This window comes from Bacillus rossius, chromosome 1 (assembly GCF_032445375.1).
Source record: "Bacillus rossius redtenbacheri isolate Brsri chromosome 1, Brsri_v3, whole genome shotgun sequence".
Lineage (NCBI taxonomy): Eukaryota > Metazoa > Arthropoda > Insecta > Phasmatodea > Bacillidae > Bacillus > Bacillus rossius.
Window position 1 is genome coordinate 244,806,201 of NC_086330.1, and position 144,179 is coordinate 244,950,379.

The 144,179-nt window shown below is 37.3% G+C and overlaps 1 protein-coding gene across 1 annotated transcript; it reads right to left on the reverse strand.

The window, feature by feature from the left end:
- Positions 1-16,995: 16,995 nt before the first annotated feature.
- On the reverse strand, positions 16,996-96,227 carry LOC134527436 (modular serine protease-like). The gene is made up of 13 exons (XM_063360116.1): positions 96,118-96,227; positions 88,630-88,702; positions 88,433-88,555; positions 72,692-72,856; positions 69,245-69,361; positions 68,170-68,411; positions 65,111-65,236; positions 60,791-61,003; positions 50,483-50,650; positions 37,975-38,096; positions 35,060-35,236; positions 34,438-34,594; positions 16,996-17,769 (listed from the first exon to the last, which is right to left on the reverse strand). Exons 1-13 carry the CDS (start codon positions 96,170-96,172, stop codon positions 17,582-17,584), a joined length of 1,926 nt encoding a protein of 641 aa, XP_063216186.1. The 5' UTR covers positions 96,173-96,227; the 3' UTR covers positions 16,996-17,581.
- Between the last annotated feature and the right edge of the window lie 47,952 nt (positions 96,228-144,179).

Here is a 144,179-nt window from a genome sequence, read left to right on the forward strand (position 1 = left end):
CATTATATGGATTACAAATTTATTTAATGAATTTTGAACTTTTTCCCGAATCTCTAGCATTACAATTACGAATTTCCAATATGGTGGTCTTGTTGTCTGATAGGATGATGGTAGTAGATGATTTAGAGTCTCTTTACGAATGTTGAACATGGTTTATTGAAATTATTATTTTTTACATAAAATTAAACATTATTGCATCGATCGGGTATCGTACCGAGGACAGGAATCGATCGAATCAATATGTAAGTTAATGAGTGATTTATTTAATGAATTTTGGAACTTTTCCCGAATTTCTAGCTAAATAATTACGGATTTTCAAGATGGCGGCCAAATTTCAAGATGGTGGGTGTCACAGTACTAAATGATTACTGCACTCTAGCGGATAAGAACTAAACTAACATGGCGTCAGCGCACTCTCGCCGACGAAAACAAGATGGTGGTCTCCAGCAACGAAGACAAGATGGCGGACATGACGACATACTAGGTGACGATATATATGCTTTAAGAAAAGTGGTGGGAGTCAGTCTGCTAGCACCCACCTAGGGGGAAGGATCGGTCGCCATTTTTAATTTTTTTTGTACTCGACGGGTTCGAACCGAGGACCCCGAGCTACGTGTCGTTAATGTATGATTTTTTAATTTTTTTTATTAAAATTTTATTATTTAAATTTTTTTATAATTTAAAAAAAAAAAATTCATTAAATTCGGATAATAAATAAAAAAGTTAAAGATGGCGGCCGTAACGTAAATTGCAACGGTGACGTCATCGTCCAATATGGCGGAAAACACAATGCCGGAATTTTCGAGAACACAATGACGTCATCCAAGATGGCGGATCCAAGATGGCTGATCCAAAATGGTCGCCGGGGTCAAGGTCAAGGTCAAAGGTCAAGGTCACAACCATCCAAGATGGCGGTCATAATCCTAGATGACGTCAGAGGCTTATCGGAGGCTGTAGACAAGGTTGCTTAAGCCTCTTTTAGGAATTTGGGTTCTTTCTAGGGCAAAACGACTTTTGAGGATTTTCGAAATCCGAATTTTTGAATTGTGGAATTATTTGAGATTTTTTGGCGGAACTTTTTTTCACAGAAATGGAAATTTTGGCGAATTTTGAGGAATTTTGGGCAATTTTTGCCCAATTTTGGTCATTTTTGGCGATTTGTGAGGATCAAATTCAAGGTCAAGGTCAAAGGTCAAGGTCACAACCATCCAAGATGGCCGCCGTGACGTCACAATCCAATATGGCGGAGCCGGCTCTCGGCTCCACCGCCTGAGGCCTGTTTCAGGACCGGCCAAGCTATACTACTGTGGTAGGCTGTTGACACGAAGAGAGAATTTAAAAAGACACGATAAAACTTGTCAAGCCAAGCTTGCGCAGGAGATAAAGTACATAGATGGAGACGGTATGCTCGGAGACATTATGACTTACAATGAAATTGATCTACCTAGTCTTGAAAGCGAATGTGTTAAAATCTCTCCAGGTCTTGAGAAAGGAAATAGCTTAAATAGTGTTGAAGATAAGTATAAGTACGGTAGAAGATAATGAAAGTATCTCCAGAAAAAGTGACAAGTCGTCTTATAGTAGTCTTCTACGGACTTTGGAATATTTTTTTGGACAATTAGCAAGTAAGCTTGATGTCAATGATGCTACTCTAATGTCAAAAAATTCGAAATTCTGGGATAATCAAGATGTATATGTCAGTGTGTTTGACAAAGATGTGGACAGCACCTATGATGGTGATGTAAATTAACGTATTAATTATTACAAGGACATTCAGAATATGTACAGCAAACACTCGAAGAAGTGGCAACATGTGAAATTGATTATATATCGTGGAAAGACCCGAACGTGTTGGTGAACAGGTTGCGACTTTTACTTGTTTCGCAAGGTACGACATTTTATCAGTTATCAAAGAAACAAGAACTAATCTTGATGAACTTAGAATTTCTGGGTATAGAATATGTTAATAATGTGTATTGAATGACGAATTTTTATACTTATGTATTTTTGATTTAAATATAATTTTAAAAATTGATATTAAAAATGTATCGTTATTCATACCCTAGTAAAGTTCATGTGTTTTCTACATTAAAGAATTGAGTTGAGGATGACTATTTAAATATATATCTATGTGTGTGTGGGTGTTGGAAAGTTTCCATTTTATTTTATGTAGATAAAGGAAAATGAGTGTCGAAGTTGGAAAGAGTATGTAGAATTGAGTGTCGATGACGGAAAATGAGTGTGGAATTGAGTGTCGATGACGGAAAATGAGTGACGAATTGAGTTTCGATAATGGGAAATGAGTGTTGAATTGTGTGTCGGTGATGGAAAATGAGTGTCGAATTGCCTGTCGATGATGGAAAATGTGTTTCGATTATGGAAAATGAGTGTCGAATAGAGAGTTGATTATGGAAAATGAGTGTCAAATTGAGTGTCGGTGATGGAAAATGAGTGTCGAATTGAGTGTCGATTGTGGAAAATGAGTGTAGAATTGAGTGTTGGTGATGGAAAATGAATGTCGAATTGAGTGACGATGATCGTTAATTTGCATTTGATTGCATGTTAATGATGGAAACTGAGTGTTCATTTGAGTGACGATGATCGTTAATTTGCATTTGATTGCATGTTATTGATGGAAAATGAGTGTTGACTCAAGTGTCTATGATGTAATATGAGTGATGGCAAATGAGCGTAGAATTAACTTGCATCCAGCACTGAGTATGTGTAGCTCGGTTCTGAAGGTTAAATGGGTCCCTGGTCCTATATAAATTTAAACTTTGTTAACATGATCACTGTCAATCTTATTTAACTAGCCATCGGTATGCTGTTAAATGACTGGATGTATATAAATACTAGGTTGTTAATTGACTTCATTTAGTTTTTGTGTGCTGAGTGTAGCCGAGTAAACTGCTGAAAATAAGTAAGGAGCTTAATGTAGAATAGACTTGTGTTGATGGATATTTTGGTGTCCTACTGTATGTGCATAAATCGAATGCTAGTGGTCTGATAAAATTTTGGTTATTTATGAAGATATTTATCGATGTGTACTATGACAGGCTTAAAAATATCTAGTAAACTTATAGAGTAGGACTCTTGTTTCGGAGACTTTTGTCGTAAGTCTTAACAAGTATCGATTCTGAAGGCTTTGAAGATGTATGGTACTGGGCATGTCTTGGCTGTATATATATCAACACTGAAGCTCCCCTGAACTGCAGATGAGAGGTACAAAAAATAATTGACTTTGGTCCTAGCCTGGTATCGGATAAAATAATTTAGTCATTTGTTATAGACATTTGGAGTCAGTCGGAGGTTATGTGTAGCTGTACATAATAAAATTTACATTTGAGTAGTCTAAATTTTGTTTGGTTTCTGAAAGTTCCATTGTTTACAGACTCTTGCTCCTCTAGTAAGTCTAAATGAACCTTGCATGTACGATGTGCGATTAGTTGTTTCAATACATAATTTAAACTTTTATTTCTTGAAATTGCTAATTTATTAAGTAAGTAACAATTGATATATTGACTTGCGTATTATACAAGCGGACACTGTTATTTAAGCGAGTCTTAGACAGCAGGTCCCTCAGTCCACCTCTTGAAGTGGTACAGTGCAGATCTGATGAATTGCCTTGTCTGCATGTTCATATGTATTCGAACTCAATGGTAGCAACGTCGACATCGGTACAAATCCCAATGGTGGCGGGGTCAACGGCTGCAGAGATCTTGGCGGAGGGTTTCGCGTCTTCACCGGGGTCCCTGACGACGGAGGCGACGATGACGAAACAGATCCCGATTACAACGATGAGGGCCACTCCAGAGATTCCGATGGTAATGAGGCTACCGTCTCCAGAGATCCCGATGATGACTGTATCTACTGACTCTTCACTCCAAGAGACTTCAATGTGTGCATTATCAACAGCAGGGGAGACTCCGATACCTGTAACTACTCCGCATTTGGTAAATAAAACATTTTGTGTGCAATTCCCAGCTTCTGCATCAGTCGTGTATACTTCCGATTCTTTGACATCCAGTACAGATGGTCTGTCAATGTCGACTGGGAAATCTCCAGCTCATGCAACATACGGGACTTCGTCGCCTACAACAGCAGTGCACATTGAAAGTAATATAATTTCCGAGCCTTCGGTGACTCAAGGTCTAACGAGGAGACATATGTGTACGTACTGTGACAAAAGTTTTAAATACCGTCAACATACAAGAAGACATGAAAATCATGTCTTTAGAAGAAACGCTAATCGTGTGACATTTCCGTGTGACCCATGTGGGGTACATTTCACAAACAAAAGTAATTTGATTAGACATAGTAAAAGCAAAGTTCATTTGCAAGTTGAACATCGGGGAAGCGATGGTAATTGCGATGAATATCTGCATCAGTGCCGCTACTGTGGTAAACGTTTTGAACGACTACAAAGTACACGCATCCATTAAAATAATGGCTGCAGAAGAAAACGTTACCGTGAAAATTTCTGTGTGAGAAGTGCGGTGTACAGGTTACACGAAGATTTTACTTGAAAAAACATTATAAATTTTCTAAAGGTGGGTTTCTAGCATAATCTCTGGTCCTCTAAGGTGTTACACTCCTGATCTGACGTAACGTGATCTGTATGAATTAGTTGTATTTTGTCACTCTTAAAACGGAATATAATAATTTATTTTAATAAAAATGAATGATGCAAGGACTAAAAAATGTATACGATATATATACCGTGCCAGGTTTCTTTGTATATAAATGTAAAATATTAATTCAATTATAGAATTAAATTATTTTTTATAACCTATATCGTTTATCTAAATGAAATACACATAATGTGACACGTAATTTAGGTTGAATTTGTAATGCACGTTTTGTCTTGTTTGTGTGTATCATTTTGTTTTACCAATAATGCTGAAGACAGGTTTTTTTTTTGCTAAAATTATTTTTGTGTGTGTATGTCATCTGCATTCTTAAGATTTTTTTATGGGTGATGTTTTGGTAATGTGTTGGTACAGGTGATACCGTAACGTTAGCGCAAATCTGATAGGAACTTGACTTATTATTTCTGAGAAATAATTTATTACTCCCCGTAATATACATAACATACTTTTGGGAAATTTATGGTCTTAAATCGTAACCTGACATATATTGATGTACACTACGGTGGTGATATTAAAAAATTAAAGAATGTTAATCAATTGAACACACTTCGGAGTAAGCTGGTGCACTGGATGGGATGTATCAGTAAGATTCTGGATAGTTGGTAAGCGGTTCTTCGTCCAAGTTACTCACTCCTTCGTTGCTGATTACCAACATGAATTTTTACAACATGGAAAAAAAATGTATACTGGCCGAGTTCTTGATTTAAAATATTATGCCGCTTATAATTATCAGAGTATCAACTTTTACAGTATGGTATGTGAGGTTCGACTCCTCTCGTATATGTGCTACAAATTTATTTTTGTTGGTAGCAAGTTATACATTCGTAGGCTGATTTTCTGCTCTGGTTCAGTGATGTATACTTTGAAGTGGTTCCAGCAAGTACTTTACGTATGCTGGATTACGATTTCACTGGAGTTTTACGTGTAATGAGTTGGAAGGCTAGCGACGTGATGTAAGCATATCTGGAGCAAAACATATGAGTGTCGCAGCATTCTGCAAGCTTGCAACTCCTGCGCGATGGGTCAATGTTCATTTGCGGTTGACGGTAGGCGTGTCTCGATCGAGAAGTCTATGCCTCTATCCTTGAGAATTTTTTTAATTTTCTTTGAGGTTAACGTGCTTGAATTTAGGTACTTTTGACTAGTCGCACGTGAATAATTTTAAATTCGTAAGCATTGTAAGATATTTTTCTACATGAGGTAAGAAAAATACATAGATGCTACAATGTCTGAGATAGGTATCGAACACCTGTTTCTTACCCTATGAGTGACTAGCACTTGTTTGACCTATCTCCTCCAACCCTCGTTTACTTTGTGATATAGATGAGACATGGTTGTTTTCAGACAGATGATGGTTAAAATGTCTTGGGCAAAGTGTCCTTTGTAGAAATTACTATGTGTGGTAATTATTTTAGTCGAAGTAATAATTTAATAAAACATGTAAAAAAACGTGAAGGTTTTTTATGTGTAAACAAATCATTGATAGGATGGATTTGTATGTAGAAATGGTGGTATACCACATCTCTTGAAGAACACTGCATGGTATATATAATGAAAGACTCTTGGGCTCAAGAAACTAAACTATAGGTGGAAAGGATGATGCGGTTCCTAAGATTAAATGAAAGGAACTTTGTTGATTTTTTTTTGCTATATACTAAGATAATTTAAATGAGTTTTGGATGATGGGTTAAAGGATTAAATAATAAAACTGGACACATAGGCTTTTAAAGAAAATGAGAATGTAGCTAACCATGTCTAGAAAACAATAGAGAATATTGTGAAGCTCACAAGATCATATTGTGGTAAATCTCTGACAACTTAAATGTAGAAACTATATCATAAAATGAGTGATATTGATGAAGCTCCTGGTATTATAACTGGTAGCTACGGTGATGATGCCTTTACGTCTGTGATAGTGACACGGACGTGAAGATTTTAAGACTAATAATAACATATATGTAAAGAAGACGGATGTCGTAGCACGCGAGACCAAATTGATCATCGGGAGTCAATCCAAATGATTGGAGAATAGGCTAAAACTTCTACTTGATTCGCGAAATGCTGAAAGTTTATACGTCCTCAAAGAAACATGAACTACGAAATGAGGGGTTTTAAAATAAAACCTACTTTTTTTTGATCAGATGTATATTATTGGAAATTAATATACAATTTAATATGAGTTTTATTAAATATCATTCTTACATACGTACTTTCAGGGTTTTTGTGCCTAAAGTGTACATAAAGTATATTAAATATTTACGTACCTGGTTCTTCGTTTAGCATGTATATTTTGCATTTTTAAATTCGAATTTGTTAACGATCAATGACTGAAATGATGTGTGTTATAAACTATAAGTCCTTCTATAACCGGCGTGATTTATAACACTGTGAAATTTTAAGGATAGAATGACCAATAGGATGTTAATATGATGTGACAGTGGCCTGATACTTCGCTTGAATGAAATGTAAGTGTTAACTTTGTGATGAAAGCTGCTAGTGCGTGCATTGCGTGTTCATTTCATTTGATGAATTTGCTTCCAAATGTGTTACCTTATTTTGGTGTGCTTCTTTTTTAAATGATGTTTTGACTCGAGTACTATAGTAATTGGTTCTTGATTTAACTAGCGTAATATTCCAACCGGTGCATGTATATAAGCGAGTCCTAGACAGCAGGTTGCTCAGTTTGTTACTATCGTCGACGGTGTAAGGATCACCTAGTTTGTTTCTTCTGGTGCGTAAGTCGCGTAATTACTTGTTCTTGCGAACTCGATGGCATCTTTAGCGACTTTAACGATGAACTTGATGGACGTTGTACCATCGTCTACGGGAACCCTAATGTCAGCGGTGACGAAGAAGGGGCAGATCCCGACGGCAACGACGACGACATCCCAAGAGGAGGCTTCAACAGTCGCGATACCGTCAGCAGAAGAGACTTTAATGCCGGTGGTGCTGGCTACACAGGAAAACTCGACGAACTTCGTTTCGTCCTCAATGGAAACTTCAATGACTGGTGATTCAACAACGACTAACGAACATCGGTGCTGTTATTGTGACAAGATTTTCACAAACAGCAGCAATACTCGACGGCATGAGAAGAGAGAATGTACCAAGAACCATTATCGTAAAATGTTTGTTTGTGAGAAATACCATAAGCAAATTGCCAGAAAAGATAATATGAAAACGCACATGAAGACATGTGTCCAACTGCGCGGCAGAAAGTAACGTTTTCGGTGCAACAATAATGCATTGATGTTCATAAGAGTATGCCTGGAGATGGCACAACTGCGTCAACGTTAGTATCTGGATCGGGTCTGAAAGGCTCGTCTTCATCGCCCCGGTATCCTTGCAGCTACTGTGATATGACGTTTGCATTTTCCCATGATGCACGAAGACATGAACGGAGTAAATGCAAGAAGAATCCATCTCATATAAAGTTTCGCTGTGATGGGTGTCATGAATGGTTTACACGTATTGATAGTTTGCGACGACATGTGATAAAATGCAACGGTAAAGTCCGTGTGTCTACTGAAGAACTACCTGTAGAAATTTCGACTCCTCGCTTTAGATTCGAGACTCGTAAGAGAACAAGCAAGAAAACCGATGTGCAGCAACCGATTGCTATAACGTCTGGACATGAAAATAAACCTAAGACTGTGTTCGGCGCATTACAAGTGAATGATAATGGGTTCTACTTGGCGCAGTCTGCATTTCGTGGAACGTTGAAAGACTACTATTATCTAAATACGTTAGGTGAGTCGAAAGACATTTATAATTTTCTTGATGATATCAGAGAGGACATAATCAATCAGCTTACTGATGACGTAGCAACAAACGGACCATTAAAATATAACTTGTGGTTGGATTGTATATATGGAAAGCCGTATCCATTCGAAGACGAAGTGAAGAAGTGTGCATTCAAGACATCGGCTGCAGTAATTTACAATTCTGACGATGTGAAGCAAACTGTTAAAAACGGTATCCAGAAGCTCTGTCAAGAAGAGGAGGACTATGTCTGTAAAGGTTCTGGCTGGACTCTTTCTAGTATAAACCGATTGGAGCTAAGAATTAGTCATTTCACGCCTATGTAGACCTAAATGATTATAAGATTACTAACCTTCGCAAATGGTCCTGCAGTAAAGTAGAAATTATGTAATAAATAATATGATTGTACAAGAACTTGTGTTGTTTTCTTTCTCGAACCTGCCACTATTATTTTAAATTGTTGTTATATTTAATTTTTTTATCTTCATTCCGAATCGTACCAAGGACCTAAGTCGATCTAACTAATCATTTTATTGTTTGAAAATTTATTTAATGAATTTTGAACTTTTCCCGAATTTATAAGTCAATAAATACGAATTTCCAAGACGGTGGACATGATGGCTTATAGGATGATGGTAGTAGAGGATATTAAGCCTCTTTAAGAATTTTGAACATGGTTTATTGAAATTAATATTTTTACATAAAATTAAACTATATTGAATCGATAAAGTATCGAACCAGGGACAGAAACTGACCGGATCAATCAGTATATTGATTACAAATTTATTTAATGAATTTTGGAATTTTTCCCGAATTTCTACCTAAATAATTACACGATTCCAAGATGGCTGCCGTAACAAAACATGCAACAGTAATAGGATCCAAAATGGCGGTCATAACGTAAAGTGTAATGACGACATCGTACTCAACCAAGGTGGCGGGCGTAACGAAACATGCTACAATTATATAATCCAAGATGGCGACCATAACGATACGTGCAACTGTGGTTTTAAGTACTATTTTATTTAATTTTTATTATTTAATTTGATTAGTTAAATTTTTTAATGATTTTTAAAAAAATTCCCGTTTTTCTAACATAAAAATTACGGATATTCAAGATGGCGGACATGATGTCATACTAGGTGAAGATATATACTTTGACATAAGTGGTGGGGGTCAGTCTGCCAGCACCCACCACGGGGGAAGGATCGGTCGCCATTTTTTTTGCCCTCGTCGTGTTCGAACCGAGGACTCCGAGCTCCGTGTCGTAAATCCTTGTTTTTTTAAATATTTTTCATTAAAATTTTATTATTTAAATTTTTTAATAAATTTTTATTTTTTTCATTTAAATAGGAGAAAATAAATAAAGATTTCAAAGATGGCGACCATAACGGAAATTGCAATGGTGACGTCATAATTCGAAATGGCTGTCATGACATCCTAATTTTCAAGGTCATGACCTCGGCGGCTTAAAGCGGCTAGCTCTTAGGAGTTTTAAGCCGCTTTTAGGAATTTGGGTTCTTTGTAAGGCAAAACGGCTTTTGAGGATTTTCGAAATCCTAATTTTTGAATTGCGGAATTTTTGAGATTTTTTGGCGGAATTTTTTTCTAAAAAAATTGATATTTTGACGAATTTTGGGCAATTTTGGCACATTTTGAAGGACAAATGTCAAGGTCAAAGGTCAAGGTCACAACCATCCAAGATGGCCGCCGTGACGTCACAATCCAATATGGCGGTCGGCACCTCGGCACCTCATCCTGAAGCCTGGCGCCGGAGGAACTATTATATACTACTGTTTTGCTACGAGAGAAATTTTTATGTAAAATAAAACTTTGATATTTTTGTTTTTTGAAAACCACAACATTAACTATGTAAGGACCTTTCAGCTACTGAGCCCAAGAGGTAACTGAACAATGAGTTCTTCCCCACCATATTTGTTGGGATACTTAAAGTTTGATGGTTGGCACCACTACCGGCTAGCTGGAAGTTAAGGAAAAAAATTGGTTGTCTGTAAAGTCGATTTACGGACGATAGTTTAACGTGACGTCATAACAAAACATTGGTGAAATGATTGCATACTTTTATGAATGAAATTGAATATGTTTTTTTTAATTATCACTATTTTGTATGGTTAAAAATAATAAGTGAAATGAAATCTACAATTTAATTGATAAATTTACATTTATTTGCACTCATTAATTCAAATATGTTTATTACTTTAACGAAGAGATTATTTTAACTATAACCCTTATACATGTTTGCTATTCAACTTCTTCCAATCTGTGTTATTCTGTTAAGGATAGGACGATGATAGTAAAAGTATGAAACGAATGGGAATGTTTCAAGTTTAATGTGCCTCGAAAAAGTCAAATCGATGGTTGTTCCAATCGAGTGAAAGAGAGATAGATGCGGCGCAAGCGTAAAATGAGCGTAACGGGATACAGCGTAACGGGACAATGTGCGTAACGGGACACTTTTTTGTGCGTGCAGCCGGCGTTCATCGATTTATTAGACGTTGTCACGTCAAAAACAGGTCAAGTTCATGTCCGTGATGTTTTCTTTACAACACGTTTTATCACCTGCTTACAACGATTTCTGAGACGAGAAAGTAGTCCTATTATTCTTTTATTCAGTGTTTTTTTCAATAGATAACTAATCCAAGTAGTTTAAGTGTCCAAGTGTGGCTAATTCATGTAATCTTAATGAGTGAGAATAAAAGGAGGAAGGGCTGTTACCCCGAAAAAACTCCATAATGGGGTAACTGGGCCAAGTGTTTGAGACAATTGGGTCCCACCTGGGTTCCATTACCCTAATCTGTGGCCCACTTACAATACCGTTAGCTTTAAAAAAAGAATAAATAAATGGTGACTAATTTGGAGTGCACACACACATATGTAATTATTAAATATTTGATATAGATAGTTTAAGAAAACTAAACAATAAAAAAGTTTTTTATTTGCTTTAGATATCTGCCAAAAACTTATTAAGTTTAAGTTTTGTTATATTTTTAACGGGACCTGGTATGTACGTTTGTCAAGAAACAATAAGTGGGGCACTCTTCGCCTGTACCATTGAAGACTTTGATCGAGCTATAGAGGATTAAAAACATGGAAAAAGACCCGCGCGAAGCATTATGGAATTCTTTGATCAAAATTGAAACATTATATGCACCAAAGGAAAGAGTAGAGGTTAGTTGATAGCCAAGGAGTGTGTTCTTACTTAACCATGAAAGGAAAGAGAGCAAATAGCTGGGTGCCATAAAGTAATGGAAGTCAATGGCTTAGAGATTTCCAGAGTAGTGAAGCAGGAACTAGTTGATACATCGCTCAAAATAAATTCACCACGAGATTTTAAAAACGTGCGCTGGCCCATATATGTTAACATGATTTATTATAAAGAAAGTAATAAGGTTATAGAGAATATCAGATGTGATCAAACTAACTTTTATGTCTTTTATAATGTTACGTGTGCTCCCGCACTATGTACATGATGATGTCTACGCGGCGCCTAAGCGCGCGCCCGATGCTACCCGGTGAACATGGATTGCCGCGCGCTGTGCTTCAAACATCGGAGCCGCTCGGAAGTGATCGGCGGACTTCGTGTAGCGAGCTTTGAACCGGACATAAAAAAAATAAAAATAAAAATAAAAAAAATATTAATAGTTATTATTTTAGTTTTATCTTAAGCACTGCACGTCTATCCCTGAGTTGGGTGTTTGCATATTTCGTAACGTAATGCCTAGTTTGTAAGTCATTATCTTTTTTCTGTATTAGTTTCTTAGTTTCTTAGTTTTTTAAGTGCTGACTGGCAGCGGAGTGAGTGGTCAGTGTAACCACTCACCACCAGGGGCGCTTGCGTCCCTGGTCAAATATTCCAGATACGAATAAAATTCAAAGCGGACCACGAGTCTAAGTGCCCATGGTAGACTCTTTCCTACTCTGTCCAACACTTCATCCAGACCATCCTCTGTCTCCTGTAAATTCCTACACGTAATGCATGCCAATCTGCATCCCGCATGAATGTGCCCAGGGTTTTCCCTGTGTCTATGCAGGTTTTACCTGGGCCCAACCTATCTCTAGTTATAGTCTAGATTTAAGAGTGAGGGGAGTTAGTCATGGCGCCAATCCTTGCCATGGCTGGCCAATCCCCTCCTAGCACATGATGCATGCGACTCTCTCCCTGCATGGCTAATCCCAGCATGACTAGGCGTATAGGCTTCGGCCTGAGACGCACCTAGGTCCCTCCCTAACCCGGACCCATCCAAAATACACTTAGTTTTAGTTAGGTTAGAAAAAAAAATCGGACATCGCCTGTACGGCGTTTCAGGTCATGTAGGCCCAGAACCGTCTCCTATGTTTTATTCCTCAAGTTTCAGCGTATATAAGGTCCCCAATTTGCCGAGGGGAGGAGATACAGCTCCGAGTCGACCACCAAGGCGGGGAGTTGCTGCAGCCCGAAGCTACACCGTCAGAACCTCGCCTGCCTGCCGTCACGCTGCTCGAAGAAACTCCGACCAGCTTGGTAAGACGCTTTATCATAAAACTGTTTGCCCAGGGAACAACGACATAGTTAAGGAAGCTTTACCAGTCGGAGTAAAACATAAAGAAGAGGGGCTAGCGGTGACGGAGGCAGGTTTGTAGCTGACGGTGTTTGAGCATTAAAAACCCACCGACAAGAGACGTATTTTTTTTATTGCTTCGACAGTAAATCCCGACAGCATTTTGAAGAAACATGTGAAGTTCAATATTGTCAATAAGTTCAATACTTGGTTAAGTTGTTCCTGTTCTCAAACCAAGATTTATAGACACTCTTTCTAAATGCCAAACAAAGACTTAACAGCAATAGTCATGCCAATACAGCATCTGAACTACGTGTTTTGAATTACGTGTTAAGACGTAACTTGAACTTGAAACATAAACGAAACCGTTGCCAATTGAGGGCATTAACTGCTGGTTAACGTATATATCACTAGTTTAGGTGTTGAATAATATGTAATAATTAAGTTATTAAGAGTAAATGGATTAATGTTATGTTCATATGTGTGAGTCTTAACCGAATCGCAAATCAGACAACGTATTTAATATTCTTTTGTGAAATAGCATTACAGCTAATATCTTTGCAGCATACATATTTTCTTAATATATTCAAAAGTGCTGCTTGGAGCAGTTCAGTATGATTTATTTTTGCTTTGACAGTATAACTCAACACTTGGCCGTCGCGGTAGTTGGCGAGCCGCAAGACCAGTGCTTTTTGTTAAGGCGGTGTCACTAAACCAAAGGTATCTGCTAATAATTTGTTTTGTCTGTTCACAGTTACTATCCAATTATGTGAAGAGCGAAGACTCCGAAAACGAATGTACCTCGATATATTATCCTATGTTAAATATTTGTATATACGTCATTAAGAGTACGTGTTGGTTATGAATAAAAGTGTAAAACATTGCACACCTCTGTCTTACATTTCACCTCTTGTGTCCCTCCTGTTTAACACGAATGTTTACAATAATAGTGACGACGTTTCTTTACAATTGGTTTCAGAAAGTTTTTTTACCAAACTTTGGCGAGAAAATAACATTATTTGTGATATACGATGTATATCACCCACATTTCCACCCAACTGATTAAAGTTACTCAAGAAAATGAGGCCAGTCTTATGAAGCTCCCACATAACATGAAACACGTCCTTCAACTGTGCAATATAATATATATTTTTATAATTTGAAAGTGAGATGTGATAGAGAGCTATGCAAGTGGCAATGCCAGAATCAAAGGTAGCAAATTCCAAAATCTGATTTTGCTTCAATCATATAACAAATACTCCACTATGATAGACACAAATGAAACCTAATAAGCAGGTTTTTAGCCACAGGAATCTATGATCCAAAAAGATCTATATGATCCTAATCAAAACATAATCCCCGTGACATTTTTTAAGCTGGTTTTTACGTCGGTAAAAAGCTGACCAAAAAACTGTAGTAATAGGTAATTCATATCAGTCAGCAAAGGAGCAAGTCAACACAAAGCTAGCCAACTGCAGAAAAATACAATTACCAACTACACTCACTCCAGAATCTCCAGGACAACCAAAAGTTTAGCAAATGTCAAAGAACATAAGTGAAAGTTACTAACCAAGGTAAGGTGCCACAATCTATCGAACCAAAGACCACTGATTAGGACTGGGTCCCATTAACAATCGACAGCTGTTCTAAAAGAAAGAAAAAAAACTTTTCAAGATATGCTTTTAGAGCTGGTGAACCAAAAGCCCTTCCAATCTCAATATCCACCCTAACTTCGAAGGATAGTAACTAACTGTTTCTTTATTACATACAAAGATAGGTGAAGACGAATGAAAATAAAGTCAAAGAGAATGCAAAGAAATAATCATTGAGAAAATCGTTATTGCAAGAAAGTATTTTACAAATGGCAATCTGAGAGCAGGCTTCTTGCTAAGGATGAGGATGGAGTCAATGACCGATTGCTCTGACGTCACGGTGGCCATCTTGGATGTCATTGACCTATGACATTTTGATCCAGAGTACGGATATTATCCAGAAAGTGCAAAGTCACTGAATATAAACCCCAGTGGCTTCTAAAACGTGATCAATTTTTCCTCAGACCTCTCTAACTTAACAAGTATTTTTAAGTGTATGTACTAACATACTTGGATATAAATACGTGCTCAACCTCACAGTTAGCTTTACTTAAATGTTTTTTATGTGCTTCACTTGTGCAAATTTCAATTTATCTTCTTTTGAGTAAAAAAGTTGTCTTTATAATTAAGTATGTACTTATGATACTAATTTTCATTGTAAAGAGACGAAAGATTAATTTCAGCATTAAGGACGAAAAAATGCAATTTTTATTTTATATCGTAAATAATTTATATTTTATTGTGTACTTACAATAAAAATTATTAAAAATAGTAATTTTTATACAGAACTCAGATTTTTTTGTCAGAACCCCTTATTTGCAACGACCCCACTTACTGCTTTGTGAATCCAGTTCATTTACAAAGTGGTCTGTAGCATACATGGAAGTTATGTTAGACCTGCATACAAGCAGGTCATGATAACATGTTGGCAAAAATGAATGAAACTAAGGATAATAGGGTGGGATGATCCAGTCACCCCCAATTCGCTGTTATAACTAGGACACTCCGTATTAAAAAAGTATATATTGCTGTAAAAACATTAATGTCAGTGTAATATCCCTTTATAAAATTGATTCTGTTGAGGAATAATATAGTGGAGTATCTCAAAAAAAATATGCAGCCCTAAAATACGCAAAAAAATTCTCTACAGCAACGACATTACTTTAATATTATCACTCATTCCAAAGCATTTGATTTTTAAACCGAAAGATATAAAATGCATCTGCTAGGGTCAGTTTTGACATAGTTGGTACTATCAGTTAGCCAAGCAATTTGGTTTACTCAAACCTAAAATATAATATAGATTTGACACTTAATAAATAAAAATTGGAATGACGTGAATAATATGAAATACCTAGCTGTGTGTATACTTATGAAATAATTGGAAAAACTACATATTTTTTCGTTATAATTAGTCAATTTCCAGTAGCTAAAATTAAAGTTGAAATTTAAGCATTTATATTTGATGAACATATTTTTACGTACTTGACAACATATGTAATTCATTTAATAACGTTTGCAAATTTTTTAGCTTTTAAGTAAAAATTTTTATTTCAAGGTGTCATAGGTCATGAAATATTTATATGATAGAAATTTATTTAAATTTGGTATGAAATTACTTAAAATAAATTGTTTTTGAAACATGTTAATATATTTTATTAGTTCAACATAAAATTTCGGTACATATTGTAACATTATAATAAATTATATCCAATTATTTTTATAGTTTAAAATAGCAAGACTTGGCATATGTTGACATAAAATAAAAAACAGTTACTGTTAAATGGTCAAGCTATAAATTGGAATAAAACTTCAAAAACAATACTGACAGCAAATTTTGAATGGAATTATTCCTGAGCTGGAAACAAGTAATTATCAGTTTGAGTATATATAAAAATGCTTGACTTCTGTTTATAAATTATTAAGTAGGGTTGATAAGATTTTAAATACAAGTAGGCTAGGCTTTGAATCAGAAAATTAGCTTAGCATTTTAACAAGTTAATTAAATCTTTACTATCTCATATTCATTCTCCTTTCATTTTGAAATTCATTTATTCTGATTAGATAAAACGCCTGGATCAAAAAGAAAGTTTAAACAAGATAAGTATTATAAAATGTAACTAAACAACCACCACTCAAACAACAAAGATATTTTTGTTTCCGTACTACATTTAAGTGGGCTAATACCTATTGTCCTTACATTCATCTGATATAACGCCATGCGTTTATTTTCCTTTGGGACTTTATAAAAGATTGTGTATACGTTCGGCCACTACATAATGATTTGCCAGATTTGAGACACAAAATTGAAGAGGATATTGACTCCATTACTCCGGATGTGTTAATCGAAGTGTGTGAAGAATTGTACTTTACGTTGGATGTGTGCCGTATAACTAAATGTTCAAATATTGAACATTTGTAAGAAAACCTTCATTTGATGTTCGATTTGTTGTAATTAGTCTAAATTAAACTCTTATGATATACAATTGAAACTGGGGTATTCTTTAATGGACACTCTATATTTAGGAAGAGGTTTCTTGTGGAACTGTTGATAGCCGCCGCTGGGGCAGCAGAGGGGCAGGAGGCAACTACGTGCAGTCCTACTTGATGAAGGGCAGGCACATGGTCACAGAGGTAAAGGCCGTGGCCACAATACAGCCCGGATATAGTTAAGGAGAGGAGTGTTAAGGACGGCTGATGCCGCTGCTGGACCAGCAGAGCAACAGAAGACTACTACAGACAATCCTCTTTGATAAAGCACAGTAAATTTTGAACACCGAGGTTAATGTCGTGGCCTCAACACAGGAATACAGTTATAATTAAGGAGAGAAGTGTTTGTAATTGTTGACGCCACCATTGGGGCAACAGGGTAGTTCGAGGCCACTATGTGTAGTCTTCCTTCATAAAGGACAAGCAGTTAGCCACAAAGGTGAAAGGCGTGACCTGAACACAGAAGCCAAGTTGTAATTAAGGAGAGGAGTGGACGCCACCACTGGTGCAGAAGAGAGGTTCAAGGCCACTACGGGTAGTCCTCCTTGATGAAGGGCAGGAAATTGGAGACGGAGGTGAAGGCCGTGTACTGGTCCGTGTAGCACTTGGAACCCTCCTCGGGGCTGACTCCCACGCTCACAATTCCGCGCAGGTACCACAGCTTGCTTTGCTCGAAGGCGAGGCCTCCGCCGCTGTCGCCCGGACACACGCTCGTGCCTGCAACAGCAACACAATGTCTTCGGTCTTCTTTTAGTAAGTTTGTGCGAGATACTCTGACAATAAAACATTTGCATATTCCTTAGAGTCCAGGACAAATTCCGCCACGAGCGCAAATCTGCAGGATTCGTAAGGGGGTCACGAGATAATTCGCAGAGGTGGGGGCCACGTAACCCGAGAGTTTTCCGTATAGGGTTAACGATACAAGTAAGCTCTAGATAGTGTGCTTATATGTTGTATACTACCCATATTTTGGCTTATATGCATGAAATAAGCGAAGCACAAAACTTAAAAGTGTATAGAAATTTTTTTATAAAACATAGTTTTGACATCAAACCAGTTTAAAAGTCACGCATTTGAAAGCACAAGCAAGGCCAATCCCCTCCCCCCGCGATGAGGGGCTTCTTAATTCCAGAGGAACACCAGCATTCCTGCCCCCCCCCCCTTTTTTTACCTTATTCTACGCCCATATATTTCATTATGGCCGTGGTATGTACATCATGCAGGTGGAACACAATAATAAATCAACGAAGTAATGTCCATCTTATTTTATAGCCAAATATAATCCTAAACTACAAGATACTTAGATGTTTGTAAATTTATAATTAACGGTTTCCATAACTTTATAAATATTAGTAGTAAACAGGGACAAAAAAAATTAATCATTAATTATTTTCGAGGCACTGTTGGTCACATAATTATGCACAATTTCTGATTTATATTCATAAATTAGTGTTCGTTTACGGAAACACTGAACTATAAGAATTGTTACGCCCCTCGTGCCTCAAAGTTGAATTATTTTAAATTAATTAAAAAAAGAGCCGTGGAAACTGCTGGGTAAGAAAAATGAGACAATTAAGTTATTGACCAGAGGTGGCACGAGGTGGAGAACAAGATAATTTGGAACTCCCTGACACAAGCAACTGGGGAGCTGGTGGATCTTTTAAGGGAACAAGGTATATCATAAATAAATTAACACTACACAAGTAGCTTGGTCTATAGGTTCCCTGTTTTATTATTAAGGAATTTTGTGTTCGTATTATTCAAACCTGACAATAAAATTCTTAGTAAATAACAAAGTTAAAAGGGGGCGCCCCAGGAGTAATTAAAACAGTACATGTTACACCTTAGCAAAAATTATTACATAATTAAAATTTAAAAATTGCACCAAATTTGAATGTCCCAACAATTACATCGCTGATTAGTTTTGTTGATTCTACATATTCTTGAGGAAAGCACTGTTCGCTGGTAGGCTATTCATTTGATTTATGTAGTTCGTAGCTAGAAAGTGGGGGGGGGGGGATGTTGATTTCACATTACCACCCGGGTCTTCAAAAAATAACGTCGGGTCGCGGAAACCTCTCTTCTAACGTGACCCGCAGTGGAGGTGCAGGACCACGAGCTGGGAGCGATTTCTCTCTCCAGCACTTCGACCCTGTCTGAAACCCAAATCAAATCCAAAACGAATTAGACTTGCTTCCAGACAGTCCTATACCGTCGGCGCAAAAGGCCAACAAACGGGAATGGGGGGGGGGGGGGGGAAAGGAAAAAAAAATTACTCACCAACCAGGGTGTAGAGTTCGGAGCTCACTAGGTGTCTCGCGCCATCAGGATGCCGCGGACCGAGAAATCAGGATGCGCGGACGAAACCGGAATTTTTAGAATTAAATAAGAATAAATAAAAATTTAACTACGCATGACTTTTCTAAAAACTACCTCTGCCTGGCTACTGTACAAACGGGATCACATCCCTTAAGCAAACTGACTACATTCTCGTGCACGCGAAAATCACCGTTCCCGCAAAAAGCCTCTTAGCGCAGAGGACGTAGGTGAGACGAGGTCAGTAGCCGAGGTCAGAGGGCTGAGTGCCCCGCAATCGGCCAAAACCCCTAATTAAATCGGGCGGTAAGGCCCCGGGTCAAAGGAGGGGGTAGGTTCGGTTCTAAGCCGAAAATTTCCGAAGGAGTCCGAGGCGGTCGTGGCAACAACACGACATGCGCGCTCTCTACCGGACCGAAACGAAAACAAAGAACAATCGACTTCTCCGGGCCGCGAGAGGAAAGCATAGTGCCTTATGGCACCGCGACGCTGCCTTCTAGCGGCGTAAGGGGGAACTACTTGAGGTGGTGAGCAGACTTGCCACCAGGTGTCATGAGGGTAAGCTCTGCACGCTGGCGACCAGGCCCGCGGTTACTTTTTTTGCCGCTAGATGTCAGGGATGTGTCTGTCGGACCCGGGAGAAGGTTTTTGCATCAGGTCATCGTCCCGTCCGGTCACTGCTCTTAGCTTAATTTCTCAGAACTAAAGTGAGGAGGAGAGAGAGGAAGGGGGGGCAGAAATAGCCACTAAGGTGGGAACGCAGCTCCACTGGAGACTGCTTCGTGACGAGACATGCTTTTCTCAGCAGGCCTCTACAAGGTAGCAGCTTGCAGCCCAGGAGCTGCTCAAAGCAGTTTTGGTCATGCAGGGAATTAAAATTACAAACTCGGGGCGTGACTGCAGGCGAGAGAAATTTCAACCGGGCTGACCATGTCCACATTAGACAGCAAAATATCAGATTGGCCCCCTGGGAAGGGGCTTCGGTCCACTGGCACCAAGTTTAAATCGGTGGCGTACACCGGCCTAACAAAAAGTAAATCACCCCCATTAACCACCAGAGAAATTAAAAAAATGGAAACCCCAAAAAAAATTTAAAATTATAGAATAAATTAAAAAAGTGACGAAATGCCTAATTTCTGGCACATACTCCCCCGCTTGAATGCGGAGCATATAGGGAAGAAAAAAAAACAACACTTACACTGCTCAGTAAAACTAGTACCAGGTTCGCCTGTATCCTACTACTTATATTCTAACACCTTTGAGACGCGTCCGCCTCTCAGGCACAACATATCGATAACCCTTAAACAAACTTATTAACTAAGAGCTTATTAACTAAGTGGCCACTTAAAACTAATACAACGTAAAGCTAGCATTCTTATTTCTAGTACCATGGATTTTTAAGACCTCGAGGATTTCTGGCATGCCTAATATTAGAGAGTTCCCTATGTTAGGGTAAAGAAATTAAACACATCTACTTTAAGTCAGCATGTGTTTTCTTTAGATGGGAGATGTGCGCTCTGGTCACGAATTCTCCTGAACTGGGGTCAGCTAGGCTAACCGTAACTGGCGTTAAAAATCGCTGTATTTGAAAAGGACCTCTCCAGCGGTACGCCAGCTTGGCGGAAAACTTATCCACTGCCTTGCTGAGTGGGTGTGCCTTACAAAGCACAAAATCGCCTACCCTATAAGGGTTAGGAGATCTGTTTTCGTTGTATTTCTTTTTTCTGCTCTCATGAGCCAGGTTGAGATTTTTACGAGCTCGTCTCCAAATCTCCCTGATGTCTCTCGGATCATCGGGCAATAGGTCATTCAAAGACCAAAGATTTGAAAGAGGGGTATTAGGTCGGTAAGTGAACATGAGTTCGAAAGGAGTACTTTTGTGTCCTTCATGATGTGCATAATTAAAGGCCATTTGCAGCCACACCAAATTCGAATCCCATTTATCCTGCTCCTGCGCATGGTAAGCTATTAGAGCAGACCGGAGATTGCGGTTGAATCTCTCAGCATGCGAGGGCTGTGGATAATAAGGCGAGGTTGTGACGTGCAGAATGCCATGCGAGAAGCACATGTTCTTAAAAATCCTAGCCGTGAACTGGGTTGCATTATCTGACACTACTATAGACGGGACTCCCGACGTCTTGAAGATCTGATTACGTAGCGCAGATACAGTGTTTTCTGCGGTGGCTTTTCGCATGGGGATGAGCCAGACAAATTTTGTGAAGGCGTCAATACACACCAGCAGCATAGTGTTTCCTGTCTTTGAGCGCGGGAAAGGCCCGACAAAGTCGATAAACATCTTTTGCATGGGGCGCTCAGCCACATCTGAAGTTAAATAACCGAAACGAGTGTTCTGCGCTGGCTTACTCAGCGCACAGATTTTGCATAGTTTCACCTGCTCGGTGATGTCCTTGTGCATGCCGTCCCACACGAAATGACGTCGGATACCCTGAATGGTCTTATATATACCGAGGTGTGCGCCCACCGGCGAGGTGTGATAATAATGGAATATCATATTACGTAGATTTTGCGGGAGCACGATTTTGTATGTTTTTGATTGGGGGGTGCGTTTTTGCAACAGCCCCTTAGACATCCTAAAGTATTTTGGCGCCGTTCCTGAACTAAAACGTTTAATAATACTGGAAATGTGTGGGTCAGCTTCCTGCTGGCTCTGTAAATCCTGAAATGCCAACGGAAAGTCTGTCAATAGGGCTTGACATAAGAGTGGTGTTCCTTCGGGCGGAGTCTGAGTTGGGTTTTCGAACATGCGAGACAGTGTGTCCGCTACTATATTCTGTGTGCCCCGAATATGTTGGATTTTGAACTTCAAAGAGGAAATTTTTGCAATCCATCGCCCGAGTTTCCCTAATTGTTTCGGGTGTGCCAAAAGCCAGGCTAATGCCTGATTATCTGTCTCTAACAAGAATTCCCTGTGTTCTATAAATTGGCGGAATTTGTCAATGCCAAATACCACGGCGAGGCATTCTAATTCGTAGATCGAGGAGGCTTTCCTCTCGGCGTGGGTAAGTGTCCGCGACGCAAACGCAATGGGCTGTCTACAGCCTTCGACTTCCTGTGACAGTACTGCGCCTATAGCCACACTGGACGCATCAGTCTGTAAAATGAAAGGTTTGGTGAAGTCTGCCATGCGGAGTACAGGCGGGGAAGAAATCGCCTGTTTCAGGAAATTAAAAGCTTTTTCTTGTTCCGGACCCCATGTGAAAGGTGTGTTTTTCTTACGCAACGTATTTAGTGGTGCTGCGTGCTCAGCGAAATTAGGAATATATTTTGAGTAAAAATTTGCCATACCAATAAAACGTGAAATACCCTTAGGGTTTGTGGGAGGCGGAAAATCACGAATAGCTTGAGTACGTGAAGGATCAATGGTGACTCCCTTGCTAGAAACCAGGTGTCCTAGAAAAGACAGTTCTTGGACTGCAAACTTAACCTTTTTTGTGTTGACAGTTAACCCCGCTTTACGAAATCTACTTAGGACTTCCTCTAAATGTTTGATGTGTTCTTCAAATGTTTCTGAATATACGACGACATCGTCTAGGTAGTTGTACACTGTTTTGAATTTTAGATCTCCTAGTATCTGATCCAGGAGTCGAGTTAGTACTTGGGCTCCCGTGGCAAGTCCGAAAGGTACTACTGTGTATTGGTACAAGTTCCAAGGGACACAGAAGGCTGTGATGGGTTTTGAATCCGCAGTAAGGGGAATTTGGTGGTAGGCAGAATTTAGATCAAACACACTAAAATATTTGGCTTTACTGAACCAATGAAAAGCAGTGTTTAGGTCTGGCAAAGGTATGTTTTGTATCACTATTTTCTCATTAACTTTTCTATAATCAATTACACATCGTTGTTGATCCTTGCCCTTAGGCACCAGGAAAGCTGGGGAACTGTAGGCGGAGGTCGAGGGTTCGATTACCCCTTTTTCCAAAAGCTCCTGAACATGATTGCGCATCGTCTGCATCTTAGGGCCTAAAAATTGATAAGGGTGAGATTTCACTGGTATTTTATCCGCTAACTCAATTTGGTACTCGACTAATTTTGTGCGACCTAATTTACTAGTCAAGACATCTGGAAAAGTTCTGCATAATTTATCAATGGCGGCCCGCTGCTGTGTATTAAGGTGCTCGTGTGAAGTGGTGTTACCCTGATCCAAGATGGCTGCCGTTGGCTCGGCCGGAGCTGAAACTATTTGTTCAGGGGTCCCACAAGGAATAGGATTACCCATGTTGAATTTAAAAACCAAATTCTTCGCCTGAAGATTAATGATTAGACCTGTCTTGGCAATGAAATCAGACCCGTAGATTAGGTCTGTGGCAAGTTGATCAGACACCAAAAATGGGAAATTCCATGAATATAAATCAATCTTCACCTTGATCACAACTGCTAACGTAATATTTAATGTCTGCTCTGAAGCTGTGAAACATTGTAACTTAGTGGTCTCAGTCTTTAGAATTAATTTGCTCTGTTTTAGCTTGTTAAATAACTGCCCAGAAATCAGGCTGCGCGCTGATCCTGTATCAATTAGTCCCGGTACAGTGTGTTCGCCAATCGTTGTTACTGCATACGGAATTACTGTAGGAATATTACCAAAAATTTGGTGGCACTTTCTCTTGCCCTTATTTGTAGGATCAACACACGTTTTACATGAGTACGTGTGCGTTGAATTACCATATCCCTTATTTTTGTTATTTCTCCTGCTATTGTGCTTTCTTTCTTTATGTTTGTGACCTCGCTTGTTACTTTTATTCCTGGACTCCTTGTTGTTAGGATTATTGTTTTTGTGTAATGGTGTTTCTTGTGTACTGCCATTACTTGGCGCAAGTTGAACTTCCCACTTATAAGAAAAATTTTTAACACTTGAATTTTTCGGTGGCCCTGAATAAGGTTGTTCAGGCCACCGCGTTATGCGTTTTTTGGAGTGTCGCCATTTTGTTTGTTGTTTTTGTGGTAACACTGGGCCAGGGAATGCCCGTCTCTTTTACAGAAAGTACAATGTGCATTTTGTTGATATCTCCCTTGTGGCCTTGAAGAGAAAAATGTATTGCCCTGATGTTTCTGTGCTGCATTCTTATGTTGCGAATTACTGCGCTCCGTTCCCGCGCTGCTACCTTGTTGACTAGCGAATGTGGCTTGTTTATTTCGCTGAAAATCAGCGTATTCTATGTTTGTGGCGTGTACGCAAAGTTTGTCAAGCTCAGCATAATTTTGGGGGCGTGCCTGGAACACTGAGCGCGAGCGCTCCGCTGGGTTCAAACCGTCTAGAATCGTACTCACGACCTCTCTCTCGGAAACCTTTAGCCTGAGTACCTGGTTGGCTTCGCGTATGTCAGCCACGTAATTTGGCAAGGCTTCATTACGCTGCTGCAGTCGGTTAAACCACTCCAACCGGATGTTTGTGAGTAGCCTACTCGGTATACAAAAATTTAACACGTCTTCATGAAACTCGTCGAAAGTGAGGTCATTCTCAATGGCTGCCATGATCCTCTCACTTAGGGGAGCTTGGGTGTACGGGTAAACAATTTCAAAAATTTGTTTGTCGGGAATCCCTCCCTTTTGTCGTAGCTTTAACAAGACTCGAAGGAAATCAATCAGTTTGTGTGCGTCCAGACCCGACGCCTCTGGCAATTCCTTGAGTAGCCTTTCTACAGGATGGGTGATTTTTCCATAGAAACTGTAGCCAGTTTCTGGGGCTGTCGTGCTCCGCAATACTGAGTCGTGGGGCTGAGCCGCGGCTCCTGCCGGCTGAGGTGAAGGCTGGTGTGACACCGGGTGCGACTGAGTCTGTTCCCGAGTCGCACCCAAGGGGCTGATTTGTGGTGGAGTGAGCTGGGGCGTTGTGAGTGGCGGCTGCAGAATACCAGCACTCGGAAGTGGGGTGGTTTGCCATGAAGGAAACTGTGGCTGAAATTGAGCATAAGGGTTAAAATAGCCCTGAGCGATCGGATACGGGAAAAACATGTTTGGTGGGTATGGTTGCGTCATTTGGTGTGCCAAGGTTGGTAATCCCTGTGAAAATGTCACGCTAGTGACGGGGTGGGTTGTCACATGACTCGTTGTAATGTTTGTCGCCGCTGTCGTCGACTGCACAAGCGGCTCTGAATGAGTGGTAGATACGTGTATCGGTTGGTTTGGAAGCGACGTTAGTGGCTGTGAGTCAGGGGCTGCGTCTGGTAATCTGCTCGTTTCCGTCTCCTGTCTGTTTACCGTCGCCCGTACTTCTGATTGTCGCGTGTCGGGTTGCTCTACTCCCAGGGGCAAGCTAGGAGCGTCCCCTTCCGGGAAGGCGGGACAATCGATGCCTAAAGCCTGTGCCCCAGCCACATAATGCTGACTGCGTCGTGTGTCTTCCAAAACGGCTGCTCTCGCCGCCAATTTTGAATGGAAACCTGCCGTCTGTTGCAAACATCGTTCTACCTCTTTTATATAAATTCCATGGAGAAGGTCTGCCGAAAGCTGTTTCAGGTTTTGCAAACGTCGGGTAACATGTTTTAGCCTGACTATATGTCGCTCGACATTGGGTAAATTTTCCTCCACATCTAGATAGCTTACGAAAGCCGATATATCATAAAACTTGGCGCAAGCAAGGTTGAATTCTTCAGTTACATCTAAATCCAAATTCGCTACACTAGTGGGCACACCATCATGAAGGGCGGCCCTGAGCCTCTTCCTGAGGACTTGGACATTGCCACTGGAGGGCAAATTGCGTAGCTGTAACTCATAGGTCAGCTCATCTGACAGCAATAACTCCGGCTTAAACATACTGCTCGGACGTAAATTACTGCTAATTAAAACAAAAATTTAACACACATGTACGATTCAAACGTACACCATAAATACTCCTCTCTTAACAACTATCTTAATTTTAAATACCTCCTAAGGCTTCCTATATTAATATAAACTACCAACTAACCCCAATGCGCGGGGAGTAAGTCACACTTTCAAGGTGGGGGGGTATGTGCCCAAACTTATTTGCGTAAAGAGTCGCCGTACTACTCAGACAACTGCGCGAACGTCCCCTGTCAGGTTGACCTGCACCACCTGTATATGTCCACAAGGGGATTGACCTGCCGCTCGCAAGGTCGTCTCCCACGATGGACAAGGGAGAGGGGTGTGCGGGAGGAACAGGGCCGTGTCGTCGCCCTCAGATAACGGGCGTGTCGCTGGCTCAAGCGGGGTGATGGGGAGGGGGGGGGGACGCCAGCTGAGGCGAGAGATAAGACACGTCTCGCTGCCGGCCTGCTAGCGGATCGCACGCCGCGACTTCTTGCGCCGCGCGCAGACTAAGTCCACACGGGCCTTTAAAACTCAATCATAACTTTAAAATAGAAAAGCAATATAACTACCGGGTGTACCAGCGATCAGTTCACAATGTTATTATTACAAACTTGCTATCACAAAATTTAATTAATTTTTTTTTATATATATATATATTTTATTTTTTTTATTTTTTTTTTTTTAGGTATGCCTACTCGATTTGGGTATGCCTATAGACCAAACCATGCTCTGCTACCAATTGTTACGCCCCTCGTGCCTCAAAGTTGAATTATTTTAAATTAATTAAAAAAAGAGCCGTGGAAACTGCTGGGTAAGAAAAATGAGACAATTAAGTTATTGACCAGAGGTGGCACGAGGTGGAGAACAAGATAATTTGGAACTCCCTGACACAAGCAACTGGGGAGCTGGTGGATCTTTTAAGGGAACAAGGTATATCATAAATAAATTAACACTACACAAGTAGCTTGGTCTATAGGTTCCCTGTTTTATTATTAAGGAATTTTGTGTTCGTATTATTCAAACCTGACAATAAAATTCTTAGTAAATAACAAAGTTAAAAGGGGGCGCCCCAGGAGTAATTAAAACAGTACATGTTACACCTTAGCAAAAATTATTACATAATTAAAATTTAAAAATTGCACCAAATTTGAATGTCCCAACAATTACATCGCTGATTAGTTTTGTTGATTCTACATATTCTTGAGGAAAGCACTGTTCGCTGGTAGGCTATTCATTTGATTTATGTAGTTCGTAGCTAGAAAGTGGGGGGGGGGGGGATGTTGATTTCACATTACCACCCGGGTCTTCAAAAAATAACGTCGGGTCGCGGAAACCTCTCTTCTAACGTGACCCGCAGTGGAGGTGCGGGACCACGAGCTGGGAGCGATTTCTCTCTCCAGCACTTCGACCCTGTCTGAAACCCAAATCAAATCCAAAACGAATTAGACTTGCTTCCAGACAGTCCTATACCGTCGGCGCAAAAGGCCAACAAACGGGAATGGGGGGGGGAAAGGAAAAAAAAATTACTCACCAACCAGGGTGTAGAGTTCGGAGCTCACTAGGTGTCTCGCGCCATCAGGATGCCGCGGACCGAGAAATCAGGATGCGCGGACGAAACCGGAATTTTTAGAATTAAATAAGAATAAATAAAAATTTAACTACGCATGACTTTTCTAAAAACTACCTCTGCCTGGCTACTGTACAAACGGGATCACATCCCTTAAGCAAACTGACTACATTCTCGTGCACGCGAAAATCACCGTTCCCGCAAAAAGCCTCTTAGCGCAGAGGACGTAGGTGAGACGAGGTCAGTAGCCGAGGTCAGAGGGCTGAGTGCCCCGCAATCGGCCAAAACCCCTAATTAAATCGGGCGGTAAGGCCCCGGGTCAAAGGAGGGGGTAGGTTCGGTTCTAAGCCGAAAATTTCCGAAGGAGTCCGAGGCGGTCGTGGCAACAACACGACATGCGCGCTCTCTACCGGACCGAAACGAAAACAAAGAACAATCGACTTCTCCGGGCCGCGAGAGGAAAGCATAGTGCCTTATGGCACCGCGACGCTGCCTTCTAGCGGCGTAAGGGGGAACTACTTGAGGTGGTGAGCAGACTTGCCACCAGGTGTCATGAGGGTAAGCTCTGCACGCTGGCGACCAGGCCCGCGGTTACTTTTTTTGCCGCTAGATGTCAGGGATGTGTCTGTCGGACCCGGGAGAAGGTTTTTGCATCAGGTCATCGTCCCGTCCGGTCACTGCTCTTAGCTTAATTTCTCAGAACTAAAGTGAGGAGGAGAGAGAGGAAGGGGGGGCAGAAATAGCCACTAAGGTGGGAACGCAGCTCCACTGGAGACTGCTTCGTGACGAGACATGCTTTTCTCAGCAGGCCTCTACAAGGTAGCAGCTTGCAGCCCAGGAGCTGCTCAAAGCAGTTTTGGTCATGCAGGGAATTAAAATTACAAACTCGGGGCGTGACTGCAGGCGAGAGAAATTTCAACCGGGCTGACCATGTCCACATTAGACAGCAAAATATCAGATTGGCCCCCTGGGAAGGGGCTTCGGTCCACTGGCACCAAGTTTAAATCGGTGGCGTACACCGGCCTAACAAAAAGTAAATCACCCCCATTAACCACCAGACAAATTAAAAAAATGGAAACCCCAAAAAAAATTTAAAATTATAGAATAAATTAAAAAAGTGACGAAATGCCTAATTTCCGGCACAGAATATTACCTATTTTTGGTGAATTAGTGAAAGCCGTTCTCAATGTTTAACCACAACCATCCGATATCAACACACAGTTGGTCCTTCCGAATTTTTGGTGAGTCATCGTTCGTGTGATGTTGATTTCTCACTAGTAAATGTTATCAACGTAACTGCCTTCATTTCCCTTGCCGCGCAAGTTTTTCTTGCTGTTCTGAAAGATCTTATTTCATATTGCTATTCGGACATGTTTATATCCCACATGTTAAAGTTATTGTATACCTGGAAACTTTAAAGAGTAGGTATTAACGGCCGCTATTTTTAGTTTCGTACAAGAAGGGACACCTACGTCTTACCAGCGCAAACGTACACAGCAGCACAATAAATTGGCTAGTGTGAACCCCCAAACTGCAAAATTTAAAAATATTCTGGTCTTTAGGTACATTGCTTCAAATTTTGTTTCATACGGTAGCAAAAAAAAAATAGAATATATGCATACATCATATACTAGTTTATAAATATCTGTGTATATGTATGTATTGTGTATATATGTATGCGCTCGTACATGAATTATATGTATATATATATATATTTAAATACATATATATATATGTCACTCTTTTACTAACTTTTTTAATGATTTAAAACTTTTGATTAATTTTGGGACAGAGGAGTTGGTAGCTTTAAATTTTCCATTTTTTTATTTTTGGATAAAATTAAGTGCCCAAAAACAATTATTTTACTAATACCCTAACTGACAAATTCACTTGAAAAATATTCAGTGCTTGAAAAAATAAATTGATAATACTTATCTTATTTTGATTTAACTACAATTAAAAACTAAAAATTTGATCGAAAATTATTAATTTTTACCTATTTAGCCAACAGATTGTAACAAATTTTGACATGTTTACATTTGTGAATACTTTCTCGGTAATAAAAAATTTAGCTTAATATTGGTTAGCATGACTTTACTTGAAAAATAAATTACATATTCAGCGATAAAGTAAGAAATATTTAATCCAGCAACAAAATATCACAAAAAATTATAGTTCTTTAAACTTAAATAAGAATGATTCCAACTATTCGCAAAAAATGTAAACACTTTACCCTGTTTGGATGAATAATGAAACCAACATAATTACTTGGCTTATTTTGATTAAATTTTGTGTCTAGTCATTCCCTTAAGGTTTTCAAATAAAAAAAATTGCCAAGCGATAAGTGATAATTATAAGAATAGTTGAAGTAATTAATTACTAAATCAGTAGTCGAAATCCATGGCGCAGTTCCTTGAAGCAGAATTTTCTATAAAAGGGGTCAAGGTAAGAATCCTAGGTAGGACGTTGACTGTGTTAATGGAACCCTTTTGTTCAAATATGTTCAGCAAAATCATTATCTTAAATTTTAATTACAAAATTAAATTATATTTATTATTATATAATATCACATTTTACTCAAGAACCGGTTATTTTTATTACTTATATTTTACTTCAAGACAACTCAATAATAATTTAAGTTAAAGTAGATGATATTGTCGCTTTCCAGAATTTTTCGGTGAAGCTGGCTTTAAATGTCTGTCTTCCTTGGCGCTAGCTAGCTGAGTGTGGGTCGCCACAGCTTCACGGCGGCGCGACTTGGTGACGGGAGCCTGTGGCAGGCGTGGGCGGTGAATCAAAGCCTAATCTTTGGATTTTTCAAACTGTTTGGTTTCTATGTCTCTTATTTAAGATACTAAATTACACGATACTCATCCAAAAACTATGTAAATAAAATGAGCATATTATGGTCGGAAATTGTAATCATAATATTACACAGGCCAACAATAGTATTGGTGCCAGGGTATTTGGAAATGATTTCATATGGATTTAATGCCCTGAATTCAAATATGACATGAGTTTTTGCCTAGAATGTTGAATTTCTAAGATATAACTTTTTATTGAAATTTAGCCTACGTTTAAAGTTTTTTTGGTTGAATCCATGAATCAAAACTAAAAATTAAACGTGAAATTCTTTTTATTAAATTTCAGAAATATTATTATATTTGGTATACATATATCATTATATTATACAAATATTATAAATATAAACTAATATTTATTATATGACTGGAACCATGTAGTCACTCAACACTTGGGAAGCTTCTTTTTCATGATCTTCTTGAATATATCTTGTAACATTCCCTTTTCAAACTCCAGCAATAGTCTGCCATCATGTGCGTATCCCATTTTTCTTCATAGCGGCCCTCCATAATTTTAATATCTTGAGGAAATCTTTCACCTCGCTCCTCACTGCTGTCTCCTAAATTTTCAGGAAAACGGTTAAGGTGGCTGTGTAAATAGTTTACCTTAATAATCATGTTGCACCCAAGGAATTTGAAATTTTTAAGGATATCCTTTACCAGTTCAAAATGGTTTTATGATTTCCGTTGGCGCAGAAAGTTTCTGACAACTGCAACAAATGAAGTCCAGGGTTTTAGCTCAGCTTCAGTCATGGAATTTACGAAGGCTTGGTCCTAAATGATTTTTCTTATTTCTAGGCCATTAAATATTCCTGCTTTAATTTTTCCTTACTCAGGTGAGGCATTTCCCCCCTATAAATGCAAAGCATGATCCATTCTTATCAAGAGCGTTTACAAACTGCTTCATAAGGCCCAGCTTGATTTGAAGTGGAGGAAAGATGATATTTTCTCGTTCAACTAAGGGTTCATTAAAAACGTTTTTTTCTCCAACTACAATGTCTTCTCTCGTAGGCCATTATTGTCCAACCCCGTGGTGTGTTATGTCTCTGCTATCCCAGAGGCACAAGAAACAAGGATATTTGGTGTGGCCACTTTGCTGTCCGAGAAGAGAGTTTACCATTTTTAAATCCACAAACATTACCCTTGATGTTCATACCTTATCCTTTCCAATACCAAAGCTATGACGCTATATTTTTCTTTCATTGTAGTTGAGTAAGCAATTTATATTGAACCACATTTGTTCCCATTGTGTAAAAGAACATATTTTAAGCTTCGCGTTGAGCTATCAATCAATAGGTGCCATTCATCTGGAAAATATTCAGGAATACTCATTTTTTCAGGAGTCCTCTAATATTGTAACAAAATAAATTATTTTCTTGTTGAGAGAAGAATGGTAGCAGACCCTTTTCTCTTGTATGGTAAAAAATTATTTTGGTTCATTGTTTCTTTTTTCCTTCAACGTGAAGCTTCTTTTGGCAGGTAAATATATATCTGACGAGTTCATTTACTTATCCTAGTTGAAACGTTGAGGAATTGTTGACATCCCCTCATAATCACTGTCAACTTCATTAGTATCAGAAGGGTGGTTATAGAGACAACACTCGTCCTCAGAAGGGTGGTTATAAGGACAACACTCGTCCTCAGGAAGCTCTGAGAGCTGGTGAAATACTGGGATCGGTACTTCCTCTGAGTGAGGGACCGGGCGTCTTGCGGAGACTAAATCAGGATAAGCCCACTTGCTACGGTGGTTTCGATTTATTCCAGAAATATTTACTACACAGAAATAACAGTCATCGATGTGGTTTTTGGGTGCTCTCCAAACCATCAATACGCCGAATTTCCAACTTTTCCTTTTCCCGCTAGTCCACTAGCGTTAAAATTCTGTACAAGTTTTACAAAGATGATGCGGAACCCATGATTTATCCTGATCACCGAGCTTAACACCAAAGTATCCATGATAAACTCTCTTTACAATGTCACTAACCATCTTTATGTTATCTTTTAATGTGTATTCTCCTCATTGTAGCAAAACACATCACGATGATTTACACAACTTCTTATCCTGGAACTCATTTTTTATCAACTTTGATCCATCCTTCACGGATAAAACTAACAAACTGCCCTCAGATGTACTTGAAGCGTTGAAATGAAGGATGGGATTACCATTCTGGGGTATCCCAGTGACGAAGTAGCTTGAGTCAAGCAGGCGGTTTTACTTCTTTTTCACACGTTTCTCAAAAAGTAGAGCTGGAAGAAAAGAAACTAATTTCGTATTTAAATTGATCACCCCAAATATAGCTAAAATAATTTCCAAAATCCTAGGCACCAAAAAAAGAAATATATATTTTTTCTTGTTGGCCCGCGTTATGTTAGGTAGCCGACAATTTGTTTCAGTCTAAGTAAATAATATGAAGTATTGTTCTGCTTTAGATGAGTGGTAAAATCTCGTTGATGTTAACAATAATTTTAGTATAGAATGAAGTAACGTCTCAACCTTAGCATTAATGGTTACACTGGTAAATCATTTTATATCATTCAGAATTTGTATTAAATTTAGTAATTAAAATATTAAAAAAAAATATTTGTATGTACAGTATTTGGTTAAATTATCTTGCACTACGTATCAATACTGCAAATTTTATATTCAAGACCATTTAATATTACTTTTTACTTAAGGTGTTTGTTATCACATACTTTAAATTGGACTAACTTGGTGTTAATAATAGCTGAAAAAACTTGTGGATTATGATTCATTAATAGACTTCAGGAAAACTAATTAAAAATACTAACCTGCTAGAATATTTAATAATTTTTTTAAATCTTTTTCTAATATTTTCCAACCATCCAGCGGAAAACATTTATGAAATCACAGAAAGATAAAATTATCGTAGTCATACCAACAAAGCAATTATCATTCAGATTAGACACGTCCGTGCATATAAACAATCAATCACATATGAAACGAATACTCAGTCGTATAAGGTTGAGCACTCATAGAAAATGGCTCAGTAGAGCTAGATGAGGTACCTGAGAGATTGAAGCATCGTTACAGCCTTCCTAAGGCATACGTAGAGTGGGCTGAGGTGAGATTGAGCGTTTGATGAGAATTGCCACTTATCCATGAAATAAGCTCGCTTACGGTAACGGTTACTATTATTTTCAATTAATAATAATCAATGTCTACTTCACACTGAAAATAAACGACCTTTTTATGAGTCAAGAATTATTTAAGTCAAATTATAACTCACCAAATATTTTGTGTGGAAATTTATTTAATGTTTATTTAAGTGGATAGTTGGTCACTGCAAACTGATCGGTTATTAATAAGTAGTTTCATTCAAGCAAGACAATTATTTGCTGGAAAAACCAATTATTTGTTTGGGTGCATTATAATAACTATTTATACTGGACCAGGGGCGTAGCCAGGGGGGGGTTTTAGGGGTTCAAACCCCCCCCCTTAGCACCAAATCTTTAATTAATTTCTTATTCACCACTCAAACAAATTTCATATTAAATTAATAAAAACAAATTTACCGTTACAATATTTAAATTTAAGTACCGAAAACTGCTAAAATAGCACTATTTTACACCTTAAATTCCATTTTACACCTTAAATTCCAAATTTTCCCGGGGGAGGACCCCCGGACCCCCCGCTTTAATACGGGGGGGGGGGGGTGAGGCCATGCTTCTTAACACCCCCCATACACAAATCCTGGTTACGCCACTGTACTGGACACAAAATGATTTTAATGGTGCGCAACAATCTTAAACCAGATTATTTGGAAGAGGATCGAGGGAACTAGCGCCCACGTGAAAGGGACCCGCTTGGCTGTGTAGGCCAGACGGGGAGTTTACCGTTGGTGTAGCCGGCGCAGAACTTGTCCGTCGTGACGTACGACTGGAAGCTCTCTGGCACGGTGTTCCAGCACTTGTAGAAGTCGACGAAGGGCAGCTGGGTCGTGATGAGCACCGTGCTGGGCTGCCCCTTCTCAGTGATCCCCCAGCCGGCCACCTGCGTCACGCGACCTCTCTCGCTCTGTCTGCATGGTGGCCGCCATGTCACATGAGTACCGCTCGAGTAATATCACTCGTGTACAGAGTGTTATTTTAGTCTAGTGAAGTTCAAATTTGGTTTATAATCAATCAATGCACTCAAAAATAAAACAGATGTATATTTAGAAAATAGCTGTATTTAAACTAGGCATAAACTTTTTTTAAAAGGGGCAAATAATGCTACTAAATCGTGAGATGCCTCGATTACGAGGACTTAAATTTTGGTATTTTCTTGGTGAGGTTAGAGTCCCCCACATAAACTGTAACATAAATAGCAGAATCATCACAAAGTTTTAAGTATTTGACATAAATTCGTGAGATTTTTGGATATATTTAATCACTGTGAGTGTTCAACATAACCAAACCTTACCTAACAACCGGACCTCACCCATTGTTAACACCGCAGGGTCCAGCAGTTACTCACCGCGCCATTAACTCCCGGCACGAACTGAAACCTCTCGTACTCGTTCTTCCAGTCGATGCACACGGGCCGCACAGCCCAAGTCAGCTCCACCGACACGTTCAGCACGATGACTGCGATGTCGTTGGCGAAGTTCAGCTTGCGGCCCTGGTAGCGCTCGTGCACCCGCACCTCGGCGGCCTGCCAGCCGAGGACAAGCTCCAGACATGCTCAATGTAGGGACACTGGACACACGTTGCCGTGAGCAGGTGGTTTGTCTCGGGTTTCTCAATTTCCCCTTATTTATACATTTATTCACATGCTTCACTCACATCACATTAAGCATGATACACTCACAATACTTCATCCATGACCCACTCACATCAATTCATGATTGTTAATTAACAAAACTTATCTTATGAGCCACTCACAATACTTAATACACGAGCCACTCACAATACTTAATACACGTGCCACTCACAAAACTTCATAATACTCCACTGACAATATTCATACATACTCCACTCACATCACTTCATACATGTGCCACTAACACTTAATACATGATCCCCTCACAATACTTCACATTGTCCACTTAAAACCATTGATACATGCTCAAATCCAAACAATTTACTCATTTTTAGATGCATACATGTCTCAGTCACATCACTTTATACACAGTCAATTCACATCACACACACCTGCTTAAACTACATCACATCATACATGATCCACTCACAACACATTATACATGCTTCACTCATATAACTTCTTATGTTGTCCACTCATAAAAATGTATACAGGTTTCCCTCAAAACACAATATACAGGCTCCACTACCATATATTTGAAATTCTTCAATCACAACAGTTTATAAGTGCTCCACACTTATAACTTCAAACATGATCGACTCAGAAACCCTCATATGTGCTCCACTCAAATTTCCTCATACTTGCTTCACTCACATTACTTAATACAATTTTCCCTCGGAATGATTTCTAAATTCTTCACTCACAACATGAAAAAATGCTCTACAAGCATCACTTTAATGATGTTATACTCGCATCACTTTATATATAATCCAATGACAACACTTAAGAAATTCAATAATCACAACACTTGATTGATGCTTTTGCAACACTTTATACATGGTCAGAACAGAAATCATCATACATGCTCCTATCAAAATACTTTAAACTTGTTCTACTAGCATCCCTTCATGCTTTAGCTACTCACAACACATCAAACAAAAGCCATTAATGCCAATTCATAAATACAAAAAATCACACATAATCCACTCACCTCGTTGCATACATGATCCACTCACTACACTTCAAACTTTGTCCACTCAAAACAGTCATTACATGCGCCACATTAAACCATTAATATATGCTTCACACACAATACTTCAAACATGATCCACTCACTTGTCTTAAGCATACTCAACTCACATGACTTCATAAATGCTCCAATACATGATGCTTAATACATGATACGAATAAAACACTTCATATGAGCTTCACTTAAATTGCTTTATATATGTTGCACTTATATTATTTATTATATTTTTTCCCTTTAAAACTCTTCTATATGTCTCCACTTACAACACTTCATACATTGTTTACTCACAAATATTCGTACAAACTCCACTAACTATATTTCATAGATAAACCACTCAAGGAACTTTATAAATGCACCATAGACAGTAATTTATACATTCTCTTACCACGACATTTTTTACGAGTTGCACCCACAGCAATTCATTCAAGTCCAACTCACATCACATTTACATGCTCCACTCACATCACTTTATACATTCACCTCTCACAAAACTGCATGCATACTCCACTCACATAACATTATACATACTCCACTCACATAACCATACATACTCCAAATACATCACTTCATATATGTTCCGATTACAATACCTCATACATGAGCAACTCTAAAAACTTCATACATGCTACACAGAAAATCTTACATTACCCACTCACAACACATTATAAATGCTCAACCCAAAACACTTCAAACATACTCCACTCACATCATTCCATTCCTCATTCCCTCACAACACTCCATACGTGCTCCACTTAAAACCCTTTCTTTATTCATAATTCACTCATGTGACTTCATACATACGCCACTCCCTATGCTTCATACACTGTCAATTAAAATTATTATTACATGTTCAAATTTCAACAATTAATTTACGCTCCATTAAAACCCTTTAGACATGCTCTACTCTCATAGCTTTTATACGCGCTCTACTCACATTATTAATACATACTCTACTCACATCACTTTATACCTATTACACTTCATACATGCACCACTCATAACACATCATAAATACATGCTTAAATAACAACAAATGCTTACATAATGTATTCACAGTACTTTAAACAAGCTTCACTAGCATCACTTAATACATTATCCAGACATAATACTTCATACATTATCAACTGTAAACAATTAATAATGTTCTACTTACATCACTTCATACATACTACACTCACATAATATTATCCATGCTCCAATCAAATCATACAAGAGCCACTTTTATTTAACACATGCTCCACTTACAAAACTTTATATATGCTCAACTCACAATACTTTGTACATGCTTCACTCACATCACTTCCCCTTCGTCGTTTCCAGTGACCCCGATATCGACGAGATGTCGAAATGATATATTAGATTATAGTTTCGCTCTGCGTTTCAGCATGTATCATCTAGAATACGGACCTGCCTGATGATATTCTGAGTGAATCTTAAGCCACTACAATCAACCTCGTGGCTGCGACTAAACATCGAAAACCAACAAAGGTTTAAAAAAATGGCTGTAAAAGACTGAAGTTTACTTTTTCTTCACGAAATTATTGCACCTGTAACTATAGTATGAGTAGATGTATTGAGGAAAGAGGTTTGTGCTGCTCACGTCTCTGACTTGCAGCTCGTCCTCTTTGGCGTCCCAGTCCCTGTAGTACTTGCCGATGGCCAGCTTGAAGCGCTCCTTGGGCAGCTTGCTCTTGGTGCGGTCGTTCCAGAAGCAGTGCGCGGCTGCAGCACACCACACGGTGCCCTTCAGCGTGTCGCACTCACACGCACTCACAGGCGCACGTGCACATGGATGTAAGCTTACACCTTCCCGGTAATTGACTCCGTGTTTTAAGTAACTTAGTCAATAGAGATAATATTTTATGGTTTTGTTAAGCTCACTTTTTAAAATGGTATATTTTAGCAGCTTTTTGTAAGATTCCATATTAATGCGATTTATGTTATGAATACAATTTAACATAATAAAATTTAAAAAAAAAAACTTTTTCAACAAAATTGTTTTTTTTTAGTGGTACAAATTACATTTTCCTTAAAACCAATAGTTATATGGCAATAACTGGTTGTATTTCGGTAGCATAATCATTAGAAACTGTAAGCTAGAATGTAAGAATATGTACGTTATGAATTAAGGAAATAAAATTTATTTAAAAATTCTACTTGGTTCAAATAATTTGTTCCAAACTGTATTATAAAATTGGATATTGAAAAAAATTTTTAGTAATTTAATTTTTTTTCTTTAAGTTGTGTTGATATTTCAGGCATTGGTTCACACTTCGGTCTATAATGGTATTTGAACTTGAATTTGATGTAATACGTTTACTAACGTACAATTCAGTGTTATTTTAGTTTCATCGCGATTTGCCATATATCTTGTCCAAATTAATAGTACACACGTCTTGTTAATTTTAATGCTTCTCTATATTTTCTTTTGCTCAACTAATAAATTTCTCACATAATAATTATTTGAAATTCTCCCTTTGAAAATAAAAAAATTCAGAGTTTTTTTGTTTAGAGAAAGATTTGTTTCTATAACAGCTAACACAACGTTTATACTGTGGTTAAGCTGAGTATGGGTTATAAAATCTATTATCTAACTTGTGCTTAAAAAAATTTCAACACGCTCAAGGCCATATGGCAATTCGTTCGTAAATATAGGCGTGATGTAAATATTAATTAGTTTGACAAGCATTTACCGCTATTGAAACAATTTCTTAATTTGTATTTATTTAAAGAATTATTGAATAAGCAAACAGTTTTTGTATGATATCTGCCGATATAATAATATAGTACATTAAAATATTTTGCCAGGAAATAAATCAATATGGAATATTGCACAGTTATTAAAAGAAAAAGAAAATCACGTTGCAGATTTTAGTTAACATTTATATTTTACTTTTTGAATAGTGTAAGCTCTTACAATAAGCATAATTTAACTAAATTCTTTACCTGTTGCAAGCTATAAGTCGTTTAATTTAGGACACGACAAAAGAATATACTTGTGTATAATTTTAGATTTAGTATCTCAACATAAACTACAAAATCTGCTGTGTAATATGCTGTAACTTATGTTCGAGTCCAGTATCCTAAAGTCAATGACGTAAGTAAAATTTTATTACCATATATCTATTATTTAATATCTTATGATATTTATTGGCATTCTAGCACAAAACAAGTGAAATAATATTCAGATTGACACTAGCATCCTCTAGCACAGGACTATACGTGACACTGGCATTTCTAGTAAGAAGCACTGAAATCAAAAATGGCCATTCTACAACAGGCTCAAATTCATACTTTGAAAAAAATATATACGTTCACTATTTTATTTTTAAAAACTAATTTAAAACTTAAGTCTCGTATACGCTTCTATCTGCCCTATAGTGCCTTTAATACACTCCAGCTTTCGAGACGAGGGGTTCTGCGTTCGGATCCTATGTAAGGAATGGGTGTCAATATGTACCGCCTAAATTAATCATAAAACCGCCAAAGTCAATAAAACTCTCGAAGATCTTTCAAATAGTTAAATATATGTAAATAAATGGGAAATATGTTTGGCTCCGTATTAAAAATCAATACAGAGACACAAATAAAAAGAAATAAGCTGTGTGGCTAAAGACGTGTCTTTTTCACGCCACAGGTCAGAGCTGTCATGGTTAGCATCTCCTCGCTTCCAATCAATTTGATAAAAAATATTGAATACATTGTAAATATAATGTTTATAACAAACTCTATAGGAAACTGAACTTTACTTTATGTGCACGAGACAGAGCGACACTGGTGCACTCTAAAAACACATGCCAAAAATGAAAACGCCAAATACTAGAAGACGAATACAACATAGCGATCACAGCATATAAAAACACGATGGAATACACCAGAAAAAGAAAAAAAAGAAAATGATGTACATACAACAAATTCAAAATGGTGGTCAGTAAAATATTGCTGAATTCAAGATGGCGGATATAAATGGTGGACTCAAAATGATGGGAAAGCTAAGAGTTAAATCAATAGTCAAGTTCCAAAGCTAAGGTCAATGTTAAAATCAAATCACCAAAATCAAATATAGCATCTGACAATCCAATACACGTTCTAAATCTTGGTGGTAGACATACTATTATGTACTACGTTAATATAATATGAATATTTAAAAAAAGGATGGTAACTACATTCTTGTTCTTTAATGTTGAAAGAAATTGAAACAAAGTATGACAAAATACCGCACAAATACTACGAGTGCTACTTTTGCCTCCGAGCTGAATAACAGTTGAGTACTAGGTATATGTGTTTGGTCCAAAGATGTGTCTGCGATTATTTTGCAAGTTTTGAGAAATTAATTTATCTTCAAAAAATTTAAGTAGATTAAAATGTATGAAATTAAAGAAAAGTTCTAATGGTTTTGAATACAAACTTAAGAAGCTTCAATACAAAAAGACTCCAAAGTATATTTTAAATGAAACTTCACGAAAACATTCAACTATTTTTAAGGAAATTATAGGTTTTTCTAAATCAAGGATTATTACTGATTTTTAGTAAGTATTGCTGTATTAGCAGGATGACTGGAGTTAAAGTCTACTTCATCTTCGTCGTAGAAGCTTAATTTCAAATTTGTGTGACGATAACTAAAAACCTGAAGAACGAGGTTTAGGTATTACGTTTAAAGACTTGTCGACGTCGAGGTGAAAACTTCTCAAGTTACGAATATTGGGTAAGAAACAGGAATTTGCTGGTTAACTATCGCGGAAACAATGTAAAAGCGAGATCAGGTGAGTAGTATGTAAATGGGGCTCCGGGGACCGGCGCCAGGCGCTGGAGCCGAGAGCCGATCCACATCTCTGACGTCACGTCCATCTCTGTCGTCACGGCGGCCATCTCGGACTAGCGTAACGGGACACAGTGTAACGGGACATAACGTAACAGGACAAGTAGATCACGGCGGCCATCTTGGATCCGCCATTTTGGATGACGTAATTGTGTGTTCTCGAAAATTCCGGTGATGTGTTTTCCGCCATTTTGAATTATTACGTCACCGTTTTAAATTCCGTTACGGCCGCCATCTTTAACTTTTTTATTTATTATCCGATTTTAATGAATTTTTATAATTTATAAAAAAATTCAATTAATAAAATTTAAATAAATCATTTATAAAAAACAAACATTTACGACAAAGAAGCTCGGAGTCCTCGGTTGGAACCCGACGAGGGCAAAAAAATTAAAAAATGGCGACCTAACCTTATCCAGCGGTGGATGCTGGCATAATGACTCCCACCACTTTTTTTTTAAAAAGCATATAAAACGTCAGGTAACATGACGTCACGTCCACCATCTAGTTTTCTATGCTGAAAGCCATCATCATTGTACCGTCGGCGAGAGTGCGCTGATTACATGTTAGTTTAATTCACATCCGCTAGAGTGCAGTAATCATTTATTACTGTGACACCCACCATCTTGTCATTTGACCGCCATCTTGGAAATCCGTAATTATTTAGCTAGAAATTCAGAAAAAGTTCCAAAAATCAATAAATAAATAAATTGTCAATAAATATACTGATTGATTCGATCGATTCCCGTCCTCGGTTCGATACCCGCTAGATGCAATAATGTTTAAATTTCATGTAAAAAATAAAAATTTCAATAAACCATGTTCAACATTCGTAAAGAGACTTTAAATCCTCTACTACCGTCATCCTATCAGACATCAAGACCACCATATTGGAAATGCGTAATTTTAATGCTAAAGATTCGGGAAAAAGTTCATTATTCATTAACTTAATGTTTAATCTATATACTGACTGAGTAGATCGACTAAGGTCCTTGGTTCGATCCTGGTCGATACAAAACAACTTTAATTTTAAAAAAGTACCAGAAAAGTGTAAGGTTCGAGAAATAAAACACCACAAGTTCTATTAAAAAAACTTTTATTACATACATACTACACTACTACAAGTACAAAAAAAATACATAGACAAATTACTAAAGTTTTGTGGAATCCTCGATTCAAACAGTCTTCTTATTGTACGGACTAAGCCTTTTACATGACTTTAAATGTCTATCCGATCCGTTCATCACCGCAGCCAGAGACGGACTGAAGTTGATATCACTTATATAGTCTCATTAGCCGGTACAGCACATGAGTCAAATCAATAACCATGTTCATTATACGTCTCGGAGCATTTTTTACAATGAAGATGTAAGCTATCAAGACGTGAAATTAGTTTATTGAAATTATTGCACTGAAATTGTATTCTTTGAACATTATTAGAACAACCGCTTCTTTCATGTCTGCGAGCATTTGAGGTGATAGTAAATGATGCACCACAGTATTTGCACTGATGCGAAGTACGCTCTTCATTAATTGAAGTATTCAATGCTGATGAAACTTCAGCTGATGGTGGAACAGCACATATGGAAGTTTCCTCCAGTATTGACGTCGACGTTGCCAACGGGATCTGCCCCACCATCGTCGTCGCTATCGTCATGGTTCCCGTAGTTGATGGTACAACCTCCATCGAGTTCGACATTAAAGACGGTAAAGATGTTATCGAGGTCTCAAGAACAGGTAATTACGTGACTTATGAACCAGAAGAAACAAACTATGTGACCTGTACACCGTGGACGGCAGTAACAAACTGAGCGTCCTGCTGTCTAGGACTCGTTTATATACATGAACCGGTTGGAATAATACTCTAGTCAAATCAAGAACAATTTACTAAAATACTAGAGTCAAAACAACATTAAAAAATAGAAGCACCATCAACAAAAAAAGGAAGCACATTTGGAAGCACCATCAAAAAAGGAAAAACAATAGGAAGAACCGTCAAAAAAAACGCAGCACATTCGGAAGCACCGACAACGAAAAGGCAGCACATTTGGAAGCACCGACAACGTATTTGGAAACACCGTCATCAAAAAGGCAGCACATTTAGAAGCACCGACTACGAAAAGGCAGCATATTTGGAAGCACCGACTACGAAAAGGCAGCACATTTGGAAGCACCGTCAACAAAAAGGCAGCACATTTGGAAGCACCGTCAACGGAAAGGCAGCACATTTGGAAGCACCGACAACGAAAAGGAAGCACATTTGTAAGCACCAACAACGAAAAGGCAGCACATTTGGAAGCACCGACAACGAAAAGGCAGCACATTTGGAAGCACCGACAACGAAAAGGCAGCTCATTTGGAAGCACCGACAACGAAAAGGCAGCACATTTGGAAGCACCGACAACGAAAAGGCAGCACATTTGGAAGCACCGACAACGAAAAAGTCAGCACATTTGGAAGCACCGACAACGAAAAGGCAGCACATTTGGAAGCACCGACAACGATAAGGCAGCACATTTGGAAGCACGGACAACGAAAAAGCAGCACATTTTGGATGCACCATCATAAAGGCAGCACATTTTGAAAGCACCTTCGAATAAGGAAGCTCCATCAACAAAAAAAAAAAGGCAAAAAGGAAGCACAAGTTACGAGATCTAAGTCTTAGTTAGAAATCAGAATACAAGAAATAAAAACATTAAATTATTATAAATAAAATTATTTATTTTATTTTTTTACATTATACAAATGCAAGTAAAACAAGCCATTATTGTATGTAGCCAGATTTCCTCAGTTCCTTGAGTATGAAGGATATTTCTTTGATGCACGAATAGTTTCCTGCACAAAGCGAACCATGTAGAAGTCTTAGCCGGTCAACCAATAGGTTTGGATCTTTCCATGATGTGTAATCATTCTCTTCTACCACCATCTTCCTTGCACGTTTATAATAAATATTATGATCTCTGGTCTCTTCCGTTTTACCACCAACCTCAGGGTAACTTTCATTTTTGAGACGGTGATCATCACAAGCTTGATCAGATTTATTTAATATATCACGTCGTTTCCATCTTTCGGTCTCAGGACACCGCCTCATTCTTCGATCTTGTAGGCTTTAGGTGCTTTATCATAGTCTATGTCGTTGTCAACAGCCTCAGAGTCACTGTAACAATCACCGTAGAAGGAATCGTCTTCACCTAATTTACCGTAATAATTCGATGTTGATGATGTTGAAGTGTCTTCATCGTCTTCATGCTTCCTTTTTAGGAGTCCATCATTTTTACAAAGTAGGAAAGATCTACTTGATTTCGGCTGGAATATATTCTCACTTTTCACGTTAAGGATTCTTCCATTGTCTTCATTCTTCCGTAAATCATCAACCTCCTTCAATTTAAGTTCTTTGTCGAGATCGGAAGAGCCAAGAAAATTATTGTCGTAATGCAGATCACTCTTCCTTAGTCTAGTAGATTCATCGTTGTCCTCTAGCTTGTACGCAGGCTTGGCGTTACAAGTTCTGCCATGTCTTTTTAGGTTCTCTCTCCGCGTAAACGACTTGCTACATCGAACACAACTTATCATATTGCGCAGTGGATTTTTAACACAGTCATTCTTCTCGTGTTGTCTTTTATTCTTTCTCAAGATAAACTCTTTTCTGCAAAACTTACACCTATGTTCATTCGATACAGCGCCAGATCCCAAATCGGAATTCATATTAGTTACTCAGACTAATGCCAGATACCAATTGAGTGTTTTAAATTAGATCCATTACTAAAATAGAATTTATTTCATATTTCATCAGCTAGAATTAATATATCTCATGCAAAAGTACTTTATGCATGTAGTTCTGCTTTTCAACAATAGATGTAGCCACATGTTGCTTGCAGGTAAATAAAATTTAGTTATTTTATGCGGGATGCAGGATGCTCACTAACGATCGCAAAAGAAGGATGGCTTCGCTAGACTCCAAGGAGAAGGAAGTCCGTCCTTCCTGTTAGTGCGTCTTAGATTTCTCAGAGAATATTATTATTTGACTGAGAAATGATATTTTTTTAATTTCTACCTGATTAAAATATTACAAGTGTTGATTAAGTAGCAGATATTCACTAATTAAATATAACCTTAAATAAATTAACATGACTCATTAAATAAAAAAAATTCTTCATGAAGAGATCAATTGCTAATCTGTAACCAGAAGCACTTGCAGAAAACCATCAAATATTGTCAAGTATAATCAAGAGCACACGGAGAAAACCATCAACATATTGACAAGAATATTCAGGAGCATACGGAGAAAACCACCATAATATTGTCAAGAATAATAAGAGCACACGGAGAAAACCACCATAATATTGACAGGAATAATCGGAAGCACACGGAGAAAAACGCCACAAGTTTTCTTTATCATAAAATTACAGAAAAAAATTAATAAAAAAAATTAATAAAAAAACACATTAAATTCAAAAACTGATTCTGGCTTGGACTAGAAAACTATCTTTGCTCAACAATGATAAGTTCACAAGCTAGAATCAGTTTTAGAATTTGTTGTTTTTTTTATTAATTTTTTATTAACTTTTTTTTCTGTAATTTTATGATAACAAAGAAATTTTGTGGCGGTTTTCTCCGTGTGCTTCCGATTATTCTTGTCAATATTATGGTGGTTTTCTCCGTGTGCTCCTGATTATTCTTGACAATATTATGGTGGTTTTCTCCGTGTGCTCCTGAATATTCTTGCCAATATGTTGATGGTTTTCTCCGTGTGCTCTTGATTATACTTGACAATATTTGATAGTTTTCTGCAAGTGCTTCTGGTTACAGATGAGCAATTGATCTCTTCATGAAGGATTTTTTTTTAATTTAATGAGTCATGTTAATTTATTTAAGGTTATATTTTATTAGTGAATTTATGCTACTTAATCAACTCTTGTAATATTTTTATCAGGTGGAAATTAAAAACAATATCATTTCTCAGTCAAATAATAATAATCTCTGAGAAATTAAGAAGCACTAACAGGAAGGACGGACTTCCTTCTCCTTGGAGTCTAGCGAAGCCATCCTTCTTTTGCGATCGTTAGTGAGCATCCTGCATCCCGCATAAAAGAACTAAATATTATTTACCTGCAAGCAACATGTGGCGACATCTGTTGTTTAAAAGCAGAACTACATGCATAAAGTACTTTTGCATGAGATATATATATATTCTCGCTGATGAAATATGAAAAAAATTATATTTAAGTAATGGATCTAACTTAAAACACTCAATTGGTATCTAGCATTAGTCTAAGTAACTAATATGAATTCCGATTTGGGATCTGGCGCTGTATCGAAAAAACATTGGTGTAAGTTTTGCGGAAAAGATTTTATCTTGAGAAAGAATAAATTATAACACGAGAATAATGAATGTGTTAAAAATCCACTGCGCAATATGATAAGTTGTGATCGATGTAGCAAGTCGTTTACGCGGAGAGAGAGCCTAAAAAGACATGTCAGAACTTGTAACGCCAAGCCTGCGTACAAGCTAGAGGACAACGATGAATCTACTAGACAAAGGAAGAGTGATCTGCATTACGACAATAATTTTCTTGGCTCTTCCGATCTCGACAAAGAACTTAAATTAAAGGAGGTTGATGATCTACGGAAGAATGAAGACAATGGAAGAATCCTTAACGAGAAAAGTGAGAATATATTCCAGCCGAATTCAAGTAGATCTTTCCTACTTTGTAAAAATGATGCACTCCTATAAAGGAAGCATGAAGACGATGAAGACACTTCAACATCATCAACATCGAATTATTACGGTAAATTGGGTGAAGCCGATTCCTTCTACGGTGATTGTTACAGTGACTCTGAGGCTGTTGACAACGACATAGACTATGATGAAGCACCTAAAGCTGACAAGATCGAAGAATGTGGCGGTGTCCTGAGACCGAAAGATGGAAACGACGTGATATATTAAATAAATCTGATCAAGCTTGTGATGATCACCGTCTCAAAAATGAAAGTTACCCTGAGGTTGGTGGTAAAACGGAAGACACCAGAGATCATAATATTTATTATAAACGTGCAAGGAAGATGGTGGTAGAAGAGAATGATTACACATCATGGAAAGATCCAAACCTATTGGTTGACCGGCTAAGACTTCTACATGGTTCGCTTTGTGCAGGAAACTATTCGTGCATCAAAGAAATATCCTTCATACTCAAGGAACTGAGGAAAGCTGGCTACATACAATAATGGCATGTTTTACTTGCATTTGTATAATGTAAAGAAATAAAAGAAATAATTTAAATTATAAGAATTTAATGTTTTTATTTCTTGTATTCTGAATTCTAACTAAGACTTAGAACTCGTAACTTGTGCTTCCTTTTGCCTTTTTTTGTTGTTGATGGAGTTCCTTATTCGCTGGTGCTTTCAGAATGTGCTGCCTTTATGATGGTGCATCCAAAATGTGCTGCTTTTTCGTTGTCGGTGCTTCCAAATGTGCTGCCTTATCGTTGTCAGTGCTTCCAAATGTGCTGCCATTTCGTTGTCGGTGCTTCCAAATGTGCTGACTTTTTCGTTGTCGGTGCTTCCAAATGTGCTGCCTTTTCGTTGTCTGTGCTTCCAAATGTGCTGCCTTTTCGTTGTCGGTGCTTCCAAATGTGCTGCCTTTTCGTTGACAGTGCTTCCAAATGTGCTGCCTTTTCGTTGACGGTGCTTCCAAATGTGCTGCCTTTTCGTAGTCGGTGCTTCCAAATGTGCTGCCTTTTCGTTGACGGTGCTTCCAAATGTGCTGCCTTTTCGTAGGTGGTGCTTCCAAATGTGCTGCCTTTTCATAGTCGGTGCTTCCAAACGTGCTGCCTTTTCGTTGTCGGTGCATCCAAATGAGCTGCCTTTACGTTGTCGGTGCTTCCAAATGTGCTGCCTTTTCGTTGTCGGTGCTTCCAAATATGCTCACTTTTCGTAGTCAGTGCTTCCAAATGTGCTGCCTTTTTTTTAGACGGTGCTTCCAAATGTGCTGCCTTTTCGTTGACGGTGCTTCCAAATGTGCTGCCTTTTCGTTGACGGTGCTTCCAAATGTGCTGCCTTTTCGTAGTCGGTGCTTCCAAATATGCTGCCTTTTCGTAGTCGGTGCTTCCAAATGTGCTGCCTTTTTGTTGTCGGTGCTTCCGAATGTGCTGCCTTTTCGATGGCGGGGCTGTCTTTTCGTTGTCGGTGCTTCCAAATGTGCTGCCTTTTTTTTGACGGTGCTTCCTATTGTTTTTCCTTTTTTGATGGTGCTTCCAAATGTGCTTCCTTTTTTTTTGTTGATGGTGCTTCTATTTTTTTAATTTTGTTTTGACTCTAGTATTTTAGTAAATTGTTCTTGATTTGACTAGCGCATTATTCCAACCGGTTCATGTATATAAACGAGTCCTAGACAGCTGGACGCTCAGTTTGTTACTGCCGTCCACGGTGTACGGATCACCTAATTTGTTTCTTCTGGTGCATAAGTCGCGTAATTACCTGTTCTTGAGACCTCGATGGCATCTTTACCGTCTTTAATGTCGAACTCGATGGAGGTTGTACCATCAACTACGGGAACCATGACAATAACGACGACGATGGTGGGGCATATCCCGTTGGCAACGTCGACGTCAACACTGGAGGAGACTTCCATATGTGCTGTTCCACCATCAGCTGAAGTTTCATCAGCATTGAATACTTCAATTAATGAAGAGCGTACTTCGCATCAGTGCAAATACTGTGGTGCATCATTTACTATCACCTCAAATGCTCGCAGACATGAAAGAAGCGGTTGTTCTAATAATGTTCAAAGAATACAATTTCAGTGCAATAATTTCAATAAACTAATTTCACGTCTTGATAGCTTACATCTTCACTGTAAAAAATGCTCCGAGACGTATAATGAACATGGTTATTGATTTGACTCATGTGTTGTACCGGCTAATTAGACTATATAAGTGATATGTACTTCAGTACGTCTCTGGCTGCGGTGATGAACGGATCGGATAGACATTTAAAGTCATGTAAAAGGCTTAATCCGTACAATAAGAAGACTGTTTGAATCGAGGAATCCACAAGACTTTAGTAATTTGTCTGTGTATTTTTTTGTACTTGTAATAGTGTAGTATGTATGTAATAAAAGTTTTTTAAATAGAACTTGTGGTGTTTTATTTCTCGAACCTTACACTTTTCTGGTACTTTTTTTAAATTTAAGTTGTTTTGTATCGACCAGGGATCGAACCAAGGATCTTAGTCGATCTAATCAATCAGTATATAGATTACACATTCAGTTAATGAATAATGAACTTTTTCCCGAATCTCTAGCATTAAATTACGCATTTCCAATATGGTGGTCTTGATGTCTGATAGGATGACGGTAGTAGAGGATTTAAAGTCTCTTTACGAATGTTGAACATGGTTTATTGAAATTATTATTTTTTACATGAAATTAAAACATTATTGCATCGATCGCGTATCGAACCGAGGACGGGAATCGATCGAATCAATTAGTATATTTATTGCCAACTTATTTTAATGAATTTTGGAACTTTTCCCGAATTTCTAGTTAAATAATTACGGATTTCCAAGATGGCGGTCAAATGACAAGATGGTGGGTGTCACAGTAATAATTGATTACTGCACTCTAGCGGATAAGAATGAAACTAACATGTCATCAGCGCACTCTCGCCGACGGTACAATGATGATGGCTTCCAGCATCGAAGACAAGATGGCGGACGTGACGTCATGTTACCTGACGTTATATATGCTTTGAAAAAACAAGTGGTGGGAGTCAGTCTGCCAGCAGCCACCATGGGGGAAAGTTCGGTCGCCATTTTTTAATTTTTTTGCCCTCGTCGGGTTCGAACCGATCACTCCGAGCTCCGTTTCGTAAATGTTTGTTTTTTATAAATAATTTATTAACATTTTATTAATTAAATTTTTTTTATAATTTAAAAAAAATTCATTAAAATCGGATAATAAAAAAAGTTAAAGATGGCGGCCGTAACGTAAATTGAACGGTGACGTCATAATTCAAAATGGCGGAAAACACATCACCGGAATTTTCGAGAACACACAATTACGTCATCCAAAATGGCGGATCCAAGATGGCTGCCGAGATCTACTTGTCCTGTTACGTTATGTCCCGGTACGCTGTGTCCCGTTACGCTAGTTCAAGATGGCCGCCGTGACGACAGATATGGACGTGACGTCAGAGATGTGGATCGGCTCTCGGCTCCAGCGCCTGGCGCCTGTCCCCGGAGCCACATTTACATACTACTCAGGTGGCACCCTCTGGGCGAGGACACGTACCCGACACGACGAGGCGCAGGCTGACGAGCGAGCCGCCGCAGATCTGCTTCATCTTGAAGTCCTCGGTGCTGTTGCGGTAGACGGCGACGACCCACGGGAACTCGCCCACCTTGGCCTCCACGCCGTTCGACACGAAGGTCTTGCCGTCCGGGTTGCGCGTGCCGCACACTGCCAACAAGCACACGGCGCCCGCCTGCTTGCATGGCCCACTGCACAGCACAGAGCACACCTGCTGTGCGCTCCAGCTGTACGTGCGGCGGCTGGCTGCTCAGAGCTGCTCTAACCTGCAAACTTCATCTGCACCTTCATTACGGACAAAAATAAAAACATATTTATGACCAAAGGTCTCAGGCACTTCTCAAGGCTGATGATTCTGAACAAATAATTGATTGCAAATAATAGATAAATTATTTAAAATGGGACTTTAAGCATTTCGATAATGTTTATTCGTCATAGTTCTACCACCAACGCAAAAACCAGTTGCTGCCGTAAGACATTTACGTTAAAAACCACAATAATCTTCAGCGAAACTAAATTTATGGAAAATTATGCTGTTGTTCCCCATTATTTGAATGAAACTATTTTTACGAAAGAAAAAGTTTAAATGGTGGTTGTAAATCTATGGTCTAATAAACATATTCAGAGACTTAGATATCTATCATAAATACTTTGTCTACTTCGTGGGAATAAAACTGTTGATAAGCTTCAAATTGAAAGTCGTATACCAGCATTGGGAAATACTTTAGACCAAAAGTCGTAAACATATTTTAAAGTTTAAGTTTCTTGATGAACCCGCATACGAAGATTGTTAAACGAATTCAAAGTATATTTTGTAATAATGTTATTTCTACAGAAAAAAACACTGTAGGAAAAAAAGGAATTGAAAATTGGAAATACGTTTGCAAATATAAAAATTCTTGGTTTTTCTAGTAAATTTAATCGGGATCAAGCAATGAATGGTTCTAAATAATGTATTATTTATTTCAAAAACATTAAAAAAAATTTAATACTACTTAAGCAGAAATATAAACCTAAAACCACTTTGTGCTAATTTATATAATTTTTTTAAAGAACACGTTTTCCAGGGCTTGCTAGTAAAACTAGTAAATATTATATTTGGCAATGTTTGATATCGTAGAGAGACAATACTATGGTAAGAGCAAAAATAATCCTACAGCGCTCAACTCTTGAATATAACTTCGGCCGTATAAAGGAGATTCAATGTATAAGAAGACCCCACGCACATGAAATGGATGTCCTGTATCCACTCATGGGACTAGCGTTAGCAGAATGAGCAGGTTCTGAGAGCTAGTGCTCTGTGAGGTGATAGAACAATGACGGCACTACGAAAACTCACCAGCTCACGGCAGCGTGGAAGACGCAGAAATGTGCAAGGAACTATACTCGATCGCCCCGATGACACATCATGTCTTCATGCCTAACTCTGAGGGAGAACCCCTGCAGTAACACGGCCGTGTTTTATAAGGGTGATTCCCTAGTGAAAAGTATTATCCTAGTCATAACATGAGTAACTGCACTAAAAAGTAAGAAAATTCACTCTAGATACCACATAAAATAGTTGTATGTCACAGACAGTTTTTCGTGTCTTTTTATTGACAATTTTTTTAACTGTTAGTTTTAATTTATCTCGTAGCATTTAACTAAATGTTTGAAAGAAATTGTCAGTCACTTTTACAAAATAACGATGCTTTTAAAGTTACCCCTTATAATAAGGTAAAAAATTTTATAACATTTTTACAGTTACTGTACTATTTTTAATAAGCTACAGTATTATTTATTTGGTCATAAGCCCAATTATTAATCACTCTGACTTGCTGGTATTAATCAATAGTTTAACAACAGCGCAACAGCAGCCGGCTGGCTTTACATTAACACAGGCGGAACATGCGACACTCTTGAAGTAAACCTTGTAAACTCAGGTGGCTCTGAGAATATAATGACAAGGGGAAAAAATCTTTCCGCTAGATTCGAAACAACATAAATAAAATCCGTGGTTAATACGACTTTCGGGGGAGAAACAAGTCACAGAAGTTGCAATCGGAAGTCACTAGTTTCACAATTAATTTTATTCAGCACCTCCAATGTTTTAATCTACACTGAACGTAATAGGTTCCGAACCACGCGGTTTAACTGTGACTGGTTGACAGGCAGGCTTGATACCTGACAAAACTAAAGCATTATCGGTTCCTGTGGAGCAGCAAAACCGCTTTTAGGTTCTAGTCTAATAAATTATGTTAGTTTTGGTAATGCAATTTTAAATAATTAAATTTATTGAATATTTTTCGTACACCACTAGTATAAATGAAAAACTTTTATCATAATAATAAATTCCCTAAGCACTCTACATATTTTGTTAAAAATAAAGATAAACTTGCCACTTATTTTACTTTTCCACCTAGTACACAGTAACGTGATAATTTGACACTTTCATTTCACGAAAACATTTGAATAGTTGTTAGACTTCGCTTCACTATGCAAATATTGTGTACATATTATTTTTATAACTGGGAGTGATGAGTAATAGTGGCTTTTTTTTGCAATTAACTAAGTCAATGAAAATGCCACATTTATCTTCTTAACATTCAAGATTCACCTGAAAATAATTATATCATTTCTCGTATTATTATAATGCTCACAGCAGTAAAAAGAAGCTATGGAAATTTCAAACAAATTTTTTGCCACCAAACGTTGATAAGAAATACATTATAAACCCAGTTAAAAACCATTTAAAACATCCTTAAAACTTGTAAATATAATATTATTTTCTGTTTACATAAAAACATTAATTAACCTTTACTTCATATTTAGTCTGATGTACTCAAGATAATTATACAATTGTTCTTTGAGTAAAGACTGCCGAAAACATTAAAATAAATATGAGGGAGTCTTTTAGTAGGCCCTAATAGCCAGAGATGTGTTAGGTCTAAACTCAGTAACGAGTAAATTCATGTGTTCTCATGTTGGAAAAACACTTATAATACGAAAATCGGACACAAAATTTCTCATAGAAATTTTCCAAACAATGTAAAGCGAAATACATGTTGTTTCAGCAACCGTCACTAGAATATGCTTGCGGAACAGCTACGTTGAGTATTAAATAATTTTATTTTCAAACAGAAATTTCTAACTGTGAAATGAAACAGCTTCAATAAAAGTGCAAAAAGATGGGGAAAATCCTAAACACCGATTTAAACCTAATTTCCGACAGTGAATTTCAATAAAATTTTGCTCATATTGTTAAAATTCATTACATGGTAAACACAATAACACTTAACTTTAGCTTTGTGAACTTTGGTTCTTGCCATCCGCCACAGATGGCAGCACCATGGTTACACATTTCCGTTCCACTCACAAAATTACTGCTTCCAGCTTCCGTGTGCAGATCTAAGGTGTAACACAGCAAAATAAAAAAAAACATAATTGTAATCAATCTATAAATAATTAGAATACTTGCTCTTTAAAAATATTCTTGTTTAGATGGTGCGTATTCGGCGGCTGTGTGCACTAATGTGTTACGCTCAAGTGGTAAAGAGGCCGAATTAGTGACAGCTTCGGGTATATTAGTATTTATGAAGACTGGTAAAGTAAAAAATAATTTACAAACAAAGAGTTCACTATAGTTTTCTGTGTGCTTCAACTTTAGGCTCTCTTTTAAAACCGCACTTATGACGTAAATCCAAAAATCTAACCAATGTTGTGGCTGTATACAAAAATTAAAGTTTATATTACCTTTAAGAAGTATATGTAACATAAAAAAGGAATAATTATATAAATACCATAGTCTTTTCTGTAAGTATGCTTTTAATCACATTTTAATACACCAAAATAATATTTAATAATATAAAACATATAATCTTTCCACATAATGCTTATTCTTGAGAGAACACAAATATATTATTTTGTTATAAACATGTTCCACACAGTTCAAATTAATGCAAGACATATTTAGTTACATAAACTTAAATTTGATAAAATTATTCCAACAATAGTTTTAGCAATGTTGCTTTAAAGTAATATATTTTTACGGATAACCTTCTGAAATTTGCCTTCAAAAAACACATATATAACGGAGACAGAAAACATTATTTACAACAATAAAAAAACACTATTCATAATCTTCGGACACTGTGGATTCCCTATTAAGATCCAATTAAATAACTAAATGAAAAAAATGAACATTTAATAAGATATATCATTTACCTGACGTTCATAAGAGGTAAGTGAGAGGTGAGAGGTCAGTGATGGAACGTAAGAGTAGGGGGAATATCTGTATCTACACGAGATATATCCCACTACTGACTATGTTTCCGAAGAGCAAAAATTCTAGTTATATCACGCTGGATATCGAATACGGATATTTCCCAAGTGTGGAATAAATAATGTTATACAAATTTTAAAGACTTACGTTTACTTGCAATGGATTTATATAAAATGTATAACTAATAAGTTCATACGGCAATGAATATATGTATTTAAGACAAATATTTGCTATTGATTTATGGTTAGCACACAAAACTATGTGCCCGCTGTTTCAGTGTAAATCCATACAACAAAATTAAAATAAAGTAGAGTGACTAAAAATATTCTTCGTTTGATCGTTGGCATAAATTTAATGAGCTAAACAAAACAAAAACTTAACTTACATTATTGTATATATATATATATATATATATATATATATATATATATATATATATATAACATTAGAAAATTAATGCTACATAGATAAAAAAATCTAAAGTTTTAACCAGAAAATTTCAAAAAATAAAAACCGACAAAAACCTTTCTCCAATCTCACGAAATAAACATGTACACACAGAAAAAGTTTGACGAAAACCTATGACGTAAAGTTATTCTTATAAAATATTTTTATTAACTATTTTTATATCCACTACTTTTTTATATTCAAATGAAACAAATACTAACAATGTGTGACGGCAATATGGTTAATACAAACTAACGTCGTAAATTACAAAAAAATTAAAAACACAACTTTTTTAACTATCTAAGTTGCAAATAAACATGATGCAACAAAATTGTAATAAAACATTTTCAGGGAAAAAAATGAATGATTTGGTTAAATACGTAAAAATGATTCACTAGACTTGCAAGACAATTTTATGAACAGCCTAAAATCTTCGATAATAAATTTAATAAATACAATTTAAAACCAATGCTGATAAAAAATATTTATTGACCATACATAACAAGATAAAAATATTAGGTTTTAAAAAGGGCTCCCAACACCAGAGACATATTTTACATTTTTTTCTGCATAACTGTTTAATTCATGCAGAAAACATATTTCTGTTTAAGCAGAACAGGTTACCCTCACATGTATGATGATACAATTTTCATTAGTTTGAAACCCCTAACTTCTCCGTGTGTCCATATCGACACATCTGCAGTACATTATTCAAACCTCTATAAAATCATTTCTTGTATTTTTAATATGCAAATCATGGATATTAGTACAGAGTAATTATTTCTCACTTAAATTGCTTTTTTTTATACTTTATCTATTTAAATTGCATTATTATTGTTTCAACTGTTCAACTAGGTTATGTTTTCAAAATATTGCATTGGCATTATGTTATGTGCAGTTAAATACTTTTGTGTCTAAATGACACACTAGGCATTAGTGATAGAAACTTTTGCACTTTGTGGACGTTTTGGTTATAGGTTATGTTTTAATTATAATCTGGTAGCCTTACAAATTTGCTTTCCAAACATAAGCATATACATGCTAGTATGTATTTATGCATACTATATGAAATGATTTGTTGTTTACTTGCCAGATTATTTGATGACGCCATAATTTGTGTAATTTTCAAATATCAATAATGTAAGTGTATAACAATTAAAAACAATTCCATAAACACCCTGCTTTTTTCGGGTACCAGGAAAGTATTTAAATGCCAGATATCACTGTTCAAGAAGCAGCAGATATCTTATTAGGATGAAATGGAGAAGAGGCTGCAACTGCTGATACCTACATGTACATTGCCCCCAGAGCCCAACACAATCGCCCACGAGGATTCAGGGGATGAATATGAAAGTGTAATTTTAGATACCATTGGTATGTTAGGCAACTGTCAGCTCATGCATAAATACGATACCATGATAAAAGGGGCGAAGAACCAAATGCATTTCATCGCTAGACACCATCGGCAGAAAGAAGATGCACGTACGGAAATATGGAATCCTCTCTGAAACAATTTCCTTATGTGCGTAATATCAGATACAAGGATTTCTAAATAGTTTAATTATTTTAGTTATTATTTAATGATGATTTAGTTTAATACTTGGTCAAAGAATCAAATAAATGTGGAATTAAAAAACTGTGAACATTAGGATATTACTAAAGATGAACTTAAGTGTTTCTTTGCAATTTTGATACTCAATGGTTACAACAGTGCTCCAAATAAAATACTATACTGGGAAAATCGTATGGACACAAGGACACAAGGAATGAATTTATTTGTAATAGGATGAGAAGAAATCGGTTTTAAAAGATTCTTATATTTCTCTACTGTGCTGACAACAATGAAATAAAATTCAGTGATAAGCTAAGGAAAATAAGGATTTTGCTCGAACATATAAGAAAAAAAAATGTTTACAGCATTTTCTTCCCCAGTAAGGTTTTTTTTTTTAAATGAAAGTATGGTTAAGTATTATGGCAAACATTCTTGTAAACAGTGTATTAGAGGTGAGCTAATACGTTTTGATTATGATATGGTCACTATGTTCAATTAATGGTTAGCCTGTAAATTTCAATATTTACCAAGGTAAGTCTCCCAGTCCAAACAGTTCAAAAAAATTATTTTGGCAAGGCTCCTCTGTTACAAATGACTAATGACTACAGTGAAGCATTATTAGCTTACCTTTTCTTTTTTGACATCTTATTTATAGAACTAGTATTTCTAAGAGAAAAAGAATATCGTGGTATACAGGCACAATTAAGGAAAACAGGATCCCTAAGTCATGTCAGATTAAATAAAATAAAATGTTCTTCCGATAAAGAAAAGGGGCTACCACGAAACTTCTATTGTCAAAGAAGATGGTGTTTTAGTTTCAAAGTGGGTTGACAACTCTGTGGTAGCTAGAGCATCGAGTTGTCTTGGTGTTGGGCCACAGTCGCGAGTAAAGCGGTGTTCTCAGAAAGAAAAACGTATGATTCAAGTGCAGCAGCCTCTACTTTTTTGGAGAATATAAACGAAAAACGGGCGGTGTTGGTGGAATGGATCAAAACATTGCTATGTATAAATATTCGAAAAAAAAGTGGTACTGGCCTCTTCTTTTATGGTGTATTGACGTGTCTGTTCACAATTCCTGGCAACTAGCAAGATATGTTGGGAGAAAATCTCTCACTTAAAGTACAGGCATGTGATTATATTGGTGTATTTGAATAAAAAATGCCGATCCATTTAAAGGCTATGGGAGACCATATTTGCCTTTTTATACATAAAAAAAAATATAACATCTGATAAAATTTTATTTTATGGCTTCAATCACCTTGTGCAAAAGATTCCGAAGAAAAGAATATGTGCTGGTGAACATAGCCTCAAAAAATTATCTGGTGTGCGTACCAAATGCAGTAAATGTGATGTCGGCTTATGCTTGAATGCTTTGAATATTATCACAACGAATATAAATGAATCTAGCACTAAATAATATAAATAATATGTGTCAAAAGCGTTTATTCTTACTAGTTTAATTATATGATATTAGAGCTAAACAAGACATTGGGAATGTCTAGTGTGTCCAAAAGTCATAAATTTTGTATGTTTATTCATGTTAATTAAATAAAGTTCAAACCAAAAATTTGAATTTTATATAAAAAAATTAATTGGGAAGTTAAGGGTTTTAAAATACTCTAAACTCATTAGGTATTTAATCATAAAAAAACTACCACGCGCTTCGACATAAACTAATTTGAAAGCCAACAAAAAATTTAAATTTAGTAAAATTTTGATACTAATATAAAAGTAACAAGAATGTTTAAGTAAAGTAATATAAGTAATATGTATGTAATACATGTTAAAATAAAATGTTAAAGTTACGAGGAATGTTAAAATGTTAAAATATAAAAAGCATGTAAAACAATAATGCAAATAATATTTGTGACACATTTTGAACACTAAAATTTCTGACACGAAACCTTGGAAAAACTGAGGTTTAAACGAATTTTAAGAATGTTTAACGCTTAAAAACAGACAATATGGAATGAATGTACTTGTGCTTATCTCTCCGTATTTCTTACTAAGAAGTCACTTGAAATTTGAATTTGAGTAGTTTTCTATAATGAAAAAATTCTGTAAATTTTCTGCTGTCATAATTTCAGATTTTGTGAATTTTATCAAGAAATTCGTTATGACAGTCAATAAGTAACAACCAGCCCCTAAAAGGGGCAATGAATCAAATAGTGAAATAAAAAATACTTCATACAAGTTCGTTAACAGTTTATGGTTTTGATATCACAATTTGAATAAGGTTAGAAAAGTGAAATCGAGGTTTTTTAATTAGAGGCTTACTCAATTATACTTATCACTCAACTTCACAAACTAAGTTCATACAAATTTAATATGCGAAAACAATTAATTTAATTTAAAATGCATATCAAATACTTGTTTTATAGAGCACCCAAATATTACAAACCACATTACAAAATTTTCTGAAAAATGAATATTTATAAATTAAATCTTTTGGTTCACAATTATACCAATAAAATTAATTATTGTATTACAATATATAAAAAACCTTAAACATCATTTAAAAAAACACGACATGTATTTTGCGAATATCTTTGTCCTTGACAATATGCTAATAGTGTTTACAGTTTCATCAAATTGGTGAGAGACTATTAAGTATATAATATTAAAATTAATATAATCGTTATATATTCACTCTAATCCGTCATGATTATAAGGGTACTGGCTGCCTACAATTGATTTCGCTGTGGGCTACATCTGTGTAGCAAGGGTCATGGGTTCGAATCTAGGCTTGGCATGGTTTAAAATTAATGAGCACTGGATCGGTAAAGGTGCTAAAGGCAACTATAATCTTAAAATAATGTTTGAAATCTGAGTGACTGATTAAGAACTTAATGTAAAATTTCATGTTCAACTAATTTGTGTTAATTTTTTGTTTATAAAGTGATATGATACGTATGTTCCTTATATTAAACTAGTTAGAGAGTATTTGTGTTTGAAGTTTAGCTGCTTTTAAATTAATTCACGAAATATGCGGGCGTTATTCAATAATTTTATCATATGGACAACTTAATAAACATACTGTGGAAAAGATTTACGTCAAATGACATATTAAAGAAAAAACGTTTGCTTTTGGAAAGATATATTTGGATATAGGAATTGCTTAATAGGAAGATATTAAATTTAATTGGTTTTACATATACATAATATTAATTATAATTTATTGAATACTTTGTTTCAGTTTGTTATTTTGGAACATTACAATCACGTTATGGCATGTATTAATCAAAACTTAGATTAAGTAATGTAATGGCCTTTATAAAACATTTAATGCGATTTTAAGACTCCTAGATGGTTGACGGTGCATTTTAAATAGGAAAAAGTAATGTTTTAAGGAAAAATGAGAATGTGACCACAAGTTTAATAAATAGCATTTTGAAGTAGGTTGCCGTTGATGGGACGAATTATATTAAAAAAAATTGCCGGTTGGATTTTGTCGCACCTGCCCCCAATCACAGAAATCTACTTCAGGTTTTTTTACGCAAAGAAAATAGTGCAATAGTGAAAATACATTGCCAACTAAGCCTAGGAAAAGGTTCAGCGAGACCTTGCCATTGTCAATGTGGTACGGTGTACCCAGCAATTGTAAAAACAAATATGTTTTTTGATAAAATAACTATTTGGTACATTTATTTTAATTTGTTTAAATATTCACGGGTCACTGTCCGGTCGTAGAAGTTGAACGCTAAAATAGAGAACTTATTGGAAATCTGTCGTGGAGAGTCGGATTTTGTTGTGACACAGGGATCGCCTGTGTGGGTATAGTGGCACCGCCTGAGGCCTGGTTGGTCGACCGTGAACAAGTCGTGTATAGAAACCCTTTTCCCAGCTACGAACGAACAGTACTGTTGGATGGGATGTGCTACCAGAACAGTGACGCGGACGAGGGAGTCTACAGCACACTTGTTTGAAGGAGAGTGGGCGGCGCGCCGTCACCTGATCCAGGCCCCGGGCAGGACCGCGACTTGCACGGTGACCTTGATGCGGGGCACAGCGACGAGCACTGGCGTCTGACCTGGGGTGCAGGCGAAGGGCGGCGGCGTCCACTGGCCCTGCGCCGAGCACTGGATGACGTCGTAGCCGGGCTCGGCCACCAGCTGGTAGGACACCTGGCAGGCCAGCGTGGCCACGGTGCCCGCCGGCGAGGCGCCGCCATTGCAGTCCACCGGCTGTCCGCCCAGCTTGCAGACCGCCGTCACCGAGTTGGAGCCCAGCGAGGGGCACATGGCTGCGGACATAACCCCACTCACTCTGTCAACACACGATCCAGTAGGCCAACACCACTTTGGTACAGTATAGTATATTCACAAAAGAATGCCCCCCGTTATACATTTTAATGGTATCAAATAATGCAAGTCTTACAGAGATTTGGTTTAGGCAGGGCCGGCGCGTCCATATAGGCGAACTAGGCAACCGCCTAGGGCGCCAAGTAAGTAGCTGGGGGCGGCGTAGCACGACACATAACAGCTGATATCATATGTTTAACGATTATTGAAACTAGATGAAAATGGATTTTTGTAACAGTTTGGAATGTTAATATTGATATAAGTAATTATTTAAAGTCCACGGTGACTTGTTTATGATTTGTAATAAGTAAAAAAGTAAAAAAAAACACATACCTGTTTACATTTGATTTTTGACAAAATCTTAGGCTTACGTGATGTATTTTGAGGCAAGGAAAAAATTTTTGTGGTGTCCGGCGTTGGGGGGGGGGGGGGGGGGGGGGGGGGCACAAAGGTTTTTCGCCTAGGGCGCCAATTTACCTTGCACCGGCCCTCGGTTTTGGGTCACAATTACGAAATAACTCAAACACCAGTCTAGATCAACTATCCTCTGATCAGAGATCTAGGTTAGTTTTCCTAACTAAACCCTCTACATTCTCCGAGATTGATAGGATGTGCATCTTCTCCCAGAAAACCAGATTTGCTGACCATCACAGAAATAGGAAATTTCCTCAGTTTTCAAGTAGTAAACAGCCCAGGTATTTTTTTAGTTCGTGTAATGCAACACAGCCTAACCTTAATTCTGATATCAATTATTCATTTGTACAAGCACAATCCAGGCCATCAAAAACTCCACAAAGTTCAACACAGGGAATAGTTTGCAGATATTGGAAACAAACCAACCATATCATCAGTAATTGCAACAAAAAAAACAGAGCAAGGATGAAAAGTGAGTGGCTCAACCTTCAAACACACCCATTCCAGTAATTATTAATACAGTGATTACCTATTTTGTCAACTTGAATCCTCTCCTTGTTTTCAAAAATATTTTGAAATAAAAATTGCCTGTATGCATGTTCCAGATCAGATCTGTAATCCTTGTTCACCCAGGTTCTATTTGTTCTATTATTTCACACGATTTGTTCACAAAATTAAAATAAGGAAATCTTGTTAAATCAGTTGAAAAAGGTGACATTATCTTTAAATTCCAACCTAATCTTAAAATTCATTTTGCAGACAGTAATCAGCATAATGATAACCTTGCCGAATTTATAAGTGAAAGTAACAATAATAAAGAATGTGACCCCTTGAATCACCTACATGAGAAACAGCTTCTGGCTATCAAAATTTTATGTGAATATTTTCCAAAATACCCAACCTCTGAATTCGAACTTACCAAGCTTCTCGAATACGAAACCAAACTCCATGATAAAGGTTATGTTAAAGTCAACCATATCATCTGGCACCTTCACAGATGAAACGTTTGAGGAAGGAAATACAGCAAATATTAGATAAAGGCATAATCGAAACATCTACTTTTCAATATGCGAGTCTCGTGTTTTGGTCCCTATACCTAACGGTAAAATACGAATGGTTGGTTGACTTTCATCGTGTTAGCTATAAAATTGAGATAGAATCAATGCTTCTGCTTGATTTACATTATGCTTTTAATTAATTTTCTAAAGCTAAATATTTCACTAATATAGATCAAATACCTTTAAATAGTGTCTATACGCATTACTAGTTTTAGCATAGGTACCCTGGAATTTTATCAGTTCACATGTGTGCCTTTTTCCTTACTACAGGTGCACAATTACTCACATGTTTATTCGATAAAATGTTCTGTGATATAAAATTTAAGTTTGTATGTAATAACTTGGATGATCTTATGGTGTACTCCGAAAGTTTTTATGAATATCTCCAACTTTTGAGTGAAGTTTTATCTCGCCTCGAAAAGGCAGATCTAATGTAAATCCACAAAAAGTTAAATTTTCTGTTCAGGAAATTTCATTGCTAGGTCATAAAATTTCTTCGCAAGGAATTTACATTGTTCCTGAGCATACTATAGCCATCAGGGAATTTCCCCCACCCTTCGATGCCAAGGGTATGGCCCAGTTAGTTGGAATGATCCAATTATTCGGAACATTTATTTCTGATTTAGCTGAGAAAGCAATTCCTCTCAATTATCTGCATAAGAAGAATGTGAAATTTTAATGGGGAGAGAAACAACAAAAGGCCTATGAAATTCTGAAAAATTATATCATAAGTAGCCCAGTTCTCCGCATGGCGGATTTTTCAAAATCCTTTGTTCTGGAAACTGATGCCTCTGGTTCAGCTATAGGAGCTGTTTTGGCACAAGATTTTTATGGTGTTGACATCATATTGACTTTGCATCCATGAATCTTACTTAACAGTAAAAGGCATAATCCATCTATGAGGTATAGTTCCTAGCTGTTGTTTTTGGTAAAGACAAGTTTAGGCCTTATTTAGAACATGCTGAATTTCTTTAATAAATGGATAATCATGCGTTATCATGGCTATTAGCTCACTTTGGGCAATTAGTAAAGTTTGGTCGCTGGGTAATGAGGCCCCACATTATGGTGTCAGTTCTGCGGGGAAACTAACCCTCACAGTATGATTGATATTTATTTTAAATATAAAAGTTCTACACATACGAGGAACACAGAATGTGGTTGCCGATACTTTTTCACACACGTTTGATAATACCTGGGAAAAAAAACCACTCGGTGAAGATGTTTGTAATTTTCTCGTAATGGACATCCCTGTAGCTTTCAAAAACATTCAGACCCACAGGAAGATTTATAATTACAAGAAAATGTACAAAATTTACGATCTAGCATTCCACAATAACCTTATTTCTTCTCTAAAGGCATGCACGGATAATCGCAAGATTAAAATATATTTTAGTAATTAATATTTGGATAATACTAAAAAAAGGGTAAACCTAGGTTTACTTCTTCTTGCATTACCCATAAATATCTATTATATAAATATTATCTATAAGCAATGTGAAAATGTGTTTGTCATTTCACGCAGCAATGTAGCATCAGATCGACCGGATATTTTTGCATATAGATACCAGTTTGTGGGCCAGAGAGGGACATAGACTACACATAATTATGAAATTCCATACCTAAGGGAGTGAATAAGAGGTAAATTTAGTTTTATTATAGAACATCATAGGTGTTAGAGATTATAGAGAAACAAGCAGTGAGTTTGTGTCATTTCTCTACGTCCGGCAGATGATCATTAGTCAGGTCTGGAAACTTCCTATCCTTTTCCTTGGCGAAACCCATCCGCTTAGTAAAGCATGCCGCTGTTGCAAATTAAAGGCGCTAATAACAATTTATTTTAGAACTTCAACAATAGATGGCGTTGCCTTGAATTTATAACGCGCTAGCATTTGGTAAATCCGTAAAGTTTTGCCTTAGGGGTTACATGCCTTCCAACAAAATGAAGTTGCAGACTGGCGTCACATTTATGCCTATGCGTGTCCTTGATAGACCGAGAATTCGCAATCAACGGGACTTTAAAACCAAAAAATTTCCCGTTCTTCAACTGTACGTCCCGCAGACCTGACACTCGTCTGTGTCTTTGAATATATATACTGTATAGATGTCGCGAGTGGATAGGATTTACTCTACGTTTTTCAGGAGCGTATGATGAGCAGCTTGGGAACTTCACCGCTGCAGTGCGCTGCCGTAACGCCCTGTATCGTTTTAGGTTGTTATTTACACGTTAGAGCGCAGCACTGTCACCCGCTGACATTTCCCCGCACCACCAACCCAACATTCACTGCAGCTCAAGGTCGTTCAACGGGAGTTTGTGCGTTGTGATGAGAAGTGAGGTAAAGGGTGGGTGGAGGACAACGTGTGTTTGAGGGAGGGTGGGGAAGGTGTGTTTGAAGAGTTCGACACTTGTCCGCTAGGGACCACCACAAGTCGATGTCCTAGAGATGGTGGCGATTGCGGCGGTGAACTAACCAACTACCTCAAACCGTATTAGAAATTTTAACCTGGGCTGGCGACATCTATGCAGTATATATGTTCACTCGGCTGTGTGGTGTTGTGCAACACGGCTTGTTAGCGCACCTCTCCTGCAGGCCGGCGGCTCGGGCGCCAGACTCCCTCCGAAGCACAGCACGGACTGCGCGCCGTCCAGCACGAAGCCCGCGTCGCAGCTGTAGCTGAGCAGCGCCGGCGCCGTCACGACCGTGCCTGCGCACAGCACGCTCTCTCTCATGCTCGTGCCGTCTGTCCACTGACTGCAGCATGTGAACACTACACTATTCTGGTGGATATATTATTGAAGAATGGCATTTATAAAAAGACAAATAATATATCACCAAATATAATATAAACCAAATTGGACAAAAAATTAAATAAAAAAAACTTGTATGCATTATGTTCTATCATATGGAAATGTGCAAACCTGAAGCCCACTATACATTTATATTTGTTTACAAGAAAGTGAAAAAAAAGACACCTTTATAACTGCGCGGGCCGTGCTTCGCGGTCGTCAAGGCAACATCAAAATAACTTTTTCGACTTAAACTCTTTCAGTGTATTCGTCCGCTGAAGTGTTTAATTTACATTTAGATGATACATGGAGTTTATCAAACCTTGACTGTGTGGGTTAAATTGTACCTACATTCCTGCGGACATCATACTTTATGGCCCTGAAATAAATAAATAATATTATAATTTTATTCACTATTAAAAAATACAGTTATATGGCGTAAAATTATTAGCACGCAAAAATACAATATATAATTTAGTTGCAATGAAAAAATAATAATTTAGGTTTATCTTAAAAGGTTTTAACCTTTTCTATTAATGCAGTACGATGTTTTTGTCCAAATATTCTTAAAACATGTTTTACAACTACAGGCTGAATTAAAACTTCAGAGACCCAAAAAAGTTAACAATGTAACGTTTCCCCTTTTCAGTGACAATAATAAAAAATTATAAAAACTCAACATTTTCACTTAGATCAAATTTAGATATATATAATTTTTATAATAATTATACATAATTTCAAGTAGATATATTCGAAAAACGAATGTCACTTATTAAGAACTTAATAGAGAAAAAAATCATTAACTTATCTAAGCTAGATACTAGAAAACCAAGAAACTAGTCTAACTACAATAGCATATTATAGGATTGGTTTATGAGAGCTAAGTTTAAACTTTACTGGAAATTTTACGAATAAAACATGGAATATTAATGACATTACTCCTGCACAACCTTTTTCAAAAGGAATTTTTTTTCGTTAAATGCCACTAATTTTTGCATAACAATAATACTCATAAAAATTTAAATTTTTTTTAACCATCTAATTGGTAAAACATAACTTAGAATTGTGTTCTTTAAGCATTCATGTAACTCTAGTCTATACAAGTATTGACCAAAAAGCAGTACTATTTTTTAATATGTAACAAAATTCATACAGTCATAGGTAGTGATTATAAAGTCCAGACATTTGGAATAATTTAGTCAAAAATATTATTAAAATAATTTCTAAAACTATCTATCAATATATCTTAATATATATAAATCTCGTGTCACAATGTTTGTCCTCAATGGACTCCTAAACCACTTAACCGATTTCGATGAAAATTGGCATTTATGTGTTATTTTTTTCCAACTTGAGAGATAGGATAGTTTTTATTTCGATTAATGGTCTTAATCTGATAATTTTAGAGTTTTCTAATGTGATGTATGTATGAGTTGGCAGAAAATCACCACGGCAACGGCTGTAGCATTGTTGATGCTTCATTCGTCTCCATGGCAACGACTATTTCATTGTTAGTGTAGTCCTCATCACTCATTAAATACAGACCACCAATTTTTAGATATATACCTACAGGTAAATAACTATACACTGGTAGAACAAAGTCGGTCGGGATTTGAAAGTGATATAAATTATTCAAATAAAGAAGACAATTACTAACTACATCTGATTTCTAAAAAGGTCCAGTGAACTCTTTACCAAGTCAACCGATTTCGATGAAAATTGGCATTTATGTGTAATTGTTTCCAACTTGAGAGATAGGGTAGTTTTTATTTCGATTAATAGTCTTAATAATTTATAATTAATAATAAACTGATTATCAATGTTGATTGGTGTTTAAGCCCGGGAAACAGTGGGTACTTCGTTTCCATGACAACGTTGCGTGCTTGAGAGTCGGGAAACCATCGGTGCTATTCGTTTTTTCTTCGGTACATTACAAAGCATTGTATTAAGTTTTTGTCAAAATTAATTAATTTTCATTTTATTTCATTTATTATAACTGTAAATAGGAGATTTGGTCTCATTCCCCCCCCCCCCCCCCATAAATACAACCGTGCGAAGCCGGGTCGGGCAGCTAGTATTCTATATAATAGAGAGGAAAAATACGCGAGTACTTAATCTTTCAGTGACCAAATTGATTGAGTGGTGAGACCACTTACCTCCCAAAGATGAGTTCTCAGTTGATTTATGGCGAGTCACGGAGTGAGATTTCGCAAGTGGAAAACGCGTGGAGTGTTGTCTCAAAACTTATTCCGTTTCCCCGCCTACGTCAATGCTCCATCCTCATATCATCATAACACATCGATAATACGTTGAGCATTAGGTTTTTTTATTAAATTGTTGCTAATTTTTAAGTAAATGACATAATATGCCCTTTAATTACCCTTACAGTTGTTTTGGTCCCTACGATGAACTTAACACCATTGTAAGTAATTTTTTTTAAGTTTGTTGTAACCCAAAATTAATAAAAAACTATTTCTAATTTAAAAATTTAATCATATTTTCTTCTTTTTTTCTTCGAAAAAAACTAATTTGTTTCAAATTCATGGCAAACATAACAATTGTTCTTTGAGCAGTAAAAATAACCTAAGTCATTTTGTGAACGATGTCATAACATATAGCTACTAATGTGATAAAAACATTGTTAAGTGCATTCAAAAGCCACTTTAATATGGGCGATGACTAAGGATTGTCCACTAATCCTTATGCACGAATAAGTCTAAAGTTAGATTGTCTGTTGCTAGCTGTGCCGTGAAATAAGCCACGCTAAACTGAATGTTCGGGAACACCACATGTAATGAATGTTAAAGAAGGATCCACTCCAAGTGTGCAAGGCCTCCGGGCCTGGACTCACCCCCGACGCCGCGGCAGAGCGGCGAGGAGTCCGCGGCGCCGCAGCCCTTGACGGAGTAGCGGCCGCTGGGCGGCTGCGGGGGCAGGACGCAGGCCGCCGCCCCGCCGCCCCCGGGCGACCCGCCGCCCCCGCACAGGTCAGGGTCCTCGTCCGAGCCGTCGGCGCACTGGCGCGTCCCGTCGCAGCGCGCGGTGCCGTCCACGCAGGCGCCGTACGCGCAGCGGTACGCGAACCCGGGGCACCTGCGGCCAGTGATTAACGACACCCAACTTCTCAAACAAACATGGCAGCACTAGTGACATACTTGGGGATTTCATGGCCGTACAACTTTAAGGGAAGGAATTTAAGAATATACTTAGTATGAATCTATAATGGTGCTAAAATTTGCTTACACGTTTCTAATAAAATTATTAAAATTGATCAAAAAAATTAAGCACAATTTGTTAAAACATTAGGTATAAATAAATAAGGCACTTGCTGAGTTAAATTACTGACATTTCAAAGTGATAGCAGATTTCATAATCTCTAAAACTCCCTTTATGCTCGGTTACAGATGCAAATACAGGTTTAAATACGCATGTAGAAAATTATGGAAACTAAATATGCAGCCAACGCACTCTGGAATAATCCAGTAGGTTCTAGGACGTTTTGGAATTTTCTAGGCACGTTTCTAACATTTCAGATGCAAACCGATTTTGCCCATTTATGATCTCGACCGAAATTTTTCATCTCTATAATTTTACATTTCAGTCTAGTAGTGTATATATATATATATATATATATATATATATATATATATATATATATATATATATATATATATATTGCAAAATGACGGTAATTAAAGTTTGTTTTTCCGTTTATAAATCAATACACCAAAATCTAGGTGAATATTTTCCAGCAGTCACCCTACAGCAAAAACTGCAGTATACAGGCTCTCTAGGGCAACAAAGTAAATCGCAACAAGTGAGTCAGTCCACCGTGACAGTGGTTCAGACAGTCCACCCAGTGCTGATGCGGTCCGCGTCCACCAGGAGCGCATAACTCAACAGGAGAGAGCGAAATCAGGACTCACCTGAAGGCGCGGCACTCCGCCTCCGTCTCGTCAGAGCCATCGCTGCAGTCGGTGGCGCCGTTGCACAGCGAGAAGACGTCCACGCACTGGCCGGAAGCGCAGCGGAACTCTGCGTCACTGCAACAACAAGACCCACTTGGCGACCAGCCCGCAGCTGACTGCCTTCAGAGTCGTGTTGGTGTTTACTTTCAAACCTCACTGATTCCCGTCTTGCTGTCATGGCTGGGTAAACAAAAAATTATTTTTACCATACTTTTAGTAAATATTTAGACAGTTAAACAAAAATAAGAATTGATTCGATAGTATGCCAGGTAGGAAAGATTTATTTATTTTCTCTTTCCAACCCTATATAATGTTTAGTATTATAAAAAATTGTTTCATATAAAATATTTTGATAAAATAATGTAATTACAAGCATATGGAACGGATTGATAGTGGCCTACTGAGTTAGTAATGAACTTTTGTTATTTAAGACCTGTTTAATCCACCCCTTGCAATCATGGTAGGGCATATAAAAATTATTTCAGACAAAATTAATAGATAATAATTCCAGGTTTTATAATAAATTAGAACGAATTTGATAGTCTACCTGGTACGGATTTTATGAATTTTTTTTAGATTCATAAATTTGTTAGTTTCAATCCTCTGCAGTAATGGCTCATCATATCAAAAATTGTTTCAGACAAAAGTTTCAGATAATAATTTGCAAACAATATGAACGGATTCGATTGGGTCCTTACTAAGGGAGTTATATATCTTTTTGACTTCCAACCCTTGTTTTTCCACCTCTTTCAGGTATGGTCGTATGGAAAATTATTTCAGCAGAAAGGTGTTAAATTTATACGGTTTTCAAACAATTTGAACGGATTTGATAGTTTGCATGTTAATGAAGTTATGGTTTTTTTTTATCTTTCAACCCCGGTTATGTTCCATCCCTTGCAGCAATGGTTGGTCATATAAAATATAATTTTGAACGAAAATTTTAGATAATATTTTTAGGTTTTACTAAAAATTAATGCATTTAATAGTGTAGGCCTATATGAAGCTGATTTTATGATTTATTATTTAATTTTCACCCCTTTATTTTAAAACTCCTTGCAGCAATAGTTTGTATTACCAAAAACTGTTTTAGGCAAAAGTTTCTGATAAACATTATACCTACGATTTACAAACAATTTGAACAGATATGATAGTGTACCTACCAAGGGAGTAAAGAAGTTTTTTTTAAATTCTACCCCTTATTTTTTCAACTCTTTGCAGCAATGGTTCGTTAAATCAAAAATTGTTCCAGATAAAAGTTTGAGATAAAAAAAATAAGCTTTAAAAACTATCTGAACGAATTCAATGTTGTGTCTACGAAGGGAGTTATGATTTTCTTTGTCCTCCAACCCATTTTTTTTTTACCCGCTGCATTATTGGTTGGTCGTATGAAAATTATTTTGAAGAAAGTTATATATGGTATAATAATTATGGTTTTACAATACAACAGGACGGATTTAGCAGTGTACGTGTTATGTATTATTATTATTTTTTAATTCTACCCCTTTATTTTTCAACCCTGCAACAATGGTTCGTATAATCAAAATTAATTTCAGATAAACGTTTGAGATAAAAATAATACGATTAATACAAAATTTGCACGAATTCGACTTTGTGCCTATGAAGGGAGTTATGATTTCTTATTTTCTAACCCTTGTTTTTTCAATCCCTTGTAGTTATGGTTTGATCGTTTCAAAAAATTATTCATACAAAAGAATTTGGCATTACTCCTACGAGTTATAATACGTTCAAACGGATGTGATATTTTTCATATTGTGGGAGTTACAGTAATTGTTTCTGTTTTTCAAAACATTCCCCATTTCTATCCTTTTTTTCTGATATTGCCCATTAACGAACTGGACCGAAATTTTCCACAATTAGATATTTGTATCAGTTTAAGAAGTGATTTGTGAAAAATTGCGACTGTTATCCACAAAATTGTATATATATATACATATATATAAATATGAATATATGAAATATAAATATATGAAATATCTAAACTTTTGATTTCGGATCTATGAACCATGAAACGAAAAACCATATAAAAATATTCCAAAAGTCGCACGATGGTAACTGCTACAATAGTTAGCATTTCTTCAAAATTTCTTCAAAATCTTCCTTAAAATAAAAAATTAAAATGTACTTCCTATTCCATGGAAGTTAGGGGTACTGGGTTCGATCCCTGTGAGGTTAATTTTTAGTAATTACTAGCCGATGCAATATATATTTCATGGCGAAAGTGGCGGGGTCAGTATGGTGCTTGTCGCCATGGGATGATACGAGAAAAGTATTAAATTGCCCATGGAATGGTCAAACTTAGTAGCTCCAAGGTCCATGCCGTACGAAGTACAATTTTAAAAGTTTTTAAAATATATTTTCAAGAAATTTTTAAATATTTTTTAATTTTTAATTTTTAATTTTTAAAGTAAAAATGTATTCTCAGTCAACTATTAATCCCTAGGTATCTTATTTCAGTCACATTTTAAGGGGTCAAGTTCATTCAATATGGAGGCCTGACATCACATTCCAAGATGTCGGTCGCTCATTGTCCTGCAATACTGCACCACAACCTTGTACACTGCGCTCTGAGGAACATTTCCAAACTACTAATAGGTATGATATAACAATCAGTGTCGAGTAAGTTAACATTAAATAAATTAAAGTAAATCTTGTTTTTAATATTTAAGTAATAGGCCTACAGTGATTTCTACGTTAGAAGGAAAAACAAGAAATTAATGTGTTGCCTTCCACGTGAGAAGACGTTCGGGAACTACTTAAATCTATGCCATGCCAGACACTTACTAAATGCATTTTGCATGAATAATAGTGATGCAATTAATTCACTGGCCTCGTGTTATCATGACCTCGTGGTGATATATAATTAACAATAAGCCCAGTTCATATTATGGGCTCTCCTTTTCATTGCAGCAGACCATATTATAATTATTATAGAGCTAGTATGAATATAACAATTATGTTCAAACAGTTTTCTATTATTTAGCTATGTATAGGGTACTCTGTTTGTGAGTAGTCTACGACTATAAATCTTAAACAATCAGTTGGGAGAAAGTACTTTTTTGGAAAGTACCATAGAGAGATTGCAGTGAGAGTATGTAGGTAAGTATGAATACCTGTTCTACGTATGTGCTGATGCTAGTACGATACAATATTTATTTTTTGGAATGTTTCTCGAGAAAAGTTAGGCCCAAAACTACGGCTACGTAAGCATGAATGCAATGCGTAAAGAACAGCGAGAGGAGGACGAATGTTACGAATCATGATATGGGCTGTCATAATTATTTTCAAATATTCTGATTTGAAAGCACGCAGTTGAACCGGAGCCTAGCTGATGGAGGTGTGCCAGGCGCAGAGTACAGGAGTACAGTCAGAAGGTGCAGGACTCGCCTGCAGACAGTGCCGTTGCTGGGCGGCCTCAGAGGACTGGGCAAGGGCGTCTTGCAGCCGGCGACTCGCTCGTCCGACAAGTCCACGCAGTCGAACTCGCCGTCGCACCTCTTCTCCCCGTCCACACAGCCCCCGTAGTCGCAGCGGAACGAGTACGGCGGGCATCTGTCGACATTCACACGCTCTCACAGATACCACTTGTTACGTGCATTCATCCGAAATCATAAAAAAATTGCCTGAATGTAATGCCAGAAGAAATATTTCATGCACAAAAATATCAGTAATCTAGGAAAAATATATTTTATACGCAACAGGCACGAGGAAAGAATATATATATATATTTTTTTTCATTATATGGATGATAGGCTGATAGGCTATACTTAATAGGCCTATATAGAATGTTTCATAATGAGACTTGTCGCACCACGCACAAGCTTGCTGCTTACTTTTGTGAAAGATAATTTTCCTAAACAACTTTGTGTGTTTGTGTTAAAATGTAAAAAATAAAAATTAACTGAATATATCTTAAACAATTACTTCATACATTTTTTAATTTTTTTAATTTTTTAGACAGTTTAACCTATACCCACAGTTAACTATTTAATATATATTTAATTTAAATAAAGCAAACTATTAAAACAATATTTTTTTAATAATGAAAAAATACTGGCTCACGTTATTCTATTATATGCTGTACATGTTCATACTTCAATGTAAGTGCTACAAAGAAGCATGTGGTGCGTTATAGCTCAACTAATTCTGGAGTTTCGATGACTTCACAATAACAGAATAATATTTAAAAATAAAACAAAAGATAATTTTTTTATATATTTGAAAAATGCCTTGAAATGAATTTACTCATAAAATGACTTTGCAATTGTAACGGTTATGCTTGAACCCGCAAGTGTTTCAGTTCTCTGCGCCTGATTACTACTGTGATACCGCCCGCAGCACCCGTGGCGGTGCCTGTTCAATCGCGGGGGCTGTGCTTCGGCCGACTTCGGAGGTCATCTGACGACGTGGCGCGAAGTCCGCCATGCTTTTCTACCAGCAGCTAGTGACTACTGGAGAGTTCTCGGCAGTTTCGGGCGTTGGGCAGTCAGGTATAAATACCCCCCTTCGACCAGAAGGAGGGCAGAGGCATGGCGGGGGACAACCGAGAAGGCAGCGTATAACACCGAAGCTCCGCCGTCAACTGAGGAGCCAGGAATCTTGTGAAGAAAGAATGAAGGACGACAGGGGAAGTAGGGGTTGAAGGGAAAAGGAGTGTAATGCAGTGGGGTATTCCGTCTCCCTTCGTGCGTTACTAACCGTGTGAAGTATGTTTGCAGGTACAGTGCGACGAGTAATGGAGCCGAATATAAAGCGTAAGAAATGTAATAAAGTGATTCACAGCAAACAGTGAAATAATTAGTAAATTAATATCAGTGTGTGATCAAGACGCTCGTAAAAAATGCCTTTCGATTCCTATTCACAAAAAAAAAAAACAGAACGTGCGACAAATTATACAGATGTAAGCAAAGCAACAGTGATGTGTATTCGGAGGGATAAAATTGCTATGCCAAATGAACCGCATACAACACCACTGTTGTCCCCAATAAATGAAAACTGATTCCCATATTAAAGAAAAAATAAGGAATAAGGTTCGCAGTGGAGCCCTCCGTCGCTCAAGAGATTACCACGAAGTATGGGCTTCGTCTGGAAACGGTGCGAAGACTTTCCACCATTATGATGTAACGACCGTCACATTGGATTCCGCCATCTTGTATTCTATTGTCAGGTCAGCCATAGTTTTTGATGTGAAAACATCTAATAAATTGATGAACGCTGGCTGCACGCACGAAAAAGTGCCATTTAACGCACATTGTCCCACTACGATGTGTCAAGTTACGCTCATTGTACGCTTGCACCGCATCTATCTCTCTTACACTTTATTGGAACAACCATCGATTTGACTTTTCAATCATGTTTTCGTCGTTTGAATTATTAATCATATGTAATTTAACGATCGTCCACCGATTTTCAGCACAATCGGTACGGTTATTTAAAAGTAATGTTGAATTTTCAAGTACGTTTTTGTATGAACAATGGTGTTTTACAGTTACACATAATAATTCAAATTACACCCGGAATCTTTTAAACAATGTTTTAAAAATTATTGTAACACATTATAAATAAGTTTGGTTTATTTGGGATGTGTATTTGTTATAAAATCGTATTATAAAAACGAAATAATATTATTCCCCTACGGTGCTGTAATCTACGGTGGCGGACGCGAACCGAACGAATCGCGCCATCTATCCGCTTCCGCGACAACCAGGCACTCGTTAATACATATTTTCTTTTGTTTATCGCAAGGGGCACTATTATTAATGAATTATAAATAAAATTACGTGCCCCGGGCCACAATTGCATATCATTTTGAGCACTGGAAGACATAAAAACGTAAAATATTCTCGACGAATTTTTATCTCGGCCCCAGCGCACCACGAGCGTCTGGGTTGGAGATTAAAGCCGAAATTCTTTCTTAAACTTACTAATACTTATTTTATTAACTGCAAGGGCATTTTTATTCAATTCTACGTTTAATTTCACGACGAACAAATTTCGTCGTTAAATGTGTAATCGCGAAAAAGCGTCAAACATTCTCGACGATCTTGAAGTTAAATAGCAAACATGTATAAAAGTTATAGTAAAATAATCTCTTCGTTAAAGTAATAAACATATTTTTATTAATGAGTGCAAATAAAAGTTAATTTATCAATTAATTTGTAGATTTCATTTCACTCCTTCTTTGTATTAATACAAAATAGTAATAATTCAATAAAAAATGATTCAATTTATTCATAAAAGTATGCAATCATTTCATTAATGTTTTGTTATGACGTCACGTTAAACTATCGTCAGTAAACTGACTTTACAGACAACTAGTTATTTATTTTGGACTATGTTTTCCCGATAATACTCGGCAACGACTTTTGCATTTTTGAGGCTCTTTTCATCTCCTGGCATTAGCCATTCAATTATTGAAGCTTTCTTCTCTTAGCAATGGCTATTGCATTGTTTTTTTTTGTCTCCTGCTGTAGCAAAGCTTGCGTGCATCAGCTAGTTTAAAATATATACAACCTCACGTCGCCACCGCCTGCCGTCCTCACCTACGTCACACTGCCCCTGGCCGCCTGCACTTACGCCTACGGACTTTGTCGTCAAATTTGGTAAGACCAGTGACCCTCAAATATTAAACAAAAAATTTCAACGAGCCGTTTCGGAAGCTGGGCGTCTCGGCGAGTTCTACAAAGAGGAGCGAGTTGACTCGCTCAACGGATGTATATAGGTACTCGCTCAGCGAGTATAAGGTTTTTTTTTTTTACTTAATTGGTGAGCTGGGCGTGATGGCAATGGCGAGGAAAGTGATGTAGCAAGTGGTGACATGTGCTTGGTTTGCACTGAATGACAGTCGTCGACGAAACACATGACTGATTAGAAACATCTCCGTCCTCTTCCAGTACTTACGACATCTATCCCACACGACAAACAACGAGCTTTCATGCGATGTGTAACAGGTCTAGTTTATGTGCATGAGTCCGCTGGTCCGGGAGTGCTCGTGTTGGACCACGACGAGAAACAAGTGTTCGACATCTTTGGGACGTGTTCGGGCTGACAGAGTGAAGACGTTTGGGTTCGGCCCGTCATCAGCACAAGTCAAAAGAGCGAGTTAGATTACTCGCTGGACGATAATAGCAGAAGGCGAGTAACGAAATTTATAAGAATCGTACTCACCATGGTGGACTTCGATAAAATTTGTTCTTGTATTTATTCATATTTCGGTCAGTATAATGGTAACAATTAAAGGTCATAATAATAGTTAATAATTATTAGCATATATTTTACGCTTGGTTAAAAATATTTGGTTATTATTTGCAGCTGTTCTCTGTACAATTTTTACAATTTATTACAGCTGGAACTACTTGTTATATATTTGGGGGTGGGGGCGCTTTATAGATTTAATGCGAGTTCTGAGTGCTTGTTGTAAAAAGCCGGTCAATTAAATGTTATTATTATTGTAACATCGAGATATTTTGTGATGGCTCAGTTGTTTTAATATCCAGGTCTTAACCTTCTTAACTAAACGTTTGTGATACCTAATATTGTTTTAATATCCAGGCCTTAACCTTCTTAACTAAACGTTTGTGATACCTAATATATTAGTCTGAATTTCTGAATTCAACCGTAAAGATTTGTGTGTTCACATAAGAAGCCTGCGAAAATTTTCAAAGCTTGATTTAAAGTATAACCACCAGTATTAAATGTTATGAAATGATTCTTTTAAGGAAATTGTGTTTAATAATTTTGTCAATAACTTGTTGGCATGCCGTAAGTAGTATATAATAGTATTTCCTAGATCAGGCCTCAGGCGGTGGAGCCGAGAGCCGGCTCCGCCATATTGGATTGTGACGTCACGGCGGCCATCTTGGATGGTTGTGACCTTGACCTTGAATTTGATCCTCAAAAATCGCCAAAATCCGCCAAAATTGGGCAAAATTTGCCCAAAATTCCTCAAAAATCGCCAAAATTTCCATTTCTGTGGAAAAAAGTTCCGCCAAAAAATCTCAAAAAATTCCACAAATTAAAAATTTCTCATTTCGAGGGAAAAATTTCCCGTTTCGAGGGAAAAATTCCCATTTTTAGTCCTTAAAAATCCCAGCGGCTGAAAATTCCTAAAACTGGCTTAAGCATCCTTAACTCAAGCCTCAGTTAAGCCATTTCTAGGAATAAGGATACCATGACCGCCATCTTGGATTATGTCGTCACCGTTGCAATTTTCGTTACGGTCGCCATCTTTAACTTTTTTATTATCCGATTTTAATAAAAAAAATTAAAATTTATTAAAAAAATTCAAATAATAAAAATTTAATAAAAATATTTAAAAAGTATACTTTTTCGACACGGAGCTCGGAGTCCTCGGTTCGAACCCGACGAATGCAAAAAAATAAAAATGACGACCGATCCTTCCCTCGTGGTGGGTGCTGGCAGACTGACTCCCACCACTTTTTATCATCATCTAGTATGACGTCATGGTCGCCATCTTGTCTTCGATGCTGGAAGCCATCATCATTGTATCGTCGGCTAGAGTGCGCCGATGACATGTTAGTTTAATTCGTATCCGCTAGAGTGCAGTAATAATTTATTACTGTGACACCCGCCATCTTGTCATTAGGCCGCCATCTTGAAAATCCGTAATTATTTAGCTAGAAATTCGGGAAAAGTTCCAAAATTCATTAAATAAATCACTCATTAATTTACATATTGATTCGATCGATTCCCGTCCTCGGTTAGATACCCGATCGTTGCAATAATGTTTAATCTTATGTAAAAAAATAATTTAAATAAACCATGTTCAACATTCGTATAGAGACTCTAAATCCTCTACGACCACCATCCTATCAGACATCAAGACCACCATATTGGAAATGTGTAATTTTAATGCTAGAGATCCGGGAAATAGTTCAGAAATCATTAAATAAATTTGTAATCCATATAATGATGGATTGGATCGACTAAGGTCCTTGGTTCGATCCCTGGCCGATACAAAACAACTTTAATTTAAAAAATACTAAAAAAGTGTTAGGTTTGAGAAAATAAAAACACCACAAGTTCTTTTACAAACATAATATTTATTACATAAATTCAATACACTACTACAAGTACAAAAAAATACACAGACAAATTACTAAAGTTTTGTGGATTTCTCGACATCTGCATCTGCCACCCACGAATTAAAGCAAGGTGGAAAGCCCCACCACTTGACGTAGGACCGTCCATTTCTTCGTTTTATAATCTTCTCCACCAAGTACGTATCGGGATACAACGTAGGCTGAATCTCTTCGGCATAGAAGCCTCCATGGATAGGTTTGTGGTCCAAATCTTCGAGGTAGTAGGTCCTAGGCTCTGATTCACGAACATGTGTCACACGGAAAAGTTCGGGACTCCAGTTTGCAGTGAAACCTTTCTCGAAGATACCTTTCTGCTTGGAGATTCGCACAATGTCACCGACGTTAGCTTTACGCTTTCGTGGATCTTTCTTCTTCGTGTTGGAAAACACTGTTTAAAGCAGGCGATTGTCCGTTACGTCCTTTGGCTTCATTTTCGTGGTAGAATGCACCGTGGAATTATACTCGCTTATTAGTTTCGGCAAGATGTCAAGCCACTTGTAATTTCCGTTAGCCGTGAACTGTCGCCACATCTTGGAACGCAAAGTTCTGTTAAACCTTTCGACAACGGAGGCCTTGACGTTACTAAATGTAGAGTAGTGTTTGATGCCATACTTCTTCATCAAAGCCTTGAAGGTTGCATTGTAGAATTCTTTCCCGAGGTCCGTTTGCAGGTGCGACGGTACACGTCCATCACGCAAAATATTGTTCATGGCCTTGGCTACGTCAGTTGCAGTCTTTGATTTGACAGGTCTCGCCCAAGCGAACTCGCTATAAACATCGATGACTGTCAACATGTACTTGAAACCTTTATTCAATCGGGAATACGGTATCATCTCAACAAGGTCCGCCTGGAATAAATCATCAATTCCACGAACTATGACTTTGCGACAAAGGTATTTTCGTCTAGCAGGAGCATGAAGTTCGCGAGCGATTCCGGTTCGACTCATTGTATGTAGCCGGCTTCCTTCAGTTCTTCAAGTATGGAGACTATTTCGTTGATGTGCGAATAGTTTCCTACACTAAGCGAAGCATGTAGAATTCTAAGGCGATCAACTAATTCATTAGGGTCGTCCCAATATACATAGTCAAATGTCTGACCACTTTCTAGCCTTTTAAAACCTTCTCCGTGTATTGTTAGTTCACTGAAGAGATTAGCGAGAATGTCCATTTTTTCATGATCTACATCTTTATATACACCACTATCTGGATCGTTATCGCGAAAATGTGCATTGGTTAGCTCTAGCAGTTTTTTGTACTCTTGTAAGTCGTTGTGAGAATATCCTTTAGGTTCCCTGCGAAACAGCAATTCGTACAGACCCGGAGTCCCGCGCGTTTTGAACTCTGCTACGCGCACGATGTTTCCTGGTAGAAAGTCTATTTATTTAGCACCGAGGAACCACTTATTATGTTTTCTGTACACTCCGTAGGTCGTGTCATTATTCCGGCTCGTAAACGATGTCAGGTATGGTCGGACCATTGCATTAACTTGATGTCCCTTTTTCGGTATTTTTTTCTTGTGCATGGACTCTGTACTTGTTAAGTCCACTTCTTCTCGATCTGGTTCATACTTTCTCTTCTTTACAGTCGGCATTTCATCTTCAACTTCTGTCTTCACAATGAAGGCTGGTTCTTCCTTGTTTTTAAGTTCGTCGAGGCGACTAGTGATTGGTTTAAATATCTCCTCATTTTCCATCTCACGTGCAAGTCTGGTTCGTCTAGCAAGTAAATATTTTTCACGACCAGACTGTATAGCTTGATGAAGGTCACTGGCCAGGTCCGACATTGTACTGGCTGAAAACTTATTGCAAGACCTCCTTATATACTTTTTTATTCGTTCGCAGAAACTTCTTTCTTGTGTTTGGCCAAATCTGAATTTGTTGACGATTGAGATAGTGATGCTTTTAGACTACTTTGAAAAGTCCTCAGATCGTCACGTCTTTGTGCATTCGATACTTCGATCATGTCGCGAATGCGAGAATCCGAAGCTTCCACGCGCTGGTCTATGGCTACGATGTACTCAAGAAATTCCTTTTTCACCCCGTCTACTTTTTGAGCCAGTAGCGAAATGTATTTGCGGATAACGTCGTCATGAGACTTGAGAGCAGTACCTAAGTCTCGACTGCTACGGCCGAATTTAGAAATGCTATGATTCATGTTTGACGATAAACTGATCGAAACCTCGTCTGTACCTGCCCTTATATAGAGGCCAGTCTTTGACTATAACTAGGAATCCGTGTTCTTCTTTCCAACACAAGGAGCACATGTCTTTGAATTCCTGGAATGTCATGTCGGTGTTTACGTGATCATCATAAGCGTGGCGTTAATTAAGTTCGTCCATGCGAAACAAAACTATGACATTTGCGTTGTCTCGTAGGAGATGTTTTGGAATACGACTGTACGTCTGACACAGGTAAACACAGTCTACCTTGGCGTGTCTGCCCATGGAAAAGTACTCTTGTATTATGCCTTGTTTCTCGCACATTACATCGTCGAAAACAAACACGTAATTGGCTTTTGCTTCGCTTGGGGGTACAACATTGGTATTATCGCTAAACGGAAAATACTCCAGACCATCCACCGAGCGTAGAACAGTAGCTAGGCGCCGGTACTTTGGCTGTTGCAACGACTTGGAATACAAGTAGACGTTCTCGAACCGAAGACCATTTGGCTCCTCCAGTAAACTCAGTAAAACACACGTCTTGCCACAGTTTGACGGACCCGCCATTATGCATCGTACAGCAGAAGGCAACAGTAAGCCATGTCGTGATTCACGCGCACTAAATACATCGTCTTGCGTAATGCGCACGGGCAAACACACGTCTTGCTTGACGACCTGCATTGTACTAAAGTAATTGTATAAAAGAAGCGTATTTATACTTTCTGGTCAGTTGTGCGTAATGACTCGAAGAGGTAAGAACAAAAAACACATCGGCGCAGGACTCGTAAACTCGCTGATAAGCAATCTTCCATTCGAGCTACACATTCCCGGCTACAGATTTTTCGGCCCCAGGACTAAACTAGCGAAAAGGTTAGCTCGCGGTGACGTGGGCATTAATTCTCTGGACGAACAGTGCAAGCAGCACGATATCGCATATTCATTAAGCAAGGATCTGGAATCCAGGCACCGTGCCGACGAGATATTGGCACAGGAAGCCGAAGATATAAGTAAATCGTCGAACGCGGGACTTGGAGAGAAAATCGCAGCGTGGGGCGTTTCCAAAATCATGAAGGCAAAGACGAAATTAGGACTGGGCGCTCGTCGAGCCGGCTCCATCAAGTCAAAGACTAACTCGCGCAAGACCAAACGCAAGACTGGTGCAGGCGTGCAAAAAGCCAAGCAAAAATTAGAGACTCTCGACAAGAAGATTATAGGAGGATTTCTTCCTTTGCTTTTGCCTGGATTGGGTGTTCTCGGCGGCCTCATCGGTGTAACGAGCGGTATAGTGCGGGCAGTCAACACTTCGAAGAATGAACGCAAGCAGTTAAAAGAAGCACAGCGACATAATGCCAGCATGGAAGCCATTGCCATCGGTAAAAAAAACGGCGCAGGACTGTACTTACGGCCGCACAAATCAGGCCGAGGCATGAAAAAGAAACGAATGAAAAAATCCTAAGTTCCCTACCGAAACGACCGCTCACAAATATAGATTTAATAAAGTACGCACGCAAACTTCAAATACCAAATTTCCGCGGCGTGTTTATGCGAGACACTTTGCCCAGCAAGCCAAAAACGCACGAACGTGCCATCATTAATTTAGACACGTCGGCGGGTCGCGGCACGCACTGGGTGGCCTATGTAAAGACTGGAAACATGGCCGAGTACTACGATAGTTTTGGAAATTTACGGCCTCCGCCCGAACTGCGACAGTACCTGGGTCGGACCACTACGTTGTTTTACAATTACGAAACGGAACAGAGGCCTAATCAAACAAACTGCGGACACTTGTGTCTTCGCTTTTTAACAAACAAAAATTAGCTGACCAATAAAAATTGCTACTTAAAGGTTGTGCAGTGACGATAATTTATTAGTCATGTCGATAACACTTACCTTGACAGGTCATGCATCTGAGCTGCGGGCGGTTCATTTCCCGCCTCTGGATTTAGACGGAGAATGGTGTATCGGACTCGTAGATTTTCAAACGTATAATGCCATACCGAACATCGACGAGGAAAACTGCAAGATCTGCTTCCTGAAAAGCGATGGGACCGCTCATGAAATACGGTTACCTGTTGGCTCTTACGAAATAGATGACATTGCAAATTACATAAGAGATATGTTACCACAGGATGTAGACTTTCAACTGCGTGGAAATCCAAACACTCAAAAAAGCATTCTAACATGCAGTGAAAATGTCGACTTTACGAAACCTGGAACCATAGGTACGATGCTCGGATTCGAATCAAAGGTGTATGGTACAGGAAGAACGTAAGAATCTACGCGCGCAGTAAACATTTTGCCTGTGAATGTCATAAGAATAAACTGTAATTTGGCAAGTGGAACGTATCTCAACGGAAGACTAAGCAACATGATTCACGAGTTTTCGCCGATGGTCCCGCCAGGATATAAACTGGTAGAAGTACCGCAAAGTATCATTTACGTTCCAGTCGTCGTGAAGTGCGCACACGAAGTCGTCGTCCGAATCGTTGACCAGCGAGGACGATTGGTGAATTTTCAAGACGAGGAAATTACATTACGTCTGCACTTGAAGCGATGGGCATAAAGTTCGTAACACCGAACAGTTATAAAAGAAATCGTATTGTCGTGAATAAGAACAGTTCTCTACCAGACATCGGTGCATTAACACCTGACAACATAAAGTATCTTCTCAGTATTGGACAAGTGCCGAATAAATATGGAAGACGAAATCCTCAACGTGGAAGATCCGGTCATTTTTGATGACAGCATTACGAAAATGGAATTGCACGAGTACCAGCCTTTCCTGCTCGGACCGTACGCACTACCATCGGAAGTACGCATTGCTGTACAGCACCAAGATATTTGAACTTTACCTTCGCAGTCATTTCTACGTATAAGAGGCACGCTGACAAAAGCGGATGGTACGCACCCGACAACGACATCAATATCCTGCAATGGTATTCTTCACCTAATTGAGCGCATTACATATGTACTCAATGGCGTCGAGGTAGACCAGACGAGAGATGTAGGCATAACATCTGCTATGAAAAATTACCTTTCGCTCACGCCAAATGAACTGTCTGCTGCAAAGATGGCCGGTTGGGCTCTCGAGGATGAATATAAGCTTCCGGTTTATGCCGAAGGGAAGTTCGAAGTTTGTGTTCCTCTGTCCATGCTTCTCGGATTCGCTGAGGACTGCAAGCATATAATCATTAATTCGAAACAAGAGCTCGTACTGCTTCTAGCCAACACGCACATTAATGCAATTGTCGCCGCTGCAGAAAACCCTCAAGATGTCTCGCTAACACTACAGTCTATCGAGTGGATGCTGCCCCACATCCAAGTGAGCACCGTTGAGCGAGTCAAGATGTTGAAGAACATAGAAAATGGCAAGAACTTCGATGTGCCATTCCGATCCTGGAGCCTGGAAACTTATCCTGGCTTGCCTCATAGTCAGCGTATCAATTGGATAGTAAAGTCCAGCTTCGCTACAGAAAAACCAAGATACATCATCATCGGTCTTCAGACCGGAAGACAGCTCAATGCAGGAGTAAGTCGCTCCGTATTCGATAACTGTCAAATACGTAATGTAATAATATTTTTAAACAGCGAAATTTATCCGTACATTGACATGAACATGGATTTTGAAAGTGGAAGATTTCTTCTAGCATATCAAATGTATGTCAAGTTTCAGCAAGCTTACTACGGGCGGATACAGTCACCGATACTGAGTCCCGACAGTTTCAAGAACAAGGCACCGTTAATGGTGTTTGACGTTTCCAAACAGGATGATCGTATAAATTCAAACATCATCGACTGTAGGATCGAGATAACGACTAGCGGAAATATTCCGCCAAACACCTATGCTTTTTGTCTGATACTTCACGATCGGCTTGCATCGTACAATTGTCGAGACAAACTTGTGAAAATTCTGACATAAATACCGTTTCGTTTTCTATGATAATTTAGTTACGACCGAGCATTGCTAGCGACAAGATTTACTGCAACCTGCAAGGTTTCCAGAGCCAAAACGGATTCGTGCTCAAGGAAATTGGCGTCACTCACGATGGCTGGACTCGAACACGCACTTTCCGACCTCCGTATCCGTGGAAACTACTAGACGAAAAAAGTAAACGGTCGAATGAATGGCTATGTAAATATTATCATGGACTAGAGTGGGACGAAGGAAAAATTCCGTACCACCAAGTGAAAAACACTATTGAAGATTTACTACTGCAAAACGAAATAATCTACGTCGCCGGACCTGAACAGAAGAAATGGCTACGAGAACTGTGTGACGTCGGAGCAGCTGAAATCGTAGATATACAGACCGACTACGGTTGTCCTTCCCTGCGCAAGCTTAGTGCAATATACGCCGTGCAGCTACATGACAAGTTTGAACGTGTCTGTGCCTGTACAAACTCGCAGCTAATGCAGAAATGGCACACACAGTGTTAGTAGGAGTCTGCATATATAAACGTCGTACCTACGTACGTGTCTTCAGTTGACGTTCGACCTGCAATAAGATGTTTACGTTTCATCCTGCTAACGTGTACGTGTGCGCAAGACCTAGCTTCAGCAGTGTCGAGTACAGCTACTGGGATTCCGGGTATCTACATACATATACAGAAACCTGTGATGGAGGCGCTCAGCATTGGCGGTTTGCGCACTTTCCTGTGTCCTACGAACCGACCCAGCAGCTGGTAGATTGTTGCGTACCTGGAAACTGTGCCGTCTATCACATGAGACCACACACAATCCTTCCTGCTAGCATCGCTGAGGTAGTCGCCTCGTCTTCACGTGCAACACCAAACATGGCCGTGTTGCAACCTGTTGCGACCTGTGATGCTTCTACGCAGACGTCCAAACGGTGTGTGTCTCGTCGTCGAAGTTCAGGCAGTAAATCTGTCCCAACTAGCACTGAGCCTAAGCCCAGGCGTAGACGTGGTCACAGACGTCACCGACCATGTCTTGTCGGAGTTGTCGACGTTGCAGAAGATGACCAGCTGGAAACCTGTGTTCCTGATCCCGTGGCCTGCGAACCAGTTGGAACCGGAGTCGACGAGTCAGTTCGTGCGGCATTAAAGACTTTGCTTGTGAAAATGCTTAATTCCTTAACCTAATGTGTATTTGTGTATGTTTTATAAATAAATGTGTAAAACTTGAACTCGTGTGTTTTTTATTTCTACAATTTTTAGGTACCTAATAAAAAAATAATTTTAAATACAGACGATATTTTGACTCATGTAGCATACCAGTAGACCGTGGGTATATAAGCGAGGTTCGGACGACTGGACCCGCAGTTCACCTCTGACCACGGTGCAGTACGGACGTGCTCTCTCCATTAAGTTTCGTGAGATTTAGTTATGTCGACCGGAATAGAAAGTTTACCGTCAGCAGCGGGGACCTCGATGGCAGCAACGATGATGGAGACGGAGATCCCGATACCATTAGCAGAGGAGACCATGGCAGCGGAGGGCTCAATGGTTGAGGTGTCGACAGCTGTGAAGATCCCGATACCGACTGCAGTGGAGGCAACGATACGTGCTGTTCCACCATCAGCTGAAGTTTCACCATCTGCATTCCAGACATCAATTAATGAAGAGCATACATCGCATCAATGCAAATATTGTGGCGCATCAATAACCTGCAGTAGGTCTCTGACAATCTCTCGAGAGACATATAAGTGCGACAAATGCGATAAGGTTTTTTCGCATTGTAACAGTCTGGATAGTCACAAGATTATGTGCATAGGAAACGAATCAAGTGATAGTATGCTTCCATACCATCAGACATCATCATTTATTGCCTTACCTGAGGCGATAGTCAACAAAAGAGCAGTAGTGAATTGCCAAAACTTGAAGGACCAGTTTTGTTTTAAATGGAGTATTTTGGCAAGATTTGTCGAGGGAAGTCATCAAAACCGTGTTGATAAGAGGTATTATGCTTTGGAGAATAAGTACAACTTCGATGGACTGTGCTATCCGACACCATTAAATCAGATAAAAGTTTTTGAGAAAAATAACTCTGAAGTCTCAGTTAATGTGTATGCGCTAAATGAGGATAATAAGGTGTGTCCGATTCGGGTAACCAAACAAGAAAGAAAAAATCATTTCGATTTGTTGCTTGTGACAAATGAAAGCGGTTCTGCACACTACTGCTACATCAAAAACTTCTCCCGACTTGTGAGACCCCAGGTTACAAAACATCAAAAGAAGATTTATATGTGTAAGATGTGCTTTAAGTATTTCGCTAATCGACCTCGAAAATCAGGACTCACAGCTATACAGTGTCTTGAACAGCACAGGATTAAATGCGGAAATAAATCTTAACCAAAAACTTTAGTAATTTGTCTGTGAATTTTTTTGTACTTGTAGTAGGATAGAAATTGTGTAATAAATATTATGTTTGTAAAAGAATTTGTGGTGTTTTTATTTTCTCAAACCTAACACTTTTTTAGTATTTTTTAAATTAAAGTTGTTTTGTATCGGCCAGGGATCGAACCAAGGACCTTAGTCGATCCTATCAATCATTATATGGATTACAAATTTATTTAATGATTTCTGAACTATTTCCCGGATCTCTAGCATTAAAATTACACATTTCCAATATGGTGGTCTTGATGTCTGATAGGATGGTGGTCGTAGAGGATTTAGAGTCTCTTTACGAATGTTAAACATGGTTTATTTAAATTATTTTGTTTACATAAGATTAAACATTATTGCAACGATCGGGTATCGAACCGAGGACGGGAATCGATCGAATCAATATGTAAATTAATGAGTGATTTATTTAATGAATTTTGGAACTTTTCCCGAATTTCTAGCTAAATAATTACGGATTTTCAAGATGGCGGCCAAATGACAAGATGGCGGGTGTCACAGTAATAAATTATTACTGCACTCTAGCGGATACGAATTAAACTAACATGTCATCGGCGCACTCTAGCCGACGATACAATGATGATGGCTTCCAGCATCGAAGACAAGATGGCGACCATGACGTCATACTAGATGATGATAAAAAGTGGTGGGAGTCAGTCTGCCAGCACCCACCACGAGGGAAGGATCGGTCGTCATTTTTATTTTTTTGCATTCGTCGGGTTCGAACCGAGGACTCCGAGCTCCGTGTCGAAAAAGTATACTTTTTAAATATTTTTATTAAATTTTTATTATTTGAATTTTTTTAATAAATTTTAATTTTTTTTATTAAAATCGGATAATAAAAAAGTTAAAGATGGCGACCGTAACGAAAATTGCAACGGTGACGACATAATCCAAGATGGCGGTCATGGTATCCTTATTCCTAGAAATGGCTTAACTGAGGCTTGAGTTAAGGATGCTTAAGCCAGTTTTAGGAATTTTCAGCCGCTGGGATTTTTAAGGACTAAAAACGGGAATTTTTCCCTCGAAACGGGAAATTTTTCCCTCGAAATGAGAAATTTTTAATTTGTGGAATTTTTTGAGATTTTTTGGCGGAACTTTTTTCCACAGAAATGGAAATTTTGGCGATTTTTGAGGAATTTTGGGCAAATTTTGCCCAATTTTGGCGGATTTTGGCGATTTTTGAGGATCAAATTCAAGGTCAAGGTCACAACCATCCAAGATGGCCGCCGTGACGTCACAATCCAATATGGCGGAGCCGGCTCTCGGCTCCACCGCCTGAGGCCTGATCTAGGAAATACTATTATATACTACTGCCGTACTCCTTGCTATTGTTTTAAAGTATTTATTGCACTCCCTAAACGGTGTATAACAAACCTATAATTCATACATTTTCGTAACTATGCCTCTATAACATTACACAAGAACTCATATTGCTCATGAATGGCTGGATGCACCCCGTGGTGGCCACAGCGCACAGACGGACGTGTGACTAAGGCGCAGTTACCGAATGTTGAGGGCGCTGCAGGTCTGCCGCGTCTCATCGCTGCTGTCCGCGCAGTCGGCGCTGCCGTCGCACACGGTGGTGGGGTCGATGCACTGGCCGGAGTCGCACTTGAAGCTGTCCGCCCTGCAACAGCAGACCCGCGGAGCCAGGGAGGAGTCGGCGCGCGCCGAGGCCGCCTGCCGCACCGCGGGACCCACCTGCACAGCTGTCTGCTCGGCCTGGCGCGGCTCTGCCCGGCTCCCGCGGCGTCGCTCGCGGCGCTCAGCCACGCTGCAACAGTCAGCATCGCCCTCGTGAGTTCATCACCAGCACCTTTTTGAGGAGTCATTCAATCACGAGGCCAACACAACATCCAGGAAATTTCCCCTCCCCAACCAATCAGGCAGGAATCGAACCCGGGTAACTTAAGCCAAACCAGTCAGGAATCCTAATTACTTAACCAAACTGTCAGGGTTAGAAACAGCAGAAATTATTTTAAATTAATAAATTTGTCTCATGTTTACAGTTCTCAGTTAATATTTTTTTACAGTATAATAAAATTAACAAGGAATAAATATCCTTGAAATCGGTTAGTTCAGCCATTTATAAAAGTATTATTGCAACATCCTGCGCCTGGATTCGGTGTCTGGAGCCGCAGTCGGGCTTCGCTATTTTGGACTGCGTTCCGGTCTTCAAAGTTTCCAAAAATAACTTTTAATTTCATATTTCAGAGGGAAAATAATAGCATTCTGGGGAAGATTACCATTAAATTAAAAAAATTAAAATTTCCCTAATAGGATTTATTTCCCAAACAGTATTAGTATTCTTCAAAATTTATAATGCAAGCCGTGACCTTTGAACTTGGCCATCAAAAAACTAAAAATAATAACAATTCCTACCATAAAATTGAAACACTTAAAATTTCCCTATAAGGCTTTCTATTTCCCAAACAGGCTTAGTATTCTTCAAAATGTATAATTCAAGCCGTGACCATTGAACCTGGCCATCAATACACTAAAAATAATAATAAATTATAAAAACATTACATTCATAGTTCTTTGTTAGAATATTGACGAGAGCAAGCATGTAATTTTGAAATAATAACTAAAAAAAATAGTTTAAAGTTTTATTTAAAACATTACATCGATTCTAACCCAGCGAAATCAATTTAAAAATAAATTGCATCCTTACTTTATGATTTACACTAGCAGAATGATCCCCACTACAACTACCAAAGCATATATTATGTCATCCGGTGCGACGCCACGTCAGCCCAATTGGATTCCGCCATGATGTTTCTCTTTTCGTCAGCTAGAGTGCTGAAATCGTGTAAACTAACCGACCAACATATGGTCCACCGTACTGGCTACAATCTTACAAATATTTAAATATTATCCAAAAATTATAAAACAATTTTAAAATTAATAAAATATTTATTTATCAATACATATTTAATGATTCGATAGATCTGTGTCCCTCATTCACTCCTCTGTGAGAGCAATAATTTAATTTTATTTAAGAAATACTCTTAATGAAGTATTTTATAGAATGTGTACTCCAGAAATTAAAATTAGTAATAAATTTAACTTTAATATGATTATTTTGTTTTTCACATGTGGCAAGAAGAAGGAAAAAAGGAAGCGTTTACTTGTTTGATTAATTCTGAATTTTAACATTGGTATCTGTATGGGAAAAGTGGAGATAGGTAAACTGGAAGAAAACTAGAATCAATTAAAACATTTTATAAGACATTTGATAAATGTACTCCAAGTCTATACTAATAAAAATAAAACTGTTCTTAGCAAAAAGTCTGTAGAATGGATCAAATGATGAAATATATATTTGAAATAGCTATTTACATTATTGAGAACAAAAAATATAGATTAAAAAAATTTGTTTGCCTATTTGTCTATTTTGTTGTTTTTCTGTTTATGTGTTTGTCTGTCTGTCGGTTTATTTTCGAATATCAATCAAAAACTACTTGACGATTATTGATGATTTTTTAAATTCAAAGGCCTTTGGCTAACTTTAAAACTAGGCTTTACATAAATACTGAATTCAACCCCTAAGGGAGTGGAAACGTGTAATATGGTTTTAAGATGATTAATTACTAGCTGCAGTACCCGGCGTTGCCCGGGCTGAACACAGGGTGAAGGGTAGCTTTTTCAAAAACAGATGTAGTCAGTAATTGTCTTCTTAATTTGAATGTCATGTGTGCAAATTAATTTATATCACTTCCAGATCCCAGCAGACGTTGTTTCCCAGTGTATAGTTATTTACCTCTCTATACATAAAAATTGGTGGTTTGTATGACATGTAATCTAGACTCTATAAAGCACTACAGAAAAAAAAGATTACCGATATTGGAAAGATTCTATTATCTAGCTAATGCTTGGCATGTGTTGCAATGCCGCATTCAGTTTTGTTTTATAATATGTTTGAAGTAGTTACACATACACAAACATTTTATCCATCTCTTTAAATAAATATATACGTATAGATTTATCTCTATCTACATTTATATATCTATATTTCTCTCGATCTCTATTTATCTCTCTATATCATCACATATACATCTATAAATCCTACTATCTCTATCTCTTCTATATACCAATCTCTATATAGCTTTATACATCTATATATCTCTTTATCTAACTCCATTTCATTCTCTATACCTTGCTCTATCTCAACTTAACTCTCTGTCTCTCTCTCTATCTCACTCTATATCTATCACTCTATCTCTGTCTCTCTTTTATATTTAATTAAATTTTGTCATGCGTGCGCACTTATACAACGAAAACAGACGAAGTGCCACTATATAATATGAATTAAACACATTCGTTGAAACAACTCTCGGGATACCAATTGTTTATATTAAACACGAACTGAAATACCTCTGTTGGTATTTTATTCAGTTCAGTTCTGTGAATTATCGTTGTTTCTATTTAATTCATTTCAATTCTGTAATACGTGTTAACTCATACACTGAAAACACACGAACTACCTCTAAACTGTATGAAATACACACATTTGTTAAAACGATTCGTGCTCCAACTATTGTTGTACCCTCTCAGAAACCTCCGCGGGCCTGCGAATAACTCACCAAAATTTCATCGCAATCGAATGAATGGTATAGGAACGCATACGGCACCAACAAACGAAAATTCAAGACATGACAAACGCATCAAACGATGGCGCCTTTAAAATTTAGTACAACAATATCTATTGACGAAGTTAAGAACAAAACTGTTATTAGTGCCTTTATTTTGCTAGCCACTGTAAGCACCACTAAGCGGGCTGGTCTCACCAAGGAGAAAAATATTAATTTGCCAGACCTTATTATGTGTATGATCGTGTAGCATACATAGAGAAATTACACTCACTCACTATTAGTATGTCTATTACCTATGATATATTCTGTTATAAAATGAAATTATCACTTTTTCACTACCTTAGGAATGTAATTTCATATTAATATGTGGTATATGTGCTATTCCAGACTATAATCTATCGTTGTGCCAAATTTCATCCAGATCCGTTCAGCCGTTCTGGCGTGATTGAGTAACAAACATCTATCCATCCATCCATCCAAACTTCACATTTATAATATTAGTGGGATTCATTTATAAAATATTACTTTAAAAAACGTACTTATTTCATGGAGTCCTTGGTTCAAACCCGGTGAGGGCAAACATTAAAAAAAAAAATTGGTTGTCTATAAAGTCGGTTTACAAACGATAGTTTAACGTGACAACATCATAACAAAACATTGATGAAATGATTGCATACTTCTATAAATAAAATTGATTAATTTTTATTTTAATAATAAAAGAATAAATACTTGAAATTATACTAGTAATCAGATTTTTAAAATGCAAGTAATATTAACCTTTATTGCCGAAATTGTTGTTGTACAAAGCAATGAAAACCACACTAACTTTTCACTTCACTTTATAAACAGTCGATGAAACATTTCATGTGTAGATGAATTGTAATTAATTTTAAAAACTGGCGTTTAGCTTTAAAGTTTAAATATAATTATGAACAAGTTTTCATATAAATAAACTATAATCAAATATCTATCATAAATTATATGAATCACCATTATTTTTTAGTCAATTGTAACATAACCTATTATTACTGCACTCGCCAACAGATGCTACTTTTTTTAATTATAAAAGAATAAATACTTGAAATTATACTAGTAATCAGATTTTTAAAATGCAAGAATAATAAACCTAAATTGCCGAATTTGTTAAGCAATGAAAACCACATTAACTTTTCGTTTAAATATAATTATGAACAAGTTTTAATATAAATAAACTGTAATCAAATATATAACATAATCTATTATTCCTGCACTCGCCGACAGATGCTACTTTTTTAATAATAAAAGAATAAATACTTGAAATTATACTAGTAATCAGATTTTTAAAATGCAGGATTAATTAACATTTATTCTTTTATTATTAAAATAAAAATGATTCAATTTTATTCATAAAAGTATGCAATCATTTCATCAATGTTTTGTTATGACGTTGTCACGTTAAAATGTCGTCCGTAAACCGACTTTACAGACAACCAATTTTTTTTATGAGTACAACTGAAAGTTAATATACAATTTCTTGAAACTTTGAAAACTAAACATATAGCAGTAGCAAGATTATTTATCAATTCAATATAATTGAAATTTGATTATAGTTATTTTGGAGGTTACATTATTCAAAAAATGGGATGAGTGGGGATATAATTGGACAACGGGAGTTCTTATATTAACTTTGTCCTGGATTTATATATTGGCATCCCTGTGTGAAAAGAAGAGAGGGATAAAAATATTGGGAATTTTTTATAAGTACTTAATACTAACATACTAAAAATAATAATTTTGGTTTGTGTACTCAACATTTAAAATAAATATGCAATTGCATAAAATATCTTAAAATATTAGATGTATTTGTAAAAATTTAAAATTTTTTTATTGTTGTAACTAGAGTTTTAACCATAATAAATAAAAGTTTTAGTGTAATTGATGGCAAAAACTTAATTAAAAGAAACAGGTGCGTGTTAAACATTATTTTAAAATGCCTACCACATGAAATTATAAGGAGGTAAGTTTGATCAATCAAGGTAATACATATCCTTGAACACACTAAAACAAAAGTTATTTAATCAGATACCTAATCCATGCTTTCAAATTAAAATAGGCCCTTGAATAAACACTAAAGAAAAATTTCATTCTTAAACGGTTTTTTTATGAAATAAATATTTTATGCACCCGACTATTTACTGTGTCTATTTATTAAGTAAAAATATTTGGAATAAATCACTTTTTTTTTTCAATGGTAATATATCACCAATACCCTGAAGTCACGGGTTATTAACTAGGCTTAACTAATTATTTATACATTTTTACATCTGGCTACGAGAAATTGTGAATGGCGATTGTTACGTCAGTACAGTTGTTATCTCTCGCGCCTCACAAACAAAACACTCGCAGCCAACGTTTGTCGAGACGCTTGAGTGAAATGTTAGTGGCTTTGCCATTAGAATCATTAAGAGAGTGAAGAAAGAGAATTATTTCCTTCAAAGAGATACGTTGCGGTAAGAAGGAGATAACTGTTATCAACACACGGCCGCACTGCCTTCCGTTTGGTAGAGAGCATCTCCGGTGTTGGCTCGGTGTACAGACGAAACCTGTCCGGCGTGTCGTTGACAAGCAAGATTCCCAAGAGCTTCATACATGATATGTGAAGAGCCCTGCCCCATGTTGCTGCCGTTCTTAATAATGTACGTCGTTTTACAGGTGTAGCATCGTTAGGACCAGTACCAAATAACTATAAATCTCCAAATATGATTTATTTCTATATTCTTGTAAGTATTGTTGTTATTTAGTTTTTATATTAAATTCAAAGTTTATTATTTATTATAAAAATCAAGTAGGTATTGGTAAAAACTGAATACAATTCATGTTTCATCAGGTAAAATGTCTGAGAAAAAATTATATTTCTTTATAATTGTAGAAAATATACAATTATACATGCATTTGCCAACGTGTTTTTTTTTAATGAGTGTGAATTAAATGAAATTAAATGTTACATTCATGCGATACCTTATACAAATTAATAAGGAAATATTAATTTTACCAGTACCTGATGACATATTAGATTACTGCGTTAGAGTTACATGTTTGTAAATTCTCTAATAGTTTGCTGTATTAGTCACATGTTTGTAAATTCACTAATAATTTGCTGTTATTCAAGTGATAATAACTTTTACGCGATCACTACAATATTTTTGAGGAAAACATCGCACATGTTTACACAATTTGGATTTTGTAGTGTGGAAAACCCTGTATCAATTTTTTCCTTATTGCTGCAGGGAACAATATTATACTATTAATTTGTTTCAAGTTAGTTGTGCATTGATCCGTTCATAATTTATCAGATTATCATAAAATGTCCAACAGCTATGAATTTCATCAATGTAACATCATAAGCAATTTAATGAATAAACAGCATATTTAGTAAATACATTACTTAGCTCACCACGAAAATTTCACCTCAAAACACAGCATACAGTGATATTAGTTATGGCTTACGTCAATTAATTTTGACGAATTCGGTTAAAGAGACCTTTAAAATTTTTATTAGAACGCTGTAAAGACTATCAGAAAACTGTTTCCCATTAGTCTTGAAAAACCAGTCATGTTTTTCCACGGCTCTGAGTATTCAGTCTGATGAACTCTTCTTATATTTAAAAAATTGAGTATCTAATATGCAAAGTTGGTTTAAGTTTTAACTCAAATAGTGGCCACATCTGTATGGTACCTAGGTGAAGCCATTTTTTTAAGTGAAACTTCTTGATCTCAGATGGCTTTACGGTGGCCTTGATCGCTAAAGCGACACGTACGTATGGCGAGGGTAGTGAGTTCAATACCGTAACCCAATACCGTAAACTTATGAGCACTGAGTCACATTACCAAAAGGGACAAATTCCAGTATTATCTTGGACGACACTTTCTTTATTCAAAACTTTGCGATGATAAACGCAACAAAAATCCCAACTATATGTAGAAGTACAACTTAAAATATTGAGAAAATATATCTGTGTTTGTAGAAACAAAATATCTATACCTGCAACTCTTTTTGATAATAAATAGTCTAAAGGGACAATAAAACATGGGTTTCAGAAAAAACAAAACTTCGTGCATGTGTATATACCTAATAAAAGTTTGTGTTTACAGCATAACTCACTGGTGCTGAAATGTGCTTCGGCTGCTCTGACAACCTGTTATAGTCTATGTTATTTAACATTTCTCAAATATAAATGTTCTGAACACAAGAAATGAGAGTTCTTATGTAAAAAATACCACTTACAGAGAAAAAATTAATGTTTGTTTATGAACACTAAAATCGCATAAAGCCGATTGGCATAAGGATAAGTATATCATTGGTACTCTCATAATAACTGTCCAATTAGAGCCACGTTGCATGCCACAGACTACAAAACACTGTTCCCTGCTCGTGCTCCTCCGCGCAGAGCCACAGACTAAACAATACTGCATCCAGCACGTGTGTTTTAGCACAAAGTAACGGACGATACAGCACGCGTCCCTGTCCGTGCTCTCGTCGTTGAAGCCCTTAATGCTGAGCCACGTACCAAACAGCATTGTTCACTGTTCACTGTTCCCCTGTTCCGCAACTGACCTGGCAGCAACAGCAGAGGCGCCAGCAGCACGCCTGGATTCGCGCAGCGCACCATCACCTGCCGTCTCTGTCGCGACTACAGCCCGCCGCCTAGCCCAAGGCCAGCGGGACTCCTCGGCCGCCTGCGTGACGTCACTGCCCGCCGCGGGCTTCCCCGTCCTCCCCCCCCCCCCCCGGCCCCTCTAACAGGTCCAGGGGGCGCCGGGAGAGGAGCACCCGGAAAACATGCTTCTATGTACTCATTAGCCTCCCTTCTTCATCAAACTAGCTTCCAGACTCGCCGCTGTTTCTGTGGGTCGATGTTAACTTCTGAGTTTTGCTTCTACGCGTGCAGATCAACACGCTGACACGTCACATCAATACTATAATATTGAACTTTATATTTGCATTCTGTTGTCAGTTAGGTTTTAATTTAAAAAAATATGTATGCTTTAAAATACTCATAAACTGCATGAAACTAATTATATGTTCATCTTTGCTAAAAAAAATTCTATCTATTTTAATAAAAGTAGTTTTAATTTTAAGTAACTTCGATTTGATAAAGATCTAAAAGATGAATAATGCATATGTATAAAAATATGCAGTATTATCGGCCCCCCAGTCAACATGTCAAGACATACTGTACATTTAGGTCCACAAGTCGAGTGCAAAATGTCGAGATCATAATGTTAAGGTGAATATGTCGAAACCGACATGTGGAGGCGATATAACAACACTGATGTGGGGTGATCGGTGGTCGTTATCACAAAAGCACCACTCTCATGTGGTGATGGTCGTGGAATTGATCATAGAATAGCAAATGGTTCGGAGCCTATTATAATCTGGGAGGACCCACCACCTTAAGCCTCTGTGCATTTTCCGTGCGATGTAAAACCACATGAAAAAAAATTATGTAAGAGATGAGGTCAAATTTTTTGAAACTATCGATGATATCGTCGAGTGTGACATGTTGACACGTTTCGATATGACAAAGACGTTGACGGTCGACATAAAGTTCTGCAAATCGCACTGCTCTAATCCTAGACAAGCCAATAACTATAAAATAATAGGTTGTTTCCAACAGACCGTCACAGCTAAATGCCTCTTTGAATGAGATGGTACCCGAGCGTGTGAGAGACGTAGCGGAAACACTTTGTGACACACATCACACTAGTTCATGCGTGACTTATAAGACGAGAATTCAAGTCCCCACGTGGACAGGCAGTATTTAATTACTTATCTGTTTTTGAATTAAGGAACTTCGGTATTATTTACTCTAAACTGTCCTCCATTATTAAGACCGAGGCCAAAATTATTAAATAACTTAAAAACCTTTCTAAATTATTATTAATACTTAATATAATTAGTTTTCTGTTAACAGATCAAACACCGTAAGGTTCATGTTGGCTGGTCTGAATATAACAGGACAGACTTGGTACTATTGCTACAATATAATATGAACAATAAGCTACTAATGATAACGACACGTACGTGCGAAATGAAGCTGCTTTACCCGAGAGCAGGGTATCACCCAAATAATGGACTTGATTCAGTTAAGCGTTTTACATTCTATCGACAAATGGTCATTAGAGGCCGTATAGCTCAATGACTCAATTCAGGAATAGTGGGTAAAGACTAAGCTGTGGCCTGCAGTAAGGGACCATCACAGAATTTGTCTGATGAGATTACGGACAAAACAAAAATAGGCGTAGGTCCAACCGGGACTTAAACCCGAGAATTGATTTCAGTGTTTTACCAGTGTGCCACACCACGACTGAGGGGGACGTTTACTGAGGTCCTGCAATCACGTGGTGATGAAAATACGTGGTTCGATTGCGGAAAACCTCTAGTAACTTTGGTGTGCGGGATGTACGAGCGCTAACCTCTCGTGAAGCCAGGCCTGTAACGATGATGACGTTCGTGCAGCGGGATGACCACTCAGCAGCAAGTAAGAAGGAGGTGGCCTCAAACCTTTACAGAGACAGGTTACTTTAATGTGAGCCTACATTTGGTTATTTCTTGTCATCTTTTTAATGGGAGGGTAAGACGAATTTCGAAGTTGAAATCATGAATAAATATCTGTAGAGCCTATAATGATAAGCTACTGGCTCCCAAATCACGCCGACCTCCATAACACAGAAGCAGCAGAACGCCCCCCCCCCCCCCCCCCCCCCAAACAGGCTGCGTCTGAACCAGCAGAGGGCATCACAGAAGATACCCTCCCCCCTTCGCGCCGAATATTGCACCACAATCCCCCCCCCCCCCCCCAATACGCAAACCCGCGCCCGAGCTACAGCCAGACGTGGCCGACTTATGAAGGTCTAAGAGTAATCAGAGGCCTTCGGGGCCGACTGAAACTAGATGCAACCATCCTGACCATGTGCCAACTCATGGTCATATGGTGCAACCCAGCCGCCGAGCTTCAAGCAAAAATACAAGCCACCGTGGGCTTAGTCCAAACAATTGCTGCCAGCCTCAAAGGCAACAAATTAATCGGGACTTTGCATAACAGCAATCAACAACGAAAAGTTACACTCTTCTGGAATGCAAACTGAATTAAGAACAAAATGCCGAAACTTATTCAATGTCTGGAACAGTATGATAATAAAATCGAGCCTTTTAAGGAAATGCATATGCACCCGTCCGATATGCTCACTCTCCTTAATCCATATATAAATATATGTATATATAAATGTTTGTTTATTTGTCCCTTATGCGTTCCTAAACCATTCTTTCTATCTCGACAAAATTTTGCGCAATTGACCTTTGAAACAGGAGGAAGGTCACTGTCTAGGTGAGATTTCGAGAAAGCAACCCCATTCCTCGTTCCGACCCCTTCAAATATAACTTTGACACAACTTGATGATATTATGTTTACTTTTCATTAAAAATAATGGGAAAAAATTACTGTCTATAGGTGATTTCTAAAAAAAGTGGTGGGTCACTGTGTGCATTAAAAAATATCACCCCATCCCCTTTTCGCACCCCTTAAAACATAACTTTTGTAAAGTTTGATGAAATTTAACAAACTTTGCATTTAAATTAAGGGGTAATTGACTGCCGTCAATTGATTTGAGAAAATAAGGGCGACTTTCAAAAAACATTCTTAAACCCTTTCCCACTCTTTAAGACTGTAATTTAGTACTTTTTCATGAATATTTGCACACACGAAATTCAAAATTAGAAGAAATTTACTGTTAAACATATAATTTAGAAAAAAAGTGTTTATTCACTGTCTACGCGGGATTTTGAAAAACCACCCCCATTCCATGTTCCGACATCTTAAAACAGAACTTTGATCTACTTGATGGAATTTGTTCACTTTGCATATACCATAAGGGGAAAATTCTGTATATAATTAATTTCTATAAAAGAGGCAGGTCGCTGTTATCATGAAAAAAAAAAACATCCCCCTTTCCCCCCCTCTAAAACAGAATTTTTGTACCATGAATAATAAAAATTTTGTTTTAGGAGCACTAAAATTAAGAAGTAGACACTTGTATAGGGCCGAGTTTCAAAAACCTCTTCCATCCCCCTTCTACATGAGATTTAGAAAAACCATTACTAATTCTTCTTACTACCCCTAAAACAGTATTATGGTACTCCTATGGTACTCCAGTATTTGGAAAACTCTACGTTCAAAAATATAAAATTTATTATTTCCATGTAATTACAATTTTTTTCCCTAATCAAATTATCTATATGATGATTCAAAAAACCACCCCCGTCTATCTTTCCCACCACTTAAAGTACTTATGGTTTTGGTACAAAATAATAACATCTGGCACACTTGACGTTCAAAAGAAGAAGGAAAATACTGTTTAAATATGATTTTCATAAAACCATTTATTGAATACATTATATTTATAATACTAACCCATCCCCCTTTCTCAACCCTTTAAGGATAATTTTTTAATGCTTCATGAAATTTTTCACACGTTGTGTTAAAAATAAAAATAAAATTATTGTTAAACCTACTGTTTTTCCCTGGCTTCAATAAGGTTAGAAGTAACTCTCCCCATTTTCTTCCCCTTAAAGCAGATTTTTGGTTTTCCTTTGGTGAATGTTTTTACAGTCCACGTACAGTCAACATCCAATTGAAGAAAAAGAAGTTCCCTTTCATACTCATTATAGCATTATTTGGGTCCTCCTAGTTAAAATGTTGAGACACTCGTATTTAAAAAAAAGAAAACTGCTATCTTGATATGATTTTAACAAAAATCATTCATTGAATACATAGTAATTTGGTGAACAACTTTCCTACGGCTCTTTCTCTCTCTCTTCTCTCCCCTCACTAACCTTTAACAAAAAAAACACCATAAATCAGAATTTGGGAAACTCTTCGTGAAATTTTGCACTTTTGACCGTAAAAATAAAAAGACTGTCTACATATAAGATTTTTAAAAAAAAATTCACCCTTGGTTTAGCCAAAGCACCGCCGGTTGCTTCAGCTAGATATGTTATATACAGGCGCGATATAAATAACAGGCTGGGGGACACGGCCGTAGCAATAGCTTTCACATGGGGGGTGTCCGCGGGTAAAAGCTAAAAATTTAAACGCTCAAATCATAGTCATTTAACAATTACTTAAACATGAAATGGGTACACACTAGTTCAGCTACATACAATTAAGCTACATAGAAACAATAGTTACTTTAAGTACATTAAAATAAAATTTGTAAGTAATGTCCGTAAAGAATTTATTTTACTATAATAAAAGTAACAAAGTAGAAGATAGATAACATAAACATAATATTGTATATCAATAGTTTTTTTTAAACTACATACATATGTATTTTTATTTAATCTTTGTTTGAGATGCTTCGGCTTTTATTTATTTCCGTATTGCACAATCAACATAAAACATTTTGACATAAAAAATACTACAATATATTAAAAGATTTGGCATAAAAAAGCCTTCAAAATAAAATAATAAATTAGAGGTAAAAAGTTTTAAAAAAACTGAAAACTTTAAAGTATTAAATTTAGCATTTTATGTCTTATGGACAACATATTTATGATTTCATCTGAATCCAGTTCAGAAACTATGTCATGATGAACGCTCATCAACGCAAGCCCAGTTAGTCGTTCATCTCCCATGCTGTTTCTCAAGTAGTTTTTTAACCTCTTTAGGGTTGAAAAACATATTTCTGGGGTTGCTGTGGACACTGTGAGTGTGGCCAAAATAGTGAGCAGATTTTTTATAGTAGGAAAAAATTGATTCTCGCACTGATCTAGACTTTATAGTGTGGTGGATGGTTTTTTCACCATATGTTCCCAATGATTCTGCCATATTTCATACTCACTTGAAAAATTATTTGCCTCAGTTTCTCCCAAAAATAATAGTGCTATTTTTTTAAGCCTTTCGCTTATCCTGGATCCTTATTGATCTTCTGAGGCAGAAGCATTTGAATCCCTTCTATTGTTTTTTCATGTGGTTTAAAGCGTGCATCAAGTTTTGTAATCACATGGTCAATGAAAGGGTAAATACATTTCGACAATAATGTATCTCAGCAGTTTCTCCTGGAACATTACTGCGCTGAGTTTGCCTTCCAGTCGTTCTTGGAACATTTATGTCGTTTAAACTGATATTCTTTGCTTGATAGAAAAGAATCGCGAACTCGTTTTCATTCCGAATATTTTGTAAAGAATTTTTTATTGTTTTTACATAACTGCATATATTGGTCAAATCGGCATTGATCTTTTGCATTGCCTTATTTAGATTTACTGTATATGAAAATACTTTTCTCAGTACAACTAATGACACGATGAATTGGCTGTTTTCCATAGCTGTTTGCAATTGGTATGCTTCAGTTCTGACATTTCTATTAGCAGAATCCTGAAGTGTTTCAAGTGCTGTGCGTACTACTGGAAGCATTTCTGCGAATCTCTCAACAGCCACATGTTTTTCTGTCCATCGCGTCTCACAAAGAGAGATAAGCATTGAATGAGATGAGTTATTTTGATCCGCAATTTTCTTCATAAGACTGTCTCTTAGTGGAGATTGACGAAAAAAAAAGGTTTACTATACTTTTTATGGTTCCGATACAGTTTCTTATCATACGTACCTCACTTGAATGCGCTAGAACAAAATTTAGAACGTGAGCCACACAGTGTACGATTTGCGCTTTTGGGTATTCTTCTGCGATAATTGTTCTCACGTCTCGTAAGCGACCACTCATCACTGCAGCACCATCAAACCCTTGCCCAATAAATTTAGCCATGTCAAAATTATAGCTTAAGAGATGCGTTATAATAGTCTTCGCTAACGCTTGAGCTGAAACATCTTCTACGTTGATAAATTCTAGAAAATCTTCTCGGATGACAGATTTTCCAGTCGAACAGTCAGTCTACTTCTTCAAGGTGGGATTTCATTCTCTCCTTTTTTTCAAAAACATCCAAAAGTGATACTTGTTTTGATGACCGTTTCAAAATAAATTTTTATTCAAGAGTATATATTTAAAAAAAAACAACAAATGATGGCTTGAAAAAACATGTTGGCTGGCTATGGCGCGAGGTTCTATCAAGGTCGCGAGACTCGACTGTTGTGCGCATGCGCAGTAAGCGCGTCGCGCGGGAGGCGGGTGCGGCGCATGCGCAGTATGAATGGTGCGCAGAAGTCGGGAGGGGGGATGTGCAAGGCGCAGTGTCCACATAGCATATATAGGTAGTTCATTGCTGTGAAGCGTGCTCATATTTTGTGGCACAGATTATATTATCCGTCATCAATATTCTGCTAATTTTAATTATGTCATATGCTAAGGGGGGGGGGGAGTCTGGACCCCCTGAACCCCCCCCCCCCCCCGTTATAATATTACGCCAGATATTCTTGGTCTTGCAATTATTAAAAAAATCAATATTGAGTTTGAACTGGAAGTGGTTCATGACATGTCATCAGAAACACTTTTCGGTGCACATAATTTTTGATGACGCGGACACAGATTCGAACCCGCCCCACAAATTGAAGATTACAAAAATGCTAACCGGCGAAGCTTCAAATTTATTTAGGGAATAATTTTTTGGATGAAATTGAAATAAACTTAACAGTGACAGCCTCTAGGCTGCAATCACTGAACACACGACCATAATCCAAAACGGCATGGCCAGGTGCATTCCAAAAAAGGATATTAAGTTAATGCATGATGAATTTTTATCATAGAAACGTGATTTATTGCACAGAAAAACAGCTTGCACCGCTAATATAAACAACGTAGGCAGCGAGAAACAAGAGATCAATAACTGAATTACAGTCAGTGATTTGAGATGAAATTGCGCAAACTCGTGGGAGGAAAAATAGCTAGACTCAAGATCCAGGGCAACAAAGCCTAGACCATGACTATACCGCAGCTACAAACTGACACTGGAATAGCTTTTCTGCTCCACGACAAGGCACATTAGAAACTGCATTCCAGCCAAACAGCCAGCCATGTAACGAGCTATTAACTGCGCACATACAGAGAGAATTATGTATCAGATTACAACAATCAGTCACATCAGATCCGTGCCCAGGCCAAGCACAGGAAATTGAAAGGATAATCAAGCGCACGAAACCCAGAAAATCTTTGGGAAACGACTGCATTCAAGCTGTTGTTCTCAAATAACTTCCAGACAAAACACTGGAATTATTAGCGGCTTGTATCAATGCCATGAGAAAAGTACGTTGCTTCCCCACCAAATAGATAGAAGCTAATGTAATTGTGTTCCACAAACCGTGCAAAGACAAAACTCTCCCGCAAAACTACAGGCATATCAGCCTACTCAATACACTCTCCAAAATTGCCGACTGAATACTACATCGACTCATTCGTCACATACGAGAACATGATGTTCTACCTACGAACAGTTCGTTTTACGCAGCACCTACTCAACAGTACAACAGCTAGTTCGCCGCTCTGAGGAAACAACAAGTAGGTACCTTCAATGTCCGGGATTATGTAGTGGTTGAATTCCTGGATATATAAAAAGGCTTTAACCAACAATAAGCCACCAATTGCAACCTGCACTAACTAAATGCAGCAATGTGTGTGCTACCTGTCGAGTAAAAATAAAAGCATTGTGTTTACTCGTAAAGTAAAAAACTCCTACTAGTCGAGCACAGGCCGGAATTAACTCCATTTAACGAACAAACTCCCCAAAAAGACGTCCCAAAATATCTCGGTGCGTTAATGGACAGAAAACTACTGTGGCGTAAACACACAGACTCGAAGCGAAAACAGGCACATGGCAGAATGTTTCCACTCTAACCGATGATGAACAAGCGTGTAGACAGTGCAGTTCACAACGGACTGCTGATCTACAAAGCCCCCATCAAACCTATTATTACGTACGCTGCAACTGTATGGACAAATGTAGCTAGAACACACGTTATTAAATGGCAGATAACTAAAAATAGATATGTAAGAATAAAGACGCCCCCCGATACTTTCCAGTACAGGAACTACATCGCGAAACGAACACAGAAAATTTACACGATTTCTATGTCCGAACCACAACAAAATCAAATGATATGTGCGAAACTCATCAATAGGTAATTATGATCCAGTGTTTATATGGAAATACAAACGCTCTAAACTGGTCCTCGCCCACCACTAGGGCACCTTAGTTGGCCCAGTATTCATCCAATCACAGCGCAGCAGCTTCCCGAGCCAGCCCAGCCCTGGCTTTGCGGACACTACCCATGCTTTAACACTGCGCTGGGCAGTGCACACACAGTAGACAATAATTATCGAGGAACACATAATACAAGCCTGTGGCAGTTTATAAACGTATAATAAATAATTCTTAAATTTGTACAACATCGTAGCTCACAAATTCGTAGAAGTTAATGCTGGAGCCCTATGATGAAAGACGATAATTTCTCAAACCGACCGACTCCTACTGGTGACGGGTCAACCTGCATCTCTATCCCTTCCTGAGCGGTTAGCAATTTTAAATTAAATAGTTCATAGCTTCTGAATAGTAGATAATGGAGTTTGTGTTTTGATATGATATATTTGATGATTTCGTTAACTGCCGCCAGCCTTTTACTGGCGACGACATGCTGCTCTACCCCTTCTGGAGTTGGGCCCGATGCTTGGACTATTATTTAACCCTGCATGAACGAGTCCAGGGTTTTCAATGTGTCTATGCAGGTTTTTCCGGGACCTAACTTAACTAGTTATAGACTAGATCTAAAATAGGAGAGTTAGTCATGCATCAGTTGCTGCCATGGCCCCCAAACAAAGCACACGATGCATGCTAACCTTTCTGCATTGCTGAAACCCCGCATGATTAGCCTGAGACGTACTTTGTCTTTCCTAACCCCGACTCCTCACGAACAAATATACTTAGATTTAATTCGATTAGGAAAATAAAAGTTTGAGTCTTTCAGTACTTGTCAGTGTTGTGTTAAGATCTTCGCTGGGTAACGAGTATAATTCGTGTGTTTTCATGTTGCAAATAAATTAATTATACGCAACTCGGACACAAAATCGACCGTATAATTCTTTAAAATAATGCCAACTGTAATAAATTTGCGAAAATTGAATTTTAAACTACATTAAATTGCACCCATTGCTATAATTCGCTGGTGGAGCAGCTACGCCGACTATTGAATCATTCGATTTGCAGAGCGAAAAATTAAACTTCATCAGGGCCGGAATTGAGAGGTCTGGAGGCCTCGGGGCAACCGAGGAGCGGAGGCCCCCTAGCCCCAAATTATTTTCCAAATAAAATGAACAATTTTTTTCAGTCGAGTTTACCAATAAATAATTTATTGTGAAATCAAGTAGATTCTCTTAGTATTTAAAAAAAACATACATAAATATAATCGGAGACAATAATGATATGAAATTAAATTTTAGTGCTAATGAATACTTCTGTTAATATTTAACAATAATATAATCATGTATGTACAAAGTACTTTAGGTAAAGGTAAAACAGCGAATAAAGAATATCAAAGGATTTGTGGGGGCCCTCCGTTTGTGGAGGCCCCGGGGCTTTCGCCCCGGTTGCCCTCCCATAAATCCGGCCCTGAACTTCATAATAAAACGGCTTAAATAAAATCGAAGGTAAAAGCTTTAAAAAGCACCAATAACCGGCTTGACCTTATTCCCGACAATAAATTGTATTAAAATATTGTCCATCTTGTTAAAATTCATTAAAAGTTAATACTATAAAGTTTCCATTTGGCTTTGTAAAATTTGGTTCGTGTTATCCACCACAGTTGCAGCACCGTGGTTACATATTTCCATTCCATGCGACTTCTGTTCCATTCATGAAATTACTCCTACCAAATGCCGTATACTGAGTGATTTCAGAAAGCGAAAAAAAAAAAAAAAAAATATATATATCTGAATGTCTGATTTGGGATTTGAACACGATGTCTCAGGAATGCGAGCCAAGTCTCTTACCACTGTGTCAACCCCCTCTATTGTTACCTAACAGACGTAAGAGGTAAATAATTAAAGAAAATAAATGTAAACTCAATGCCACCAAGCGCTGAGCGGAAGCCCCCGCTGCGTGCTTGTAGAGGCGTTGTAAGGGGTAAGTTATCAGAGTGGTACCGCCAGACAGGACTAGCAAATAAAAAAAAAATAACGAATGCGTCGCATGTAAATGCTTCCAAGCTGAACCTGTGACATTTCCCCCTAAACCAGAAATTATCGTCGCCTGCGTGTTTGAGGTTAGGTATACTTCTTTAGACGCGTTCCAGGGTGAAATTTTAGTATCCTTCCGTCTAGTATTATCTACAGAACGAAATAAAATAACTTGAGTCATTACGTTTATTTATTAAAATTAACTGAGACCTGTATTAAATGTGGTTTTCTAGAAACATTTGTGTAACACTGCACAATATTTACTTGTATATAAGAGTTACGCGTAAATAAAATCCAATCTACAATCACATTTACCAATGTATATTTAATTTAACATTCAGAAGCTGTCAAAATTTTCTTTGATAAAGTGGTAAAACTGAGATTTAGACTAGAATAATTATATCTCTCATCTGTGTAAACACGTGGTAGAGACAAAATAAAGTTTAAAAACTATTTTACTCTTTTATTGCACGATATCATAACCAACAATGTTCGAAATTCTATTTTGGTTGTATTACAATTATGATACTTTTTTTTTTTAAATAATTTTAAACACGATTCTTCAGTCCACTTTCAGTTGAATCCGGATTGATGTAGGATTTGTAAAGACCAAGTTTGTGAAACAAGCCATCTCATAGGAGTAATTTCATTGGAATTACTCTTTTTAATTATTTTTTTTTTACTCCGGAATGTTATAACAAACTCAGAAATAAAGAAGAATTTTGTGTGTCTAGACCTAAAATTCTATTTGTTTGGTAAAAAAAAAAAAACATAGGTTTATTAAAATTTTGAGCAATCATTTAACACAATTTAAAAAATAAAGTCAGATCAGCAATAAGCATCTAACAGATAATATACAGTTAATATTCGGCCAAACCTGTGGCTAAAATATTGTCATCCGTTGCTAAGCAAGAGTTACATCAGAAGCTAGTTCTGAAAACCGCCACATCACGCGCCGGCGTTGCTAGGCTGCTGCTGCTATCTTTCGTGATATGTTGGAACCTTGTACCTAACCATTTTCTGTGTGTAATAGTTCGCTTGGTGAAAAAATCTTTGTTCAACAGTTGGCTCGGTGAAAAAAATTTTTAAAAAAGAGAATTTTTGTAATAATATTAGGTTAACCATGATTTTTTTCTTTTTCAATTGTTTTATCAAGAAGTTAAAATTTAAAATAAATTCCTTTTTGTTATAGTTTGATTTACTAGTATTTATTTCATAAGTATTCATAACTAGGTACTGAATAGCGTATTTTTCACAATTTTCATTATAAAATATTCTTTAACTTATTGAAAAGGAGAAAACTTTTACATAATATAACTGGTATGTATATATAACGGATTCTCGAGAAATTGCAAATAAAGTAGTTAACATGAGAGATTAGTACGATTTTGTTAATTAAGTATGAATAGGTAGGTATAGTAATAGTAAGTACCCAGGAGCTTTTGAAAGGAAGGGGGGGGGGGGGGAAGACAAGGTATCTTTGGAATTAAAAAAGCCCCTCACTGAGGGGACCTTTTTGCACTTGCAAAAACGTGACTGGCAAAGGGTTCGATGTCAAAACTATGTCTTATGGATAACTTTCTGTATGTTTTAAAGATTTATGCTTATTGCACACATGTAGGCCAGAATATGGGCAGTATACAACATACAAGCACCGTATACAGAGACGTGTCGGTTAACTCCTCGTGCAAATCTCGGACCGCGCGGACTTTCCTTGCGAATCCTGAAGATATCACGCCTGTTATGTACATTAGGAACGTTTCTTAACTAAGTCGACCACAACTACTGCTATTTGTTTGAAAAACAAAACAAACGAAAACATTTAGGTAATACTGTGGGAATGTATGCATAAGTAACTGACGCTCTTTATTAGAACCAATTTGCAAAGTTGAATTAAAAATAATATCATTAAAATGGATCATTAAAAATGGATACTTTTTTTAATATTCTTATAAGTATATTTCTTAAACTACTGAGATAAATAGTTGTTTTATCAGGTTATTTATCAAGACAAATAACTACGTAAATGAGTTGTGAAAAAAACTTAAAGTTTTTGTACGCAAACTTGCGTAAGAGATTAAATTGACAAATGTAATTATAAGTCGTTCTGAAATATTTTATTTATTTTATTGTGTTTATGAAAGCAGATTTTAGCATGTGCCACGTACAGTTACTGTTTTAATTAGCAACAGTAAATCAACACGTAACTTAAAATTTGACTTTGAATTAAACGATGTATATGTGTTTTTATTTTATAATGTTTTTTATAAAATAAAATTTACGTCGGAAGATTTTATATATAAAATTTTAAGATTTGTTGTGATTAAGTTACTGTTTTATGTTTTGTTTGCGTATATTTTGTCTGTGGACGTGGTGACGTCACAGCAACAGCGGACCATCATAAATATTTTGAACGTTGATTCATAAAGGATTTGAACTTTCTTGATTATCGTCCCTTTCAGCTCGGCTTCTATACTAGTTTGACGTGTAAATTTGTACCAAAACTCAAATAGAGTGTAAAACATAGGTAACTAGGCATCCAGCTTTAAATATATGCTGGAAAGCAGCTGGAAGCATTGTGGATGATTTTTGCAAGGAGTGAAATAAAAGCATTGAGTGAAGTCTCCTAAACTGTGTCAGTCCAGCCATTGATATTGAGTCCAGTAAATTACCTGCTACCAACGCCAACGCATTTACGCCCTAAAATACAAATACCTATAAGTATATACCCCTAGAACGTTGTTAAAAGTAATGATTAAGTAACTAGCTATTGAATGACGTTGAATTTAAGTACTTTTCGTGATTTTAAATATTTTAAATTAATTTATAATTTTTAACTTGCTGACAGCTTGTTAAACCAGTGTTTTTGTTAGCAACTAATTATGTACGTATGCTATGTGTTATATGCTGGCTAAGTTTATGTATACACACTGCAGGCAACACACCAGTACGTAACCACTGTTACCTCCTGTCTAGAAGGGCAGGAGGGCAAGGTTTAGAATCTCAGAGATTTGGTTCAAAAGTTCGTAAAATAAAAGTTTTTTTATTGACAAAACTTGTAACAAAATCACACCCTTCATTAAACGAATGATCAGACTTGACAGACTTCTGAGGTATTACTGGATGCCTAGCACAATGAGAAGTGCCCAAGGTGTCTGTGAACAGATTAACAAGATTAACAATATTGGATCACTTATACAAATTACACAAATTTAATTAGTGCCTTTTTCTAAAGCAAACAGCTATCTAAATTTTATTTTTAGCAAATATCACGGTAACCAAAAAACGTCAAATTATTAGGCTCCTTACAATTCAAGTTTTTGGCAAATTCAAATATTACATTAATTATCTTTACTAGCCTTGAATTTAACATTGCCAAACAATAGCAATTTACCGTTATAAAATAAGACATGCTAAAGAATATAATCAAGGACAACAAAAATGAAATTGCTTATAGCACAGGTTACATATTTCCTGTAACTCAGTTACACAGTTTATGAAAATATTGATTAAATTCACAATACATACACTCTCACTATGGTATGATTAATGGAAACAATACTTTAAACTTATCAAACAGTTTTCCTGGTGTAAGTGTGCTTAGTCTCGGTCTTACTTATTACTAGCTGCCCGACCCGGCTTCGCACGGCTATACTAATGGGAAAAAATTAAGCCACATCTCACATTTACAGTAATGGTAAATAAAAAAAAAATTCAGTGAAAATTTATTACAATGCTGTATAATGTACCGAAGAGAAAATGAATAGCACCGATGGTTTCCCGACTCATGCACGCAACGTACAACTGATGTACCCGTACTTCGTTACGGCAGTCTACAGGCAGATCACTCTTGCGCCGCTCATTATACATGCCCCTCCTTGTGGGTACGCCACTGCCGCGCGATGCCCGTTGCCATGGAGACGCAGAAGGCATGAACAATGCAAAATCCTGTTCTCATGCAGACAAAGTACCCACTGTTGCCTGGTTTTAACCACCCATGGGATCTTAATTTTCGGAAAATGTCATCCTGCGTAACATAAGGAACATTACTGTGAAGTTTCAAGTCTGTAAAATGTATATACTTGAAAAAAGGGCAATAAAAAACAAATTAAACACAGAGAGATAAAAAAAACAATAGTTTAGGTTTGCGATTTAAAGTGATAAAAAGTATTTAAATACTAATTGAACTCTTATGAGGGTACTGATTGCTTCGTTGTTAATATCACACGGGTGTTTTTTACTTGTATGGGAAAATTAAGAATGATAAGGCATCTAGTGCGTGGCAACAATGTTAATAGGCAATAGGAAATAAACTTCTAGCGCCTGCGGCATTGTCAACACACACTTCGTACGTGTACTGCATGTTGTATCTAACCCCCTCCAACGCATTTGATTCTAAATTGGATTTTTAGTAAGGATCCATAATGTTATTGATAATATAATATAGCCTATAGCCTTCCTCGATAAATGTTTTATCCAACACTGAAAGATTTTTTCAAATCGGAACAGTGGTTCCTGAGATTAGCGCGTTCAAACAAACAAACAAACAAACACATCTCACCAGACCCAAATTGCAAATTTATTACACAAAAGTTCAAAAGTCAGAGTTCAAAACATAAGTGTGAAAAATAGTTAAAGTGGTAAAAGCTCTTAAAGAACATAACCATCCTTTAAGATTACATAAAAAGTTTCTTAACGGCTGGATTATCAGGATAGACTTTTGCATTATGTGTCTCGGCATATTAGGCTAGAATAGTTGTCGACTGTTGGTATCCTACGACTTTCTGAATGATATATGGCCTAGGGGGTCATACACTTCCTATATCTCTGGGGTTCATATAGCAACTGGTATAACCGGCTCTAAATACTTCGTTCGCTCGTACATATACGAAATATGTGACTCCAGGGACCTATTCTTTATTGGGTATTACTTTTCGGGAATTGTTGTGGGCCGTAGATTCCTTTGAATGAGTACTTTATAGAACTGCTGTCTGAATAGTAGTTTGAATAATTCTTACGATTGTGTGGTGATTTTCAGTACTTCCCACTAGAAATTGGCCTGTTCCTTCAATGCTGTACTTAAGCATTTCAGATTATTATCGTTAGTCAGCAGGAACATTTCTGAAAATTCTTCAAATCTCCTTAGAAATCTCATAAAGTTTTTGTTTGCACTGGCGGAGAAACGTGGCATGGACTCACAATTGCTTCACAGGATGGAGTAGAAGCGTAACTTGTTCGAGGACTGGAGAGTTGTGGTGTGCCACGACTGGTCAGCTACCTTGGCTAACTGTAGCACCTAATCAGGTGCGGTAGTAAACAGCTGTATATCAGTTACTTCAGGTCTGGACATGCTAGGTGTTGTCAATATGGTCAGCCTTAGCTCCAACATTTCTCTTCAACGGTGCCGATTCGAGCATCTACTTGCGTTTTCAGGCTGTGTTGTTCTTTTCTGAGGTGTTATAAACTGCCTGCAATGTTTTGGTTCTTGGAGGTAATCTAACACATTGTTGTGTTACCTGCGTGCTATCTTGAGGTTCTGATATATCATCTGAATCAGCTGACAATGTGTTGCTGTGGTCATGCACAAGTTCTCCTTGGACCCCTTAAAATATCTCTGAATCTATATGCAGATCGGCCTCTGTTCTCCATGCTTACAAATTCCATAAAATACACCGATATGCCGTGTTCCTGAAACACCCCACTTGGGTAGCCACTCTGTAAATTTACTGTGTGAGATATCTCAGAAATATATTTTGTTATGTGTGAGAGATTTAAACATACATACACACTGGTCACGCATTTGACAAAAAGGACACCCATTTGTAGAATTTTCACAAAGATACGATCTCATCGCAGGTATATGTTCTCATCAGAGGGATACGCTCTCATCGGGGAGATACGAACTCATCAGCAGAGGGATACATTCTAGCCAGAGAGATATGTGGTTGTCAGAGGGATACGATGTTATCAGAGGGATAGAATCTCAACAGTAGGATACGATACTACAGACTTGACTACGTACATTAAACGCAAAAGGGCGTACATTTATATGAACGTTCAAATCAATAGGATGTGATTCTCTCAGTAGGATAAGATCGCTCATATATGGTTAACTCTAACTGCTCCAAATGTCTTTGACTCCAATTGTTTTTGGCTTCGCCACTTACAACGATACATGGTACAAGGCAACGAGGTTACAAGGACACAAGGCTACGGGACGACGATGTTATATGTGCTCAAGGCTGCCAATGTATTTGGGTCCAACAGCCACAATCACATTTTGCTACAAAGCTACGAGACTACGAGGCTATTAGTCTACAAGGCGCCAACTGGCTACAATAGCTCAATTTAGCAGTGAGAGTTAATTTATCTCATGCAATGGAACTTTTTGCAAGTAGTCCCGATTATTGCAACAGTTGGTGACACATGCTGTACATTGTACAGACAGTCTTATTTAATGTTGGATGTAGGATGCTCACTCACGATCGCAAGAGAAGGAGGGCTTCAATAGATTTCAAGGGGAAGGTAAAATCGCCTGATATTTCAGCTGTCTCAAAGCATAATAATTTACTGTGTTATTATTTTTTTTGTTAGAAGTCTAAATTCAGAGTTTCTCAGTTGTTTTAAGACAAGGTAATCGTCTGGTCATGAATACATTTTGTCTGAAGTATACCTGATAAAATATTGTATGTGCTGGTTGATAACAAATTCATTAATCAAACGAAAATCTGAATACAATTGCTTGCCTCATTACAAATATATATATATATATATATATATATATATATATATATATATATGAGTAAAAATTTTCTCAGAAATAAACACAATCACTTGGCGAGCACCAGCAGATATATTTTTAGCGATAACCAGCAGCACATGGAGAGAACCAACAAAAGCCTCGCTAGGAATGACCAGGACAACTGGAAAAAACCAACAAAATATTGGCAGGAATAATCAGGAGAAAATTGAGAAAACTAACACATGTATGTGTTTACTGCATGTCCATTGCATGTAAGTATCTTTATTGTGTGTTTATTGCATGTCCTGTAGCCTATGTATTGTGTTTAAATTGCATGTGTTGTGTTCAATGTGTGTCGAGTGTTATGAGTACATTGCATGCGCTGTATAAGTATTGAGTGTTCGTTGCATATTTATTGTGTGTCCAGAGTGTACTGTGTGTCCATTGCGTGTTCTGTGTGTGTGTATACTGTATGCCCATTGCGAGTCCTGTATGTGTTTTGCGTGTCCATTGTGTTTCAACTGTGTGTATTAAAAATCCATTTGTTTCGTCAAATGCGCTTTCTCTTTTAATGTGCTTCCTTTAAGAAGAATGTGCATCCTAACTTGCTTCGTTTTTTAATAAACTTTCTTTTAATGTGCTTACTTTTATAATGCACTCCCTTTTATAATGTGCTTCCTTTTTCAATGTGCTTCCTTTTTTTAATGTGCTTTCTTTTTGTAGAATGTGCTTTCCTTTTGTAATGTGCTTCCTTATTGATGACGAATGAGTATCGATACGCCTGTACTCAGGATATGATTGGCCTCGTGGTTCGGAGACGACTGGTCTATACATCTGAGATTGAAAATGGACTGTTTAAAATGTTGGTTAAATATTGACGAAAATTGCCCTTTGGTTCGAAGAAGACTGGTCTAATACGCCTGACATTGTAAATGTCCCGTTGAAAATGTTGGTCACGTACCAACGAATAATACATTTGGTTCGGAGACGCTTGGCCTATGTGCATGATTTTGCACATGACCATGAAAGGTATTCCAAGTATCGACGAAAAATACCTCTTGGTAACTGTCTAGAAGTTTCTGGCCACCTATTGGATGCATCTGACTACCAACTGGATGTGGCTGGCCACCTACTGGATATGTGTTCCTGGCCACTGAATAGACATGTCTAGCCTCCGACTTGGCGCACCTTGCCACCGACTGGACGTGTTAGCCTTACCAACGGACTAGGCGTGCGTGTCTGGCCAACCTACTGATGTGCAGAACCTACCCCCCCCCCATTTTCTAAATGAATAGCTTTCATCATGTTGTGGCTTTTCACAGACTGGATGTGTCTGTCCACTGACTGGAGGTAAATAGCCCACAAATATATGTGTCTGACTACCGATTGGATGTGTCTGGCCACAGATTGGATGTGCCTGGCCACCAATTGATCGTGCTAGCCTGACCACAAAGTGGAAGTTCCTGGCCACCGATTATGTGCTTGGCTACTGAATATACATACCTGGCCACCAACTGAATTTGCCAGAACAACAACTGTTTGCTCCTAACCAACTACTTGATGTGCCTTACTACATATTGAACGTGTGTGACCACTGATTGTACATGGCTGGTTAATCGACTGTCACGTGGAAATTCCCTGAAAACACATACCAAGGCATGGAAAGGACCATCTTTGTTTCGAAGAAGGATGTAGACATCGAGCAACACATGTGGTTTGCTTTTTTTTTTTTTTTTGTACTTTTAGAAATTCTGAAATAAATTTTTTATTTGTAATTTTGTTGTTACTTCGCGAACCTGTAATTTTTGGTAATATTAATTAAATTATCTTTATTGCTTCAAACAAGGATCGAACCAAGGATGGATATTGATTGTATCAATTGTTTTTTACAAAGTGATTTTTTGTTATATGTTTTTGTTAAATTTCCGAATTTCTTGCTTAAAATTTACAGAATTTTCAGATGAAGGTCGAGACGGCCGATGCTACGGTAATAAATACTAATGTGCTCTATCGGGCAAAAATTAAACAAATATGGTGGCAGAGCTCCTCAGAAGACGAAAATGTGATCGCGACCTCCAAGAGATGATACCTAAATTGCGGACACAAGATGACTGCCATGATGTCATTCTGGCTGGCGTAATATCTGCCTTAGCATTAGAAGTGAGAGAGAGAGGTCTTCTGCCGGTGGCTTCCATGAAGGAAGGGTCCGTCACCATTTTAATCGAAGTAATTCACCGGGTTCAATTCGAGGAATCCGAACTCTATGAAGTAAATGCGTTTTTTAGTTAAAATTTTTTAAATAAATATTTTTTGTTAATTAAAAAATGTTTCCTATTAAAATTTAATAATATTTGCGGATTTTTACATTCAGAACCTAACGATAATTGGAACATTAGATATTGGGGCGTACGATTCCAAGATGGCGGAAATGTTATTAGAATTCAATATTGTTACCGTAACGAAAATGGCAAGATTTGGGAATTGGAGAGTTCGATGTTAAGATATTCGGAATCCAAGTTGACGACTGAGGTCAAATGTCATGGCCATCTTCATATTTCTAGGTCAATGCCAAAGTTCAGGTTCAATGTCAAAATCGAGTTCAAAGGTTAAGGTCAAGGATAAAGTTCGAGGTCCAATTTCAAGGTCTAGTGTCAATTTTCAATGTTAAATTTCAAGGTCAAGGCATTGTCATTGGTCAAGTTTAAGGTCAAAAGTCAATGTAAAATTAATCCAAGTTGACTTCCGTGACGTCATAAATCAAGACAGGTGGACTCTATCCACAATCCAAACACCAACACCAGCAGGAGAACATACATCCCCATTATACTTAGCTATAATATTTTTATCATGCATGGATTTAAGTTGGACAAATCACATTCAAACATTGCTCTATAAGACCACATAAAGCTCCAAATGGCTCTAATTCAATTTGGTGGCAAATAGATACAATTATGATTAACTACAATTTCTCCAATTGACTCCAACAATCATACAGATAAAAAAAAATTGTAAAGGAAAAAGGACAAGCGTCCCTGAAATATGTTTTACGGTTACACAGGGCAAAGAGTCCCAGAACTGAAATTTTCAGTCCTGACTAAAGATGTGACTGCGCTTTATAAATATTCATCATTGACACACATACTGACGCAAAGTTATCAAAATGGACACAAATTCAACGAAAATTACGCTCATTTTGGACGCACATTCAACAAAAAATAGGCACATTTGGATATACATTAATTAAAAATGACACATATTTTGGACGGAAATTCAACAAACACGACGTACATTTTAGACGTACATTAAACATAAACGACACCAATTTATCAAAAAAGGACTTTCATGTTGGACGCAAATTCATCAAAAAGGACACACATTCAAAAAACAAAAAAAACGCACATTCCCCTAAAAGGACGCAAATTAGATTAAAAACAAAATACAAGATTTCACTACCGTATTAGGTTAATACATTGGAAATTTTCATAAGAAGAGTCTTAAATGTTCGTCGGACTACCTTGTGGACTCTAGCTACCACCTTGTCTACTCCAGTTACTGCTTCATCGACTTCGGTGACAGATTCTCTAGGCTCATGCACAAGAGCGCAAGTATCTGACTGGCCATCTTCGGTATTACTCTCGGTGATGACAACTTCGGCGAGACATGAGCGACGACGTCTGCGACCGCGGCTGTAAAAGGGCTTTGACTCCTTGCTTGTCGTATCAGGATCAACACTGTTAGAAATTTCAGAAAATTTACGTACTTTTCAATGGAGAATTGAACTAAAATAAACGAAGAGTTTTTTTAATAAAAAAATAACCTAACCTTCGTAGGAAATAGGGTGTATATCGATTCCCAAGTTGTACGTCCCGTTCTAAACAAAGTTAGACAAACAAGCGGACAAAAGAAAAGTGTTCTTACTGTAAAATTATCTACTTTTGGAATGTTTTGTTAATACCAAAAATATTCTTTCGGATTCATGTTCAAATGAAGTGAACTAAGTGTCCGTACATTACGAAGACATCCGTAAATTTACTAAGATCCCTGGATAATTTGTAACCAGCATTCTTCGTAAATTAAAGGTGAACATTTTGGTACAATGCTAGCTACAGGTACATGTACATTAGAGCAGTCTGTAAAAGGGGCTTCGGTGCCTGGAGTCGGAGCGTGGTGTAGATTTCGGGGTTCGCCATCTTGGATTGTGATGTTACGGTGGCAAAAATTTCCAATTTTTTTTTTTCAAAAATGACTCAAGACTCTTAAAAAGACCAAAAATATTCCCTATTTCCAGAGAAAAATTAAAATTTTTAGGAAAATTATCTACTTTTCCCCTCAAAAATCCCATAGGCTTAAATGTCCTAAAAGTGTCTTAAGACTCCTTAAGAAAAATTAAATTCAAGCCGCTGTGCCTGGATCGTGACATTTGACATTAATAATGTCTTATATATGATACTTCGAGTAGAATATGATAACTAGATTATATTTTCTTGGTGGTTAGTTACTTGGTGACCGACAATTTTCAGTCCCCGCCCAGAACTGAGTGGCATCAGCCTCCCCATATACTTATGTCCTACTAATCTGATTTATTAATTCAAAGAATTGTCTTACCTTATGTAATGGTACTGGAAATTAAGTAAAATTACTATATTAATTTTAAATCAATGTACAATATTTATTTATTAAATTTAAACATTGTTATATCTGTAGTAAAAAAAATTTAATGGACACAGTTGATTATAATGTTATATTATATTCACACTAGAAGTAATGTAATTTATTAGCTCTAATAAAAAAATTCCAATTTATAACTAAATATAATTTGGCCATCGCATGGTCATTACTGAGTATTATAATTTTCATATGTCTCTAATAATGTTTTGGTGGCGTGTTTATAAACTATTTGATGCAATAAAAATATATTGCAGACCAATTTTTTGGTCTCATAAAGCATTACTTTCACGGATGCATTTAATAGCCTTTACTAGTCATAAAATATTAAAAATTTCTTTTGGCTATTATATTGCTTAAAACTTAAATTTCACCTAAGTTTATATAATATTAATTTCAATTTTCCTGAGATAATATTGTACGGTGCTTGTAAAGTAATTATTTTGTAAAGTAATTCTGTTGTATTCCATTAAAAATGACTTTAAATAGTAATTTACTACGCGATAAAAAAATACCTGCACAAACCGATCTTAACAGGTAAAAAAAAATTCGCGTTAGTTTTATGTGAAATCTATGAAAAATTTTCATGCCTTTATTTTTACTAATTTTATAGTTGGTTTTATAAACGTCAGGTTTATTTTCCGTAAGTATTACAAAATATTAGTTTCGTTTTATTACTTGCATGATTGAAATAATGCACACGCTTGTATTCTTTTATTTGAAATACAGGTTCTCAGTTGGCGGTGTTAAGACTGCTGCCTCGCGCACATCGACGGTACGTGCAGGCGCAGAAAAAGTGCTGTGCCTGGTGGGTCGGGGGAAGCGCTGATGGCTTTACGACGCCTCTCCTCCAGCCCGCGGAACAGCGCGAGGGGGCGGGCCAGAGAAAAAACACACAACACGGGGCAGTCTGTCTCTCGCCGCGCGGGCTCGCGGGGTCAAGGGGGTCGTCTTCGGCGTCCCTCGGCTGCCGTAAAGTTCTTCCGCGCGGCAATTGTCACCTCCCGCGCGCCGGCTCATAACCGTACACCTTGTATGTATAATAGGCACCTCTCCCTTCCTCCGCCCTATTATAATATTTATAATGTGGGGCTCCCTCGCCGAGTCGAAAGAAGAGTGGTGGAGGATAACTTCAAGTCCCGCACGACCCATAATCCAACGCCGGAGCTGCAGCTCATAGATTTTTTATTTTATTTCTGAAAGTTTCCTTTTTTTTTATCTCCCTGCCTCGGCCTCCCCCCTCCTCGCCTCGTGGGCTGCTTGTCGCCGGGGAAACAGTTCCAAACGTGCAGTCGCCTTAGCGTACATAAAAGATTTTTTTCCCGTCTACTCTCGTGCCTGGAGAACAGCCGTTGACGTCGCGATCTTCGTTTTGATGGCGTATTCAAACAGTTGAGTGGCAGGGGATGGGAAGGCGGCAGCGCGGGTCGGGAGCGGCATTCTTTAAATGAATACTGGAGCGCTGCTGGGAGCGAGTCCCGGGGATTGAGCGAGACAGCAATCAGTCCGCTTCTTGGTGCTCGGCCAAGGAGGGCGTTATTCCGAGTGGGTTACATCAAATAAATACTGCCACAAGAAGTGTGGACCTGTTAAAATAAAAGTATTATTATATTTTTAATAAACAAAATATAAATGTGTTGACGCCTATACATGTTTAAATTAGTTTCATGTAATTTACGTTTATTAAATATAGGCTACATAAAATAACATTATTGTAAATCAGTATATACAGTTGGTTTTATAAATTATTTATTTAGAAGATTTTAAATGCGTGAAGTTGGAATTTTTTTCAAATCATAGTAGAGGTATATTTTCTTTTTAATTTTAATGCAAGAATTCACCAGAAATAAAGAAGTAAATTTGATAGAAAAATGTAGTTATGATGTATTTGAAAATTTTTTTATCTATTTCCGTGAGTAATAATTTACTACGTCCTTTAGATATTCCAAAAACCGCAGCATACCAAAAAACACAAAAAAAGTAGTTTATGATTTTTGTTTGTAATTTTGACTTACAGCAAATAATAAAATACCTATGAAACGTGCGGGAAATTTTATATTAACCACTTTTGGTGGTTGGAGTCAGACTCGTGTAATGAGGGTAATTTTTTGACCTTAAAATGCATGGCATGGCTTAAATTTAAAAACCCTGAAGTTATAACCATGTGTTTCGGAACTGACTATATTATTGGTAAGTTTAAAATTATTTTTAAAATTGTGTCTCAACATTATATATTTAACAAAGGGTAAAATCTTAGATATGAAATAGGAAGCACTTATTATTTTGTACCATTGTTTCTAAAGTTTACGCTTAGTTTATTCCTGAAACATTACACACAATTATTTTGTAATTCGACGTAGATTTAGTGCTACAATGTCATAAGTTGAAAATATTTATCCAACCAATTATTATAGGGAAAGCTGGGAAAATGTTACTCTTATGGGACTACGACTTGATGGCTTGATGGTTTGTTGGCTTGTCAGCCATGAGAATTCTGCCATGTTCGGGCGTGTCCGCCGCTCGTTGACTATGATCAGGAGGTTAGCGGTCTTTTAAGACACTCCACATCCACCATCTTGGAATATGCAAGTTTGAAAATCTGTATTTTTAGCTAGAAATTCGGAAAAAAATTCTAAAATATCAAAATATTCACATTTTAAAATTATTATTGAACTGATTGTTTTTTGTCCATGCATGATGTAAAAAAGTTTATTCTAAGTAAAAAAAAAAACCTTTCAAAATCAAACATGGTGTAAATCATAAAAGTAGCTTAAATTCATCATCTACCAGCCTCCATTAAACCGATGATATCATAGACCGCCATTTTGGAACTCGGTTATTATTAAACTAGAAATTTGAAAAAATTCCAAAATTAATCAAATAATTGCTTATTAAAATAATAATTGACTAAATATATTTCCGTTCTTGGTTTGATTGTTAGCCAGTGATAAGTGTAACTAGAGCATAAATTAATTTAAAATTCTATTTCCCATTAACTTTCGTGGAGTTTATAAATCATTCACTATACCGAAAAACGAATCATTACAAGATACCTGTTGTATGTAATAAATATATTGTCAATGTGCCTACCATTGAAGTAAAATTTTTCGATATTTCGATTATTTTCCAACCAGGTCTTTAGTAATGTTAGGCGCATAGGCCATGCGTCTCCGAACCAAGAGTTATTACTCGCCAATATGCGACTAACATTTTAAACAGGTCTTGTTCAATGCCAGGCGTATATACCAGTCTTCTCCGAATTACGAGGTCAATCATGTCCTGAGTATATACTTAGTTATGCTTATTCATCGTCAAAAAGGAATCACAACTAACGAAAAAAGCACACATTTGTACGAACTATAAACTTTTTTGGATACGATCTCATCAAAGGGATACGATCTCATCAGTAGAATACGTTCAAACGAAAGATGCGCTAGGATAAAATGTCTCCAAAAGTCTATGGCTAAAAATTCATTTCCTAAAACAGTCTTTGTCTCCAAAATATCATTGTCTCCAAAAGCCATTGGCTCCAACACTCTTTAGCTTCAAAAAGTATTGTCTCCAAAATTAATTGTCTCCAATTATATTTGGCTCCAACAGTCTTTGGCTCCAACAGTCTTTGACTCCAAAAAACTTAATCTCAACTGTCTTGGGCTCAAACTGTTATTGGCTCCCATCGTTTCAAATGCTCCAATGCTTCAAGTGCTTCTACAGCTCCAAATGCCCCAATGCTCCAAGTGAACTACCAGCTCCAAGTGTTCCAATAATCCAACACTATAAATTCTCCAATGATCTAATGATCTAACAGCTCTAAATGCTCCAATGATTTAATAATCAAACAGCTCCAAATGGTACAATGCACCAAGTGCACAAATCATTCAATTGTTTCAACAGCAACAAAAGCTCAATTCTCTAATATATTTGAGTGCTCCAAAAGTACTCCAACAGCTCCAAGTGCTCCAACAGCTCCAAGTGCAATAACAGCTCCAACTGATCCAACAGCTACATATGCTCCAATGCTACAAATGCTCCAAGTGCTTCAACAGGTACAACAGCTCAAAATGCTACGATATTCCACATGCTCCAACATATCCAAATATGCTCCAATGCTCCAAGAGCTCTAGGTGCTCCAAACCTCCAATTGCTCAAACAGCTCCAAGAAATCCAAAAGCTCCAATTGTTCCAAATGATCTAATCCTACAATGGTTCCAAGTGCTCCAACAGCTCCAATGCTCGAAGTGATCCAAAAGATCAAAGTGATCAAAGGCTCCATTAGCTCCAAATACTCTAGCTCAAATCGCTCCAAGTGCTCCAATAGCTCCTAATGCTCAAATGCTCAAATGCTTCAAGTGTTCAAATTGCCCAAGTGTTCCAACAGATCCAAGTGCTCCAAAAGCTACAATTTCTCCAGCAGCTCATGTACTGCAATGATACAAGTGCTCCAATATTCTAAGTGCTTTAAGTACACAAACAGCTCCAACAGCTACAAATGTTCCACTGCTCCATGAGTTTCCATTGCCCAAGTGTTACAAAGCTCCAAGTGCTCTAATTCTCCTACATCTCCAAGTGCATCAATGCTCCAACAGCTCAATTGCTCCAAAGCTCTAAGTGCTCCAAAGCTCCAATTGCTCCAAGCACTCCAATGCTCAAAATGCTCCAAGTGCTCCAACAGCTTCAAGTAAAATAAGTCATTATTGAATGTAGTCAGCTTTCCTCAGTTCTTTGAGTATGGTGGCTACATCGTTGCGGAGCAAATAGTTTTCTGCCATAAATGAAGCCATCAGTAGATTCAGACAGTCGACTAAAATGTTAGGATCTTCCCATGATGTTTAATCGATATCTTCTGTTGTCATATTCCTTCTGAGTTTATTATTAACATTTTAAAGATAATTATTGTCCCAGTGACATCGTAAGATTTATTAGAATTATTTATTTTATCTCGACGTGTTCGGTTTTTTTATCTCAGGGTTTCATATCAGTCTTCGAACTTGCCAACTTTAGGTGCTTCACCACAGTCATCAATTGTGTCTGTCTCAGAAGTTTCATCACAATCTTCGATCTTGGCAGCTTCAGCTCGTTCTCTATTGTTCCAAATTTTATGGAGGTGACTTGAATTTGTTGTAAATATCTACTAATATTACTTGAAGTGCCTATTTCTTCATTAGTTTTAAATTATGAATCATTAGCCAGATCTGGGATATTATTATTAAATTTAGCATTTTAACATTCTTCGTCATAATTATAGTCGTCTTATATATATTTCCTTCATTCTACTTCCTCGGTGTTGTAGACCTGCTCTCGTTATCTTTACTCAGCTTAGTTGTAAAGGTCTTGCGATATTTATTCAATAAATATGTTCGACCAAATAATTTCTGACACTGAATGCAATATAAATTGTTATTGGCAAGGACCAAAAATACACTCGCTCCTCTCATGACGTTTGGCATTTTTTCTCAAGGTAAACTCCTTGATGCAATGTCTGAAATGGGGACTTTTAAATAATGAACAAGGGTCCATGTCAGCTTCTGCATCTTTTACCAAATGCAAACTGACAGTTTTAAAATGGAACAGTAGTATATGATAGCCGGTCCGAAAACAGGCTTCAGGCTGTGGATTGATGATTGTCGACCGCCATCTTGGATTGTGACGTCACGGCGGCCATCTTGGATGGTTGTGACCTTGACCTTTGACATTGACCTGGAATTTGATCCTCAAAAATGACCAAAATTGGGCAAAAATTGCCCAAAATTCCTCAAAAATCGCCAAAATTTCAATTTTTTTGAAAAAAATTTCCGCCAAAAAATCTCAAATAATTCCACAGTTCAAAAATTAGGATTTCGAAAATCCTCAAAAGTCGCTTTGCCCTAGAAAAAACGAAAACTCCTAAAAGCGGCTTAAAACTCCTAAGAGCTAGCCGCTTATAAGCCGCCGACCTTGAAAATAAGGATGTCATGGCAGCCATATTGGATGATGATGTCACCGTTGCAAATTTTGTTACGGCCGCCATCTTTAACTTTTTTATTTATTATCCGATTTTAATGAAAAAAAAATAAAAAATTATAAAAAATCCATTTAATAAAAATTTAATAAATTATTTATAAAAAATCCATTTAATAAAAATTTAATAAATTATTTATAAAAAATGTACTTTACGACACGGAGCTCAGAGTCCTCGGTTCGAACCCGGTGAGGGCAAAAAAAAACTAAAAATGACATCCGATCCTTCCCTCGTGGAGGGCGCTGGCATACTGACTCCAACCACTTTTTTCAAAGCATATATATATTCACCTAGTATGACGTCATGTCCGCCATCTTGTCTTCGATGCTGGAAGCCATCATCATTGTATCCTCGGCTAGAGTGCGCTGACGTCATGTTAGTTTAACTCTTACCCGCTAGAGTGCAGTAATCATTTATTACTAAGGTGCCCGCCATCTTTAAATTTGGCCGCCATCTTGAAAATCCGTAATTATTTAGCTAGAAATTCGGGAAAAGTTCCAAAATTCATTAAATAAATCACTCATTAACTTACATATCGATTCGACCCGCTCCTGTTCTTGGTTCGATACCCGATCGATGCAATAATGTTTAATTTTATGAAAAAATAATAATTTCAATAAACCATGTTACACTTTCGTAAAGAGACTCTAAATCCTCTACTACCATCATCCTATCAGACGTCAAGACTACCATATTGGAAATTCGTAATTTTAATGCTAGAGATTCGGGAAAAAGTTCAAAATTCATTAAATAAATTTTTTAATTTATATACTGATTGATTAGATCGAATAAGGTCCTTGGTTCGATCCCTGGCCGATACAAAACAACTTTAATTTTAAAAAATACCACAAAAGCGACAGGTTTGAGAAAATAAAAAACACCACAAGTTCTTTTAAAAAAATTTATTACATAAATTCAATACACTACTACAAGTAAAAAAAAAACACTGACAAATTACTAAAACCTTTTGGATTCCACGTTTCAAACAGTCTTCTTATTGTACGGACTAAGCCTTTTACATGACTTTAAATGTATATCCGATCCGTTCATTACCTCAGCCAGAGACGGACTGAAGTCCATATCACCAGGGTCTCACTTATATAGACTCATCAGTCGGTACAACACATGAGTCAAAACAAGAACCATGTTCATTATACTCACACTTTACTTTCTCGGAGCATTTTACATAATGAAGATGTAAGCTATCAAGACGTGAAATTAGTTTTTTGCACTTATTGCACTGAAATTGTATTCTTTTAACATTATTAGAACAACTGCTTCTTTCATGTCTGCGAGCATTTGAGGTGATAGTAATTGATGAGTCACAGTATTTGCACTGACGCAATGTACGCTCTTCATTAGTTGAAGAATCCATTGCTGACGATGAAACTTCGGATGATGGTGGTATCACGTCTGTTTAAATCTCCCCCACTGTTGACATCGTCGGTGCACACGGGATCTGCTCCTTCTCCGTCGTAGCTGTCGTCAAGGTTCCCGTAGTCGATGGTACAACCTCCGAGTTCAACGTTAAAGACGGTAAAGATGCCATCGAGGTCTCAAGAACAGCTAATTGACACGACTTATGCACCAGAAGAAACAAACTAGGTGATCCTTACACCGCTGTCGTCAGAAACAAACTGAACGTCCTGCTGTCTAGGACTCGCTTATATACATGCACCGTATGGAATAATACGATAGTCAAATCAATAACCAATTACTAAAATACTAGAGTCAAATCTACAAATTAAAAAAGAGGATCATTTGATCGAAAAAAAAACTCTATCTCTCCAATATACGCCAGGCTACAAGAGCTACAATTCACGTCATCAGATCCATCTACATTTTGCTCCTATGCTTCAATTGACCATTAGCTGCAAGTGCTCCAACAGCTCCATCAGCTCCAACACATAATGTACGCAATGTACGCGCAATACATGCAATTTACACGCAATAAATGTAATGATTACACAGTACACACAGGAAACTGAACGTACACACAGTACACACACACAGGAAACTGAACGAACACACAGTACACACAGGAAACTGAACGTACACACAGTACACACACACAGGAAACTAAACGAACACACAGTACACACAGGAAACTAAACGGACACACAGTACACACAGGAAACTGAACGTACACACAGTACACACAGGAAACTGAACGTACACACAGTACACACAGGAAACGGAACGTACACACAGGAAACGGAACGTACACACAGTACACACAGGAAACGGAACGTACACACAGTACACACAGGAATGGAACGTACACACAGTACACACAGGAAACGGAACGTACACACAGTACACACAGGAAACGGAACGTACACACAGTACACACAGGAAACTAAACGGACACACAGTACACACAGGAAACTGAACGTACACACAGTACACACACACAGGAAACTGAACGAACACACAGTACACACAGGAAACTAAACGGACACACAGTACACACAGGAAACTGAACGTACACACAGTACACACAGGAAACTGAACGTACACACAGTACACACAGGAAACGGAACGTACACACAGGAAACGGAACGTACACACAGTACACACAGGAAACGGAACGTACACACAGTACACACAGGAATGGAACGTACACACAGTACACACAGGAAACGGAACGTACACACAGTACACACAGGAAACGGAACGTACACACAGTACACACAGGAAACGGAACGTACACACAGTACACACAGGAAACGGAACGTACACACAGTACACACAGGAAACGGAACGTACACACAGTACACACAGAAAACGGAACGTACACACAGTACACACAGGAAACTGAACGTACACACAGTACACACAGGAAACGGAACGTACACACAGTACACACAGGAAACGGAACGTACACACAGTACACACAGGAAACGGAACGTACACACAGTACACACAGGAAACGGAACGTACACACAGTACACACAGGAAACGGAACGTACACACAGTACACACAGGAAACGGAACGTACTCACAGTACACACAGGAAACGGAACGTACACACAGTACACACAGGAAACGGAACGTACACACAGTACACACAGGAAACGGAACGTACACACAGTACACACAGGAAACGGAACGTACACACAGTACACACAGGAAACGGAACGTACACACAGTACACACAGGAAACGGAACGCACACACAGTACACACAGAAAACGGAACGTACACACAGTACACACAGGAAACGTAATGATCACACATACAGTAGCGGAAACACACACAGGCTTAGTTGGAAATCAGAATACAAGAAATAAAAACATTAAATTTTTACTTTCAATATTTTATTACTTCTCAACATTACACAAATACAAGTAAAAGAAGCCATTATTGTATGTAGCCAGCGTTCCGAAGTTCTTTGAGTATAAAGGATATTTCTTTGATGCACGGATAGTTTCCTGCACAAAGCGAGCCATGTAGAAGTCTTAGCCGGTCAACCAAAATGTTTGGATCTATCCATGATGTGGAATCAATCTCTTCTACCACCATCTTACTTGCTTGTTTATTATAAATACTTTTAATATCACAATCGTCCCAGTGATCATAATAAGCATTATCAGATTTATTTAATATATATTACGTCGTTTCCATCGTTTCGGTCTCAGGACACCGTCACATTCTTCGATCTTGTCAGCTTTACGTGCTTCATCATAGTCTATGTCTTTGTCAACAGCCTCAGAGTCACTGTAACAATCACCGTAGAAGGAATCGTCTTCACCCAATTTACCGTAATAATTCGTTGTTGATGATTTCGAAGTATCTTCATCGTCTTCATGCTTCCTTTTTAGGAGTCCATCATTTTTACAAAGTAGGAAAGATCTACTTGAATTCGACTGGAATGTATTCTCACTTTTCACGGTGTTGATACTTCCATTAGTTTCAGTCTTCCTGAAGCCATTAGCATCCTTCAATTTATGTTCTTCCTCACGATCGGGTGAGCTAATACCATCACGCTCAGGACAAGGAAAATTATTGTCATAATGCAGATCACTCTTCTTTAGTCTAGTGGATCCATCGGTGTCCTCTATGCCGTAAGTAGTCTTGACTTTACATGTTCTACCATGTCTTTTTAAGCTGTCAATTCGTGTTAACAACCTGCTACAACGATTACAGCTTAACATGTTGCGTAGTGGGTTTCTAGCACAATCATTCTTCTCATGACGTCTAGCATTCCTTCTCATGACAAAATCCATGCCACAGTATTTACAGCGGCCTCCTTCCGATTCAGCTATAGATAACAAACCACGATCCATGGTAGCTTCTGTGACTAATGTTAGATACAAACTGTCAGTTTTCTCCAATTGGAACCATTTCTTAAATATAGTTTTTGAAATATTACATCAGCGAGAGTTAAGTTATCTAATGCAAAGCAAATCGATGCAAGTAGTTCCGGCTATCGTCAACAGATGGCGCCACGTGTTGCTTGCAGGTAAATAATATTTAGTTCTTTTATGCGGGATGCGGGATGCTCACTAACGATCGCAAAAGAAGGATGGCTTCGCTAGACTCCAAGGAGAAGGAAGTCCGTCCTTCCTGTTAGTGCTTCTTAGATATCTCAGAGATTATTTGACTAAAAAATGATTTTATTTTTATTTTACACCTGATAAAAATATTACAAGTGTTGATTAAGTAGCAGAAATTCACTAATTAAATATAACCTTAAATAAATTAACATGACTCATTACATAGAAAAAATCCTTAATGAAGAGATCAATTGCTCATCTGTAACCAGAAGCACTTGCAGAAAACCATCAAAATATTGCCAAGTATAATCAGGAGCACACGGAGAAAACTATCATAATATTGTCAAGAATAAACGGGAGCACACGGAGAAATCCACCATAATATTGACAAGAATAATCAGGAGCACACGGAGAAAACCATCAAAATATTGACAAGAATATTCAGGAGCACACGGAGAAAACCATCAAAATATTGACAAGAATATTCAGGAGCACACGGAGAAAACCGCCGCAAGTTTTCTTTGATATCATAAAATTTCAGGAAAAAAATAATACTAAAAAATAAAAATAAATTAATAAAAAATTTAAAAAAAATAAAATAAAAAAATATATAAAATTATGGCTTGTAATATAACTCTATCTTTGTTCAACAATGAGAAGTTCACAAGCTAGCAGAATATATTTATATATTTTTTTATTTTATTTTTTTTAAATTTTTTATTAATTTATTTTTATTTTTTAGTATTATTTTTTTCCTGAAATTTTATGATATCAAAGAAAACGTGCGGCGGTTTTCTCCGTGTGCTCCTGAATATTCTTGTCAATATTTTGATGGTTTTCTCCGTGTGCTCCCGTTTATTCTTGACAATATTATGGTAGATTTCTCCGTGTGCTCCTGATTATTCTTGTCAATATTATGGTGGATTTCTCCGTGTGCTCCCGTTTATTCTTGACAATATTATGATAGTTTTCTCCGTGTGCTCCTGATTATACTTGGCAATATTTTGATGGTTTTCTGCAAGTGCTTCTGGTTACAGATGAGCAATTGATCTCTTCATTAAGGATTTTTTCTATGTAATGAGTCATGTTAATTTATTTAAGGTTATATTTAATTAGTGAATTTCTGCTACTTAATCAACACTTGTAATATTTTTATCAGGTGTAAAATAAAAAAAAATCATTTTTTAGTCAAATAATCTCTGAGATATCTAAGAAGCACTAACAGGAAGGACGGACTTCCTTCTCCTTGGAGTCTAGCGAAGCCATCCTTCTTTTGCGATCGTTAGTGAGCATCCCGCATCCCGCATAAAAGAACTAAATATTATTTACCTGCAAGCAACACGTGGCGCCATCTGTTGACGATAGCCGGAACTACTTGCATCAATTTGCTTTGCATTAGATAACTTAACTCTCGCTGATGTAATATTTCAAAAACTATATTTAAGAAATGGTTCCAATTGGAGAAAACTGACAGTTTGTATCTAACATTAGTCACAGAAGCTACCATGGATCGTGGTTTGTTATCTATAGCTGAATCGGAAGGAAGCCGCTGTAGATACTGTGGCAAGGATTTTGTCATGAGAAGGAATGCTAGACGTCATGAGAAGAATGATTGTGCTAGAAACCCACTACGCAACATGTTAAGCTGTAATCGTTGTAGCAGGTTGTTAACACGAATTGACAGCTTAAAAAGACATGGTAGAACATGTAAAGTCAAGACTACTTACGGCATAGAGGACACCGATGGATCCACTAGACTAAAGAAGAGTGATCTGCATTATGACAATAATTTTCCTTGTCCTGAGCGTGATGGTATTAGCTCACCCGATCGTGAGGAAGAACATAAATTGAAGGATGCTAATGGCTTCAGGAAGACTGAAACTAATGGAAGTATCAACACCGTGAAAAGTGAGAATACATTCCAGTCGAATTCAAGTAGATCTTTCCTACTTTGTAAAAATGATGGACTCCTAAAAAGGAAGCATGAAGACGATGAAGATACTTCGAAATCATCAACAACGAATTATTACGGTAAATTGGGTGAAGACGATTCCTTCTACGGTGATTGTTACAGTGACTCTGAGGCTGTTGACAAAGACATAGACTATGATGAAGCACGTAAAGCTGACAAGATCGAAGAATGTGACGGTGTCCTGAGACCGAAACGATGGAAACGACGTGATATATATTAAATAAATCTGATAATGCTTATTATGATCACTGGGACGATTGTGATATTAAAAGTATTTATAATAAACAAGCAAGTAAGATGGTGGTAGAAGAGATTGATTCCACATCATGGAAAGATCCAAACATATTGGTTGACCGGCTAAGACTTCTACATGGCTCGCTTTGTGCAGGAAACTATCCGTGCATCAAAGAAATATCCTTCATACTCAAAGAACTTCGGAACGCTGGCTACATACAATAATGGCTTCTTTTACTTGTATTTGTGTAATGTTGAGAAGTAATAAAATATTGAAAGTAAAAATTTAATGTTTTTATTTCTTGTATTCTGATTTCCAACTAAGCCTGTGTGTGTTTCCGCTACTGTATGTGTGATCATTACGTTTCCTGTGTGTACTGTGTGTACGTTCCGTTTTCTGTGTGTACTGTGTGTGCGTTCCGTTTCCTGTGTGTACTGTGTGTACGTTCCGTTTCCTGTGTGTACTGTGTGAACGTTCCGTTTCCTGTGTGTACTGTGTGTACGTTCCGTTTCCTGTGTGTACTGTGTGTACGTTCCGTTTCCTGTGTGTACTGTGTGTACGTTCCGTTTCCTGTGTGTACTGTGTGTACGTTCCGTTTCCTGTGTGTACTGTGTGTACGTTCCGTTTCCTGTGTGTACTGTGTGAACGTTCCGTTTCCTGTGTGTACTGTGTGTACGTTCCGTTTCCTGTGTGTACTGTGTGTACGTTCCGTTTCCTGTGTGTACTGTGTGTACGTTCCGTTTCCTGTGTGTACTGTGTGTACGTTCAGTTTCCTGTGTGTACTGTGTGTACGTTCCGTTTTCTGTGTGTACTGTGTGTACGTTCCGTTTTCTGTGTGTACTGTGTGTACGTTCCGTTTCCTGTGTGTACTGTGTGTACGTTCCGTTTCCTGTGTGTACTGTGTGTACGTTCCGTTTCCTGTGTGTACTGTGTGTACGTTCCGTTTCCTGTGTGTACTGTGTGTACGTTCCATTCCTGTGTGTACTGTGTGTACGTTCCGTTTCCTGTGTGTACTGTGTGTACGTTCCGTTTCCTGTGTGTACGTTCGGTTTCGTGTTTGTACTGTGTGTACGTTCAGTTTCCTGTGTGTACTGTGTGTACGTTCAGTTTCCTGTGTGTACTGTGTGTCCGTTTAGTTTCCTGTGTGTACTGTGTGTTCGTTCAGTTTCCTGTGTGTGTACTGTGTGTACGTTCAGTTTCCTGTGTGTACTGTGTGTTCGTTCAGTTTCCTGTGTGTGTGTACTGTGTGTACGTTCAGTTTCCTGTGTGTACTGTGTAATCATTACATTTATTGCGTGTAAATTGCATGTATTGCGCGTACATTGCGTACATTACGTGTTGGAGCTGATAGAGCTGTTGGAGCACTTGCAGCTAATGGTCAATTGAAGCATAGGAGCAAAATGTAGATGTATCTGATGACGTGAATTGTAGCTCTTGTAGCCTGGCGTATATTGGAGAGATAGAGTTTTTTTTTCGATCAAATGATCCTCTTTTTTAATTTGTAGATTTGACTCTAGTATTTTAGTAATTGGTTATTGATTTGACTATCGTATTATTCCATACGGTGCATGTATATAAGCGAGTCCTAGACAGCAGGACGTTCATTTTGTTTCTGACGACAGCGGTGTAAGGATTACCTAGTTTGTTTCTTCTGGTGCATAAGTCGTGTCAATTAGCTGTTCTTGAGACCTCGATGGCATCTTTACCGTCTTTAACGTTGAACTCAGAGGTTGTACCATCGACTACGGGAACCTTGACGACAGCTACGACGGAGAAGGAGCAGATCCCGTGTGCACCGACGATGTCAACAGTGGAGGAGATTTAAACAGACGTGATACCACCATCATCCGAAGTTTCATCGTCAGCAATGGATTCTTCAACTAATGAAGAGCGTACATTGCGTCAGTGCAAATACTGTGACTCATCAATTACTATCACCTCAAATGCTCGCAGACATGAAAGAAGCAGTTGTTCTAATAATGTTAAAAGAATACAATTTCAGTGCAATAAGTGCAAAAAACTAATTTCACGTCTTGATAGCTTACATCTTTATTATGTAAAATGCTCCGAGAAAGTAAAGTGTGAGTATAATGAACATGGTTCTTGTTTTGACTCATGTGTTGTACCGACTGATGAGTCTATATAAGTGAGACCCTGGTGATATGGACTTCAGTCCGTCTCTGGCTGAGGTAATGAACGGATCGGATATACATTTAAAGTCATGTAAAAGGCTTAGTCCGTACAATAAGAAGACTGTTTGAAACGTGGAATCCAAAAGGTTTTAGTAATTTGTCAGTGTTTTTTTTTTACTTGTAGTAGTGTATTGAATTTATGTAATAAATTTTTTTAAAAGAACTTGTGGTGTTTTTTATTTTCTCAAACCTGTCGCTTTTGTGGTATTTTTTAAAATTAAAGTTGTTTTGTATCGGCCAGGGATCGAACCAAGGACCTTATTCGATCTAATCAATCAGTAGATAAATTAAAAAATTTATTTAATGAATTTTGAACTTTTTCCTGAATCTCTAGCATTAAAATTACGAATTTCCAATATGGTAGTCTTGACGTCTGATAGGATGATGGTAGTAGAGGATTTAGAGTCTCTTTACGAAAGTTTAACATGGTTTATTGAAATTATTATTTTTTCATAAAATTAAACATTATTGCATCGATCGGGTATCGAACCAAGAACAGGAGCGGGTCGAATCGATATGTAAGTTAATGAGTGATTTATTTAATGAATTTTGGAACTTTTCCCGAATTTCTAGCTAAATAATTACGGAATAATCAAGATGGCGGCCAAATTTAAAGATGGCGGGCACCTTAGTAATAAATGATTACTGCACTCTAGCGGGTAAGAGTTAAACTAACATGACGTCAGCGCACTCTAGCCGAGGATACAATGATGATGGCTTCCAGCATCGAAGACAAGATGGCGGACATGACGTCATACTAGGTGAATATATATATGCTTTGAAAAAAGTGGTGGGAGTCAGTATGCCAGCGCCCTCCACGAGGGAAGGATCGGATGTCATTTTTAGTTTTTTTTTTGCCCTCACCGGGTTCGAACCGAGGACTCTGAGCTCCGTGTCGTAAAGTACATTTTTTATAAATAATTTATTAAATTTTTATTAAATGGATTTATTATAATTTTTTATTTTTTTTCATTAAAATCGGATAATAAATAAAAAAGTTAAAGATGGCGGCCGTAACAAAATTTGCAACGGTGACATCATCATCCAATATGGCTGCCATGACATCCTTATTTTCAAGGTCGGCGGCTTATAAGCGGCTAGCTCTTAGGAGTTTTAAGCCGCTTTTAGGAGTTTTCGTTTTTTCTAGGGCAAAGCGACTTTTGAGGATTTTCGAAATCCTAATTTTTGAACTGTGGAATTATTTGAGATTTTTTGGCGGAAATTTTTTTCAAAAAAATTGAAATTTTGGCGATTTTTGAGGAATTTTGGGCAATTTTTGCCCAATTTTGGTCATTTTTGAGGATCAAATTCCAGGTCAATGTCAAAGGTCAAGGTCACAACCATCCAAGATGGCCGCCGTGACGTCACAATCCAAGATGGCGGTCGACAATCATCAATCCACAGCCTGAAGCCTGTTTTCGGACCGGCTATCATATACTACTTGGAACATTTATGTAAAAAAAATATAATTCTTAATACTTCGTCAGCGTGAGTTAGTTTATTCCATATAAGAAATATGTTGCATGTAGTGAAGTAGTGCCTATTCCTACCAGCAGATGTCACCATGTGTTGTGTTGAGGTAAACATTATTATTATTTTTGGGATGCGTGATGTTTACTCACGACCGCAAGAGAAGGAGGGCTTCGCTAGACCTCAAGGAGAAGAAAGTTCGACTTTAATGATAGTGTTTCTCAGCTGTTTAAAGGCTAAGTAATCGATTGAGTAATGAATTTTATTCTTTATTTGAATTCAAACTGATTAAAATACCGTTAGTGATGATTTGATAGCATAAATAAACAAATTTAACAAAATTCCGATTAAATTTGCTTGTATAACTATATAAAAATAAATGCAGGTTTTTTTCTCAGGAATAACCAGAAACAATAGAATAATATCAGCAGAAGTCTCATAAGAAATAACTAGGAGCACATGGAGAAAATTAGCACGTGTTTTCCTAAGTGTATATCACAGAATAACAAAGCAATTAAACATATAAATAAAATAAAAAATAAAAATACAAACTACTTCCGTCCGATTGTGAACTTATCCTTTGTACAGTGAAGATGGAGATCAAGCACAAGATAGAAAAATTTTTTATTTTTTAATTTTTAAATTATTATTTTTTATTTCTGTATTCCTGTTTTAGGAAAAAAAATTCTAGATTTCTATGTGTGCTCCTGAATATTTCTGTCAAAATTTTGTTGGCTTTCACCATATCCTCCTGATTATTTCTGTCAACATTTTGTTAATTTTCTCTGTGTGCTTCTGATTATTCTTGTTAATGTTTTGTTGGTTTTCTTCGTTGTCCTTCTGGTTATGCTGACGAGAGTGCTGTTGGTTTTCTCCGTGTGCTCTTAATTATTTATTTTGTTGGATTTTTCCATGTGCTCCTGGTTATTTAGGAGGACACTACTGCTGATATTCTTCGAGCATTTCTGATTATTGAGGAGAAAAAAAATTACCCTGCATGTATTTTTTCGTTATAAGAAAAGTAAATTTATACGGAATTTTGTTTAATTAGTGTATTTATGCAATCAATATTCGCTAACAGTATTTAAATCATGTGAAATTCAACCGTGTATAAAATTCATTACTCAGTCGATTATTTAGCGTTTAATAAGATGAGAAACACTGTCATGTAAGACGAACTTCCTCCGCCAGTATTTCCTCTCTTGTGATCGTGAATGAGCATCCCGCATTCCACATAAAAAATATTTAACTTAACACAACACATGACAACATCTGCTGGTAGGAACAAGAACAATTTGCGACAAGATTCTTATATGGGAAAAATTAACTATCGCTGACAAAATACTAAAAATTAATTCTGTTTTTTCATAAATTTTCCAATTTTAAACTCTCATTTTGAATGTGGTACTAGTCACAGAAGGTAACATTTATCCTGGTTTGTTATCAAAAGGACACCACTATAATTACTACATCAAAGAGTTTACCTTCAGAAAAAATGCTAAACAACATAAGAGGAGCGAGTGTAGTTTGGGTCCTTGATAAAAACAATTTAGTTTGATACAGTAACTTGTTCGAAGTTATTTCTTGAATAAAAATCTCAAGACCTTTACAACTAAGCTGACTAAAGATAATGAGTACAGGTCTACAACACCGAGGAAGTGGAATGAAGGAAATATATTATACGATTATTATAATAAACGATATTATAATGATATTATACTGAATTATAATGATCACAAAGAATGTAAAAATTCTAATGCAAAAACACTATCCCAGAACTTGCTAATGATAAAAAATTTAAATCTAACGAAGAAAGTAGCATCTACAAGAGAAATAAATACATATTTACACCAAATTATAATCGCCTCAGTGACATTTGAAAAAAATTGAGAACGAGCTGAAGCTGCCAAGATCGAAGCTTATGATAACACTTCTGAGACTGACACAACCGAAGACTGTAGTGAAGCACCTAATGCTGGCAAGATCGAAAGCTGTGATTATGTCCTGAGACCGAAACGGAGACCGAAATGATGGAATCATCGAGATTAAATAAATTATTTCGTTAAAGTTTACAATGATCACTGGGACGCAAATAAATTTAAAAATATTTATAATAAGCATGGAATAAGAAGACAGCTGCAGAAGAAATGGAGTACACATCATGGAGAGATCCTAATATATTACTCAATTATTGTCTGATACTATTGATGGCTTCGCTTTGGGCAGGAAACTGTATTGACATCAATGAAGTAGTCACCCTAATAAAAGAACTAAGGCTACATGGCTTGTTTTACTTGGAGCTGTTGGAGCAATTGGATAACTCGGAGCTGTAGGAGCACCTGGAGAATTAGAACACTTGTAGCGTTGAAGCACTTGGGGCATTTGGATCATTAGAGAACTTGGAGTTATTGGAGCTTTGGAGCACTTGAAGCTGTTGGAGATTAGGAGCAATTGGAGCATTGGAAAACTTGGAGTATTGGAGCATTTGGAGCAAATTTAGCATTGGAGCACTTGGAGCAATTGGAACGTTATTAGCTTTTGGAGCATTTAGAGCTGTTGGAGATTTGGAGCATTTGGAACATTCGAGCATTGGAGCACTTGGAGCCAATGACAGTTTGAGCCAAAGACATTTTGAGTCAAACATTTTTCGAGCCAAATACTGTTAGAGCCAAAGACTTTTGTAGGCAATGACTTTTGGACCCAATGACCTTTTAGCCAAAGTTTGTTGGAGGTTTGTATCCTGGTGCATCTTGCGACCGATCGTATCATACTGATGAAACAGTATCCTTCTGATGAGTTCGTATCCAAACAAGTTGATATTTATACAATGCGTGTTTTATTTTTCGTTAAATGTGCTTCCTTTTTAACTATCTGCTTTCTTTTTAGACTGTTATTTCCTTCATGTCGATGAATGAGCATCTACAAGTCCGAACTCAGGACATGATTGGACTTGTAGTTCGGAGACGACTGGTATATACGCCTGACTTTGAACATGACTTTTTTTAAATGTTGGTTGCATATCGGCGAATAAAAGGTCTTGTTTCAGAGACGCTTGGCCTATGCGCCTATCATTGTACAAGACCTGGTTATAACGTATTCCAAGGTTTGAAAAATTAGACTTCCATGGTAGGCTCAGTGACATCGCATTTATTTCGTTGAACAGATATGTTGTGTAAAGTCGTGTTTGTAAAGATAATGATTAATAAACTCAACGAAATTGAATTAGAAAACCAAATAAATATTTATTTTAAACTTGACTTACTCTTATCACTAGCTTAGAATCAAACAATGACTAAAATCTATTAAGTCAATTATTATTTTAATAAGCGATTAATTTTATGAATTGTAACATTTTTTTCCGAATTCTCAGTTAAATATAACCAAATTTTAAGATGGCAGTCTGTGTCATCATCGGTTTACTGGAGTCTGGTAGATGAGGAATTCAAGCCACTTTTAGGATTTAGACCAAATTTTATTAATTTTTTTTTTATTTATTTAGAATTAAAATTTTTGTTTCGAGCAAACATCTTACCAAGGACAGAAAGCAATCGAATCAATAATAGTTTTAATAAGCAATTTGTTATGATTTTTAGAATTTTTCTCGAATTTATAGCCAAAAAATTGCAGATTTTAAAAAAGGCGGATTATAAGATGGCGGATGTGAATTCTTCTAACAAGACAGGTGACCTACTGATCGTAGTCAAAGCAGCGGTGGACAAGCCCGAACATGGCTGAATCATGGCGACTGATAAGCCGAAAAGCCATTAAGACATCAAGCAATACCATTGTCCCAGCTTTATATATTTTATACTACTTAATTCCATTAAAATAATTGTTCCAAGAATATACATTTTTAAACATTTTAAATGCCACATGCCACATGCATGGGGTTCTGCATCCTGCGCCTGATAGCACGCAATCCCTGGCATCATCCCTGAACAACGGGTTGCATGGCAGAATGTTATATTGCGTGGAGAGTAAAGATGCGGTAGACTCAAACGTAATGTCCTGTTAACCTTTTGTCGTAGCACAGATCAATAAGGGATCAAGGGGAGGAATCACATATTCATATCATTTAAAATTCTGTTGAAAATATTTGTAATATAAATTTAATAACTTTTAGGTTTTTTTAATTGTAGAATACAATTTTAATGCGAATATTACTTCAAAAATATATTTAATCTAAATTTTATAGTGTATTTAACTTAAGTTCTAATAATTAAGTGTTTATATACATAAAAATATTTATTTGAAGGAAATAAATATACTAGGGTGTTTTAATGACAATAGCATTATATTGTATTAAATAAATTTTGATTATAAGTGTGAAATAATATAATGGGAATATTTTCCAGGAATAATGAGGTTTTGATAAGGTCCCTTAACACTTTGCTCAATCACTATCTTGGATTTTGGATATTTCACTTAAAGCCCACCCAACACATTGCCCAATTTCTGCTATACCTTCTATTATACCCATGAGTAGTATATAAATTGGACTCCTGGAACTGGCTTCGGGCTGTGGTGCCAATGGTACCGACAGCCATCTTGGATTGTGATGTCACGGTGGCAATTTTTGTGTCAAATTTCCTCAAAATTCCTAAACAATGGCTCAAAATTCTTAGGTATTTCCCTATTATGAGGGAAAAATTCCCGTTTTTAGAGAAAATTTCCTGGTTTATTCCTCAAAAAATAAAAAATTCAAAATTCGGAATGAATCTAAAGACTTTTGCATTTGAAAGAATCCTAAAAGTATTTCACCCTTTGCCGCCTTGGTCATGACCTTGACCTTGACCGTAAAATATAAATCTTTAATTTTTGACCGAAAGAATCCCAAACAATTGCAACAAATATAAAAATCTCGCTTATGTCACACGCACCATATTGGATCTTGAAACGTTGCATTTTTTGTTACGCACGCCATCTTAAATATTCATAATTATTATCTAATTTTACAGCAAAAAAAATTAAATATTAATAAAATTATTAATTTTTTAAAATTTAATTTAAAACGTACTTGCGTCATGGAGTACTCGGCTCGAACCCGGCGATGGTGATCGATTAAAAATGGCGGCAGACCCTTCTTCCACACAAGCCACTGGCAGAATAACCTCCCACCACTAATGCCAAGGCAAATATTACGTTAGTCTGTATGATGTCATGACGACCATCTTTTTCGCCTACTGGAGGCCACTAGCCTTGATATCTTGTTTTTGCTATAAATGCTATAAACACATAAGTATAAATTTTACCGCTAGAGTGGAGGAATCATTTATTACTGTAGAATCCGCCATCTGGTCATTTGGGCGTCATCTTGAAATTCTCTAACTATTTAGCTAGAGATTTTGGGAAAATTACAAAAAATCTTTAAAAAAAATCACATTTTCAAATAATGATTGATTCTTTTAATTACTGTCCTTGGTTCGGTCTTTTCGTGATGCAATTAAATATAATTTAATCAAAATAAAAAAATGCCACGATCAAGGAAAAAACAACAAAATTACAGATACAAAAATTAATAATAAATTCTACAAGTACAATAAATGAACAAAGAACTAAACTTCTCGATGTTTTAAGTCTTTTTAAAAGGTGAAACGAGTCCTTTGCATGCCTTGACATGTGTTTTCAGTACATTTATACATTTAAGTCGATTAACCAGCTACGTCTAGTCGGTGACCATGCACATCAGTCGGTTGGCCAGATACGAATGACCAGTCGGTTGGAAAGAATATCACATTCAGTTGGTGCAAGGTACGCCCAGTTGATAGCCAGGCACGTATATTAAGTGACCAGGAATGCATATCCAGTAGGTGGGCAACCACGTCCAGTTGGTTGTCTAAGAACTTCAGATAGGTTAGTCAGACACGCACGTCCAGTCGATTGGTTAGACGAACATCTCAAATCGGTGGAAATTTACTCCCAGTCTGAAGCTAGGCATGTCTATTCAGTGGCCAAGCACATAGCTACGTCCAGTCAGTTGGTAAGGCTAACACGTCAAGTTGATTGCAAGGTACGACCAGTCGGTAGCCAGGAACGTCAATTTAGTGGCCAAGAATGCATGTCCGATAGGTGGTCAATCATATCCAGTTGGTAGCCAAGTGGTACTTTTCTTAGATACTCGGCGAGCATTTCAAACAGTTCATATACAAAATCATGGGCATTGGCCAAGCGTCTCCGAACCAAGACGTGCTATTCGCCGAAACAAGACGGACATTTGGAAAATGTCATGTTCAATGTCAGGCGTATAGACCAGATGTCTCTGAACCACGAGGCCAATCATGTCCTCGATACAGACATATCGAAGCTCATTCGTCGTCATAAAGGATGCACATAATAAAAAGAAAGCACATATGTTTAAAAAGAAGCTCATTTAAAATGGAAGCACATTTAGAAGCAAAAAAACAAAAAAAAAAAGGAAGCACAACCAACGAAAAGAAAGCACATTTGGAATCACAATAAAAAAGGAAACAATCGGAAGCACAAATTAAAAAAGAAAGTACATTCGACCAAAATGCAGCATTTTGGAAGTACATTCAAGAAAAGGAAGCACATAAGTCGAAAAAAGGACACATTGAACCCTTATTTGAGAAAAAGGAAGCACATTTCCCAAAAAGGACACACATTTGTACGTAAATTCTACTTGGTAGGAAACGATCTCATCGAAGGGGTACGGCTCAGGTATACGATCTCGCCACAGAGATACGATCTCGCGACAAAGATACGATATCGTGACAGGGAAACGATCTCATCAGTAGGATACGATAATATAGGCTTGACTACGTATATTTAACGATAGTAATGTACATTTTCACGAAAATTCAGCTCAGTAGGATACGATCGTCAGTTTACGATAGGCCACAATGCCACCAACTGTCTTTGGATCGAACAGTCTTTGGCTCCAACAGTAATTGGCTCCAACAGTAATTGGCTTCAAAAGTCATTGCCTGCAAGTATTTTATGCATAACTTCTCCAGCAACATTTGGCTACAATGCGATTTGGCTACAATGCTACAAGTCTATGAGACTTAAGGCTGAAAGGCTACGAGTCTACATGGCAACAAAGTCTATGCGACTACGAGGCTACATGACTACAAGAAAACGAGGCAACAGGACTATGAGACCACGAATCTACCACCAACTAGCTACAAGTCTACGAGTCTACAAGGCTGCAACTGGCTACAATAGCTCCATTAATCAGCGATAGTAATTTATCTCATGCTAATAACCTGTTGCAAGTAGTCCCGATTCTTGCAACAGTTGGCGCCATATGCTGAGTTGTACAGACAATCACTGTTTTTGTGGAATGTTGAATGCTCATAAACGTAAAAGAAGAGGGCTTCGCTATAGACACCAAGGAGAAGGAAATTTATCTTGCATATTAGTGATTCTCAGCCGTCTTAAGTAATATTATTTGGTTGACCAATTATTTATATGATATAACTCCACGTGATAAAATTATAGTAAGACATATTTAGTTACAGTAATTCACTAATTAAATTTAACTCAGAATAAAATATCATCTTTCATGAAGTAAAAAAATGGTCCTGTAGAGATTGATTGCTCAGATATAACCAGAAGCCCACAGAAAAACGTCAGGAGTATCGCTAAGAATAAACAGTAGCACCCGAAGAAAACCAACAGAAGCGTCGCCATGAATGAATGACCTGAAAAACTTGGAGAAAACAACAAAATATTGGCAGGAATAATTAACAGCACATGGAGAAAATCAACAATATATTAAGATGAATATTAAGAAGCACACGGTGAAAACTAACACCCGTTGAAAGGGTGCTGAAAAGTTACCTACACCAGATCAGCCACGCTAACAGAAAATAGGTATAAAACCGCCAAGGAAATGGGTATAATGTAGAACTGGCTTCATCACAGATATTTCGTGAAGCAATGTTTCAAAAACTAGACAATATAAATAAATTTAAAACACATATAAACTTGTTAATAATTATCATCACATAAATATTAAGGCAAAAATTTTCATAATAAATGCTTCCCTCGATTATATAGTAATATAAGGAGTTAAAAGTAATATATTTCTTTAAATGATTCATGAAATTGGGAATTTTAATTTAATAAAATTCTTTGGGACGTATGCCATAACTATTTGAAATGTTTGTTAAGTAAAAACTTCAATAATGAAGAATAAAATAAAATGAAAACTTAAAACCTTAGATAAAATTCCTAAATCAGCTGTAGCGAAACTTTAAATATCAGCAATAGCAAAAAATTCTGTAAAATAAATTTAGTCACGAAAAAACAGAAGCACAGATGATCATAGTGGAAAATCAATGACTAGATATTTTTAACAATAAGATTAAATGCAGACAGAAAACAAACCTTGAAAAAACAGTGAACACATGAAATCAACAATAAAACTAAAAAGGCATTATGGACAACAGAACGACGACAGCACGGACAAACACAAGCAAGCTTTAAATATGAGACAATATAGAGACTTTCGTGAAAGATTTTTGGTCAAAAAATAAACAACAGCACAGACGAACACAGTGAGCTAAAAATAACGATACATTATTTAAAGTAACAGTAAATGGAGGCAGACAACAACCCTGGACAACAAAGACAACAATGTAAAAGAACGGATAATATGGACATTACAACGACCACAGAAAATACGAACACATTTGGTTTCCTATGACAAAAAAGTTGCTACGTTTAGGAATCTAACATCTGTTCCCGTAATCAGGCACAGACTCATGTCGGACACTGGAAAACAGGGGGTTTGTATTTGTACTAGCCCCTCTTCAAGCAGAGAAAATGTCAGGCGAGGGAGCCTCCGATTGGCTGGTGTCTTGCTTCGAGGGTTGATGATCTGCAAGTATGTTTAATGGTTATTTGGTTTATTTTATAAATAAAGGTATCCTTATATATTTAATTAAATTTTTGATGACTGGTTATATTGGTACAGATGACATTAAATGTTGATTCTTAAAGTTTCCTTTAAATTAAGATTTAATCGTGTATGAGTGGTGCAGCTATATATCCCAGAGTTTTTTATGTATCAGGCATATTCGTCAAGTCTAGATTTATAAATGTATCCTTCTTTATATTGTATTTGTGCTCTTTAATGAGTATTAAAAGTACTTTGCCAGGTGATCTAATAAACACAGAACTGACATCACAATTTATCTAAAGCTAGTTTAACTCTGATTAATATGCTTCTGACAATGACATTTGACTTGGAAACGGTTCTAAGGCTGTTTTACTTTCCCAATCGTCTTATTTTTTTCCGAGAGGCCACGAATACAGGTAATAACCAATGTGCCACTTTTTTCTGTAAATTTTTGTTTATAAATTTTAAATATAATTGTTGTCATGTGCGGTTTTATGAGGCCAGGAGGATAGCCATTTGATATAAGTTCATATTTAAATTTATTTAGTTTACCAGCAACTGTTTTCTTGTAGCAACAAAATTATTTCAGCTCAGTTAATTAAAATGTGAATTTTGCCAGTTATGGTGATTTTCGGATGTTTTGAATTGAAATGAAGGTATGTATATGTGTCGATTTCTTGTATACGTTAGTGATTGAGTTTGCACTTTTCCTTGGAGAAGAAGACATTTAGAAAAGTAAGGTTCCCTTCAGTTTCCATTTCATATGTGAACTGTAAAGAAACCTGAGTGAATGGAGGAAAGAGGCTAATTCTTCTAACTTATCGAGGCCACATCGCCAGACAAGAAAACAACGTAACGAATCCAGAAT

Excerpts from the sequence above, each read along its gene's own strand:
- LOC134527436 (XM_063360116.1), bottom strand. The coding sequence starts at position 96,172 with ATGGTGCGCTGCGCGAATCCAGGCGTGCTGCTGGCGCCTCTGCTGTTG. Across the intron at positions 88,556-88,629 it reads CCGAGCAGACAGCTGTGCAG|GGCGGACAGCTTCAAGTGCG; the intron begins GTGGGTCCCGCG and ends CTGCTGTTGCAG. Across the intron at positions 72,857-88,432 it reads TGCAGCGCCCTCAACATTCG|ATGCCCGCCGTACTCGTTCC; the intron begins GTAACTGCGCCT and ends GAATGTCGACAG.